The sequence below is a fragment of the Colias croceus genome, chromosome 10, assembly GCF_905220415.1.
Source record: "Colias croceus chromosome 10, ilColCroc2.1".
Lineage (NCBI taxonomy): Eukaryota > Metazoa > Arthropoda > Insecta > Lepidoptera > Pieridae > Colias > Colias croceus.
In genome coordinates, this window is record NC_059546.1 from 1,313,329 (window position 1) to 1,443,572 (window position 130,244).

General features: G+C 33.2%; 8 protein-coding genes across 10 annotated transcripts; 1 reads left to right on the top strand and 7 right to left on the bottom strand.

The window, feature by feature from the left end:
- Positions 1–993: 993 nt before the first annotated feature.
- Positions 994–7,399, bottom strand: LOC123694906 (FK506-binding protein 59). Its single transcript, XM_045640526.1, has 8 exons — positions 7,056–7,399; positions 5,931–6,073; positions 5,498–5,618; positions 3,628–4,017; positions 3,027–3,298; positions 2,226–2,336; positions 1,802–1,954; positions 994–1,319 (listed from the first exon to the last, which is right to left on the bottom strand). Exons 1-8 carry the CDS (start codon positions 7,255–7,257, stop codon positions 1,296–1,298), a joined length of 1,416 nt encoding a protein of 471 aa, XP_045496482.1. The 5' UTR covers positions 7,258–7,399; the 3' UTR covers positions 994–1,295.
- Positions 7,400–13,646: 6,247 nt separating this feature from the next.
- LOC123694907 (glucosidase 2 subunit beta) lies at positions 13,647–14,881 on the bottom strand. The gene has a single exon (XM_045640527.1). It carries the CDS (start codon positions 14,757–14,759, stop codon positions 14,181–14,183), a length of 579 nt encoding a protein of 192 aa, XP_045496483.1. The 5' UTR covers positions 14,760–14,881; the 3' UTR covers positions 13,647–14,180.
- A 2,060-nt stretch (positions 14,882–16,941) lies between these two features.
- On the top strand, positions 16,942–34,146 carry LOC123694918 (BTB/POZ domain-containing protein 17). 2 transcript variants are annotated; one of them, XM_045640547.1, is made up of 14 exons: positions 16,942–17,161; positions 17,608–17,748; positions 18,583–18,680; positions 18,955–19,036; positions 19,236–19,355; positions 22,865–23,001; positions 23,481–23,597; positions 24,375–24,487; positions 25,094–25,419; positions 31,006–31,113; positions 31,568–31,656; positions 32,072–32,164; positions 32,880–32,958; positions 33,395–34,146. In XM_045640547.1, the coding sequence occupies exons 1-14, from the start codon at positions 17,078–17,080 to the stop codon at positions 33,461–33,463; spliced, it is 1,656 nt and encodes a 551-aa protein (XP_045496503.1). In that variant the 5' UTR covers positions 16,942–17,077; the 3' UTR covers positions 33,464–34,146. The 2 variants fall into 2 exon arrangements, with proteins under 2 accessions (XP_045496503.1, XP_045496504.1); XM_045640548.1 differs by having other exon boundaries at positions 25,094–25,368.
- A 1,031-nt stretch (positions 34,147–35,177) lies between these two features.
- Positions 35,178–46,350, bottom strand: LOC123694936. Its single transcript, XM_045640571.1, has 7 exons — positions 46,265–46,350; positions 45,920–46,093; positions 39,542–39,747; positions 39,037–39,190; positions 37,946–38,214; positions 37,355–37,567; positions 35,178–36,454 (listed from the first exon to the last, which is right to left on the bottom strand). Exons 1-7 carry the CDS (start codon positions 46,314–46,316, stop codon positions 36,401–36,403), a joined length of 1,122 nt encoding a protein of 373 aa, XP_045496527.1. The 5' UTR covers positions 46,317–46,350; the 3' UTR covers positions 35,178–36,400.
- Positions 46,351–46,871: 521 nt separating this feature from the next.
- LOC123694929 (putative transporter svop-1) lies at positions 46,872–53,212 on the bottom strand. Its single transcript, XM_045640562.1, has 10 exons — positions 53,123–53,212; positions 52,467–52,628; positions 50,606–50,768; positions 50,110–50,231; positions 49,555–49,799; positions 49,173–49,324; positions 48,637–48,748; positions 48,232–48,518; positions 47,739–47,866; positions 46,872–47,003 (listed from the first exon to the last, which is right to left on the bottom strand). Exons 1-10 carry the CDS (start codon positions 53,172–53,174, stop codon positions 46,939–46,941), a joined length of 1,488 nt encoding a protein of 495 aa, XP_045496518.1. The 5' UTR covers positions 53,175–53,212; the 3' UTR covers positions 46,872–46,938.
- A 2,209-nt stretch (positions 53,213–55,421) lies between these two features.
- On the bottom strand, positions 55,422–62,357 carry LOC123694932 (synaptic vesicle glycoprotein 2C-like). Its single transcript, XM_045640564.1, has 9 exons — positions 62,202–62,357; positions 61,187–61,349; positions 60,749–60,870; positions 60,207–60,451; positions 59,265–59,419; positions 58,895–59,024; positions 58,084–58,382; positions 56,580–56,707; positions 55,422–56,016 (listed from the first exon to the last, which is right to left on the bottom strand). Exons 1-9 carry the CDS (start codon positions 62,338–62,340, stop codon positions 55,958–55,960), a joined length of 1,440 nt encoding a protein of 479 aa, XP_045496520.1. The 5' UTR covers positions 62,341–62,357; the 3' UTR covers positions 55,422–55,957.
- A 7,605-nt stretch (positions 62,358–69,962) lies between these two features.
- LOC123694921 (organic cation/carnitine transporter 7-like) lies at positions 69,963–99,062 on the bottom strand. 2 transcript variants are annotated; one of them, XM_045640551.1, is made up of 11 exons: positions 98,930–99,062; positions 86,853–86,946; positions 76,237–76,398; positions 75,431–75,593; positions 75,032–75,153; positions 74,441–74,685; positions 72,811–72,974; positions 72,143–72,266; positions 71,537–71,817; positions 70,969–71,096; positions 69,963–70,571 (listed from the first exon to the last, which is right to left on the bottom strand). In XM_045640551.1, the coding sequence occupies exons 1-11, from the start codon at positions 98,951–98,953 to the stop codon at positions 70,471–70,473; spliced, it is 1,608 nt and encodes a 535-aa protein (XP_045496507.1). In that variant the 5' UTR covers positions 98,954–99,062; the 3' UTR covers positions 69,963–70,470. The 2 variants fall into 2 exon arrangements, with proteins under 2 accessions (XP_045496507.1, XP_045496508.1); XM_045640552.1 differs by lacking the exon at positions 98,930–99,062 and adding an exon at positions 91,117–91,376.
- Positions 99,063–103,116: 4,054 nt separating this feature from the next.
- Positions 103,117–123,376, bottom strand: LOC123694925 (organic cation/carnitine transporter 7-like). The gene is made up of 12 exons (XM_045640557.1): positions 123,247–123,376; positions 123,013–123,092; positions 116,052–116,213; positions 115,557–115,719; positions 114,876–114,997; positions 114,238–114,470; positions 113,763–113,923; positions 112,433–112,541; positions 111,945–112,126; positions 111,529–111,627; positions 104,052–104,179; positions 103,117–103,871 (listed from the first exon to the last, which is right to left on the bottom strand). The coding sequence occupies exons 1-12, from the start codon at positions 123,276–123,278 to the stop codon at positions 103,807–103,809; spliced, it is 1,536 nt and encodes a 511-aa protein (XP_045496513.1). The 5' UTR covers positions 123,279–123,376; the 3' UTR covers positions 103,117–103,806.
- Positions 123,377–130,244: the final 6,868 nt, after the last annotated feature.

Below are 130,244 nucleotides of genomic sequence, written 5' to 3' on the forward strand. Positions count from 1 at the left end.
ACGTAAAACTTATATTATTTCATTTTATTTTTTTTTAACATGCGGAATGATTTTGCAGTAAGTATTAAAGCTTCAAAAAGAGACACATAATATAGTATAGTATAGTACCACATATAGTTTTAAATTGTTGGATTTTTATTTTTTATTTCCAATTCCAAGTATATAATCATGTAATGTATAAGACACAATGGGCGTACGGACATACGAAGCTAATACTACGACTTGTAGCTATAAAGTACCCTCAATAACATTAAAATTACATCAATGGTAAAAAAATAATACACCAATACATGTAAAATAAAATGGATTTTTCACGAATTCTCAAAAAAAAATTCATTGTACAATGTACATACATGACAGGCTATCCTCTTCTCTCGTTCAGAAATGTCTTTGGAGAAAGAGAGATAACATATAAGTATGTCTTCAAATGCCAAAATAGAGCATATTATGTTATTTCTCATTCTAGCAATTGCTATTTTAAAGTGACAGAAAGAGACAAACTATACACAACACAGTGTAAATTAAAAATGGTCGTTAAAATTTCATTTTTATTTGAGAACTCGAAGACTGAAGTCAATTTATCACATTTATAAGTATTTGGAAGGGCTTAAATTAATAAGTAGGGGCAGAGATCTGACGATGTCAGCTAAAAAGAATTGCAATGGAGTCCAATTTACACCGACTAAGTTAACAATAAGGCAAAAAGTTGTATTTTGGAATAAATATTCACAATAATTGTAATTAATCTGCATTAAAGCTATTTATTGCTTACTACATCTAAAATATTAGTGCGAGATGGTTCCTATGTAAAAGAAATTCACCATTTTTTCCAAGTGAATCACGACATTGAACTCTAAGGCTGGTTGCAGAGCTTGACCGACCGTCAGTGCGTACCGTCGGTCCTGACGATACGCATCAACAATTGTATGACTATGACACTAATGCGCATGACAATACGCGTGCGTATGGTCGGTCTAGCTATGAGCGGTTTTATGAATTTCCATACATATGACAAGCGCGACTGACGTACGCACTGATGGTCGGTCAAGCTCTGCAACCAGCCTAAGGCATATATAATAAAGTATAATGTATATGGTGTCCTAAATTCCAAAATCTTTGGTTTTCGGGGGATTTTTAAGGCCCATACGGTGTGTTACAGCTATTAAGGCAACTTTAATAGATAAAAATAGTTAATCTACAGGATAAGAAGTTAAATGTATTCATAAATTGTTTGACAAACTTTTGCAATTCCCATAACCAACATCGGCCAACAAATTGGTTAGTCGCCAACCTTTTCACATGTTCTCGAACTGACCATCCTGAAATAAAACAGAAATAACGTGATTTTTTTTTTATTCGTTTAACAACGATTGTTTTCATTTCAAAAGTATACTTTGTATTACTAGACTGAAAAACCATCTCCCGCAAAAAGTTAAACTATTCCAAATGACATAGCATATATTCTAATTTATTTTTATCTGCCGGTGACGAGACTGTTACTTTCAAAGAATTAAAAAATTAAGTATTTTCACTTGATTTTTAACACGCTTAGCTTCACCTGTATGTTTGTATAGATTACATGCACTTTAAATATTGGTTTGTGACCTCAAAACTTTCGACTGGGTGTACAAATTTTGATGATTCTTTTTTTATTTGCAAGCTCTAGAAGTCCCAGTTAATCCCACTAAAATTTTGCCCAGTTCTGACCATTTGAAGGCGGTTTGGTAAATTGTTAAAAGAACCATTATAACAGAATTATTAGTATTTAAGCTATTTTTCTTTTTATATTTGTCCCGCATACCTTATCCAGCATCAATATATTGGGGTTCTCCTTCTCAAACTCCGTCGGTTTCCTGTCCCTGAGGCGATCAGTCCACTCCCCCTCCCCCGCCCCCCACTCGCCCACCTTCTCACCGATCACGTCTACTTCCTCGCTGGCACGCTGTTTCTCTACCTGGGAGGGGAAAAGGGGGAAATTACGAGTTAAATAAAAACTATACAGATTACTGCCTTCTATTTGTCAAAACTAAAATAAATTATTTACATGATCATAATTATCAAAATACATTCCCAGTCTAAAGTTTCAGAGCGAAAACCCAAAAAATATACAGTTAAATTGAGAAAGATCTTAAAAGTTATCTACAGAATTCCCAGTGATAGAAGATCATAGGCTAGCCGCTAGATTATTAACACCTATAAATTGTAACAAATAAATAAATAAATACCTGTGTGTCGTGTTTGGCGAACTTGTCGAACATGTTGGCGTACATTTGCTTTTCCTTTTGCTTCTGTTTCTGTATCGTGTTGCGGCAGACAATCACTTGGTTCGCTGCTGCCTAAAGAATTACAACCATCCATACTAATATTATAAATGCGAAAAGTAACTCTGTCTGTCTGTCTGTCTGTTACTCAATCACGCCTAAACTACTGAACCAATTTGCATGAAATTTGGTATGGAGATATTTTGATACCCGAGAAAGGACATAGGCTACCTTTTATTGCGAAATATGTACCACGGGCGAAGCCGGGGCGGACCGATTATTTTGTTATGGATCTAGAAATATTTTTTGTAACAAAATCTAATATGTAGATGGAAAAACTACTTTATATAAAAATTAAACCCGATTCGCGTTTTCACGGCATCACGCGTGAACGGGTGGACTGATTTCGATAATTCTTTTTTTATTATATTCCTTGAAGTACGAGGATGGTTCGTATGTAGAGAAAACGTAAATATGTACCACGGGCGAAGCCGGGGCGGACCGCTAGTATCTATTAAAATTTTTAACAAAAAATAACAATATTGTAATTAATGTAAGCAAGCTTCAATTGCAAGGCACAATAAGACATATAAATGTAATTATAATTATTAACGGAATTATAAAAAAAGAACATATACTTGTTTCAATTATATGCAGTCCGGTTTTACTTACTATGTTATTTTCCTTTTATGAAAAATATTTGTTAGATTCATCTCCACACGCGATAGAATATTTTTTTTTAAAAACAACAAACAGACAATTTACCTTATTCTGTGGCTCCATCTCAACAACAGCTTCAAAGTCCTTCATGGCCAACTCCGCCTCCCCCAAACCGAGCATAGCTTGACCCCTTCTGAATAGACCCTTTACATTCTTAGGGTCAAATTTCAGGGCTTTGGTCGCATGGTCCTTGGCCTCGAAGTGATGCGCTGGGGCTACTTTAAGGTACACGAGGGATAGGTTCAAGTGAGCCGATATTAAGAGGTCTTTTGCTTTTGATTTGTTCTCTTCAGCTTCAGAGGCGTCTTCCGGCATGTCTGTGGATATTTTTAAGATTGTAGTCGGTTGTTGTAACAATCGAGTTTCTTGCCGATTCTTCCATGTAGTAACGACATTCAGAATGGATATAAATTTAAAGGTGAGTTTCATAAAATCGGTGGTAATTAAAAAAAAACACATTTTCTTGGAATTAACCAAGTAAGTAACACAAGTTACCACTGTTATGTTAAATGATGAAACAATGTTAATAGTTTTATATTGGTCCCATGAAAATTGATTATTTAAAAAATCATTATATTAAGATTATCTTGTAATACAAGTATGGACTAAATATTTAATTCTTTGTCAAGTAAACCATTCAACTCACCTTCAAGCAACGTCACAACCTTCCTGTACTTCTTAATCGCCAACTGAAACTTGTTGCCCTTGAAGTACTCCGTTCCCTTATCTTTCGCTATCTTGGCCTGCTCCAGTTTCTCATCACCATCCATAGCCCAGGAATCCTTGGCTTTCTCAAAGCTAACGAGTTTCACTGTGTATTCCACTACTGTGTTTGGCGGCACACCCAATTCTGTATTTCCCTCAGATTTAAAAGCGTACTTGGGCTGAATGGTCAGTCGTGACTTTTCATCTTGTAGGAACTTCTCCAAGGCTCTCTCGACACCTTCACAAATGTTCTGATCGCTTCCCTCACCAAGCGTGAATGTTACTGTGCGCGTGTCAAAGATTTTATCGCCGTATTTGCCCTCCAATTCCACTAAAGAGATAGAAATTATATGATGTTAGATGCGTAGTTTTCTAATTTTGTATACAAAAATGTAGGAAATTTAAATATGTAAATTTGTGATTTGTTGTTTATTGTTTCAGCTGCCATAACTATTAGCGGTATAAATTTCACTTTCGTGTTTGATCTAACAAGTATAATGAAGTTTATTTATTACTAGCAGTCCGCCCCGGCTTCGCCCGTGGTACATATTCGCAATAAAAGGTAGCCTATGTTCTTTCTCAGGATCTAAAGATTGTCTGTGCCAAAGGAGAATGCCCATGAAAGTATGGACCACAGTATAGTGTTGCGTCGATGCCAGAGTGGTTTTGGAGGGTTCTTCGATATTCAAAAGATTTTTACCAATACATTTTTTTGTGATAAAAACAGGGGTTTTCAAGATATTGCGAAAAATGTGAATTAACCTCAAAACTTAAATAAACCCGATTTAGTTAGGTTTATGTGTGATTTAGGTAGTATTTTAACGTCTGAAGGCTATTTTTCGTTTAACATAATATTTAATCTATGCGTAGAGCTTATGCTTTCAGACAAAGTCTATCTGTTCATCAGCTAGTGTAGGTAGGCACCAGAAATCTTCCGGGACGGATTTCAAGAAAACCTAAATATATATTTAAAAAATGCCAATAGAGTTTTTATTCGGTTTACATACTTATTGTTGTTGTTGTTTGATCATTTTTTCACTACATATTCGAAGAAAGAAACAAATAAGAAATAACTGGTTACCTTCCAAGCTATCTTACAAGCTATGTCATAATAATATTTTTTTTATATATATATTTATATTATTTTACTTCACTATATTATATGTTAAAACAACCTACAGTGTATAAACAATACCTTACAGAGTGATTTTATGTTAATTGATTTTTTTGTAATTCAATGAAAACAATATTAGCTATTTACCATAGTAAATGTCATAATAGTTACCGCTTGGTTACCGTGGTAACCAGTAATGGATACTAAATCTATGGTAACGGATCTAAACAATTACATGTCTTATTAGATTTTACAAAACATTCCCTGGTCAAAATATATTTTCCGATGGTAAGAAGGCCTCTAAATTGCCGATATTTTTTTAAATAGTATTTTCATCTTGATGCATGAGAAAAAACCTGTACCAAAAATGTAAACGGTAATGGACACTAAATCTATAATAACGGATCTAAACAATTACATGTCTTATTAGATTTTACAAAACATTCCCTGTTCAAAATATATTTTCCGATGGTAAGAAGGCCTCTAAATTGCCGAGATTTTTTTAAATATATTGTTGTCTTGATGCATGAGAAAAACCAGTACCAAAAATGGGCATTCTCCTTTCATCAAAATCGGTCCAGTAGTTTATGCGTGAAAACCTAAATACATACAAACCTTTCCTCTTTATAATATTAGTATAGACTATCATGTATTATATTTTTGACTATCATGTATTACTAAAATAATTATAATATACCTGTAACAACAGATCCATCATTAGGATTGTCGAAGCCTGACCCCTGCTCAATAATGTACCGCAGAATGCCCTTGTTCTTGTTGGGACTGAGATCCTCCAACTTCCAGTCAATCATCTCAATCTAAAAATTGATATAAGTTATCAATATGTTTCTTACACAAAAAAAAATCATCAAAAATAATGATTTTTGATGATTTTTTGATGAATTTTATGATCTTTGTAAATGTACAAAGATCATAAAATTTGTCAATATGACTATACAATTTTATAATAAAATGCTGATTTGAGTTAGGTAGTAATAGCTCAAGCTTCAACTTTACCATCAATATCTATAAGTTTGATATTGAAAGCAAGATTACAACAGGTAAAAAATCAGAATATTTCTTGACTTTCATTTCTGTAACAGAAAGCAATTAATAAACGAAATACCAACCTCAAATTGCAATGTGGAATTGGGTGGGATTTTGGGTGGGCTTCCTCTGGCCCCGTAAGCATATTCCGGAGCACACGTCAACATGCACACTTCACCTTTCTTCATAGTAGCTACACCAATATCCCATGCTTTTATGACGTTACCTACAAATTCAAGAAAATGTTAAAATATTTTTAATCATTTCTTGTTGTCTTCATGTTATTAATAGAATTTAAAATATGGTGTAAACTTCTAAAAAAATATTAATGGTGTTCTTATTATTATTAAGAAGATAAGAATAAGAAAATTGTTTCAATCATGGTTTTACATTGGCCTTTTTTTTAAAAACAAAAAAAACTATGACCCTGAATTTGGCAAACAGCAGACAAAATGTAATTTCAGATTGGGATATCTCTAAGCGAAATTAAGTTTTACATGTTTACCAAATTGGAAATTGTTTGTCGTTGATTTACCTACAGGTGATAATAAATAAAATTTTATTTATTTAATTTTTTTTTAATTTGTAGGAATTATTGTTATTGCAAAGGTCTAATTTGACCGGGCTATGATATAAAGACTGAAAATATTTTAATCCATAATTTACTCTTATTACGGGCTGAATATATTAACATATTTTTTTACCCTCAAGTATATATTCAGTGGTTGATAAGGATAAAAGAGGAAGTGGTTATAGTTATATTGCCATGAGGTGATAGTATCGCTATTTTACAGAAAGCACAAAGTAACAAATTATAATATTTATGAATATGTAAATTTTCACATGTTAATATATCAACAACACTCTTTAGACTGTTCAATTCAAATAAATATTAATCTTTAAGTATTACTTATTTAATTACCTATTTACTTATTTTGCTAATATATGAAATGAAATATGTTTATTATGGATACATAAAAGATACAAATAAAATAAAACAAGAAACTTAAATGTATGTATGCCATAAAGGCATAAATTATGTTTACAAAATTTAAGGTTGATATTACAAACACTTTTCTATCTCATGGGTTTTTTAAATTGATTTATTCATTTTCTGGAGGCAATTAAATATATTTTATTTTGTATCTATAAAATCGCATATTAGATATCAGTTTTCGTATTCATAATTTAAAATTAACAGAACTAACCTTTTCCGAGTGTAAATTCGAAGGGCTCGTTTCGATCCTTGCTGGAATCGAACTTTGTACCATCCAAAAGCGTTCCTGTATAATGTACGGTTACTTCGACACCAGCATTTGGAGTTTCTGTGCCTTCTCCCTCTTTAATAATTCTTTTCAACACACCACGATCTCCAGCTTTTGAAATATCGATTCCTTGGTCGACAGTCATGTTTTTATCTCTTTAGTATAATTATTAAAATATTTCAGACAAAGCTAGTTATGTTGATCACAAGTAACGCTAGCAATTACACGTGCTTCAATGCGCAATAATAATTTTCTCGAAAACTCGAAGACCGCGCCGGTTCAAGAACAAACACAAATTGAATGAAAATTGAAAATGACAAGCGGTTTTTGACATTTTATGTCACTATAAAGCAAAAAAGCACAAAAGGGAATTTTCTAGACACGACAATTGGATAGTTGTACTAAATTTTATTAAAAGGTACTACTATCAATATTTTCAATGACTGTCCAGAAATATATTATAGAAATTAGAAATGTTTATAAGAATAGGCTGTCTATTTGGTACTGAATTATCAACAGCTATCAGGACCTACAAAAAATGTAAAAAAGTCTTTATAAGAATTCTGCCGTATTAAAGTAGGTAACTCACAGGTACCTAATCATGTTGCTTCTATCAGTCTTATTAGCTCCCCAGGGCCCATGTATTTAATGAAGTATTTAATATACTCATCAACACCTTCGAAATTGCGGTATTTTAAACTAAGAATGGTACATACCTATCCATTTTTTTTATATGCAGTTGCATTCTTATCATACAGCTATAATATGCCATGTGATAAGTATCAACTAGTCATTGGTATCAACCTTGGTATCAACAATTTAAAGTCAAAATATGTCAACCATGTTACAGTTCATATTCACCTCTGAACTTTTAAACCAGATGGCATCTTTAGGGTTCCCTCTTTTCTTGAATTAAATTTTTCGAATATAAAATAAGTTTTGTTTTAAACATTTGATTACATATGCAAGATAAAAATTATATTATGATGCCCCTTAGATTACAAAATAAAAGACAGATGGAGCGTTGCCGAACTAAACCGAATAATTTATCGTCATTTTCAATAAAGCTATGTGTGCTGTCATTTCGCCGCTGCACTGTACGTACACGGTGATTCTGTGTTCGTGTAATGTTGCCAGATATTGAAAAATTTCCCAAATTTTTCCCCGACTACGGAAAAAAGAGGGTTATGTTTTTCGAGTTTATGTATGTAATATGTATGTATAATATTTCTTTGACACGCCCTGCACTATAAACCGTTGGACCGATTTTGAGTTGTGAGGTTTCATTGCAATGATCTGAATTATTATGTTAGTGGCGGTAGTGACGTAGGCTATATACATAAATGAGAAGTCACGTTTTAATTTTTATTTAAATTCTTTTATTACATAAAGTACCTGCCTACTAAAGTTATATATGGACAAAATAATTGTATTCAATTTTTTATTAAATAAATTACATAAAAAAAGTTTCAATATTAACTATAATAATTATATTATTTTTTATTTTTCATAATATATGAATACGAATAGCGGTAGTTTTTAGTCGAGAATACGGGACATTTTATTTTCATCATATCCATCATGGAGTTCACATAAATTAAATCGCTAGCGAAAACGACTATTGCCCGGTTCCTATATTCAACGGATCGTCATAGTATCAAAGCTACTATCCGTTTTTCTAGAACTAACTACGAGTCGTTATTACCGTTCCACAATTTTATTTCTTGACGTGCTATCGACGGACATCCGTTGGTCATAAAAATACCGAGCCCTCTTCACTCACAGATGTGCGTTTCGTTATAAGCCAAATTGAAATTAAAATAACACAAAATTCAGGACAAAATAAGTTAAAATATATACAGCCGAATTATAAACTTTAAGAATAAAGTTTCTTATTAATAAAGAACTAATACTAAATAACTATATATTTGTAGACATCTGCGTGATAATTTTCCTTCTAAACAACCTAATGCGTTACACAGAAAGCAAAAACGGAACGTTTTTCTCGCGCACGCGTGCATTGCTTGTCAGTTGTCAAATTATTGTCATTCATTGTTGATTGATGATTCATTGTCAAGTTTTATAATTAAAGAATAACAATACAACGACCACTGTTTATATATTTATTAAAAATGGATATTACGCCGGTAAGTACGCCTTTATATTTCTTCTTTAAAATCGTCTGCCGCTTACTTTTTGCTTCGGACACTTTTAAAGTCAAACATATATTTCTGTTACAGAAATCGAAGAAGGCTATGAGTAAAGACGAGATTGCTCAATTATTATAACCAGTAAGGAGACTAATGCTTCTACGAATAAATTAAAGGATGAATGTTGGACTTCGTTGACCAACACATTTAATGCAAAAATTTGTCAAATACCTACCAGGAAAACTTTTTATTTTCAGCCAAAAAATTCAAACATAATAAGGATGATGGACAAATATTATGAAGAAATAATTGAAATACTGAACACACAATAATTGAAATACTGAACACACAATAACTAATTAATTTTTGTATATTATTATCTAGACACACGGTAGAAAAAGAATTTGTTAGTGCTAAATGTAAATCTTATGTAAAAAATGTATTTAGTTCAGAGAGCCTATTACAGCGTTAAGGAATATAATATAGAAGATGATAATCGATGGAGGGTTGTCGCGTAAGAATCACAGGACAGTTCTTTGGCATATATTATGTAGTTACATATTACTATGTAAAATTAAACATAGTTATAAAGAAATAAAACTTTTATTCCATTTTATTATGTACTTTTATTTATTTTTTATTATTTACAGTACAATGTTTGAAAAATTGATTTCTACATTGCAAACATAGACACATATATATACTAGTGGTCCGCCCCGGCTTCGCCCTTGGTACATGTTTATGTTTTCTTTCCATAATAACCATCCTCGTACTTCAAGGAACATTATAAAAAAATAATTATCGAAATCGGTCCACCCGTTCACGCGTGATGCCGTGACCAAGGGAAATAGGTCTGCCACTGATATCGATATTGTGCCTAAAGCATAGAACCTCAGCGTCAACAGTAATTGATGTTATGGAGATACCCCATGATTCCTGAAATGACAACATAAATTAGGTATGTAATAAGGTTAGACGTGTTTGGTATAATATTAATGCCTCCATTAAACTAACCTGGCTCCTTTTATTCGTACGTCTGGATAAATTGCAAGAAGTAATTGTTCAACAGATTCTTTATCAAGTCGAAATCTCAATTGAAATTCGTGAGAATCCAGGGTCGCAAAAAAATCCACTCCTTCTGTATAATATATACTCTTTCACGCCCACTATCTTCTTCCGAAATTCGATATAATATTAAACACTTCTCTATCACTATCTGAACTCCACATTTCGATATTGAAGCGGAAACAATGAAATAGTAAGAATTTAACCGCCCGAAATCGACGGGTAAACAAAATGCTATACGAATAGTAACTTTGACAGCATAATGACATTAATGCCCGGTTCCTATATTCAACGGATCGTCATAGTATCAAAGCTACTATCCGTTTTTCTAGAACTAACTACGAGTCGTTTTTACCGTTCCACAATTTTATTTCTTGACGTGCTATCGACGGACATCCGTTGGTCATAAAAATACCGAGCCCTCTTCACTCACAGATGTGCGTTTCGTTATAAGCCAAATTGAAATTAAAATAACACAAAATTCAGGACAAAATAAGTTAAATATACAGCCGAATTATAAACTTTAAGAATAAAGTTTCTTATTAATAAAGAACTAATACTAAATAACTATATATTTGTAGACATCTGCGTGATAATTTTCTTTCTAAACAACCTAATGCGTTACACAGAAAGCAAAAACGGAACGTTTTTCTCGCGCACGCGTGCATTGCTTGTCAGTTGTCAAATTATTGTCATTCATTGTTGATTGATGATTCATTGTCAAGTTTTATAATTAAAGAATAACAATACAACGACCACTGTTTATATATTTATTAAAAATGGATATTACGCCGGTAAGTACGCCTTTATATTTCTTCTTTAAAATCGTCTGCCGCTTACTTTTTGCTTCGGACACTTTTAAAGTCAAACATATATTTCTGTTACAGAAATCGAAGAAGGCTATGAGTAAAGACGAGATTGCTCAATTATTATAACCAGTAAGGAGACTAATGCTTCTACGAATAAATTAAAGGATGAATGTTGGACTTCGTTGACCAACACATTTAATGCAAAAATTGGTCAAATACCTACCAGGAAAACTTTTTATTTTCAGCCAAAAAATTCAAACATAATAAGGATGATGGACAAATATTATGAAGAAATAATTGAAATACTGAACACACAATAACTAATTAATTTTTGTATATTATTAAGCAATATATCTAGACATACGGTAGAAAAAGAATTTGTTAGGTAGTGCTAAATGTAAATCTTATGTAAAAAATGTATTTAGTTCAGAGAGCCTATTACAGCGTTAAGGAATATAATATAGAAGATGATAATCGATGGAGGGTTGTCGTGTAAGAATCACAGGACAGTTCTTTGGCATATATTATGTAGTTACATATTACTATGTAAAATTAAACTGTAATAAAGAAATAAAACTTTTATTCCATTTTATTATGTACTTTTATTTATTTTTTATTATTTACAATACAATGTTTAAAAAATTGATTTCTACATTGCAAACATAGACATACATATAAATATACTAGTGGTCTGCCCCGGCTTCGCCCTTGAAATACTGAACACACAATAACTAATTAATTTTTGTATATTATTAAGCAATATATCTAGACACACGGTAGAAAAAGAATTTGTTAGTGCTAAATGTAAATCTTATGTAAAAAATGTATTTAGTTCAGAGAGCCTATTACAGCGTTAAGGAATATAATATAGAAGATGATAATCGATGGAGGGTTGTCGCGTAAGAATCACAGGACAGTTCTTTGGCATATATTATGTAGTTACATATTACTATGTAAAATTAAACATAGCTATAAAGAAATAAAACTTTTATTCCATTTTATTATGTACTTTTATTTATTTTTTATTATTTACAATACAATGTTTAAAAAATTGATTTCTACATTGCAAACATAGACACATATATATACTAGTGGTCCGCCCCGGCTTCGCCCTTGGTACATGTTTATGTTTTCTTTCCATAATAACCATCCTCGTACTTCAAGGAACATTATAAAAAAATAATTATCGAAATCGGTCCACCCGTTCACGCGTGATGCCGTGACCAAAGGAAATAGGTCTGCCACTGATATCGATATTGTGCCTAAAGCATAGAACCTCAGCGTCAACAGTAATTGATGTTACGGAGATACCCCATGATTCCTGAAATGACAACATAAATTAGGTATGTAATAAGATTAGACGTGTTTGGTATAATATTAATGCCTGGCTCCTTTTATTCGTACGTCTGGATAAATTTCAAGAAGTAATTGTTCAACAGATTCTTTATCAAGTCGAAATCTCAATTGAAATTCGTGAGAATCCAGGGTCGCAAAAAAATCCACTCCTTCTCTATAATATATATTCTTTCACGCCCACTATCTTCTTCCGAAATTCGATATAATATTAAACACTTCTCTATCACTATCTGAACTCCACATTTCGATATTGAAGCGGAAACAATGAAATAGTAAGAATTTAACCGCCCGAAATCGACGGGTAAACAAAATGCTATACGAATAGTAACTTTGACAGCATAATGACATTAAAAATATTTATAGGAACGCGATAAACTGTCTTCTCCATACAATATGCTTACCGTTCGTTAATAGTAACCCTCCCATCCGTCAGTAGGAAGCCGTCGGTAAGTTGCTTGACGAGACGTTTTTTATAGGAACGATTTTCGCTTACGCTTGGTTAATTATACTACTATTCGTAACTAAAACGGATCGTTTTTCAAATATAGGAACCGGGCATTAGACGTTTTTAAGCTTTATAAAAGTAACAAAATAATGTATTATGCTTATTAAAATAATCTAATAATTATCATGAACCTTTAGTGCACTATACAAATAATCACATTCACGATCGAAAAATCCAACAGCATTACCCTGAAGATCTTTTAACCATTTTACCGTTTTACCAATAAAAATGGCAAATTATCATTTTCAAAATACTGGCAACATACGTTGAAGTTTTGTATTCCTTCATATCTGTAAAATTATTATTCGTATTAAAGAAATAAATCAGCAAAATAATCTACAGAAAACCTGTGAAACGATGTTTTATCTTTTTTTTTGTTTTCGCGAACAAATTTTACAGCGTTTTATTATCACAAGACGGCATTTTTTTACTAAAATTGCAAACCCTTTTTGACGTATTGCATGACACTTTATGCGCTATAGCACTGGTGCAGCGACGTATTTGTTTTTGATTTCGTATTTTCTTTGACAAGGGCGACGGGCGGTTGTCATGCTCCATCTGTACTTTATTTTGTAATCTAAGTGATGCCCATTATGCATTATGGTTGCTGCTAGAAAGCACTTAATAAAATAAAAATACAACATACATATTATATTAATATGTTTAATTCTATATGGTCTTTATTACACTAAAATCTGTCAGTCTTTACAAATTTTCCATATTTACAATTCAACTTTTATACATGTACCTATCATAAGTTTTTTTACATCTCAAACAATGAACACAACCTTTTAGTAATTCATCAAATTTGAATAAGATCTATCTTAAAAATTTACTAAGTATTGAAATTTATGCGAATATGCTTCATTGTCGTGTCTTATGAAAAAAATAGAATGCTTTGGAATATAGATGAGATCTCACCATTGCTACAATAAGATAAATCTCAACTTTATCTACTACGAAAGAAATGTAAATTGTTTTGAAATAACCTTCTGACTTCATGCTATTTAACAAATAATAATGTTTTGCATGTATTTAATATACAATACACTTTATATGCTATATGAAGATAACTTATAAGAATAAGGAAATTGCATGAAATATAGAATAATTATTAACACACTAAATATAACAAGTAAATTTTTAAGTTGAGACCTCTTACAAAATTAATAAGTGTAAATATTCAAGTTTTGTGACATAAATTTGGACATGATTTCACATGATGCCTTATATTATGAGGCTCGCTCTGTCCCAATAATTTCTTTTTGCCAGCAAGTAACCATTCGTCGGAGCCGTCACAACAATCACAGATACCGTCATTGAGTAAACCAGAGTGTATAGAGTTGATAGACGACTTTGGAAACTGAGTATCACAGTAGAAAACACCGAGAGGGCATGCATTTGTGCTCGGTTCATCTGTTCCATCGTCACAATCACAGAAGTCATCATTCACAAATTCAAATGGAATATGTTGTTCTGAATTTCTACATTTGAATTCGTTTTTATAATTCGGTCTGTAATCTTTTACTTGCGCAAAGTAAACACCTCTTATTATACCATTGTCGTTGATATACTTATCGTGTTCTGATCGCACATGAACTAATTCTTTTACTCTAGCATGATCGAGCATTGGAATTATTTTGCTATTGTTGGTTTCTGACGATAATGTAAGGAAAAAATACAGCTGGTAAAGGATGAAACAACTCGCAGCAACTGCAGTCATTAAGACAACATTTTTCTTCTTCTTTAACGCTGCTAACATTTTATTTATTGTTCTAATCTGGAGTATTGATAGGATTATCACATGTACTTAAACAGATAGTTATTTGTTTTCAGACGTATTTCGTAAAAATGTAAACATTTCCATCGGCGCGCGGCCATACATTTGTCACTGTCAAGTGTCAGACAATAACATGACAATCCCTTTGGCCTTTGACAATACCTAGGCAAAATATGGCAATACTTATAATATAGATTTAAAAATGTCTGTAAAGGTACAAGTCCGAGACGGGCCGCAGACCGCAAACTGCAACCGCAAACTGCAAGGGACAGCACTTGTTTCTATGAACATCTATGAAATTGATTCCAAGCGCGGCAACACTGTTGCCTGCAGACGCAACGCGCAGCGTGCGGCCGCGGCGCGCAGCAACCGCAGACTGCAGTATGCCACCTGCGCGGAAGTGACAAACTATCTTTGTCTTTTTTGTTTATATCATTTAGACACTGTTCTGTGCATTGTGCAGCCACGGCATGCAGCCGCAGTTGGAATAGCGACCGCAGGCAGCATTGCGGTAACCGTAGCTGGTAGCCACAGTGTCGCCTGCGGTTGCGGTCTGCGGCCCGTCTCGGACTTGTACCTTAATGCCGGCCGGCTGTGCGGCCGGCACTACACATAGGCCAACGCGTTGGCAAGCGCGTTGACACATGCACTTGTCTATGTGTAGAACGGGCAAAATGCGCACTGGTGGTAGGTATTTGAACGTTGGCCGGCGCGCTTGCGAGCTTGCCGTGCGGTGTCGGCAACTTCAAAGGACACTTGTCGCAAGCTTGGCGCACCATCCACACATTGGCCGCGCGATCAGTTTGACTGTAGCAGCGATCAGGAGTGCACGTTTTTTTCTTGCGGCGAATTAACACCTTACTTGACAAAATGGCGAACAATATGAGTGCATTTAAATTTATTGAGCTCTATCAGAGTCAAAACTGCCTTGGAATCAAAAAATAAGTACTTACCATAAAAATAAAAATGTTGTATGTATTAAAAGTGCCAAATAAATAAGGTTCTTGGACATGCCGTTTTCCTCACAATGTTTTACTTCACAAAGAGCATCCTATTTTAATATTATTTTAATATTATAAATGTGAAAGTGTGTTTATTTCTTTGTTTGTTACATCCATTTTGAATCTAAGATTTTGAATCCGTCCGCACATTGGCTCGAACCAAGCTTTACAAAGATAATTATCTTATACAAGCTTTACAAAGCTTTACAAAGCCAAATACAAGCTTTACAAAGATAATTATCTTATATTTCATAAATTAGTATATCCATTAATAATGTGTATTATTGCGTTGAGGTTTAGCATCAGGCCAGGCATCAACGTGACGTGCACACGTTGTGGCAAGCAATCGCGGAATGAAATTGTGTCATCAGATTGAGGGTTGGATGAATCGTGAGTAGGGAACGCTCAATCGCGACTGCAACAAATTGTTTCAGCAGATTGTTGGTTGTGTTGAACCGTGAGTAGGGCCTTTGAATGCAGTAATCGCAAAATGGCGGTTTTGAGATAAACGCGGGAAAGACAATTTTACATATTTGAGGAAAATGTTTATATTTTATAGCCGTTTATACTTTATAGCCCTTGAAATCTATCAATAAAATTGGAAAAAATATAAGCTTTACAAAGATAATTATCTTATATTTCATAAATTAGTATATCCATTAATAATGCGTATTATTGCGTTGAGGTTTATCATCAGGCCAGGCATCAACGTGACATGCACACGTTGTGGCAAGCAATCGCGGAATGAAATTGTGTCATCAGATTGAGGGTTGGATGAATCGTGAGTAGAGAACGCTCAATCGCGACTGCAACAAATTGTGTCAGCAGATTGTGGGTTGTGTTGAACCGTGAGTAGGGCCTATTAGTTAACGCGGCAGCGCGATTGAGCCGAGATTGGAGCAATCACAATACTCACGTTTCAACACGCACACAATCTGCTGAGACAATTTGTCTGGTTGCTTCCGCGCCGATCCAATTCGCAACATGTTGGGTTACACCCCCAACGTGCCCTCAACTATACTATTGACGACACAATCTGTCAGCTCACTGCAGATTGTGTCAACAGATTGTTACTGAAATTGAATCGTGAGTAGCCTGCTTTAATGTCGTATTCAGACAACAAGACTGAAGACATCACGAAGACATCAGACAAGTGTCAAACCTCAGTGTCAAACAGACAAGCGAATATTATTTTGGGTGTATTTTGGTTTCAAAATCTGTGATGTTTTATTAGGGTGGGACCTTCCATAGTTTTATTTTTTATTGATAATATGCTATAAACTCGAGGGTGTGATCAAGATGAGTTACTTGACAGTCGATGGTCCGAAACCATCCACTAGTTCAGATAAAAATTTGAACGAGGCTGACAATGAAGACCTCGAGGTAAAAAATGCTCTTTTCTGATTGAATCTTCTTATTTTGTCCCAGTTTCTAGCCTCTTGTAATCCTTTAAAGTATCCTGTGATGTGAGGTGGACAAATGAAATAGGGTTTCGATTGTTAAGCATACATTTTGAAGTATAAAAAGAATATAAGTATATTGTATACCTGTAATAATATATAAGTATAATAAAAACCATATAATGTAGTCCAACCAATTTATACCTTGCTTGTAACATCACATAGATTCAATATGCTAGAATTAGCCTCTAAGAGTTGAAATTTCAAAGTAAATTTGTATGTAACTTCAACTTTTTAATTATTTCTTTCTACAGAATTTTTGACAAGTAAATAAACATTTTATGCCAAAGCAAGCAAGCAAAAAGCCAGTATACCACTGAGTAAATATCTGATATTTGTTATAATAATGTATATTGTACCAACTTCCAGGTGGATAACTCGAAAAGTGTATTGCATAAGATAGCAAACCTATACGCAGAACAATTGATGAGTGATCTAGTTTTAGAAGTGGGAGGTGTGGGATATCCAGCACATAGACTGATACTATGTGCTAGTAGTGAGGTGTTTCAGGTATAATATAAAGATTTGATTTATCTAAAAGTTTTATTTATTAACTAGCTTTCCACCCGCAGCTTCACCCGTGCAGTCAAAGAAAACTCGCATAGTTCCCGTTCCCATGGGATTTCTGGGATAAAACCTATCATATTTCCCGGGGTAAAAAGTAGCCTATGTCCTTTCTCGGGTATCACAATATCTCTATACCAAATTTCATGCAAATTGGTTCAGTAGTTTAGGCGTGATTGAGTAACAGACAGACAGACAGAGTAACTTTCGCGTTTATAATATTAGTATGGATGGAAGTATGGATTAATTTTGTGTAAGTTATTTTGTGTGTGTATAGTTTGATATTTCCTTCTATCTTGTAAGACATAGATACTAGATTGATTCTACATCAGCAGAATTGCTACCACTAATTTTAATATTAAGCTAATTGTTATGGGAATGTTATTTTTAAATTAACATGTTCAATGTAGCTCAGAGTTTAAGTGCAAATGTATTATGAATCATTTAATATTCTCTATGAAACAAAATGTAATATTGCCTACGGCTGGTTGCAGAGCTTGACCGACTATCAGTGCGTATGTCAGTCGCGCTTGTCATATGTATGGAAATTCATAAAGCCATTCATAGCTAGACCGACCATACGCACGCGTATTGTCATGCACATTAGTGTCATAGTCATACAATTGTTGATGCGTATCGTCAGGACCGACGGTACACACTGATGGTCGGTCAAGCTCTGCAACCAGCCTTAATGATCAATCTATATTAACAAATAACTTATGTCATTTCTGTGTTAAATCTATTTGTATCTATTTATTGATCTTTAAAATGATGTTTCAGGTGATGCTAATGAACAGAGAGTGGAGCGAGTGGCGCGAGAGTCGGATAGTGTTACAGGAAACACCCACTGCTGCATCTGTATTCCCACATTTTCTTAAGTAAGTTTTTGTGGGTAAATAACTAGCTGATTTGCTTTGGTTTGTTGGAAATAATATTTATTATCCCATAGAATTGAGTAATGGCTAGGATTCATTTTTAAATTGTTTTTATGTTATCAAATATTGCATATTAAGTAAACAAGAAAGAAGTAATGCATGCTTGTTTTCTTTGCTTGCTGCCAATGTTTGTGATAAGGCTATAGGCATATTACGTAAATTTTCGTGCATTATGTTACAGACTGATTTAGTTTAGGACTATTTTTTATTGTTTCAGGTACTTCTATACAGGACAAATTAAAATATCCTATCAGACAGTGTTACCTGTTTTGTCATTAGGCGATAAGTACAATGTTAAGGTAATTTTATTATGTATTTCATAACCTGACTAATTGGCATAACTTAAACAGCATAAATATTTTATGAAAAATTTACATTAGTTCGGATATTTTTCTCGCCATAACTTATGTTTTATTTCATACATATTACATACCTATTCAAAAATAAATTAACATATTAATTATATAATATACAGTATGTGATATTTTTTTCCCATAGGATTTGGTTTCGCTGTGTTTGGAGTATATGTCCCAACATATTGCTCTGGCGGCAAAACGCGGTCAACTCATCGCGTGGATGCAGTACACTATGGCGTGTGGCCATAATGATGTCGCGAAGGTAATATATTTAAAGTGAAACGTCTTTAGGCGCGTTGAGAGTTACATTTCAAGGTCGCGTCATGGAAATACCGTCACGTCATGGAGGCGACGATTTTGGTATCTTGAATCTTGCTAAATCAGTTTCACTTCTGACTCGTGTGCTTGGCACACACGCTCTTTTTTTATCTTAACACTAGCTTTCCACCCGCGGCATCGCCCGCGCAGTCAAAGAAAAACCCGCATAGTTCCCGTTCCCGTGGGATTTCCGAGATAAAACCTATCCTATGTCCTTTCTCGGGTATCAAAATATCTCCACACCACATTTCATGCAAATTGGTTCAGTAGTTTAGGCGTGATTGAGTAACAGACAGACAGACAGAGTTACTTTCGCATTTATAATATTAGTATGGATAATACTAAACAAAACATACAGAGAAACCGCAAGAAAAAATAAAAAACAATCGTATAGAAAAAGTATTATATTCATAAAGTAAATCAAATTTGCAGAGTAATTTTCTATACAAAAAGTAATGATACTAAACTTACGATCATCAACCCAATCTTAAAATTTATTAATAAGCGAAAATCGTATGCAGTTAAATGTAAACTACAAACAAATACAAATAAATATACTTCTTACGCTTAGTAAATACATACCAACATACTTACTTAGATTAATAAAATCTGACTAAATGTCAGATTTTCCAAAAATTTCCAATAATCAGAAGTGGGATAGTTGAACTCCTGTGTTCAACATCGTGCCCGACCATTCGAAAATTATATCAATATACACCAAAAAAACTTTGCTAGCGCGATTCAATTCTTCTCAATAGCGTGTAGCGACATCTATTTTCACTGACCGAAGCTACTTGATACTCGACATAGCATTTTTCTTACAAGTTCGCGACCCTATAACTCGGCGGCGTCAAGGACTTATGGTCAGATTAATTAAATTTAGTCTTAAAACACTAAAATCAACCCCCAATATCTTAATCTGACGCGCTCGAGTATTTCAGACTATCGATTTTTTTTTTACTAATCTGGCCCCGTAGACAAAGTAACAATTACAAAACGATAACGAAGTTAGAAATCGTAAAAATGTATGGGATTGACATTAGATAGACCACGTGATCTAACGCGGCGTATGTCAATCCCATACATTTTTGCGATTTCTAACTTCGTTATCGTTTTGTAATTGTTACTTTGTCTAAGGCCCATCGTCTATCCTAGGCGCGCGTCACTGCATATAGAGCTAAATAGTGAAAAAGTTTGTTCTATTAGGTCTAAGGTATCTCTCATATCTTAAACTGCCACGCTCGAGTATTGCAGAAAATTCCCCTCTTCGCCTCCCTATCTATGAGATGATTATTATGTTTCTGTAAATAAAGGTGTTCTTAAATGTTTATCCAGGGGCCGTAGTTTGGACATTAGTCGGTAATTATCGACAAACTAATTTATAGTCCCGTCTTCAGCAATGATAATGATGTCGCTTAATACCTCTTCCCAATTTGATGGAAGTATACAATGGATACATAATATTTGTTTATAATTTTTATTCTTCACAAAACTTTCCGTAATGCGTCAAAATATTTATATAATAATATCCTTGTAGTAATGCATTTTTATCTAAATTTATAACATAATTATTTCAATTCCGTAGATATATGAAAAATAAATAAAATATAGATTTCATGGATTTGGAAAATCATTTCTTTGCAACACATTCGAATATTGTCAAAACAAATTATTCTTTGACATTGTCAATCGTTATCATACCGACGTTTTGATCTCGACAAGATCTTGATAACTAAGGCCCTTCTCCCATTACGATACTTCTAGAATAGGTACGATACTCGAGTAGAATACTAGTAAGATATTTGCTCGCTACCCGATGCTCGCATATTATGCGACTGAAAAATGACTAAATTCATCATTATTGTGCCTCGTTTTTGTGGGCGGACGTTATATAATAATAATAATAATTCATTTATCTATTGTAACAACATTTAGGTCGATATGTCGAGCAATCAGCGAATCAGCTCTTGCAGTTTTTCTTTTTTATAGAAATAGAAGACGGCAACGTAAGAGTAGGAAGTACTGGATTCATCCATATATTGAAAGAAACTTAAATTGTAGAGTTTTTGTAGCCGCACGAGAACTACAACCTGATGATTAGAAATTTTTATCTTTCTACCGAAGAGATACGCGCGAGACGTGACGCAAAAGCGACCAACACGGTGACTCGTGCGATACTAGTCGCGGACGTGTAGGATACCGGTAGCGTGGTATGCCAGCCTACATAAAAATGTATGTGAGTTACTCCGCGGCGACTAGTCTCCGAGACTTGCAGGATACTTGAATCGCCTGTGCGTATCGTCATGGGAGAAAGGCCTTACGGTTTGTGTGGGTTTGTAGATACGGTTGATAATATCGGAAAAATTATAGATTACTAGCTTTAAACCCGCGGCTTCACCCGCGCATTCAAAGAAAAACCCGTATAGTTCCTGTTCCCGTGGGATTTTCGGAATAAAACCTATCCTATGTCCCGGGGTAAAAAGTAGCCTATGTCCTTTCTCGGGTATCAAAATATCTCTATACCAAATTTCATGCAAATTGGTTCAGTAGTTAAGGCGTGATTGAGTAACAGACAGACAGACAGAGTTACTTTCGCATTTATAATATTAGTATGGATAGTATGGATTATAATTTTATAATGAAAAAGATATTTCACACTTCCGATGTTATATGATTTAACGCAATATTTTTTTCTCTTATTTAATGTTATTGCAATTAAAATAAAATAAACAAATAATGTTTTATTTTTGAGATGGTTTCAAAATTTCATTGAAAATGTTAAGAAGTCTCTTATATTATACTAGCGGTCCGCCCCGACTTCGCCCGTGGTACATATTTCGCAATAAAAAGTAGCCTATGTTCTTTATCAGGGTCTAAAGATTATCTGTGTCAAATTTCATCAAAATCGGTCCAGTAGTTTATGAGCCTATTCATTACAATCAAACAAACAAACAAACAAAGTTTTCCTCTATATAATATTAGTGTAGATTAAAAACATTTAATGCTAGCTGTGCACTCTAGCTTGGTCTGTAGTACACTGTAGACAACTCGTAAACCTTTGTGTGCTCATGCACAAAACTGTTGAAGATCGCCCTAAGATTAAATGAGTAGTTTTCGATTCTTTATATGACATACAGTCCATACAGACAAAAATTTATATTAACGCAACAATTTTCTTGTGTTTGAAAAATTTGTTGTGGTGTTGTTTTAGTAGTTTTTACGTTATCCGCGTTCATAAAACAATCCGGGACACCCTTTTTTATATAGTGGGGAATACTTCCAAAGATACCCACGGCCCCCGGGGAAGGAGCCGTGGGTTATGTCGGATTTTTACCGACTAAAACCCCACTGTGTTCCGTCGAGCCGCTTTGGATGGGGCCGCGGGTATTGGTTGGAATTCTTCCGCAAACAATCCGGGACACCCTGTATAGTAGTCCATATAATGTTTGTCAGGAATGCCAGAACTTCGTGAAGTGGAACATGGAGTGGGTGTGGGCTAACGCGGAGCTGGCGGAGCTGGAGGACGACACGCTGCTGCTGCTGCTGCAGCAGAGCGACCTCGTGCTGCACAACGAGATGACGCTCTTCCGGTGAGTGTGCTTAGGTTTGCCAGGAATGCCAGAACTTCGTGAAATGGGATTTGGAATGTCGCTCTTTTTTTCTGCTGAAAGTGAATTAATAGAGAAGGTAAGCTGTTTAATGTTATTAATATGGGCAACAAGTTCAGGTGGAATTTCGTTAGTTCGTCAGCAAGTTCTGGTGAAATTTTGTTAGTACGTCAGCATGTTCTGGTGGAATTTCGTCAGTACGTCAGCAGGTTCTGGTGGAATTTTGTTAGTACGTCAGCATGTTCTGGTGGAATTTTGTTAGTACGGTCAGCATATTCACGTGGACGGTGGAACTGACATTTGAATTTTATTTGCATTGTTTTATTGAAGTGATAGAATTTTAACAAGCTTCTGAAAGTAACAAATAATTAATATAATATTACGTCTGTAACAAAAGTATTGCATTGGATTATTTCAATCATTAAAAATGTTTTTAAAAAACGCTCTCTTTCACTTTTCAGTTTCGTGGTAAAATGGTTGGACAAACAGAAAGAGAGATTGAATTTCAGCGAGGCAAGTGAGAGCGAATGCAAGATGCACTGGGATTCTTTGGTCACTACTATGTTCTCTCATGTTCGGTAAGCGCTCTTTTTATTGAAGTGAAACTTCTTTATCGGGGTTGGAAAAAAATTCAGTGTAACATTTTTTCCGTTACGCGCCATCTTTTTCTTATCCCTACCACGCGTGATTCGACGTATTTCTGTAAAGTAGCATATAGTAAATTACGTATTTTTTGAAAAATAAGGTCATAAAAATAAAGAAGTTTCACTTCTACGTGTGTACACTAGAACACGCACACATTTTTTTTATTATATTAATAATTGTTATTATAGCCCTATTAAATACATAAAGGTTGTCCAAGAAATAAAAATACATAGATTTAAATGAATTTATTAATAACTAGCGGTCCGCCACGGCTTCGCCCGTGGTACATTTTTACGTTTTCTCTCCGTAAGAACCATCCTCGTACTTCAAGAAATGTAATAAAAAAAGAATTAACGAAATCGGTTCAGTTGTTCTCGAGTTATGCGCTTACCAACACATTTTGCGATTCATTTTTATATTATAGATTTGTTGATCTTAAGCATACAGTAACTTAACCTAATTATCAATTAAAACAAGTGGACGTCTTATCACTATTAAGCAATTCCTTCCAGACAGCCAGAAATACATAATATAGTATATACATACATATTACCCAACAAAAAAAAATATTTTTATTCACATATGTTTTAGTAATTATAATTCATTTTTATTTCGAATCAAGATACACTCTAGCTCCATTTTATAATCAAAGCAAGTTTAAAAATATACAGATACAACATATTTCGTAATATTTTCAATAAACTCCGCAGGTTTCCAATGATGTGTCCAAACCAATTGGCCAAACTGCTCCTGTGTCCTCTCACACAGGAACACAAGGAATTCTTCATGGAGAGAATGGCTATTGCTATGAGTTATCAGTCTGGTAAGTTGATTTAGGATTATGTTTACGTTAGAAACTATGTGGGTATTTTTATGTATTTGACTAAATCCAGAATTAATCTAGTTCAAATAAGTAATTGTTTGAATTTAATTATTGAAGTTTTAAATTCATAGAATGTAAAACTTCAAACCGGCAGTATAACCGAAATCCATAATTAAATAATACTACACAATTTCCAAAAATTGTTAAAATAAGCTTTTTTATTTGTGTGAAATTTTTAAAGAATGAAAAAAAACAGTAGAAAAACTCGATTACAGAGCGGGATTTTAACCAATTTGAAGATTATAAAGTACATGCTGTGTTCCGCGGTTTTACCTGCAGTGCTCCGCTCCTGTTGGTCTTAGCGAGATGATATATATAGCATATACTCCTATAGCCTTCTTCGATAGCTATCTAACACCGAAAAAAATTTTCAAATAGGGCCAGTAGTTCCTGAGATTAGCGCGTTCAAACAAACGAACAAACCCAGTAGTTCCTGAGATTAGCGCGTTCAAACAAACGAACAAACTCTTCAGCTTAATAATATTAGTATAGATTTGAATGCTATTAAACAATTTTTCAAATAGTTTTCATTTATATATTTCCCAGGGCAAACAGAACGCATATCCGAGATCCAACAAACGGAAAGCGGACGGATGGTCTTCACTCCTCGTCTCTACACAGAAGACATATGGGGTTCGATTCTCGGCGTGGACTATTTCCACACACTGCCCAGTTATCACACGAGGACATTTATATTCTCGACCAGGCCGAGTGTAGCGGACTGTGGATCTGATAAACTGCACGAGTGGACGGTGGACTTGCATCCGAAAGGGGTTTGGTTCCAGAAGAGCATGCTGATCGTGTGGTCGGGGACTTATGATGTGAGTTTTTTAACCGACTTCAAAAAAAGGAGGAGGTTATCAAATCGGCCGGTATGTTTTTTTTTTTATGTATGTACATCGATTACTCCGAGGTTACTGAACCGATTTACGTGATTCTTTTTTTGTTCGATGCGGGATGGTGTCGAATTGGTCCCATAAAAATTTTATTCGGATAGGCCCAGTAGTTTTTATTTTATGAGCATTTTTGTCTGTATTTGTAAATGTTGCAAGTGCAAGTTTGAATTCGGTTGTTTTTAACGCAGTTATCACTTGTGTCTAATCATTTTTAACGGGCTATCCATACTTGTTTATAATTTATTAATATTATATGAAACTAGCTGCGCTCCGCGGTTTTGCCCGCATTGCTCCGCTGTTGGTTTAAGCGTGATGATATATAGCCTATAAATAGCCTTTCTAGATTAAGAACGCGACTAAAGTCAAATCACCAATCAACTTTTAGTTGATACGTGTAATATTCAAGACCAAATATAAAAAATAAAATATATGTAAAACTTGATGATATTTTCGATTGTGTTGTCAGATCAAAAACATAAAATATTGAAATTGACTCGATAGAAAAAATTCACGAAGTTACCTCTAAATTTCACACTTTTACGTTTTTTACTTGACATGGTAATGCCTATTATGTTCTTTTTTTCATAAACAATTATATTGAAACATTTGTGAGAACTTTGTCCGACCACTTTTTTGTAATTACTTTTAGTTTTGGTTTAATCACGATAAATCACTTTTGGCGCTTACTATATTTTTAATTACGCAAGAAATCATCTTGCATCGCACGTTCCGGGAGCTAAAAACATAATTCTATTTCATACATCAGACGCTATCGCTCCGTTGAGACGAGTAGACCGTGCTCAAATTGCTGTGCCGCGCGCCGATTTTTTAATAATATTGTTTTAATATTGTTTTTTTGAAAATGGTAAACAACAAAAGAACATTTAAACTTCAGAAACGAGAACTAAAAGAGATTCGTATTTACATGAAATCTAACTAATTTTCGAAGATAAGTTAATATAAGTAGTATTGTAATCATATTAATAAATACCTAATTATTATTTATAATAAATAATAATAATTATTATTTATTAATAGGTATGTATTAATAAAAAATACGACTTTCGATTCATTTCAGAAACTTTATGCAGGTGAGTTTAGATATTACATAAATATGTAATATCTAATCACACTCACACGAATTTATGCAAATGCATAAATTCGTTTCCGTGGGCTGAGTATTGACGCGACGATCTTAGGTATACAAACATATATATATATTATATGGATACAAATATTTCATTCATAGTGTTACATCAATAAAATCAAGAAAGATTTATATGTACCTAGTATATTTTTTTATTAATTACTTATTACCATTACTACTATATGATTACCTACTACCTATTTGTAGATTCCTATGGTTGTTCCAGTAAATAACGTAAATAGGTTGTGAATAGTAGGTATATATAATATAATATATTCACAATCTGTATTACTAATCACTGGTGCAGTGAACTCTCATAAATAATTATAATCCATACTATAATATTATAAATGCGAAAGTAACTCTGTCTGTCTGTCTGTTACTCAATCACGCCTAAACTACTGAACCAATTTGCATGAAATTTGGTATGGAGATATTTTGATACCCGAGAAAGGACATAGGCTACCTTTTATTGCGAAATATGTACCACGGGCGAAGCCGGGGCGGACCTCTAGTAAATTATAAAGTTATACCTGCTCATTATTTGAAATCTATCGTAAAATTAAATAAAATAAGTAACTTTACTCGTCTAAATATTTGTATCTAATATATAAAAATCAATGCCACTTTTCGTTGTAATTCCATAACTCGAGAACGGCTGAACCGATTTCGATAATTCTTTTTTTATTATATTCCTTGAAGTACGAGGATGGTTCTTAATGTAGAGAAAACGTTAATATGTACCACGGGCGAAGCCGGGGCGGACCGCTAGTATGTATATAAAAATGAAACCCGTTTCGCGTTGTCACGGTATCACGTGTGAACGGCTGAACCGATTTCGATAATTCTTTTTTTATTGTATCCCTTGAAGGATGAAGGATGGTTCTCATGTAGAGAAAACGTAAATATGTACGGGCGAAGCCGGGGCGGACCGCTAGTTACAAATAAAATAATATTATATCATTCATAAGTAACACGCGAAACGGAGCGCTCTCGATTGCGCTCATATGAAACAACATTCAGTACAATGCCTACATACGAAATCCAATAAGAGAAATTTCGCGACAGTCCTGCGCGTGAATCAAAAGATGGAATATCCATTTTTGGAGCGACGGTGATAGCAGCAATTGCGCGCGACGCGACGGCGACCTTGCCACTCCTATATTATAAACAAACACTATGAATAGGGTTGCCAACTTTTTTTACAAGAAATAAAGTACGTATATTCATTATTCAGGTCTCTCTCTCTCTCTTGTCGGTCCCTCATGTCTGAGGATCGTGGTCAGCATCAGGGTTGCATCTGGAGCGGATGATTTGCCTCCACCGGTCTCTGTCCATGGCGTCTCTTACGACCGTGTAAAAAAAATATTAAACAGTATTTTAGCAAAACAAACAGTAGTAAGGTGTCGCTGAAAATCAGCTCTGCAGTGAAAGTCTATGCTTTCACTGTAAAATGCTGAGCGGCATTCCTTTTAGCTAGTAGGTTTTATTAGTTTGTAAGTACATAGATTGTTAATTTTTAATGTAACTGGCCTGCTTGCTAATAAAGATTTATTATTATTTTTATTTTTTTTATTATTATTATTTATTGTAGTGTGTGCCCTCTGACTAAATAAAAAAAAATTGTGAGCGTCTAAATGTAACACATTATATCTGTCTATATTATGTGTCTGCACTTTGATGCTGAAAACAGTCTTTTGTATAAATACTTTTTATTTGTTAAACAGTAAAAAGTATAATTTAGTGAAAAACAGTAGAATACTGTTTGGCAACCCTAAGTATGAATACACTCGCGAATGCAAATTCGGGGATTTTCTAATTTTGCTAAATTTTTGCGTTTGTAGTAGTGTATGGTCAGCAAATAAAAAAAACAACATTATATTTTTAGTTTTTATTATATATACAGGGTTACTTGTAAAACACCAGCAACCTCGCAGGACAAGATACCTTACATCATAAGTAACAACATTAATTGTTCTACGACTTTTGATATTTTGTTAGATTTTATTTTCATAAAAAAATAAATGTTCATTTCATTTTCCGTTTGAATATTATAAACTCTACGCGCATCACAAAAATTACGTAAACAAGAAGCGAACGGGAGGGGAAAGGGGGCGTCGCGTCGCGGTTGTCCTTTCGATGATGAGTAGAACATAGACTTACAAACGTTAGGAGAGTACAATAAAAGCTTAAAAAATCATTTAAAAATAATTTATTTCGTTATGCCAAAAGTCGTAGAACAAATGTTACTTATGATGTTAGCTATCTTGTCCTGCGAGGTTGCCGGTGTTTTACAAATAACCCTGTATATGGGATTTTAAATTAAACTATATGTGTTTCTCCTCTGAAAAAGATGAAACTTTATTTTAATATTTGCACATTTAACATACGTATAACTTTTACATTAACAATTAACAATATAAAGTTACACACAAATTAAACACTTCAACAAATATTATAACAATAATAACAAATAATAACAACAATCAACAAATACAAAATTTAACAATTACGTAATAATTATAACTTTTGAATGAAATGTGTGCTTTATGTTCTAACGGTACCAAGCGACTCACGGACTGCACGTGGTACCTGCGGACAGCGTAAACTGGTTTATTCTGGTTTTGTGCGTGTATCCACTTTCAACTATCAAGTGACGATTTATTTATTTGTTTTGTTTCGTAATTATTATGGTCAAATAATAATAACGAAACAAATTATTATGGACGCGATATTTTATTGTTTCACGGTAGTCGTTTTGTCGTGTGCTCAAGAACGTGAAATTGAATGATAATTTTTTTTATTTTTTATAAAGTCAAAACTATTTTCTTTCAAATAAAAACAAGTTTTCAGAGTGTTGCTAGGAATAAGTGTAAAATTAAATAGTAATGTAAGGATATCGAAACATTTTTGTATAGGCCTGAACGTTATAGTGGAAACGCGCTCTAAGATCCTGAGTAATATACACACCACTAGATATGCAAATATTTCTCCAAGCTAATTTACCTTGTACTAATATTATACTAATATTGTAAATGTGAAAGTAACTCTCAATCACGCCTACTGAACCAATTTGCATAAAATTTGGTATAGAGATATTTTGATACCCGAGAAAGGACATAGGATAGGTTTTATCCCGGAAATCCCACGGGAACGGGAATTATGCGGGTTTTTCTTTGACTGCGCGGGCGATGCCGCGGGCGGAAAGCTAGTATATAATAAATATAATATAAAGTATAAACACAACAATTTAACATTCATTCAAATCATACAAACAAACAGACATAAACAAACAGACAGAATTTTTTACGGATTCGTGCTCTATACTGTTTCCCTAATATTGTTTTTTTGAATATATTACATACGTATACACTTTTTTTACTGTTTTATTATATACGTATAGATTATCATCAATAATTATAAATAAAAATTAAAAAATAATAATAAATTATCATATTACATAATTTGCCATGATTTCAACTTCACTGTATACTAACTACCGAAAATACGCGTTGAACGCGCGAAGAATATTGTGTTTAATTTAGCGTCCGATGAACTTTACGTAAGTACGGTGAGCCGTGTATGATGGAAGAATGATTGCGCGCGGCATGGCGCGCTAGGGCGGGGCCCATAACTTTAGAAATTCTCTAGCTTTATGCCCACTCTTAATGGGAAACACCGAAATAATTTTTCAAACCGAACCGGAAGTTCCTGAGATTAGCGCGTTCAAACAAACAAACTTTTCAGCTTTATAATATTAGTATAGAAGAATTATTTAAATATAAAAACTTGGTATAAACGGAAACTATTATAACTATATAATGAGTGAGTCATGTGAGGTGCTCTTAGTGACCGTCGGCGATGGACCGATTTAATATAATTGTAAAATATAAAATGTTGGAAATAATTTGGGTCACATAGCAAGCTTGCTCGTAAAATTGTATTAAATCTTGTTAAATTAAAAGCTAACTTTCTGCCTGCGGCTCGGCTTGTGTTGTGTAAAACTTAACAAATTATATACTTAAAACCGACTTTACTTATTGTTTTTTCGATCATAAGTGAAAATAGAATGAAATTTTTTTTTCATTGTTTTCAGGGCATTTATTAAGTCTAAATTCTAAACTAAAACTTAAATCCATACTAATATTATAAATGCGAAAGTAACTCTGTCTGTCTGTCTGTTACTCCATCACACCTAAACTACTGAACCAATTTTCATGAAATTTGGTACGGAGATATTTTGATACCCGAGAAAGGACATAGGCTACTTTTTATCCCGGGAAAGTGACGCAATCCTGGAAATCACACGGGAACGGGAACTATGCGGGTTTTTCTTTAACTGCGCGGGCGAAGCCGTGGGCGGAAACCTAGTACTATATATATGAAGGTGGGTAATTTAATGAATTCTCCCACAGGTCCCAGAGGTGGTGTTACGTACTGTGCGTATCTCAATCACTTGCCAGAGTTGTTCTCAGCAAACCAATGAATATGACGAAGCGTATGAACCTGATGTTAGAGTAAAGGTGACAATTTGTTTATTTTTTTTTATTGGATTATTTGTTTTACAATAGTGAAATCTCTTTCAAGTCTTATCATTTCTGTAATATTTTTTTGTACCTAGCTTTTAAATAAACAAACAAAATGGACACTTAATGCTCTATATTATATATTTTTAACCGACTTCAAGAAAAAGGAGGAGGTTATCAATTCGGCCGGTATGTTTTTTTTTATGTATGTACACCGATTACTCCGAGGTTTCTGAACCGATTTACGTGATTCTTTTTTTGTTCGATGCGGGATTGAATTGGTCCCATAAAAATTTTATTCGGATAGGCCCAGTAGTTTTTATTTTATGAGCATTTTTGTCTGTATTTGTAAATGTTGCAAGTGCAAGTTTGAAGTCGGTTGTTTTTAACGCAGTTATCATAAAGAAAGAAAGAAAAGAAATCATCATCAAATTTACTTTATATATTTCAGATCGGCATACTAGTGTGGGGAGTACAAAATGGCGTAGAACATGTAGCGTCCGTTGTTGAAAGAGTGCATAGATTTTCAGCACAGAATCGGTAAGAATATTATTTTAAACGACTATAAAACGTGATTAGGTATTAATATGTACAATGAAAAATAGTGTAGGTAGTTATTATTAACAAAAAAATAACTGTAATTTTGAAAAATTACTCAAAGCATGTTGTGACTATGTTTTACTAATTTAAATTAATAGATAATAGGTAAAATAAAATCATCCTCTAGTTGTGGTGTCTTTTTTTACCTGCTACAACAGCAAGACTCACAATCGCCTATTGAAATATCGTCAAAAATATCAAATCGGCTTTGTATGAAAAATGCATAGTAATTGACACCTTATTTCGTGGCAGTAACGTTCAAATTCTATTGTATTGCTTAATAGGAAACTCTGCCTAACACACGAGAAGGCAGAGTTTTGGTTCGGACAATTTTTGAATGAGATTATATTTTCAGGGTACTAAATATAGATGGTGCTCTTGACTTCGATGAATTAAACACTCCGCTCTACACTCCAACCGCTATCTCGCCTTCCTGGAAAGTGAATGGGTATGTGTTTTTTCCGAATCTACGTATATTGCTTGTTCGTAGCTGCGAACCTTTATCTATACATATAATAAATCTGTAGAAGGGTCAATTCTGTACATTGAAAATATTGAAAAAATAAATAGCAGGGGGTGTTACTGGATCGATACAAAGCCCAAATATGTGATTAAAAAATTTTTTGTCTGTCTGTCTGTTTGTCTGTCTGTCTGTCTGTATGTTCAGGCATCACGTGAAAACTAACGGTTCGATTTCGATGAAACTTGGTATAATTATACCTTATTATCCTGGGCATAAAATAGGATACTTTTTATCCCGGAAAAATACGTAGAAAAAAAAATCTTAATTTTTCTTAATTTTTCCGCGCGGACGGAGTCGCGGGCGGAGGCTAGTACAAAATATATATGAACTTTTAGATGATAAAAATAAGTCGGGTTTTCCTTCCTGACGCTATAACTCCAGAACGCACGAACCGGTTTCCACGGTTTTGCATTCGTTGGAAAGGTCTCGGGCTCCGTGAGGTTTATAGCAAAGAAAAGGTGTCTCTGGTTGCGAAACGGAGTTAGCCCGGTTTGCTAGTCTAGTATAATATAATAAATAGGGTTGGAAAAACAAACTCAATACACATAAAATCTTTTGGTTTTTTTTTAACAGCGAAAAGTCTGTATTTGATAGTTTGTTTTTATATATTCAGTGTAGTTTTATATTATATTCATTGCAGTCGCTGCGCTAAGTGCACAGACAACTGCGAGTTGCCAGAGCCCAAACATCTTTTGGGACCAAATAGAGATCAGCTGAGGGTAAGTAATCAAGTTATTTATGTTTACTTGTTGGATAATAATTCTTGGTAATGTTGTAAAGCTGAAGAGTTACTACTACTGCTATTGGACCGTTTTCAAAACATTTTTAACTTTCTGTAGCATATACAACATATATAAGGGTGTCGGTTAATATCCTTATTGACTGATGTTATCTGATAAAATCAGATAATGACTAAGGGCGTCGGGTTTACAGAAAGATTTAAGTGTTAAAATCTATTCAGTATGTTGATTAAAACCTATATTGACTGAATGTCTGCTCTTTAAATCAGTTAATAAGGTTATTGACTAAGGGTGTCGGTCAATATCCTTATTAACTGATTATATCAGACTGTAACGTATATAAATTTAAAAACCTTTGTATTTTCGCCAGTTTGAAAGAATGTCTTTTACCATAATTTATTTTGCTCCGTTTTAGATACAAGTAGTAATAGTGCCACTAACGGACTTCTGTCACGTGTCCGTGCACGATGGACCACGCGGATGACCGCATCGCCCCATCTCGCTCGCACACACCGCGTGCGACAGAGACGGCGATACTGACAAATAGTGACATTACTGAAATATTGTTTTGTAAAACTTTCGGCATTGGAAAATGGAGGATAAATACATGGAATGATTGTACTTGTTTGACGAAATGTATTGTGTTTTGAAGATGCAAATAAAATTGTATAGAATGTGATTTTTTTTGACGTGGAAAAAGCTGTGTCAATTTGACGTTTGACAATCGATGTCAGTTGTGTTTGGATCGGTTACAGATCTCAACAAAATCGTATTATTTTGTTTTGTAAAGTTTTGGTTTGTATAATATTCTTTAAAATAAAACACAGGCAATGTAACCAAGCATAATGTAAAAATATTTTTTCTTGCAATGTTTAGCGACTTATAAATTATAATCTGATAGCGAAACGAAGCGAGACTTAGAAAGAGTGCTCACTAAATGTTTGTCTTTATTTTCAAAATGGTGTTCAGTTTTATAATTCGTACTGAATATTTGTAATTTAATTTCTAAAGTACGTCAAAAAATTATTATATCGGCTAGTTTTTTTTAGTAAAACAACCTATATCTTATTTAACCTTAATATTGTAATCTAACATTTGTTGGATTTGAGAATATGCAATAAGTTCTTAAATGTGTCGTTATTTAGTTTTTCTATTAAAACTTTCTATAAACTATAGCGTTTTATTTTCTTTTCCATTCATCCTCTCACACGTAATCAATAATTAAATGAAGTGCGTGTTAGAACACGCGGAGTGAAAGGTTACATAGAATCCTAGCAGAAGATAAAATCTTCTACTGGTAATGGTAATAGGGTGATTTTCCACCTGAGAGATGTGCTATGCTGTGAAACTATGTGACAGTTTCCACTGATACGAAGCTATGAGTAGGATGTGCTACAAAGATGCGCCGCCGCATATATTCTCATTCAATCCATTATGGAAATATTCAAAACGTATTTTAGTTGAATCCGTTTCTTCCAGCGATAAGCTATATGCATCAATGAATAAGATTGGTGGATATTAAACGCATCCATATCTGATATCAACGTAGCATCTTTAGTAAAAACTAGAAACGCACAGAGTAAAATTTAATTTAATTTTTTCATTTCTGTTCAACAAGTCATAAATGAAGAAATAATACTGCACATTTGAAGCCCCTTCATTTTTTAACAATTTGCGTGTTAAATGTGTTGCGAGTGTGGTTCCGAGCAACATTAACGTTCCTTATCGCTAGTCAAAACTTTTTTCAGCGTATTTTTAGAATAGTTAAAATTAACAGTCTCAAATCAAATGGCATCTCATTGTATACGCTTCTGACAGTTATTTAACGTTAACAATAGGACAATAGCTTTAACCGGTGAAACACGAGCGGCTATAGCCGCTATACCGCGTTACTATAGTAAGTGTTAAAATTATAACGAAATCTATAAAATAATCCGATGATGCAACTATTATTTTCCCTAACAGTTACTGCATGTTTGTTATTGCAAAATTAATATGGTGGAACCCAGCCTAGTGTCTATAAAGTTCCGTTATATATTACTGAGATTATAGCCTGTCACATATACATATACGGACGTATAAAAGTGTTTCAAAGTTTTTTACGGAACTCTGAAACGTGGCGTGGCGGAAATCTTGGATATGGGAATAATAAATAATTTTGATTGGTTTAGGAAAGGTCTGTTCAATAAAATACCGTATAAATTTTCAATCATTTATTACGCAAATAAGATAAGTACGTAGGTATATTTCACACGAATCCATTACGCAAAACCAACAGTCAAATCTACAAATGCAAAACATAGGAAACTTCGTTTCATAAAATTTTACTAAAAAGCGATATCACTTAACAAAAGCAATTCAAAAATGCATGTATTTTTATAAAATTGAGCGAATTTTGATGCAAAGAAAATACACAGATACAAAAGCTTACGCTAAGCTTACAAATAAAACGTTTCCTTAAAATAAAATGACAGATCTATAAACTAATGGTAATTTAAAAATAAAAATAAATTTCATAGCGGTAAACATAAAACGGAAGAATTTTTTCTACATAAAATTGTAAACATTAAGTACCGAGTTTAAGTACTGCATTAGGAATATTTTTAATAATATATTATAAGGAGGAATATTTTTTCGTAAAATCTCACACAATAACTGGTAGGATGGAATAGAGTCAAAGATTTATATAAAATTGTATTTTAATTGATTCAAGTTTGTCCTACATCATCATGCATATATTCTTAGAAACTGTTTTCAGAACAGGTGGTACCTTAAATGTGGTCCTTATTAATTAACTATTTTGGTTCCCTATCGAGGTTTAGTCTTAAATTAGTTTATAAAGATCGCGACTAAACATTTATTAGTTAATTATTATCATTTACGTGTTCTTTATATTTAAAAGCGCTTCTAAAAGAATGAATAATTTCTTATGTATTATATCAACAAGGAAGATGAAATTTAGTAAAAAATAGGTGAACGTTAAATGCTTTTGGCATCTGCAGTCTTATACATTTAAAACTACCGGTTAATGATGTTAAAAATTTCAAGACTATCACAGAATTTTGAAACGATGTCGAGTTTATAATTTAGAAAAATACTTGTCTTCATAAGCTCTGGTTGCTTATATCTATAGTTAGGGTTGCCAACTGTTATAATATATTTTTTTATATTTGTTCCGTCATAGAAGTATGCAATATTATTGAAGACAATTCAAAAATACAATATTTAATAACATAATATTTACCGAAATACTGGAAGAATAACTTTGTATAATATGATTATTACTTCTTTTATATAAAATTTAAGCATATTTTATATCTTATTTTCAATTAACATTTAAGAAAGAATTTTGGCAACCCTATCTATTTTCAAGGGAAAAGCGCTTTTAAGCTGTTCTCAATTTATTATTCCCTAATTATGGTCATAGAAGTAACTCCTTGGGGAAGAGATTCATGGAAGCGTAGTCTTGCAGTACCTGAAAATAAATAAAATGGTTTTAATTTGATAAATTTTAGTAAGTATATAATTGTATGATTGGTGAAGTTATAGGGGGTGTTCGTCATCAAAATGTACGATTTAGCCTTTGGTCACAGAATACATAATAGTAGCTAAACGCTTCAGAACGGACACTCTCCGCCTCCCGCCAAAATTAAACACTTACCTCACCCCGCACGATCATGCTATAAATGGCCCGCATTTTTCTGCAAGGACGATACGCAACGAAGATTGACAACATTAATCAAATTGAATTAAAGTAATTTTATTATTTTGGATTTGTGATTATCGTTTTTCGTAGAAAATGGTTAGATATTGTGCTGTTTACGGATGTATTTCATCAGAAAAACGCGAATTTTTTTTTACGCTGGTCCCAAATGTGCCAACCAAAACGTTAACACACACATTTGCAGTCTCTACAGTGTGACTGTCAAAACGATAATTTTGTATGGAGTGTCCGGGGTGTGCTTTGGTGAAAAATCGATCAGGACCACGAAAACATGGTGAGAAAACCGACATGTCGAAGAATCGAAAGTTCGCTAGCCGCATTTGGCCAGCGTGGTGGATTCCTGTACTATCTGTTGGAACATAATAATATATAGGCTGATTATGATACAAAACCAAGTACCACCCACGTGAATGCGAGGGGTTCGTTCATATCTACACACTAATATTATAATGCTGAAGAGTTTGATTGTTTGAACGCGCTAATCTCAGGAACTACTGGTCCGATTTGAAAAATTCTTTCAGTGTTAGATGGCCCATTTATCGAGGAAAGCTATAGAGTATAGGCTATACATCATCACGCTAAGACCAATAAGAGCGGAGTAATGCGGGTAAAACCGCAACAGCTAGTACAAAATATCGGAAATATACTCACTTCTAACAGTTCCTTAACTCTTGGCCTCGGCACATCCAGCCCCACTATACCCTTAATCTTGCTCCCGTCGAGGCACAATTGCTTATTCAGCAGCAGCTCCGTGCTAGCGCTGGGCTCTAGCGGAGAATGTTCTAGATTGTACTTGCGGCAGATGTCCGCCCATGCTGTGAGGTGTTTGTCGTTCGCTTCTTCAGCTACGGAGGCTATGTCGTTCTGGAAAAGGTTAGTTTATTCTGGGAGGTTGAGAAAGACATAAATTATTTGCTTTTTATCCGACGGATTCGTGCAAAATCGACGTCGTTCGTTCGTTCGATTAAAATGGTGAAAGCTAAAAGGGTTTGGAATGAAAAAGGTAAGTTTTTTTTTGTATATAAACAACAAATTCGCTGGAAACTACATTGTGTAATTCAATTTTAAAATTCCTAGGGCAAATGTAACTTTAGAAATCTCAACCGATAGCAGTAATAGTTTCAACTTTGTATTATCTATTGTAAAGTAGATTTTTTTTACAAAAATTATAACAAAGTTTCAATAAAAAATATACAATATACATGTTTACCTAAATAACAAAATCGAATGAATTCGACTCACCTTAGCCAAAGTAGAAATAGCTGTGCCATAATAATCATGATTGATCTTGAATATCTCGGACACTAGTTCAGCAAGGCTGCCCTGCGAGCTATTAGCTTCATCCACGATATTATACACTTGACTTTGAGCTTCAGGCTGAGTGCCTAAGGTCCAAATTGCTTTGCACACGTCTGACACGTGGACCGTATTCATCTTGAGGTCAGCAGTCCAGAGGAGTTTCATTGTTTCACCGAGGTGCTTGTAAATGCCTCCGTAGAGGAGGCGGGGAGCTGGAAATAATTTTAATATTAACATTGAGATATATATATGGAGACGACACCGCCTTCATCACTTATGTTCCGCTTACCATAAGCCATATGGCTTAACTGCACGCTCATTTTTTATTTGTTTTAAAGTGAAACACATCAAACATGCCTTCGTGTGTGTTACGATATTGCACAAATAATACACATAATACGGAAAAGTGCGAAGGAATAACTTTTCATCGGTAAGTACCTAACTAGATAATAATTTTTAAAACTTAGAGCAAAAAAATGCGCCCCGCGCCGCCATCAGATTTTGTTCGTGGTGTCTCCTCCATACGTATTATGGAGTGATTTATAGTGTATGTTGTGATTTATTATATCTCAATGAATATTAATAGCTAATTTTAACACTATATTGGAGGGTATAACATTGACGTACAATAAACAATTAGATTCACAATAACACTTAAGAAGTGTCCGAAAAAAACTCTGCTTTAGGAGGAGGATTAGGCAGAGTTTTCTAATAAGCGAAACGAACAGCGACTTTGAACATTACTGCACCGCAATAAGGTGTTAATTTCAATGAACGCAGCTTGAACATTTTTGACAACTGTGAATGTAATTGTTTTACAATGAAATGGAACGCGTTTTTTATTTTAGTTAAATGGTACGATTAATATGTGATAATTCAATGAATAATTATTAATGTATTCGAAACAACACGCTTAAACTCAATCAATGTATTGTACCGGTCCTTGGTAAGTAGGTCAAAATCGAGTCTAAACGTAAACATGTGGAACTAATGAAAGCGTGTTAAAAAGCAAAAAATGAAGAATCATAACTCACTTAAACTCCGTCTATCTCCCACTCCGTACACTATGGCTGGTCGTAATACTGTATAGTTCAATTCTGACTCCAAGTTCTTCAACTCTTTCTCAACTTTACTCTTCATCCTGCCTTCCACGGTCCAGGGCTCGATGGGACCATCTTCTTTGTGAGGCTGTAATATTTAATAATTTTAAAAGTTTTCTACACTCTAAAAATTAACAAATTAAATACTTCCTCGCGAACCACGCTATCCATTGGTGAAAACAGAGCGAAAAACAGTGCAGTTTTTTTTAATTTATCGCGAAGGACTTTATTTTCTAACATGTTGTGAAAGTGAAGAAAAATCTAGAAAAATCTAGATCTTTTTTATTATCATGTCTTCATTGTCAATCTTAACGAAATCGAAGCAAAGCTAATAATAAAAGTTTCGTCAAAAATCATTAAAAAAAATTATACTACAAACAATAGAAGTAATCAGGATAATCTTTTATATGAAATTAAGAACAAAATCATAAAAGCTCACCTTATCGCTGCTATACATCTGTCCACTAGATATTTCCACCAGTCTATTAACTTTGATCTTAGCGCACTCCTTCGCCACGTTCGTGCTGAGGGTTAGTATCCCCTCCGAGTAGACCGCCTCCGTCTGCCCGACCCTGGTCTCCCCCGCGCAGTTGACGACGAGATCCCAGGGGCCAGATGTCGGTTCTAATGCTGATGCGCATGATGCTGGAAGTATTCATGGATTATAGCAACAAAAAGTAGTATAAACCTGACCGCTAATTTACATAGCCTCTGTCACTACCACAATTCTGATGATTACAACATCTCATAAAACTAAATCCATCCAGTAGTTAAGGCAGTAGGGCTTGCCAAATAAATGTACACTCATACACTCGAAAAATATAACCCTCCTTCTTTCGCAAACAGGTAAAAAGAACGGAAAATAGAGACCAATTTATGACTATGATATATTATGTCTAATCTATATCGACGAATAGACATGAGAGACAGAATTCAGAAGAAAATAGATTATAACTTTTTGTCTTGTTTTGTTTGATCCAAACATATGATAAGTTTCTGATATTGTGATAACGAACAGCAGACTAATTTAGAAGTATTTCAAATTTATTATACTCGTTTCATAGAATGTCTGCAAATATTTGCATTTTATCGAGTTATAGGCCCCATGATATCATAATCGAATTAGCTTCCTGCGATCAATAGCCGATGTAGATATCTTATCGTTTTAGTTTAATAATAAAAATATCTCCAATGTTTTTACCTGGATTTAGATAGAATAGTATTTTTTACGGATGGGAATAAGTTGATGTATCGTAACCTGATAAGTGTACAGGATATATTTCCAGCTATTTAGAAAACATAACTCAAACATTCATTTATTCAATTAGACTTCTTCTAGAAGCACTTTTGTATCGTCATAAATATTTTTTAATTTACCACCTATTCGGAAAGCAATATCTATAGAGAAGAAACGGCAAGAAACTCCTTTTAAATTCTGAATAACTCTCGAAACTTCTAAGCAATATCATAGAATTATTTCGATGTTGTTCGCTTATATAAGTACATAACACTATTAACTACTCGCAGTCTAATCATAATAATTTATCAATCGCATGCATTCGTATTGTTAAAGGTTCTCACATCACAATTTTATTAGGTAGGTATATGCCACTGCGTCCAGCGCATTGTTCTGTTGACTGCATGTGAATACTAATACGATAAGCGTTAAATGCATTATTGTTAATTGTGATTTATTATTCAAACAGATAAATCTATACTAATATTATAAAGCTGAAGAGTTTGTTTGTTTGTTTGAACGCGCTAATCTCAGGTACTACTGGTCCGATTTCAAAAAATATTTTGGTGTTAGATAGCCCATTTATCGAGGAAGGCTATATAAGCTTTATATCATCACGCTAAGACCAATAAGTAGGTACATATATAATTATTCTGCACTAGACTAGACTAAAAAAAGGTTCCCATTGATTATTGAATAACGTTGCTACTCTCTGAATGTTTTTTCTATTATAAAGAGCATGACAATTTCATATTATTTTCTTCATTTATTATGCTCGTATTATAATTACGTATTAACCGTAAAAGGCAATTAGATAATGTAAATCGAACGTACAACAATTATCTGTTTAAAATAGTCTACTGCATACGTCATTAAATACTTTCTCCTTCGTTAAAACGAAATGACTAGAATGCTCCGACATAATTTATCTTATCCGTGACGTCGCTTCAAAAACATGAGATTAAATACACTACTCTGAAATAGAGATAAGAGAATATTTTCTTTAAAAAAATATGGAGGTACTAGATTTCCGCCCGGGGCTTCGCCCGCGTTTGCAAAGGAAAACCCGCATAGTTCCCGTTCCCGTGGGATTTCCGGGATAAAAACTATCCTATGTGTTAATCCAAGTTACCCTCTATATGTGTGCTAAATTTCATTGTAATCGGTTCAGTAGTTTTTACGTGAAAGAGTAACAAACATCCATACATCCATACAAACTTTCGCATTTATATTATTAGTAGGATTTTGTGCTATTTCTGATAGTCTAAATAAACCTACATAATAGAAAGTCTACTATTTTATAGTTTTAGATCAAGGACGGCTGATTTTTGTGTTTCTTTTCTTTGCTTGACTTTTAGAATTTTAAAATCGACAAAAATAATAAACTATAAAGGGTATGTGTATGTCGCAGGCAAACATTATTATTTCGCCGTTTACAAACGCTCGACATTTTGTAATCCGTCGAGAATTATTCGTAATCAGAATTTTTTGATTTAGATAAGGGGGTGGGTTAGGTTCGTTGTATTTTTAACTACACAGAAATTGGAGCTCCGTTGGCGACCGTCTTTTTGTGGACGTTTGGAAAAAGTTCTGGGCACATTACAATATGCCGAGCATAAGTGCCGGTAAATTGTACGCACTAATCATAAAAGCGGTTGCATATTAAAATGGGAAAGCGGCTAACCGCGCGGTTAGCCGCCCCCGCGGTTAACCGCTAGTGCGTAAGGGTACTAAGTGACAGACGGCGTTAGTAAATGGAAGAAATTGTACAATTTGCCTGCGACATGTAGTATAATAGGTATATTCAGTTATTTAAATAGTATTTCAAGTGTTAATTAATGATACACGTAAGGCTTCGTGAAAGACAAGCTGTGCGTAATCGTATTACGCGAACATGTAACAGTGTTAGGGTTTCATTTATAGAGAACGGTAAATTCAGCTGTATCAGAAATGCTCTGTTTTATAGGTTACGTGCATTTTGTTTGTTTCACTAGGTTTCACTATGAAAAATCTCTTGATGTTTCAAACTCAAACATTTATTTATTCAATTAGACTTCTTCGAGAAGCACTTTTGAAACGTCAATACATATTTTTAACATTTACCACCGATTCGGAAAGCAGCATATCTATGGAGAACAACCGGCAAGAAACTCCATAGTTGCTCTTTTACATCATTTCAGTATTACAATTTAATTTTACAAAATATGTAACTATTTTAAATACTTAAACTAAATTATATAATTTATTATTATTATATATTATCATAATATGCCAAAGAACTACCCAAAAGAGGGTAATGTCCTGTGGTTTTTACGCGACAACCCTCCATAGGTTTTTATCTTCCATAATATATTCCTTAATGCTGTAACAGGCTCTCTGAACTAATACGTTTTTTTCATAATTTTTAAATTTAGCACTACTAAACTCTTTAATACTATGAGGAATTCTGTTGTAAAAAAGTATACCTTGGCCCATAAATGAATTTTTAACTTTAGCTAACCGGTAAAAAGGGTTTGTTAGTTAATATTATATCGAATTGAATTTGCGCAAATATCGTATCTATTGTATAACGCAGTTTTCTTCTAGTTCAAGTTTCACTGTAGGTTCAATGATTGCACATATTCCTTACTAGGTACAAAACGCACAAAATTAACTTCCAATAGAAGAAAGTATAGGTAATAGGAGTAGAGATGAACTATTTTCTATCCAAGGACAGCAGACAGCTAGAGCGTCGATCGTCTCTAATTCCCCTCCGCAGGTATTCTAAGTATTGATTTTTTAAATTTACACCCTTGTGTTCATGCACTATTTAGCCCGATTGTACTAACTTGTGCCGGCGACTTTGCGTGAACCTCCCTATCCAATATCCATATAATCTTTTCTTCACTTAAAAGTTGGATTTTTAAAAATGCTGCAATACATGAATGCATCTTAATTGCAAACAAAAAAACTCAAAACAGTTATGGATTTATGAAACTGATGTGTTCGTTATTTTATACGGTCTTAAGGGCCCTTAGTAGGTGAAAACGGCAAAATGGACTGTTTTCTATGAGCTATAATTGAAAATATTGAAATGTTGGTTAGGCATCCGCCCCGGAATGGCGCGAAGGATGCGGGTTCGAGTCCCGCCTCGTGATCGAATTTTTTCTATTCTTTATAAATTTATATGAAAATATTGAAGTTTTTTCGCACTGAAATTTCTAATATCTATTACAGAACGTATGTGTGATGGGATGGCTGTTTCCAAAACACGATTGGAAAAATTTTGCTCGATAAAAAAAATCCTGAAGTTACCTCTAAAATATCATAATATAAACTCTCATTACAACCGTATTTTACGATAATAATTCGTATAAAATCACAAATACATAGGTATAAAATCACAAATATCGCGATTTCGTGGCTGTTTTAGATTTAGAAAATACTAAATATTTTCATTCACTTTTTGATAAAAATGTGAATGGCGCTTACGATTTTTAGTTTCGAGCACGTTGATTCCACACTAAGCGCGGACCCCCTCACCGCTTACCTCAGGCCCGAAGAGCTGAATTTTCGCTGATCGCCCAACCCCCCTTAAGGGTCAAATTTCTCTAAATTACTTCTTACACCTGCGCTATTTACCTATAGTTCCATAATAGCTGCAGGTTTCTAAGCTCAGTACTTTGATTTATTAATCTGTATCCAATTAATTTTTTATTTATATTGATTTTATAACTCAAGTATTAGTGTTCTAGAAGTATTTAAGCTCTAGAATAATGTTCAAGAAGTCAACATTTATTTACATAGAAAACCGGCGCCATTTAAATATTTTTTTTAATGATTCGAGGCTGTTGTTTTTAAACGATACCTCAGTTCACATACGCAAATGTGATAAATATCAAATTACATTAAAAAATATATACCAAAAATATTTTTAAGAATTTTCGATTTGAAGAATGAAATAACAAATTATTTATTTATTTTTAATTTTTAAGTTGGTTCAATTCCCAGCTGATGCAGGTGAATTTTCGAAAATCTTTGAATGCTGTTCTATTTTTTTTTTAATAAAATAATGTTTACTTTTAGCAAAATTTGCTATCTCCAGTATTTCAAGTACCAGGGCCCATCGAAAATTTCCACACTGTATATAAAATTCTTGTGTTTAGTTACTTAAGTTACCAAACTCAGGCTGGACCGATTCTCATAAAATTGTGTGTGCCTATTGGCAAAATCTGAGAATCAACCGACATCTATTTTTATACCCCTAACTGATGAGAGTAAGGCAGAACAATGTCTGCCAACTGCCAAGACAGCTAAACTATACTCATATTATAAAGCTGAAGAGTTTGTTTGTTTGAACACGCTAATCTCGGGAACTACTGGTCCGTATTGAAAATTTTTTTTGGTGTTAGATAGCCCATTTATCGAAGAAGGTTATAGGCTATATATCATTTGCCAAGACCAACAGGAGCAGAGCACTGCGGGTCAAATCGCAGAGCACAGCTAGTTATCTATATTATTTCTATAATTATGCAACTGAACATCCCACCATAGTCCAACTTAGTATGGAAGTGACTCATCAAGTGATAACTTATCATTAAATGTTAGTGACATGTATTTATAAGGATATTCTGCATATTCATTCTTTTAAATAGATTATTTTCCTTGTTATTTTATAGTTTATATAATAAGGATTAATAATAATTAAAATCTATAAAACAAACCAACAATAATACCTTTTATGGTATGATTTAACTGAATGGCGGCTCAGAATATAGTACAATCCGATGCGCAGAAAAAATTTTTAGGTATTAGTACAAAGGACCTGTGCGCACTCACAATCAACTTCTGAACCATCATTACCTTATAACCATTTACCTTTGATATTTGTATATATAATAACAGTAGCTATCTCAGCAGACATTCTGCCTTTCTCTTATCATTTAGGGATATGAAATAAAAACTGTTGTTTGATTCTCAGACGCACCGGATACGCACACAAAATTTTATGCGAGTTTGAGTTTGATTTTATTGGCAGTTTCAACAGTTTAACTTCAAACATCATGACACAAGATTTGTTATTTATATTTTAGATTTAACACAAATAAAAATTAATGCCTATATATCTCAGTCATGGCATCAGTTTGAATAGCTGAATCACTTTTTCATTGTTTATCATAGATTTAACCCATTTTCTATTGTGTCTGTGATTCCGGGGGCTGAGTTATTAAAGAAAATATAATCAAATTCTTATTCTACTATTGTTGAAGAAGTTACACTGACATTACTGTGGGTGAAAATAGTTTTTGTATCCATTGGTATTTCCTTGTACTTAAACTCAAGGCAAGACTTTAAAAGCAAAGGTGTAAGTATAATTAATAATGAAAGAATGTAAAAAAATAAAATATAACAAAATTATTTTCTTTGCTGAGAACATTATAATATACTGTTGTTTGTATGTTGCTACAATTACTTTTTACGTTTAAAATAAAAAATGTGTTTTATTGAAATATTTACTTATCTGAATCTTATTGGAAAAGTTATTTTTATCTTTTTTTTAGAAAAAGCAGAGCCGAACAAATAAATATATATTTTACTTACTTGGATTTATTAAATTTGCGCTCTTATATTCCACTCGAGGGTCTTCAAACGACTTCGTATGAGCGGGATTCAGAAACGCGAGCTGCGGCGGAGTCTTATCAACCACACGGAGCGCGCTCACCAAGTCGTTACTTATCAAGTAGTGCACCAGGTTCCGACCGATGAAGCCGCACCCTGAACCAAAACGCAACTTAGCAAAAAACACTTTCAAGTTAGGTCACCCGATGACTAACACTAGGGACCGTTACTATATTTAAAAAAAATAGCATTCTCGAAGCACACACTTTAACCACATTATACGTAGCCCTCTTAGTGGCCATTTCTATGGAAATCTGTATTAATTACCTCCTAAAACCACAACTCGCAGTTTTAAATTATCGCCGGCGGAATCGGACATTTCTCCAGCGGTTTCACAAAAGTGAATGACAATTGACAAATCAAGTGACAGCTCAAGTAATTGACAAACTTGACAGATGTTTTTTTAACGTACAACAATACGAGCATCACTAGCTACGTAGATTTTAGCCAGTAGCATTTTGTACCTGTGTTTTGTACTTATTTAACTTTTTTGTATATGTAAGTAAGGAAAGGTATTGCAATAATAAAACACCGGGGGTTAACTTTATTGTGTAAGCTTTTCGCTTTATGTTATAAATTTTCGTACGGCAACGTAGATAGATATTATGTATTTAATTTTTACAAAAATATACAGTACCTTTTCCGATGTCGGAAAGGCATGGACTCGCGAAATACATAGGAAGTATTATTCTTAAGGAATATTATTATTAAGGAATCAAGGGCTTGTTAAATAAAATATTTTAGTACATTTTTGGGAATAAGGATTTAAATAACGAATAAAATGTGTTGAAGCTTTTCAATTTTTATTTTATGAGAAATTAAAGTCTTAAAATTATTATAACTTAACTATCACAATTCACAAAGTATGATGATTACTTAACTTAAATATCACAATTCACAAAGTTCTTATTACGAGAACAATATTTAAATGTTTTATATTATTAAAGCTTCGTGTCCGATTTGCGAGGACGGTCTGAAGGTAGAAACAGCGACACCACTAAACCAGCTGAAATATAATTGATAAGAATTAATATACTGTGCCTTGAAGTAGGTATCAAATAATTTAGCATGGTTATAAAAAAGGAAAGTGTATTTTCTATAGGTATATTACCATATTATAGTACCCTGAATAATATAAAGTTTGGCTGTTTGTTAGAATGCGCTAATCTCAGGAACTACCCGAACGATTAAAAAAAAAATCATTTTTTTTTGCGAGCCAGTTTTTTTAAATAACTTTATAAACAGAATGTGAATAATGAGCGTCATATTTTATAATATACTGAAATATACTGCCCGGTTGGACCCTGCCTTCCAAGCCAGAGGTCGTGGGTTCGAATCCCACCCAGGACAAACGTTTGCTCTGTGTCTGGGTGTTAATCCATACTAATATTATAAATGCGAAAGTAACTCTGTCTGTCTGTCTGTTACTCAATCACGCCTTAACTACTGAACCAATTTGCATGAAATTTGGTATAGAGATATTTTGATACCCGAGAAAGGACATAGGATAGGTTTTATCCCGGAAATCCTACGGAAACGGGTTTTTCTTTGAAAACGCGGGCGAAGCCGCGGGCGGAAAGCTAATAGTTATCTATATAATTATTTATTTAAAATTATATATGTTGGTTTATCAGCCATCTGGTTTCCATAACACAAGCGAAAGCGAAGCGAAATATGGGATCAGATCGTGCCGTGTCACGTGTGTGAATTTTTCCAGAAATATTTATTCATTTATACTTACATAAAACAAGTGCGATATATCCCGCAATCATTGGCACACAATGATCGGCCAGGAGTGTGGCTATTATTTGCACACTGAAGAAACCAAAACCGCGCGCAACTACTACCGACAAGCAAGTAGCCATTCCTCTGTAAAAAAGTTAATTTAGAAAAAAAAATCCATAGGCTAACGAAACATATTTTTTTTTTAATTCTCAAGAGTCTGATATGAATTAACTATTTTTATATTTAATACTAGCGGTCCGCCCCGGCTTCGCCCGTGGTACATATTTCGCAATAAAAAGTAGCCTATGTTCTTTCTCAGGGTCTAAAGATTGTCTGTGCCAAATTTCATCAAAACCGGTCCAGTAGTTTATGAGCCTATTCGTAACAATCGTACAAACAAACAAACAAAGTGTTCCTCATTATAATATTAGTGTAGATGTAGACAATATCATAATTTTGTTCAATACAGCATAAATAATAAATATATAAATAAAGAGTAGGTATTTTACCTCAGATGAGTAGGATTTACTTCCACCAAATACGTATTAACATTTCCCAAAATGAGTGCCACATAGAGAAATAGGAAAAACAGTGAGATGTTTATAATAGGTTGCTTCACGAAAAGTAGTAGTGTTCCAGCGACTATTGATACAGAAAAGACCAGAATGGTTAATGTTTTCTTGCCAATAGCACCGACACAGAACGTTAGGAGTACGTTAAGGGAGCCGGATATTCCAGAATATAACATTACTGCGTAGAATGTCATTAGCTGTATTGTGTTGTTGCAGTCTGTTTTCTGTGGAGGAAGATTTATTTTAATGGCGGAAAATTAAAAGAGAAAATAAATTAATGGTTCATATCTTATTATGTTTCTAGCTGCTATAGGCTATTATCGGCTGATATTGTAATCGTACATTGCCTGAAGTTGCAGTACTGGCTACTTCACAGAAGGTTTTATTAGCGTTGTTTTCTCCGTTGAAAAACGCGTTCGTCATCGTCGGTATCCACATTGTGTATCCTGTAGCTCTAGAAAAGCATTTCAACTATAGTTACTATGATAACAATTTTGAACTATTGACGTACGAAAAAAAACTATGCTAACAATGAACAATAACGCTCAAAAATTGTCCGAAACAAAACTCTGCATACGCGTATTTACTAGGCAGAGTTTTCTAATGAGCAATCCATCTTGAACATTACCAGTACGACGAAATAAAAAGTTAATTTAGCTGTATATTCTGATCTCTTACTGGTTGTCCAATGTCCATACAGATGAAAACTGGTAAAAAGCATCTGCCCCATTTTCACTTACTGTTACGGCGCAAAGTTTTGCAGTGCTATTCCTCAAATTTTATGTGCAATAGATTGTTTTTGAGAATATAATTTAATTATTAATTGGTACATTATGTGCAGAATTCTAGTTTTGGTAATGTTACCACCGAATACTTACGTCATATAAGCGCAAAGGATAATGTAATAAAGCATAAGTGAATTTTTCAGAAGTGGAGGTTTAAATAGTGGAACTGTTTGGTTCCAAATCTTTTCTACTAGTGACGAACCTACTTCCGGTGTAATATCTTCTTCTAGATATATTGAGGAGATCTAAAAATATAAAGGTTCATTTGAATACCATCAAAAGTGTGTAGTTAATTTTCTTTTAATAAGACGAACGTAATTGAAGATACAGAATTTATACCATTTGACAGATAAAGGAAAAGGTTTGCAGAAAAATAATTATGAGTACCTATTGATGAATTTTTGGAACTCGTGTCTTTTGCAATAAACACCCAAATTAAGCTTAATCTTATGAAGTGCATACAAAGGCTACTTACTAAAAACTCCTCGCAATTTTTTCCCTTATTCCATCTATACATAGACTCCAAGACTTCAATGGCCTTCTTCTCTTCTCCATTACTGAACAAGAATTTAGGACTCTCATGTAAAAATAAAATTCCTAATGTACCGATAATTCCAGGTACTGTTATTAATTGGAGAATAAGTCGCCAGGGTCGATAATGTACGTTTATTAATGGCAAATAAATGTCGAATGAAAATTGAAATACTCCTAGTGCAATCACTGTAACAAAGGAACTTGATTAGGATAGTCTTTTCAAAAATATCTAATTTGAAATTTAGAGAAAGAATGTAAAAATAATTAGGAGACTATCTATTTATACAAACATAAACTAAAGTTAAACAAGTTATAATTCTTGTTTACCAATAAATTTTAAAGAAATGGTTAGAACTGGACAAAATTGAAAAGGGAACAACCGCGAGGCACTATAGCTTTCGAAAAAAAAATTGACAAAATCGATTCAAAAGTAACAAAAATAGAGTGGAATGAAGAACCTCCTCTTTTTTTGAAGTCGGTTGAAATATATACGAACCACTTAAAACTGCCTGAACGTACATAGTAGCGCTGGCCATAAGGAACATAAACTTATTTCTGAGTCTGGGCGGAACGCTTTCACCCAGTAGTACAAAAGCGGCTGCATTTGCTGAAGAAGAACTGAAATAAGATAAATAGCTCCGATATTTCCAAATGTTACTATGAAATAAAAAAAAAATAAACAGGTGAGGTGATAACCAAAAGTAACACCGTAAAAATAGCTGAATATGGACATAAGAAATATCTACTGAATATGGATAGTAGCTTCATAGTAGAGATGAATATAAAATAAAATAACTTATTATTACGTATTTTTTCTGATGATGAAAAATTGTTATCGGGTATACAATGTAGATACTACTCCAAGAACAATTTATTAGGAATCTTGAAGTCAGCGGAAAGAAGAAAGTAGAAGAAGTAGCGGAATTGTACATATATTTAATTGTAAATATACTTATAACTAATTACGTATTCTACTGTAATAGTGAACTCACAATGCAGCAGATAAAAACTTCAAAGTCGCTAAAGACGCGTAGGTAGGAGCGATGCCGGATGCCAAACTTAGTGCTAGACCAATCGGCATGGCGATGAGCAACGTGGTCCTACGCCCTAGAGTGTCAGCACACAGGCCCCACGCGTAGGAAGAAATCATTACTCCTGTAAATTATGAAATAAACATGATGTAAAACGGAAGACATTTAGCTGCCTACCTGTGCCCCGTGATAACCGCATTGTTCCGAATTCCGATCCTGGCCTTCCTCCACAAATGTAGGTACTATCAATCAAATTGGACCCGTTTCCTGAGTTAAGCGCGATCAAACAAACAAACTTTTCAGCTTTATTATATTAGTATAGATAATAGATTTGGGCGACGTGAATTTTTTGTACTATTACCAATTACGTGACGCGTCTGCTCTGTTGCAAAGTTAAAAAAATAACCATTAGTATTTTGAGATTTATGGGGTAGGTATTATTGGTTATTAGTATTTTTTCATTTTTGTTGATTGTAATGAATAAATCGAATTGCATGTGTTGCTTATGCTGATTGCAATGATAATGTAGGTATACTTACGCACTTTAGAATTTATTTTCTATACAGGAATAAGAATTATAGGACCTTCTGATAAGAAATTCGTCAAGTGTCAGATAGTCAGGACAAGTCATAAGACGATTTTTTGTGTGCTAGAATGGCTAGAATATTATATTTCCTTTTTAATTACACACAACGCGTGCTATAAAAAATTGTACCTACTTATTTGCATTTTCGTTAGTAGATAGGTGGCTTTAGAAAAATTAAAAAAAGTCTAGGTATATTAAAACAAAAGCGGTAAACAATTAGGTACTTGAATTTTAAATATCACTCATAAACTTGTTTTACGGTAGGTACCTATTCATTTTACCAGTTAAATTTACCTACAATAAACGATAAACCATAATCTGTCTCTACGTCTGAATGTTTTGAATGATCGGAATAGTTTTAAAATTATAATAATTATCTCTAAATATGCGAAAGCAACTCAATCATGTCGACTAGGTAGTTACTAGGTATATGGATTTTGAACAAACTTGGCAGTGTGGTACCAGAATAACACATTTACACACAAGCTCTACAGGCTCTATAGATTATATTAGGTACATAGTATTATAATTTATAATATTATATCTGTGGTTTTACATACCCTAGACTAGACTGAAAATCAGCACTGTAGTACGAGCGCTCGAGTCAAACAGCATACCTAGCTGTGTCTGGGCCTTTTGCCACAAAAACATTTTTTTTTCTTATTTTTTAATTTTGATTTTCAATTTTTTGTATCCAAAATTATTGTGGCAATAAATACGTTCATTTCATCACAATTTAGACAATAATTGGATTTATACAAGCGTAACCTTGCTACATATAATGCCTTATCAATAGTTTTTTTCGACAGCCGACTTATTTTAATTGTGCTATGTACACGTTAATTAATTTTCTAATCGATTCCGGTAAAAAACCGTAAGATTTATTTACTGTTTACAGAGAAATGCACGGTTATAAGTTGAATTAGTGATTTTTTTAATGTTTTCCAATTATTTCCTAAACGATGCTCAATTAGTTTGGGGTCACGCACACCCTTCCGTACCTATAGGTAATTGTTTTATTTTTAGGTCAAATAATAAGTAGATAATCAACGCCCGAAAAATATTTTTGTAATGTACTTAAATAAATCCGTAAAATTCGCTATTTAGGTATCTTAATGTTAATTAAATTTTAACAATCGATTAGTCATTATTTTAACGTGAAAATTTTACCTACAAACAGACAAACACACCTATACGCACTTATAAAACTATTATGGGGTAGTACACACATCTTACCAATTAAAGGCATAGCAGAGAGCAACCCTTGCTGTGATGTAGAGAGTCCCATGTCGCAAGCCACGTTGGGAAGAATGATGGAAAATCCAAATATATCCACATACATTGCCAGAATTTGTAAACAGCAAGTTATTAAGAGGCATATGTTATATTTTCCAAACCCTGGAAAAACAAAACATTTCCGTAGAGTACCTATAATGACTTAATATGTTGTTCAAAATTACTAGATAATATTAGCACAGACTAATAATAATATACTACGTATACTTATAAATATTAGGCATAAAATTAACAGCGCGCGGTTCAATTCCAAATTCTTTTTATGGTTAAATTTTAACACTCAATTTTTATAAGTAAGGATGTTGATGTTATGAAAATAATACCTAAACAAAGCCTGAACGTGACAGTTTATGAGATTGGATGTGTGTTTGCCACTCTTTCACACGAAAACCACTGAACGAACAATGATGATAGCTAGGTACTATGAAGCAGTAATGAAGCTTTACCTACATCCATACATTCGTTAGTTCCCGAGATTAGTGCGTTCAAACAAACAAACAAACAAACTGTTCAGCTTTATAATATTAGTATAGATAGATTATTATCAAACTTATTTAAAATTAGGGATAAGTTAATGTGTACTAAGTACTTCGTACCTGTTTTATCCAGGGCTATTTCAAAGTCAACTTTTTCACTATTTTTAAACATATTTATCTACACTTGATATCAACCGTACCTACGTGTCGTGAATAAATGGAGTGAATAATACAAAATAATATTATTTATACTTATATATATAACTAACTTATATATATAACTAACTTATATATATAACTACTTATTGTGTTTTAATAAACGTAAGCGAATATGTCGCTACTAACATAGAATAATTAGCGTATGATAATTTATAGATAGGTATCATCACTACATAGTATAAAACAAAGTCACTTTCTCTGTCCCTTTGTATGCTTAAATCTTTAAAACTACGCAACGAATTTTGATGCGGTTTTTTTTAATAGACAGAGTGATTCAAGAGGAAGGTTTTGGTATATAATTTATTAGGTTTTAGACAAAGCGGGCGAAGCCGCGGGCGGTAAGCTAGTTATACCTATAAACTTCATATGCGTAACCTTTCGCGCTTGGCTGAAAATAGTATGAAAATCTGTATTTGAGTTCATTAAAAATAAATGAAACAACAAGGAAACAACCATGAAAACATAATTATTTATTTCATAATCAACTCACAATATGAATATATAATAATATTTTATGATTTGAGTATAAAGCATATGCAACAATAATACAATAATATGCATTGAATGCTATAAAATATACCAAAATAATAAAATATGTAGGTACCTATGCAAAATAGCGTTAGCATGTCTCTTGGACTTGACACTGAAATAAGAGATAAAAAAATCCTCTCAAAAATACTTTAATTAATAAAAATACAAAATAGGCAATACATTGAAAAATATATCATTACGTATCATTTTATATATTTATATATATGTCTACTTATGTATATATAATATTATTATTATTGTAACTAACGAGACAATACAGTGATGTAACATGAATATGTTTTATGTCATTTTGTACCGGATTATTATATTATTTATATCATTTTATTGAAGTGAAACTTCTTTATCGGGGTTGGAAAAAAATTTAGTGTAACATTTTTTCGTTACTCGTGACATTTTTCCGTTACGCGCCATCTTTTTCTTATCCCTACCACGCGTTATTCGACGTATTTCTGTAAAGTTGCATATACCTATTAAATTATTTTTTTGAAAAATAAGGTCATAAAGAAGTTTCACTTCTTACGTGTATCTATACACTAGTACACGCACACATTTGCTAGTTTGCTTTTTAGCTATAAGGGCGCCTTATATAATGTTACTGTTATTACTTATACTGCTGTTCTCTGTATTTACCTACTAGTGCAATTAAGAATAAAAAAATATATCTACCTACTAATATAGTTACATCTATGGAAAACGTACCAAAATATTATAATGTTGTGATTGTGTGTTTCTGATGACGATGTTACTTAAATGCTATACATAATATAATATTACCTATATTAAAATATAAGATTATTCCCTTGATTACACCATAAATAAATAACATTCATGTTTTCACTATAACTACATAACATACAATCATTATTATTAATTCACAAAATGAACGTAGAATGATTATTTACAATAGATAATTAATATGAGTCAGGAGTATCATAAAGTTAAAAAAATAATCGTATAAAATTAGAAAAACTTTAGGACACTAAGTTTTATTTCAATATATTATTTAATCGCGATTAAAAACAGATTTTGCTTCCCTTACTTTATCCTCCTGTAGGGAATGAGTTTTTATACATAGGTAACAACAATACTGAAACATTATCATCAGTCTAAATTAATTATTTCTACTGCAAGGCTTCTTAGTATTTAACCCATTTACCAAGCCAAATGATAGGTTTCCCAAATCTAAGACTACATATCTGCTTAATGTTCACATAAAAATTGAATTAATTTTATATTTCAAATAAAGCTTTACCATCACCCGTATTCTAACTTTAAAAGTACCTTAAAAAATATCTGGTTACAAGTTTCTAGAACCAAAACCTACCTATTAAAAAAACACATCAAAATCCGTTGCGTTATTTCAAGTATAATTAATGTTGACAGATAAGATAAACAGCGGGAAGTGACTTAGTTTTACACTATCAATATTCAAATTCAAAATTTGAATTTGAATTTGAATCTGTCTTACCACAACAACTTTAGACAGGATTTAACCTTGGTTTTGTCGTATTTCACCGGTAAAATGGCATTTCAATTCTATTTCTGTTCCTTGTGCCATAACAGTGTCTATCTCCTAATCTTGTGTGTAAGTCGGTGTTTTTTGTGTACATGCAAAATATTATTAAATATATATATGTATACTGTGATGGTACAGTAAGTATACCAGTATTCTTAAAGAGATCTCTTAGTGAGTCCCGAGCACGTAAATTATATGTATATAGAGCGAATGGCTCTTTTCTGTAACGTCCTTAACTGCCAAATAATGTTGATTTTTACATATTCAAGTACCTATGCATTAAATTGTTTTTATTGCAACACAGTTATGAGTTACTTTCTAACTTAAAAAATATATTTACTTCAAAATCACGGTTTATTTTATTTTGTGTGACTTACGTAAAATTTAATTACCTAGTTACAAACGTTATACACACTAGTTTTTAATTATTTTGAATATGCCTATGACGCCACACCATGGGGCTGAATCGATCCTATACTTAGATCGCAAAATTATTGCCTCAAAATAAATATAAAATGATTATATATTAATATATTATATTATATACATATACATATATGTTTTTATATTTGCATGATTCTTATATATAGATTAAAATATAAAAATTACGGATATAAGATTGTTAAATACATACAAAATACAATAAAGATAATATATATAAATTTTTCTTAGATCTTTTCTATTTTCTTTTCATCTGGCGGCAGGAAGAAAGCGGTAAGTAGGCCCACTGAAATAAAAAAAATAAGTAAAGTTAAGAATCTAATATATAAAATTGTTGTGTCGTGGTGTTTGTTACTAAATTCCACCGTAACGGCTGGACCGATTTTAATAAAAATTTCTTTGTATATCGGGTAGGACTACATCAGTCCACATCTTTATTTCTCGTCCCTGTTAGATAAGAGTAAGGTAGAACAGCGTTTTAAAGATATATTTTATTGTAGCCATTTTATAATGTAGGAATTCCCATGTGACTACTGCATTTCACACAACTACCCACTCCTAAAAAATAAAAAAAAAAAAATATTCCAATTTTGAAAAAAGCCCTCAAAGATTTTAAAAATATTTTAAAAAGAAACTTTTGACAGCATATTTTATTATAAAAAATACGTGTGGCACTCGTTGACTGCCGCGGTAAAGCTATTGCATAGCATGCCTTCAAGCCACACCTCCGTGCCTGTCGCGGTCGGAGTAGGGAGCGTGAGGTTTTTCGTTACGCAATTTCTGGATTCGGTCCCCGCGCTCAAGGCCCGCGATAGAATAGATGCAATAGCTTAAAATAAGAGAACTCACAGAAACCCAGCAAAATATAGCTGCATATCATCGGGAAGCAGTGGTTGGCCATGTTCATAGCGATCACTTGCACGCTGATGAAGCCGAACCCGCGCGCCACCACCACTGAGAGACATGTTGCCATTCCTCTGTGAAAAATTATTTTAATTAACCAGCTGACCTGACAGACGTAATGTCTACGTACAAATTATTGTCAAACCCGTGAAGGATACATGGCTGTTATGTTATTGCATTTTTTGAAGTGAAACTTCTCTAACGGGGTTGGAAAAAAATTTAGTGTAACATTTTTTCGTTACGTGTGACATTTTTCCGTTACGCGCCATCTTTTTCTTATCCCTACTACGCGTGATTCGACGTATTTCTGTAAAGTTGCATTTATTAAATTATGTGTTGAAAAATAAGGACATAAAGATGTTTCACTTCTTACGTGTGTGTGATCTTACTCACACATTTTTAATATTTTGGCGCAAATTTATTGAGATTTTCTTTCATAAGATTCTTCTTCTGACAATAACGAACACATCAAAATATAAATTTCCGAAATCGGTTCAGCCGTTCAAGCGTGATACCGTGACCAAGGGAAATAGGGATTCATCATAGACTTTTTATATACAGTAACGATTTATATGAAAATCGCCACTTGTTCTTGCGGCAAAACTAGTATAATATTAGTACCTAAAATTATCGTACGACTAGACTCAATCCCCCTAAAACCCTCTTAAAATGTCGTTAAAAATCATTAATCCAATGAAATTAACAGCTTATTCGTAGGATATAAATTTAGAATGCCGTAAAACCAAAAATATTAAATTATTCCGAGGATATTCAAGTCGTAGCGTAGCTCGTTAGAAAACTTATCTCGTCCATTTAAATTATTTAAATTACAATATGACCTTAGTACATGACAATGTATCCTTAAGTAAGAACCTTCCCTAATAAATAAATCACAACAACCTTTTTCGTTGTAAATGTGAATATAGTAAGTACCTATGTAGTTTAAAAAAAATCCCCTGAAATAATTTATTGGTTTTATTTCTGACGTAGAGTCTTTTAACTTATTATTTATATTCATGAGTCTTTTGTATATTATATTATTTTTAGCTATTTATTTTGCAACAAATATTCATTTTTAATACAATGCGAATGTTAAATTGGTGTTAATTTTAAGAATATTATGACTAATGTATAGTAATGCAGTTTTTACGTGAAAGAGTTATAACTATCCATCATTACAAACTTTATCTTAATATATATAAATCTCGTGTCACAATGTTTGTCCTCAATGGACTCCTAAACCACTAAACCGATTATGATAAAATTCGCACACCATGTGCAGTTCCATCCAACTTGAGAGATAGGATAGGTTTTATCCCAGAAATCCCACGGGAAAGGGAACTATGCGGGGTTTTCTCTGAAAACGCGGGCGAAGCCGCGGGCGGAAAGCTAGTTTATAATATTTATGAAAAGAATAGTTCAAATAAGTCTTCCTAGTACTTATATTTACCTTAAATAAGTAGGATTCAATTCCACCAAGTACGTGTTGATATTGCCCAAAATCAAGGCCACATACGGAAAGAAGAAGAACAATATAATGCTGACTATCGGAACCCTCACGAACGGCAAAAAGCATCCACTTGCTAGCGTAATGATAATAACTAATAACGTGGTCTTTTTCTTTCCCAACGGCTTCACTATGAACGTCAGAATCAGGTTGAGTAGACCGCAAAGACCGGAGTAGACCATTACCGCGTAGAGCGCTTTGGGTTTGACGACGTCATTGCAGTCTATGCTTGCTGCTAGTGTCTGAAAAAGTAGGTATTTTTTATTTATTAGAACTTTTGATATTTTGTGAAGCAAATTAAATATCGCAAGTGCGAGTCGGTATCGCGATACTAAAGGTTCCGTACAAATAAGTTTAAACGCAATTGAAAAAAAATGGTGACCCAACCAATTTATGACCGTGCCAACTGGTGGAATTTTTATTTGTTGTTATATTGTGTATGGTTTGGTCTAGGGTATAAAAAGGCCCTGTTTTAATCCTTTGGGTATAGAACCCAGTAACTAACTTATTTTATATCATCCACGACAAATTATATGACCAGATTTCTAATCAACCTCATTTATTATTTTTGCATATTGTAAGGCATGCACATTTAATAAAAAAAACGATCTCAAACACCTAAATTTAATTATTTTCAATTGAAGTCTCTACTTATGTAAACCCAACTAATCACTATTTATATTAATATGTATAAAAAAATATTTAAAACACAATAATTTCACTAATAATAAAAATTAATATAAACAATACTTACAGTATTTTTGTACGCAGTTTTACTCGCGGCAGCACTTGCGACTTCGCAAAACGTCAACCCGGTGACATTGTTCTCTCCGTTGAAATATGCGTTGGTTATTGTTGGTACCCACATCGTGAAACCTGTGGAACTGAAGAGCAGATTGTGAGTGGATTAACTTGCTGATAGATGGAACATTAAATTTTAACTATACTACTGTAGTCTGTACGTACTACTACATTTACAATTAGGTACCTGTGTAGAATCGCAGTACATTCTTATTACATTCAAACTAATATACTATAACCCGGCCTCGCGTGTAATTTCTAATAATATTTATACTACATATACTTGAATCAACCAATTTATAAAGTAAAAAAAAAGAACTCACGTCATATACGAGCACAATAAGATGAAGTAGAGCTTCAGAGAATTCTCCAATAGCGGTGGTTTGAACAGCGGAGCCGTTTGGCCCCAAACCTTTTGTATTGGCGACTGTTTCACTTCTGTCTTCATTTCTGACGCTTCTAAGAACACGGAAGATACCTGAAATTGTAAATTGTCATAATAATTATAAAGTAGTAGACAATTATGTATTATACAACAACAACAACAACTGCAAAAATACTTTATTGTGCACCAAAGAGAAAAGTACAAGTAAGGACACAATACATTAGTTAATAAAAGAGGCGGTCTTATCGCTCAGACAGCGATCTCTTCCAGACAACCAGGTGGACAAGGAGACGCAGTGCAAAAGTAATAAAAAAATTGGTTGTCTGTAAAGTCGGTTTACTGACGATAGTTGAACGTGACAACGTCCGATTGTGCTTCTTTGTCGCTCGTTCCGCGCTCTCGCTCGCACTTCAAGCCTTACATGGAACGCCTCAGATGAGTCAGAGCGAGGTAACGCCGCATGAGTCATGTTTTTTCGTGCGTGCAGCCGGCTTTATCGAATTATAAGACGTTGTCACGTCAAAAAGTAATAAATTAATAAATAAATCGACGTATAGACGTTGATGATTTCAAATAAGATCTTATAAATCGATACGTCTTAGGCGATTCGTCAACATATTCAAAGGGCACCCTAACTAAATGACTCTACTATGTGTTGAAAGTATCTTTATTTATCCATAGTTGTAAAGACGAAAGAATCATATCAATATTTAATTCTTGTTTTATTTTATAATAAAGAAGATTGTACCACTGGTTATAGTGTCTGTACATTTCAGGCATTTAATGGGCATTTTCCTTATTCATTATTTGTTTTGTGTCAATTAACACTTTCTACCTGTTATTTAAGATATTACAAATTGCAATTTTGCAAATAGCTCACCGGATAAGAATCATCATCTTTCCCCGTGTTACACACATAGATCCTCTTCAAAGCTTTCATCACTTGTTCCTCTTGTCCTTTACTGAGGAGGAATTTGGGACTTTCCTCCAGGAAATACAATCCCAAAGCTACCAGGAGACCAGGAACACTGAGAGTCTGGAGGAGTAGCCTCCAGGGACGGTAGACCAGGCTCAGCCAGGCCACTTCGATGTGAAATGTGAATTGTAGGACTATGAGCGCTGGTACTGTTAAATAAAATGGAAAATTGAAAGGAACTAATGCATCTTATTACAAAACTAGCTGTGCTCCGCGGTTTCAACCGCATTGCTCTGCTCCTATTGGTCTTAGCGATTATTATATATAGCCTATAGCCTTCCTCGATAAATGGGCTATCTAACACTGAAAGAATTTTTCAAATCGGACCAGTAGTTCCTGAGATTAGCGCGTTCAAAGACAAACAATCAAAATCTTCAGCTTTATAATATTATAGTATAGATTAGTAAAAAGTAATACTCGTTTATTTTATTAGATAAAGTACTTACTGCAAATAGCCAATTGTCCAATCATAGTCGCGCTAGCCATTAGAAACATAAATTGACTCCTATGATGGGCTGGTACACTCTCTCCGAGAAAGACGAAACCCGCTGCATTTGCTGATGATAAGCTGCAATATAGAATTAATTTTAATAAATTCTATTTTGTGATTATTAATTGTATCCAAATAAATATTAGAGAAGTGAACTATGCGTTTTACTGTAAAAAGGTTCATTTTGTTGTTTTAATAGAAGTTGAATTTATTTTTGTTTATGCTTATGATTATGAACTGTGTATTAAACTTTAATAGTAAAACTTGGAGGATCAATTAAAATACTACTTGATAATTGTAGTTTGTTTGTTTGTTTGTTGATTAGTAGATTGAAATACTACTTAGTAGTTATTCAACTACTTCAATACTACCTAACTATGATAACAATACTTACAAGCAAGCTGAGAAAAACTTAAGTACACATAAAGATACAAAATTCGGTGCAATACTTGTGAAGAAACTGAAACACGACCCTATAGGCATTGCAGTAAGGAGCGTTTTTCTTCGACCTAGGGTATCAGCGCTCAATCCCCAAGCATATGAAGAAAACATTATACCTGGAAATTGATTAAAACAAGAAACAATAAAAAAAAGAGTGTCTGTACTTATGTACACGCGTTAAAAGTTATAGGTACTTCTTTGGCGTATGGAAAAAATACTAGAATATGCAACTTGAACATAGTTATCAATTTTCATACCACCTAGAACTAACTTCATGCTGTTAAATTTAGGTGTCGGTGTGCGCGCGCATCGTAAAAATTCACTCTCATCATTTTTCTCCTTCGCGCCAAAAGAAGTACAACTTCAACAAGTTCTTAGTTATGCAGACTGTATTTTTATTTTTATGCAAAACTGAGATTGAGTCAAGCATAATGTCTCCATTGCATTATTTACACAACTATTGTCTTACAGAAAAAAAGTAGAGCAGAATTAAGTTGAATTTATTTTTATAAAGACAATTTAATGGAACTTAAAGATATGCTGCTTAGCTTCTTGGAGGGCTGGGTGGTGATTTGACTATTTACATCTCCTTTTCTCTATCACGCAGAATAGGGAACAGCTACATTGATTTATTAATTATTTTATGATAGCCCTTTCGCACAAGAGTCGTAAGGAACATAGTAGAGTCATTTAGTTAGCGTGCCCTTTGAATATGTTGACGAATCGCCTAAGACGTATCACTACGTAGTATAACTAGCTGTGTCGCGCGGTTTTACCCGTGTAGCTCCACTCCTGTTGGTCTTAGCGTGATAATATATAGCCCATATTACTCGTGGATAATGTAGCTTTTGAATGGTGAAAGAATTTTTAAAATCGGTCCAGTAGTTTATGAGCCTATTCATTACAAACAAACAAACAAAGTTTTCCTCTTTATAATATTAGTGTAAATGAAACTAATTTCCTTTTACCTATAAGTGGTATAGCTGATAGCAGTCCTTGCTGTGTGTTGGTCAATGCAAAGTCGCAGGCGACACTCGGCAGCAGGACGGAGAAGCCGAAAAGGTCCATATACATCGTTAAGATTAACAGGCAACATATTATCAGCATACAGTAATTATATTTGCCGAAACCTGCGAATATAAAACATAGTAAATGTTTAGATAAATAAATATTTATTTATTTATTGGTTTACCATCGTTTGTTTACATTTTTACAACAAAAGTTTACATACATAAAATAAACAAACATAACGTAACAAACCGGCAAACATAGCATGCAAAACGTTATAAATAAATATGGGGGTTGTTAATAATTATTTTTATAATATGTATTTTATAATCCTCATTAAATATTATATAATTTAATTAAATAAAAAGTTGTGTGCTATCCACTACTATTATACCTACCACATTTAGATTTCAATTTTTCGATTGAAGCCTTCTGAATAATAAAATGAAATTTTCATGGTACCTAGCTACCTGATAGATAGAGCAAGTTTTTAAAAGCCAAACGGAAAACATTTTTTATGTGATTTTATTTTTTTACGGGCCCTTGAAGTGGTTAACATACTGGGTAATTTTATCTTTCTTGGCATTTAATTCTTTTTTTTATTCCATTCAAAGATCTAACGATAGTAAATAAGTTACCAAACTGAATTGGCCTATCTTTCAGCTAAGCAAACAAAAAAAAAATCAAGCATCTAGCGCAATAATTCACGTCACCACTCACTATAAATAAAAATCTCATCGTACCTGAGTAGTATAGTCGTCTGCTACATCGCTGAGTAGCGATAGATGAAAAAATGAAAAAAAAAGGCATAACTCCGAAAATACGAAAAATCGCATAACGCACATGGGGGTGATTCGGATAGCCCTCTAGGTACTCTAAACTCCGAAAATACGAAAAATCGCATAACACACATGGGGGTGATTCGGATAGCCCTCTAGGTCCACTACCTCCCAGTTCATCACTACTTTTCGGAACACCTGTATAAAATAATAAACCATGTATTTGAATATATAATTACCGCTCGTCTCAAGCGCGTAGTCAAAATGATGTTTCTCTTTTATATTTCCACTCATGTTATGTTTCAGTTTATATTAGTATCAATGACTCTGTAATTAATGTTGCCTCAAATAAACGATACGAATGAAGGCGCTCGATTCAGTCGAGTCTTTAAATAGTAACTGATCATTTATTTGATACGCAGAACTGTGTACTGTTGAAGTCTGTCTTTATTGGAGTCAAGGAGGTAAAGTATTATCCGTTCCTCGTGCTGAAAATGAAGATTCAGACCCAGATTTCTTTAAAAGAATAACAAAAATAAATGGAAAACCGAAAAACACATAAAACATAGCAATTGTAAGTTAAAGAACGTTTTATTGATATTTTTTTATTACTTAAGCACAAGTCCGATCTTGCATGAAATACCTACTGCTCTCACCTCTGGGCAGTAAATGCAAAGATCATTATTGTTTAGTTAATTTACGAAAACAAAGAAGTAGTAACCAAGTAGTTTTTTGTGTTGTAAAAGCTCTGAGATACGTGATTTTCAGTCTTATATTTTTAATTAAATTCTCGTTCCAAGCTTAGAGTAATCTAAGAAATTCACACAAAGGTCTAGTCACAGTCATTCTCCAATAATTATTAATGATGTAAATTAACTGACCTTGTCCTATAAATAGGCAAGATTAAAATAAGTAGAACAATATTGTTTATTAATATCGAATGTATTCAATTGCATCTCAGTTATTTCAGTAACTGAACTCCGCAAGCGCGAACTCAATCAATTCAATGAAGGGCTTGTGACATGTGAGCTTTATTTGAGACGCTGTTTTGCAATACATAAGCAATACTAGCTGTTCCCCGCGGTGTCACCCGCATTGCTCCGCTCCTGTTGGTATTAGCGTGATAATATATAGCCTTATAGCCTTCCTCGATAAATGAGCTATCTAACACCGAAAGCATTTTTCAAATCGGACCAGATATGTTTTGTTTTCACTGTCATTTAGGTTTTTTTTTATTTAATAAAATTAAACATTTCAAATAACTCTATTAATATAACTAACTAAAAAAATAACATGTTATGTGATGAAGCGAAATATTTCGTGAGTTTACATTACAAGGTATAGCGTTTGAGATAAATAAAATTAATGTGCTACGAAATTGTATAAAAAGGCCTACGAAAAAGTTTGCGAGATTTCGTAGTACATAATATCCAGTGGCGTAGCTAGGAGGACAAGGGCCCTGGTGCATAGGGAAAGAATCGGGCCCTCCTCCTCCCTCTTTCCGCGTAGTTTGAACTTATATTTGCCTTCAAAATTATTGATAAGAATAAGAATAGAAAACAGTAAGTGAACTTATCTCTAGTAGGCTAAATCCATACGTCGTCTCTATTAGACTCTCCATGTGTTTAATAGAAGAAAAAGGGAATAAATAAACAACGACGCACATGACAATATAGAATATTTATTATACAGATGAGATTAATTAATGGAAAAAACGATTTTTAACAGAATTCCCCGCCCAATTCACAATCTCTTGCGCGCTTTATTTTTTGCGAATTCGTCTATAATTTCACTCAAATCCAAGTTTTATGCCGCCTCATTTTCTATTGCAATTAACGATAAATGTCGGAGGCGAACTTGTTGAATGCTGTTTTACTGGAAACATTGATGAATTTAGTGTATCGAACTGTAAACAATCCAGTGTAACTGTTAAAATCTCAGTTTGGACAGGAAAATTCTCTGTTCCACTGTAAAATGAAGTGGGGGAAGTGGGTACCCCGTTGTTTAAGCTGTTTACACTGCGATATTTACTGTTTCTTTTTTCCGTGAAGTAGCTCATTTGTAAATTTGAATTTGAGTTTAGAATAACGTTGTTTATTTTTTGTTGTCGATCATGTTGAGAGCTATCATAGATTATACGGTTACCGTTGTGCTGCAATCGGTATCGAATACATATTTTGTCATCGCAAATTTTTTTAGCGAAAATGAGTTCTAGCAGAATTTGGTGCCAGATGGATGGATGTGCGGAATAGAAATCATAGCATTAGTGGTGATACTTGATGAAATAAGGCTGGTAGTAGGGAATTACGAATTACAACAGTCAGCGACACAAGTCACAACTAGCGTCAACTATTGTAGTACGTCCCAGACCCCAGAAAGTTGAAAACATCGCCACAAATCATAAATGAGAACTCATGCAAGGCAAGATCGAATTAAAGTTTCATTAAAAAGTTGATGGGTGGAATTGGCGAATTGGTCTCACTACCGTCAAGCACGTGAGCTTATCGATGATCCAATGTACTACGGGCGTACTCATCAAAACTACCAAAATATAACCGAACTAACGATAACAAACAGCACATGCCTATCGAGGACGCTTGGCGCATGTGTTGGAAACAAGGTTGGAAATGTTGAATAAGGAGTTCTATAATTGTTGATTTGAAAAAAAATAAAAAAATGGCTCGAGCCTGCTCACAAGATTTTTTTTATTTAAAAAAATATATTTAAAAATTTTTTTTTTCAAAGCTGAGGTTTGAGGGCCCCCTGAGCTCCGGGGCCCTGGTGCACTGCACCACCTGGCCATATGATAGCTACGCCACTATTAATATCCATACTAATATTATAAATGCGAAAGTAACTCTGTCTGTTACTCAATCACGCCTTAACTACTGAACCAATTTGCATGAAATTTGGTATAAAGATAGGGTATCAAAATACCCCAGAAAGGACATACTTAGGCTACTATTTAGCCCGGGACATAGGATTATTATCCCGGAAATCCCCCGGGAATGGGAACTATGCGGGTTTTTCTTTGACTGTGCGGGCGAAGCCGCGGGCAGAAACCTAGTATCATATATTATGTCTATGAGGTGGGCAAAATTCTGTTCGATCTTTTCTCCTTTATATATTATCTACTTACGTTTAAATGATACCTACTCTTTATTTTGCACGTCTCATAAGCGAAGCATTGATGTTGTGTTCTTGTTCTTTTTCGAAAAAAAACAAGTACACAACCTCAACGCTGTAGATATACAGTGTTATTTCAAGATGAAGATTTTTACAGATCAAACAACATATTTTGATCTACGACTTTTGGCATAACGCAATAAATTATTTTTAAATGATTTTTTAAGCTTTTATTGTACTCTCCTAACATTTGTAAGTCGATGTTCTATTCATTATCGAAAGGACGACGCGACGCCCCCTTTCCCCTCCCGTTCGCTTCTTGTTTACGTAATTTTTGGAATGCGCGTAGAGTTTATAATATTCAAACGGAAAATTAAATGAATATTTATTTTTGTACTAAAATAAAATCTAACAAATTATCAAAAGTCGTAGAACAAATGTTGTTACTTAAGACGTTAGCTATCTTGTAGTGCGAGGTTGCTGGTGTTTTACAAGTAACCCTGTATAAAAGCTATTAAAAGCTGTGAGAATCTGCGATAATTAATAATAGATTGTTTGATTGTTTCGTGAAACTATATTAAGATTAGATAGAGCTAAATCTGTTTAAAAAGTACTTACCTAATAATTATAATAATTGAAATTGTTTGTTAAAAAAATATAAGAATCGTATAATGGTCGATATTTAACTAAAACAGTTTAAATAAATAAAACAGTTCTATATAATATTAATTAGTATATTGTTTGTTGAAAATTGAAGATATAAGAAAAAAATACGCCTATGCAGTTTTCCAAACTTTCCTCTTTACTGTGACTCCGCCTTGAAAATGTGAAAGCCCCGCCTTTCGAAAGAGGAAAAGGACAGAGGGTTAAGCTATTCCATTCACCCTCAAAGGGAGAAAGTCGACAACCGCTTCAGGTTTATGCTATCCTGGTAAAATCTACGAAAATGGCGGATCCGTTGCTGGAAATGTTTTGCCAGGGGCAGAGATTTTTCATGCATGCTACGAAACTAGTAACTGTGTAATTATGAATTTAGTTTATTATTTTAATATTAATGAAGATATTGTTTCGTCAGCCGATTTTAGTACTATTTATATATTTCTTTGTGTTATTTTTTTAGGAAAATATTATTAAATATTCAAGACGTGCTAATAATATTTTTACAATTATTTTTAGTGTTTTTATTGTTTTTGACTATTGTATTAATAGATAAATTAATCGAGAGAATTAGTAGGTAGGTAGCAGAGTAGAAATTGAACCAAAATTCAAAATAAATATTTGATCTCGTTATAAATTTTACATACCTACCTATTTAATTTAAGAAAACTGTATTTTAATCACCCCTACTTAAGTGAAATCTAAACAGAAAAACATAAAGAAAGTAAAACAAAATCACTCTTTTTTAACCAAAAAAAACAAATGCCTATTTTACAAGAAAACTTTCCTTCAACAAAAGTAGGTATGTTGTTTATACACGTACAACTAAACAAAAATTTCCCAACGTCAAGAACATGTCACGTGGAAAATTTTCCCATCAATCCCCATTCAAACGGGTTTTCACGACACGCCGAGTACCAGGGAGCTATGACGGTGAAAGATGTTAAACGGTATGCGATCTATGCCAAGAATGGCACATGAATTAAAGAATATTTTCTTATGATGATTCTATTTGGATGTGCTATGTTAGAATATTAGAGGCAATGTTTGTGGGAGATGGACACCCTTATTGTACATTTTTAAGTCAATAAGTCAATCAATCTCTTGAATTATTTCCCTACAACATATTATTACTAGGTCCAATAGTTTGAAGTACCTACACTAATTTTATGAAACTTAAATTCGAAATAATTTATTATTCCTATAACAATAAAAGTTTATCCGCTACCAAATTAAAAAAAGTATTTTATATTTGTGTTTTTCATTTGCATGAAGTAACTAATCCATACTAATATTATAAATGCGAAAGTAACTCTGTCTGTCTGTCTGTCTGTTACTCAATCACGCCTAAACTACTGACCCAATTGTCATGAAATTTGGTATGTAGATATTTTGATACCCGAGAAAGGACAAAGGCTACTTTTTATCCCGGGAAAATGACGCAATCCCGGAAATCCCACGGGAGCGGGAACTATGCGGGTTTTTCTTTGACTGCGCGGGCGAAGCCGCGGGCGGAAACCTAGCTTAATTATAAATATGCTCAAGATGTTTAAAGTATGAATGCACATTCCACGTAGTTTTTGCAATGAACTTTTTTGATTTACTTTATAGCAATAATTCTTTCTATCTAAAACTATTTATATTTGATATTCTTCTTTTCATGGTCAATCAGAATCTAGTTTAATATAAACACTTTCTATGCCGTATCCAATTTTATGCAATAGCGTAAAATAACGAGGGTGTAAGAAAAATCAATAGATTCGCGCTTGCGCGAATACACGCTGGGCTCTTACTGAGGGGTTACTTCTTCATACAATCTGTTACCCTGGTACAACCGCCCACAATTCTGAAGTTTTCTTGCCCTCCTTCCTGGTTTTCCCGGGATGGTCCTACGATTTCCGTGGTGTAGGGCGGTGGATAACAACAATTTTCCGCCCAAACTGTAAGATAACGATAAGGAAGAAAATTTTCTTCACAATTCGTTCCTAGGTTAGTTTTCTGCGCAACATGATTGCGCATAAGAAAAGCGAAGATAAAAATGGCGGGAAAAAGTGTTTTATTGTGCTTTGTCGCCTTATTACTTAACTACTGTAATATAAAGAGCGCCGCACGAGATCATTAATAATAATTATTGTTCTAAAATCCTAATCTTAACTGCCTTGTTGCTTTCTGTTGAATGTATAATACAATGATAATCTAAATTCTGAAACAAAACTGGGGTTGTATTTTAAATTTTCTAATTTATTACTTCTTCTCTAATCTTCTTCTCTATCTTTTAATAAAATCTGTTATTTTGTTTTATAGAATTGTTTTATTGGAATTTGGACTTCTTCTTAAACTCAAAAGTACAATTCCAGTCGTCACGAAAATGTTATGTTTAGCGTAATGTTTGCGAAGGACGAATTTCCGTAATAACGAAAGAAAGAAAACGTTACGTGAATATCAACGCCTCGTTGAAAAGATCAAGCAAGTATTCTTCAACGCGCGTCGTCAGAAATATATAAGAAAGTAATAAATTGGAATTCATTAGAGGCGGAGAATCTACATGAAGTATAATGATAGAGCTGAGAGCTCTCAAAAGATTTTGAAAGAGTAATTCTTTTAAATGAAACAATTCAAATATACACACGAGCGTCAAATCATGCATGAAAGTTCATAAAATATAATCATAATACCATCTTTTCAGATCTTCGATCGGGATTTAGGAAAGGACATGGAACAGTAGGTAACTGCTTTGTGTGATGTAGAAAGTAATTTATTGAAAGCTCGTAATGAAGGAAAAGATGTTATAATTTTTGTTTTATTAGATTATACCCGTGTCTTTGATGCGATTAATAATATAATCCTGTTCTTTTCAAATTTTGCGTACTATGAATTTCCAATTAACATTTATAAATAGTTCACAACCTACTTATCGAAGAAATCACAAATTGTTGAAATACGCAATGAAAATTGGTCAATATTCAATTCTTTCCATGTACTATTTCTAGAAGTGTCTCGCAAGGGTCAATTTTGGGACCCCTGCTGTTTATTATCTATAGTGTTGACATGTTTGAATTCACCTTGGTTTTATAATTTGTAAAGTAAATTTCTGGTAAATTACAAGTCGTACATTGAAGTTGTAATACTTTTTGAGGACAGATATAATAAAACACACAGTATTTTTTACATTTTATTAAGTTATTATTTTATCTTATGTTACTTAAGTATATTAATATCACAGTCACAAAATACATATATTGTAATTCTTTCAATCTTCATTCTTTAGAACCAATGCGTAAAATTGAGTCTTACACCTTTTTTCCATCATAAATTATTATGACATAATTGAATACATTTAAAATACATAACATTCAAATAAGCTACTATGGTTATCCAAGTTTACATTCATTTTCAATAAAATTAATGTTAGTTATGCTTAAAATTAAAATTTTCTAGTTATATACATTTGAATAAATACATTCACATTAAAAATTTATAAATTCATCGATTATAAGCTGGGTATATAATTTGTACTCAAACTAAAGCTTGCGAAACACAACAACAAACTCTCTTTTCTTCACAACAAAGTAGTTAATGTTTTAGTGTTAGTTTTTCCTTAATTTTTTATAGTTTTTGGCTCATATGAGCGTTCGTTTTGACCATTTCAGATCCGGTTTGCGCCGGTTCAAGCCGGTTCGTGGGTTTGGTTCTTGATCGGATCCGTTTTGATTATCTTCTGGGATATTTCGCCTTTACCGGGCAGGGTGAAGCAGAGAAGAGCACACGCTGGAGAGAAAAATTATGATTTTAGCCTGTATATTAATACCTTTAAGATAGTATAAGAAGTCTTTAAAAGTTGTTTAAAATTACAGCAATAAACTCAAACTCAAACTCAAACTCAAACTCAAACATTCATTTATTCAATTAGACTACTATTTAGTAGCACTTTCGAATCGTCATTACATAAGTATTTTTAACATTTACCACCGATTCGGAAAGCAGTATCTATGGAGAAGAATCGGCAAGAAACTCCATAGTTGCTCTTTTAAAATCATGTCAATATTACATAATATGTAACTTATATCTAACTTATACATAATATATCATAATACAATGGTAAGGACGTTTAATACCAATAATACGATCTCGTTATCATCAAAAATGTTGCCAATGAGTTACTTACAAATAATAAGTCCTCCAAAAATATAGAAGCTGAGGCCACAATTCGTCGAGAGAAACATGCCGATGAGGTTAGACCCAGCCATGGAACCCACTCTGCCCATCATCATTGACATACAGACTGCCATCGCCCTGTAAGAAAATGAGTGTTTAGTTTCAGTGTTGTTTTTGAAGAAGTTTTATTTTTGGAATAAAAAGACTTGTGGACCAGATATAGTAGAGGTAAAATAGTTTGGCTTTCGCTAGATACATAATTACATTCTTTGACTCTAGATAGGTCCTTTGCAACTTAACATTGCAAGATATAATCAGGCAAATATTCGTTGATGTTGATTTCTCAAGTAACTTTGTAATTCTAAAAAATTCAGCATAACCTATGAGAATAAGTTTTATTGTAATTAAGCGCTAGCCAAGTTCTGAATTTAGTTAAACTAGCAAAAACAATATAAAAACAAAAATACCTAGAAAATATAACTTAAATGTTCACTTAATTGACCAATCCTAGAAATCAAAACTACCTTAAAATTAACTATGAAATAGCCCACAATTATCTAAGACAGTTATATCCTCACCTGTACTTAGTAGGAAACAGCTCAACAGTAACAGCATTAGTGAGTCCAATACAAGCACCACACATTTGGAAGATCGCGAACAGCACGACCGCAACCTGGCTATGCGCGAGATGAGCTCCAATACCACACAACCCAGTGCCAGTGAGGATGGTTATGAGGATCAGCTTCTTGCCCATGAAGTCCACGAGGAAGCCAACAATGATGTACATGGAGCAGAACACGAGTCCTATGTAGATGGAGAGCTCGAAGGTGGCTGTGTTCATTGTGTCGTCACAGACGACCTGCAAATTGTGATAAAAGGTAATATAATATAACAGGTAACATAGTAAAGGTAATAAATAAGTTCCCAATATCGTTAACTACTAACAGTAACTAGTAAGCTGCTTAGTTTAGAAAAGTTAAAAGTTAATTTAATTTATAAATTCCTTTTTTTATTTGTCATATTCGTAAAAATCTAAATTGATGTATGACAACATTTGCATGCAATCATTTCCTTGAAAACCTTTAGTTTAAATCCCTAGAGGACACAACAAAATTAAAAGTTATCTTGTGCCGAGATCCTAGCAGCTAAAAAATAAATTTCTTAATAATAGAAAAAACTCTTACCTCAGTGCCATTGCTAGGCACATTCTGATGAGCGTTCAAGATTTCGCAGATTCTGGTCTCGCTACCTTCGTGATTAGCCACTGAATTGAGTATCGTGGGGAACCATACGTAGAATCCGTTCGTTCTGGAATAATAATTATATTTAAATTAAAATTATGACATATTATGATTATAATGTACATATTATGTATTTTGTAAAATTAAATTGTAAAACTGACATGATTAAAAAGAGCAACTATGGAGTTACTTGCCGATTCTTCTCCGTAGATACTGCTTTCCGAATGGGTGGTAAATGTTATCTGATTTAAAACTGTTTTAAATCTTTCAAAATTAAGAACACAACTATACTAGTAAAATATTAATATTTTCAATACAAGCAGCTGCTATTGACCAAGAATATAAACTTTTAATGGAAGAAGTAGGTATACTTGGTAAGCTAATAATAATTCAGGAAGAGGAAGGCGCAGATGCTCTTCCTCCAGCGAAGCGAACCTATAATGTCAAAGTACTATAATTTCCGGATTCAAGAATGATTCAAGAATGTCATCATGTTACCCGTTCCAAATGCACCCCAGTAAAATAACGAGATCGCCTATCTAATCCGTTATAACATTCCCAGTCAATCAAACGAAAATCTAAAATACCCAATAATACAAAAAAATACTAACGTGCCAAACAATCCAAACTGTATGAAGCAAATAAGGAAGGTCCATTTCAGCAGTGGTGGCTTGAACAGCGGCTCCGTCTGGTCGCGCATCGACTTGAGGACATTTGTGATACTGGTGCTCTCCATCGCTTTTACTGCTTGTGTCTCTTCTACTAGCGCTTTCACCTGTTGAAATAATTGATTTATAAGTATTAGTAGAGCTAGCTGCTTTTACCTAAGTATACCATTTTCACCCGCGTGGCTCCGCTCCTTTTGGTCTTAGCGTAATGATAATATAGCCTAGCCTTTCAAGTTCCACGATAAATGGGCTATCACACAACAGAATAATTTTTCAAATCGGATCAGCAGTTCCTGAGATTAACGCGTTCAAACAAACAAACAAACTGTTTAGCTTTATAATGTTAGCACCTATAGATGGATTTAAAAACTTCTGTGACAAGATTATATGAATAACTTTTCATTTTTACACTGTGAAAACTACTCTCTCCGATCCGTTGACAGACTTATTTTTAGTACTCCATCTCGACACACAAACTTCTATGCTGATTCTTTTACTGCCTCTGCTGTTAGTCTATGGAACTCCTTACCACTAAAGATAAGACTTGCTCCCTCTTTATCTTCATTTAAAAACCTTGTTCGGAAACATTTCTTCTTATCAGCCTTTAATTCGGAATAGTATATTTATTATATGTATTTACATTTATTAGTATAGAATATATTTTATATACTTTATGTAGTTTTATGTATGTATTATCATTAATTATTAATTTATTTTTCTATTATAATATATTATTATATTACTGTATATATTATGTAAGGTTATATTTTATAGTATAGTTATTATACATGTATGTATACTGTATAGTTATTTATGTGCATATATTGTACTTTTTATGCATACTTTTTATTTTCATTTTATTTAAATTCTAATTCTACTTCCAAAATTTTATTTACTAAATATTTCGCTTTTTTACCGCTTGGTTGCCTGGCAGAGATCACTGCTTAGTGATAAGGCCGCCAATTGTACTACATCTTTCTATAACCATATTTTCTTTTTATCGTTTCTTATTATTTAATGTTTGTATTACAATAAAGTGTAATAAATAAAAAATAAATAAATAAAAATACCATAATCGTCGCCTTACTCCATGACGTGTCGGTATTGCCATGACGCGACCTTGAAATTTTACTCTCAACGGGCCTATAGAAGTTTCACTTCATAAAAGCAAATTTCCATCATCTACACGCGCGCGTAATGTATGATGCAATATTTAATAACATTACTCTATGGTAAATTCTATAAATATTTAAATATGTATTAAAAATTAACATATTGCAAATGTTATCTATTAATTATCTTAGATTCTATGATGCCATTCATTTAAAATCTAAATTCCGAATTCATTGTCTATCAATATTAAGTACCGATTAAGTATTTTTCGCGTCGTTGCAATACCGTCAAGTCATCGAGGGGACGATTTTGGTATCTTTAAATCTTGCCACAGAAGTAACACTTCTGACACGTGTGCTTGGCACATACATTCTTTTTTTAATGAGTCAAGAAAAAAGTCTTAATCGTTTGAGTTTTTGCAACATTTTGACTATTAAATGAGCATCATACTTAATCTTACCGGATACGAATCCTGTGGCATCCTCTTATTCACCGCATACATCTGCTTCAGCACCTTCAAGCATCCTTCCTGGTCTCCACACGCGTTCAGGAACTTAGGACTCTCTGGTGCGAAGAGCAGCAGCACGAAGCCAATAGCCAGGGGCAGGTTGGACGCGATAACCAGTAACCGCCAGGAACGATAGGTGATGTTAAGGAAATTTATGGGCAGGGAGATGTCTATGGGCAGGATTAGCCAAGAGACAGCTGGAAATTTGAAGTTCAGAATACTATTATTTGTGTAACTTAACGTTTAACAGAAAATATTGTTAATGGGACTGCGGTATCTTTTTTTTTATGCTGCGATAGGGGAGCGCTTGGCCACGATCTCGCCTAATGGTAAGCTGAGATGTGGCCTAAGATGGAGCGCGCTGCCCTAGAATGTACCTGTTCACTCTCCTCTTGAGTTACATATATAGTTAAATAGCGATGATGATGGACATATTGAAGCAGGAGAAAATTAGTATATCAATAGATAAATAAATTAAAATATGACTGAACAATTTTTATAACAATCAGAATATATTTAATTATTTCGGGATTATTTACATACCTGGTAGAACAACGGTTCCTATTCCAACAAAGGACGAGCCAAAAGCTACGATTTTGTCTCTATGGCGGATGTTTGTGAATTCACCAAGATACGTGTACACCACTGATGATGGACCAGCCATGCTGTAAAGAAATACAATAATTCTCACCAAATGTACATAAAACAATAGAACTGTGAAAAAAGTGAAGATCTTTTTTAGGCAACCAGGCTAAAAGGTGCTAAAAGGCAACAAGGGTAATAAAATACTACTGGCGGTACGATATCTGCTAAAATAAATAAAAAGAAAGAGCACAAAATACAGTTCACAGTATAAATCTACCTATAACACATAATTAATAATTACCTAAACTGAGTAATACTCCTCAACAATTGCAGTAAAAATTCAATCAGTATACTCACAATACAGCAGAGGTAAACGTCAGTATAGCAAAAGATATGATCTCTGGTGAGAAGCTGGCAAGCACTGCGAAGACAGCTGATATCAGCATTGAGAACAGCATGACGAAGCGACGGCCTTTCGTGTCAGCAAGCCAACCCCAGAAGTAGGAGGTGAGGATGATTGCTGTAATGTTATATTATTGCAGTTATTGTAGTAGCGTTGAAAGCAACAGTTAAAAGGTAAGGAATGAGAACAGACAGGTAAGAATTAAAACAAGGCGCACGACTTTTTTATTATGTGTAGAGCTTAAGAACCTACAAAAAAATGATTGTGTATACAAGACTTATTGTTGTAAAGTACTGACAAGCTATATTAGAATACTGATAAAAATGCTAGGTATAGGTATCTACGTACTTAATTGATACGTTACGTTCTTTAATTGATCCACAAACATCAACCACAATTCCAACCGAACCTTGATTTTAAATACATCATTTCCAACTCTATGGCTCTGAACTTTACAATTTGTTGTACTTAAGTTAAATTTCTATTTTATATGTAGGTATACTGGTTGCATGTTTCTTTTCTTAGGAAATAATTTATTTATTTTTTGTTTGAATATTATTACTGCTACTACTATCCAATTGCTTTTTTCTTCAAACTTTTCCTAAGGTTGCCTGTAAGATATCGCTTCTTAGCGATAAGGCCGCTTATTAGTACCGCTTCGTATTATAACCTTGTTTGTATTATTTATATTTGATTTTGTTTTATGCGATTGCAATAAAGAGTTTTATTTTTATTTTTATTTATTTATTTATTAACTCACCCGAAAAAGGTATAGCCGCCAACCATCCTCTCTGCTGCAGACTAAGGTCCAGGTCGCACTGCGCTGCAGGCAGCACGTAGCCCAGTGAGAGACTCTGCATGATCACGCCCATGAGGATCAGCCCACTGAGTAACATGTGCAGGATGTTGTAGATGCCGAAACCTGGAAGGATGAGATAGAGTTTTAAGTGTAAATCGAGGATTAAAGTCGCTTTTTTGTACAACATAGTAATTTTAACTGATCGAAAAATTCAAAATAAAATCACCACGTTACGGCGATAGCATTTCAATGCCGCCCTACTGAGCAAATTTTTTATAATCTTCATATTTTTTAAATATTTATAAGTTTATTGCTATAAAACTGTTAATGAACTGTAATGTTAAGTGAACTCCCAAATTAGTTGAGTAGAATAAAGTGATATAGTGGTAATTCATTAGATGATAAAGAGATTAAAGAGTTATTAAAAAATAAAAATGGATGTCACAATTTTTGTTACCAGCGCTTAAAAATATACGACAGAAGTCAGGGGAGGAAAGCTAGTAATATACGAATCAGAAAGTGGTACATATGCGATGTTTATTTAACTCCCGACAAAATAATATAATTATATTTTATTACATGTTTTTCGCAAACAGCCTGCCTATGTAAATATTTTCTTTGAATAAAATAATCTCAACAAACATGATGATATCTCACGAGAGTAAACGACGGACTTTCCCACCGTATTATTATTATAATATTATCTTTGTTAAATAATTAATTGTTCTGACATGTATGTCGCATTGTTTGCTAATGAATTATTTAAAATCTTGGGACAAAATTGGACAGTTATGGAGGCGTAAATTAATTTTAGTAGGAAATTATGGTATATCCGTAATATTGTATTTGCGTATTTTTTAAATAATAATTGCTGCTTTAGTTGTATTTATATAAAGGGCTCGAATTCTAATTGCAAACTGAGATTTTTTTAATAATAAAAGCATAGCACAACGCGACGGTTTAAAAATATTGAACACATTCAAGAAGAAAAATATCATACAAGATGCAGTAGGTAGGTATAAGTTCATCATGTTAGATTAAAATAAAATACTTATCCAAATACCTATTAAAATATTTCTCACTCATTACAAATGTAGATGTTAACACTAATTGCAATAATGTAATTATTTATTTTGCCCCTTTTAAATAAATTAAACGACTAACACACATTCTGGCATGAGGTCGTTCAGTTTTCAAAGAAAACCAAACCACATTGACTTAGTTAATTTACATGATTATCGAATTATATTTTATAATATTTACACGATATTCTTGTTTCAAATAATATTTGAAGCATAATATTATGATGACCTAATTACAATGTTTTAAACATTCATTCATTTTCATGCCTATATTATATACTAGCTGTGCCCGCGACTTCGTCCGCGTGGAATAGTGACTGCATAGTAGTTACTACTTATCTTAAATTATTGAGTAAACACAGACTACCATAAATAATTAAAAGAACTGTAAGTAAAATTTATTACTAAACTGAGCTAAACAATACAAAAAAAAAAATGCCTTATTAATTTTCTACGTAAAATTTTTTTTAAATTATGTCATATTATTTTTAGGCACCAGGGGGGAGGGGAGCAAATTTCTTTTCCTTCCTTCCTTGTATGGATGTTTTTAACTATGTATCGTGCAGCAACTGATCAGCTTAATCGATACTCAGTTTTTATCAAATCCAGCACAAAATCCAAATCAGATCTTTCCTGAATCCTGTCTCACGCCTGTAGGTAGTAACTAAACCGTTTAGACCGTGCAATAAAAATTAAATAAAAAGTGCATACATAGAAAAAGGAATAAACAATTTCACAAACTTCCCGAAGATTTTTAAAAATAAATACCATTTTAAATATTTATAAAAAAAAAACAAAGTCGTCGGGGCTGCCATGCCAACATCATCATAATATACCTCATTATCAAAATACATATATGGTACTTAATTTTAAAGATCGTCGGGAAGTTTGTAAAATAATTATTTATTCCTTTCGGTTTCTTATTTTCATGTAATATTTTCAAGTGAGCGAGACCTACCTCTACCTCCATATTACATTCCTACATCATATTGATATCTATAAGTTTGTTGCTCCTTGACATCTTTTAAGTTGGGCCGTAACCGTGCACAAATTGTAATGGACCACAGTGGCAAAAGAAGTGGTATACTTAGGAAAAAATATTGCCAAGGGCCAGGCCTATGTAGCTTTGAGTAGAGTTCAAAATTTCCAGGGTGTGGCTATCCTCTCACTCCCATATCCCCTCTTCTTTCACAGACTTTCAACCCTTCCCTTTCCATCCCTAGTAAATGGCAGAACCGATTTTGATGTAAACCATATCTAATTGTACCTATATGTACACGTCATATCCTGTAGTTTGATGCTCCATTTGGTTTATTTATCCCCACTGTCACCCCTAAAAAGCCCTAAATGTAATAAACGGATGAACCGATTTCGATAAAATATGACTAATTGTAATTCACACGTTGCCCTTTCATATTTTGATATGCCGCTTGAGTACATGGGCGTAGCTAGCCATGGGCTCAAGGTGGGGCAACAATAAAAAAATAATATGTAACTAGCAACTGTCAAAATCCCAAAGTCATATCCAGGTCTTCGAACCTCAAATGCCGGTGGCACGGCCGGCGGCTGTGCCGCCGGCATTTGCGAAGGCATTTGCGAGGGCATTTGCGAGGGCATTTGCGAAGGCATTTGCGAAGGCATTTGCGAAGGCATTTGCGAGGGCATTTGCGAGGGCATTTGCGAGGACATTTGCGAGGACATTTGCGAGGACATTTGCGAACGCGCTTGCGAACGCGCTTGCGAACGCGCTTGCGAACGCGCTTGCGAACGCGCTTGCGAACGCGCTTGAGAACGCGCTTGCGAACTCGCTTGCGAACGCGCCAGCGAACGCGCCTGCGAACGCGCCTGCGAACGCGCCTGCGAACGCGCCTGCGAACGCGCCTGCGAACGCGCCTGCGAACGCGCCTGCGAACGCGCCTGCGAACGCGCCTGCGAACGCGCCTGCGAACGCGCCTGTGAACGCGCCTGCGAACGCGCTTGCGAACTCGCTTGCGAACTCGCTTGCGAACGCGCTTGCGAACGCGCTTGCGAACGCGCCTGCGAACGCGCCTGCGAACGCGCCTGCGAACGCGCCAGCGAACGCGCCTGCGAACGCGCCTGCGAACGCGCCTGCGAACGCGCCTGCGAACGCGCCTGCGAACGCGCCTGCGAACGCGCCTGCGATCGCGCCTGCGAACGCGCCTGCGAACTCGCTGCGAACGCGCTTGCGTACGCACTTGCGTACGCGCTTGCGAACGCGCCTGCGAACGCGCCTGCGAACGCGCCTGCGAACGCGCCTGCGAACGCGCCTGCGAACGCGCCTGCGAACGCGCCTGCGAACGCGCCTGCGAACGCGCCTGCGAACGCGCCTGCGAACGCGCCTGCGAACGCGCCTGCGAACGCGCCTGCGAACTCGCTTGCGAACGCGCTTGCGAACGCGCTTGCGAACGCGCTTGCGAACGCGCCTGCGAACGCGCCTGCGAACGCGCCTGCGAACGCGCCTGCGAACTCGCTTGCGAACGCGCTTGCGAACGCGCTTGCGAACGCGCTTGCGAACGCGCCTGCGAACGCGCCTGCGAACGCGCCTGCGAACTCGCTGCGAACGCGCTTGCGTACGCGCTTGCGTACGCGCTTGCGAACGCGCCTGCGAACGCGCCTGCGAACGCGCCTGCGAACGCGCATGCGAACGCGCCTGCGAACGCGCCTGCGAACTCGCTTGCGAACGCGCTTGCGTACGCGCTTGCGTACGCGCTTGCGTACGCGCTTGCGAACGCGCTTGCGAACGCGCCTGCGAACGCGCCAGCGAACGCGCCTGCGAACGCGCCTGCGAACGCGCCTGCGAACTCGCCTGCGAACGCGCCTGCGAACGTGCCTGCGAACGCGCCTGCGAACGCGCCTGCGAACGCGCCTGCGAACTCGCTTGCGAACGCGCTTGCGAACGCGCTTGCGAACGCGCCTGCGAACGCGCCTGCGAACGCGCCTGCGAACGCGCCTGCGAACGCGCCTGCGAACGTGCCTGCGAACGCGCCTGCGAACGCGCCTGCGAACGCGCCTGCGAACGCGCCTGCGAACGCGCCTGCGAACGCGCCTGCGAACGCGCCTGCGAACGCGCCTGCGAACGCGCCTGCGAACGCGCCTGCGAACGCGCCTGCGAACGCGCCTGCGAACGCGAAGGATAATTCAATTTTTAGATTTGGTTAGGTTCCTTCCAGGTCAAAGCCTGGGTGGGGCAAGCGCCCCACCCTGCCCCACCGTAGCTACGCCCATGCTTGAGTATATTATTTGACCACATTATTCATTCCCACTTTTACCGCTGTAATATAATAAATGGATAAACCGAATTGGATAAAAATATAACTAAGTGTACTTCACCCGTTATGCACTTTTATTTGATATGTCACTTGGGTATATTTGACAACATTTGTTTTTTTTTCATTCCCACTTTTACCCATAAAAAGGTATAATAAATGGATGAACCGATTTTGATAAAACATGTCTAATTAAACTTTACACGTCATGCCCTTTCATATGATAATATGTCACTTGAGTATATTTTTGACAAATTCATTTTTTTATTACTACTTTTATACCTATATCAAATAAATGGATGAACCGATTTGTTACTGATAGGTCGTTCACTTTCATTTAATATATCACTTAGGTACTTATATTTGACAACTTTCGTTTTTTTCATTCCCACATTTACCCCTATAATAATATACCTAGGTATAATAAATGGATGAACCGATTTTGATACACTTTATCTAAGAACCAGCGTCGGAAAATATGCTGCCTAACTAAAAAAACCGCATCTAATTTACCTGTTAGCGAGCTACGGTGGCACAAACAGACACACACACACAGAGACACACATAGCGGTCAAACACTTATCACCCATCTTTTTCCGTCGGGGGTTAAAAATATAATACGACATAATTTAAAGGATAATACGTCGCACGATAATACTGCTGAGGCAGCTTGACCTCATTTACGTTATTGCTCAATTATTGTAATATGTAATGTAACTATGGATAATAAGTAATTTAAAATAAAATATTTGTTCGCTGCTCGAACAACATTTTATGTATAAAATTTACCTAGAAGTAGGAATAATTCTAATTTGACCCCCCCCCCCCTTGGGCACTTTCGATATGATCACTTGGACATTTACAGGAATAATAATTGTAACAGATAACTTACGTTTTATCGTACAGTGTATAGAATGCCTTAGCAAATGTTCGCCGTGAATACTTAAATGGTCATAACTTTTTTATTTACGAACCGATTGACATGAAATAAACACTAAATGTTAAATGAAGATTACCACAATATATTAGTGAAAACCGCATCTTAATTGGATAAGTCGTTTCTGAGATTAGCGTGCACGAACATACAGACAAACAGACAAACAGACAAACCGACAAACAGACAAAAAAAATGTGTGCGTGTGCTAGTGTACACACGTAAGAAGAGAAACTTCTTTAAGACCTTATTTTTCAAAAAATAATTTACTATAATATGCAACTTTACAGAAATACGTCAAATCACGCGTGGTAGGGATAAGACAAAGATGGCGCGTAACGGAAAAATATCACGCGTAACGAAAAAACGTTACACTAAATTTTTTTCCAACCCCGATAAAGAAGTTTCACTTCAATAAGTATGGAAATAATCCATATTTTATATGGATAATAATTATAGATAATATTAATAATTATATTATATGCGTATTTATCATGTTGATAATAATTAATTACCGATGAAATGACTCGCCTCGTATAGTAACCATCTCGATATCACGTACGTTGCATCAAATATTTCGTTATCATAATATAGAGAATAGAGATGCACTAACGTTATTATAATTATTGACCACGCTATCTAAATATATTATTGCATATTTATTAGTGATACGTGCATTTTATAATACTGGATTTATTTTAAATCTTTCGCATTGATTTTTGTTTTTTTCATTGATTTAGGACTTTCAATAATTGTCTCAGACAACTGGGTGGTGGATATTAATAATTCTTTTTTATATTTGAAAACTAGCCTACCTTCCTGCTGGTCTCTTTTAGATATTTTTGTCCAGTTCTGACCATTTTAAGTGGGCTAAGTGTTTTTGTAAAGAAAAAATAATAAATATTTAAATTGTAACTAATGTATGAACTTGTTTATAATTATAACTGGAACTCTCTACCGCATACAGTTTTTCCACCTTCTTACGATATATCCAAATTTCAGGCAAATGTGAATAGGCACCTTCTAGGTAAACATGTTCCAACTTAGGTCGCGTTGTCACTTACCATCAGGTGAAACAGCGGCCAAATGTTTACCTATCCATGAAAAAAATAACATTTAAATAATGAAAAAAATTATTGCCATTTTCTTTTAGGCGTTGATATAGAAATTGAACTGAAATTGATAAGCATGGTAATGAAAAGACGCTTTTAACTTTAAAGAGTATTAGTTCAATAAATAGGTACAAGTTTGAGCTTTAACTCCATAGCAACATAATTGCACCGTTCAACCTGAATTAAAATCTAGTTGAACAACTTCCAAAATAGGATATATTTAAATGTAAAAACGTATATTGCGTCCATGACCAGCCATGAATTGCTGAATTAATTCATGTTTGTAACTTTTTTGTTGAATTAGTAAAACATATCTATTCGACCCTTTAAATAAACCAATAGAAACACATTAACCTGAAAAATATTAACTTATAGACTAATCAAACGAGACTAAATATATTTCAAGTATCATTTTCAGGTGCTCCTTTTTTAAAAGTAAAATTTACCGCCCAAATTCCAAGTATCAATAAACAATCTTGGTACTTTTATTACGTTTTATTCGTATAAGATGAAAATGGTAGATGAAAAAACGGTATTGATGATATGAAAATGATCTTGTGCATTCAGTTCTAATTAACATGAATTACCATATTACAAGAACCCTTGTTTAAAATGTAACTTCATTAATATTATTTTGTGCTGTTACTGACAGCTGATGATCATCGTCTTTACGCAAGAATTAAAAACGATTATCTTTACCGCTTTGTTTTCCTAAGATAATAAGATAAATCAAGCCAAATCCTTCATGATAAATATGAATAACAAGTGAGTAATCGGCAAATTTTATAATGCAGTAAACTTTCCTCGGAATGCTAATCGAGATTATAAAATTATCTGTGCAATAAATTTCCCGGTTGCCAACCGCCTGTTTTTAATCTGTAATCCATTAAAATTATATTATAAAGATAATGTACTGGCATATAGATATATCTGCTTGTCACGAAGAAAAAAAAGAGCGTGTGTGCCGAGCACACGTGTGAGAAGTGAAACTTCTATGGCAAGATTCAAAGATACCAAAATCGTCTATGACGTGACGGTATTGCGATGACGCGACCTTGAAATTTTACTCTCAACGCGACTAAAGAAGTTTCACAAAATTGTTATCTTTTTTTTGTAGTCGCGTCATGCGTTATGATAATTCCGATGCGTTTTCGGCAAATAGAGCATTTACGTGCATTTTAAACGTGTTGATAAGATAATTTTTATAAGTAGGTAAATTATTAAAATATTTTCGGATTCCACTTTGAATGCGTTTCTCCCTAGACAGCTGACAGACTAACAGACTAATTACCAGTTACCTAGACTAATTACAGGTTGTTCCATTTCTTAGTGTAACACGGGGTTAAATTAATACGCTAAGGTAATTTAAGCTGTACATGCAGTTTAAATGATAATGATAACAATTGAAGTAAGTTTTCACTAAATAGAAAGGTCACAGGCTAAGGTAATCCAAGTAAAAGATTGGATGGAAATTAAAATAAACTAGAGTTCCGCCCGCGGCTTCGCCCGTGTTTGCAAAGGAAAACCCGCATAGTTCCCGTTCCCGTGGGATTTCCGGGATAAAAACTATCCTATGTGTTAATCCAAGTAACCTTCTATATGTGTGCTAAATTTCATTGTAATCGGTTCAGTAGTTTTTCGTGAAAGAGTAACAAACATCCATACATCCATACCTACTTACAAACTTTCGCCTTTATAATATATTAGATTATGAACAACATAATATGGCATAATGTTTTAAACATTAACCATCGAAATTCGAAAGAAACCATCGAAAAATTCGAAAGTTACGCATGAATTTTCTTATTTTTTCGTAATTGATTGTAAATATAATTTTACAATATTATGTATAATCATTTTTTTATTTTAATCGATGTTCCCAAAAACGATACTGTACGTTCACAAATCGCAGCTTTTTAGATTTTCTAGTGGTGAAACTAATTTAATTATATTAAAGTCAAATTATACAATTAGTGTGAAACATATTAATAAATCGACAAAATTTACTTTATCATATATAAGTCATTTAATTTTCAATACATATTTATTATTTATCTTAATTGAATAAAAATAATATGATGATTGATGATAATTGACCCCACCCCCAACGTCAGGTGATATCAAGTAAAACTACATATAGGGTGTCCCACTATTGGTATACTAAGCGCGAAGGACCTTGTAGTTTTGCATACACTGATCACACAAAAAATACTTAAACAACAAAATTACGTCAAAAATTTTTCCTAAATCCATGTTTTCTTCTCTAGCTTCGCGCAGCCGGCATATACCGCTTCTCTAATATGAGCATTTTGTCTATGAAGAACATAATCTTAAACGATAGCTCACGTGCTAGTGGCAAAGTTGGCCGGGTTGCTTATTATGGGTGTACAACATAGAGTTTTAAGAATTCATCTATTTGAAAAAAAAATGCGTCTGGAATTTTATAAGTATTTTTACGTACTCATCGTATGCAAAACTATGACCTCCTTTGAGCTTAGTATACCAACAGTGGGATATCCTGTACCTATAATACTTAATATATTAATACGATTTATCTTGTTTTTGATAAAAGATAGTAATAAAAACCTGATGGTTTTAAGAATAATTATTTTTATCTAAGCCGTAAAAAATAAAAGATTAAAATTAGATTTTTATAAATAACTTTATCAAAGCTGATAATTACGTAGATTTCTATTTTTGTACTTACGTGAAAAAAATGAATTTAAAAAAAATGGTTTTTGAACGAAGTTACGTATGTTTGTGTTAAAAAAAAACATCATCACATTGTTTACATATTACGGTCATGGTGTGTGATAAGATAAAATTAACATCTAACGCTTATTACGTTATGTCACAAAATTTATTGCATTCTGTAAAAAACAAGGTAATAATTGGTTATAATTACGCGTCTAAATTAATCACTGTGTAACAAGTAACAAACAATAATTAATATGTTTTTATAATGTATTATTTTCTTATTCATAAGAATTAGAAAGTTAAATTCATATGAAGGAAAGTGATTTTGATTCAAACCCACAAATTTGTTCGGAACCACTCAAAAATATGTTTTTATCCTTAGATTATGGATTGGTCTCCGCGCGCGCGCGCGCGCGGAGACCAATCCATAATCTAAGTTTTTATTCTTCTACAAAGTGCTTAAACATCTTCAAAAGTACTATCAATCATCAATCAGACATACATAACGAAAATTGAACATAAATAATTAATGTAACTATATATTTATTGGAGACTCTACATACTATTTTTTTAATTATTATAAATTTACAAAATGACTGATTATTACGTACTAGAGTAATAGAGGTTATTGACCTCAATAGGATTTAGGGGGGGGAGATTTAAAATTAGTAAAAAGTGGTATTTTCGCAGGAGTCAATATTATTGTTAAATGAATAAAGCTTCTAGATTTGGGATGTGTAGATATTTTTGTCTGTCTGATTAAAAAAAATTTTGTCTGTCTGTCTGTCTGTCTGTCTGTATGTGAAGGCATCACGTGAAAACTAACGGTTGGATTTCGATGAAACTTGGTATAATTATACCTTATTATCCTGGGCATAAAATAGGATACTTTTTATCCCGGAAAAATACGTAGAAAAAAATTAATCTTAATTTTTCTTAATTTATCCGCGCGGACGGAGTCGCGGGCGGAAGCTAGTAAAACAATATTTTCTCCCTACACTTTTTATGCCCCTTACAATAGTAACTAGTTAAAAATGCAATATAAAAGATTTGTTATGAAGAGTAATGAAATATTATTGTTCCGGTAAATGAATAAAATATTGCAAATACATGTAGCAATAAATCACACAGATAAATCATTAGTAATAGCAATAATAAAAAAAATAATTATTTTACTTCTTTATAGTTTACAAGTTGATTATGTACAATATATATATACAATATGACTGTGTTAATTTTTACATGTCTTGTGATTTTGTTGTTAATTATTAATCATTGTTTCAAATCTGTTTATTTTTTGTTAAAAAATATCATTAGTAATATGAACCATCTACGTTCTTTTGACACTATGAAACACAAAAAAAATGTTTTTTTTTTCATGGCTAGAAAATATGACTATTTTTTTTTTGTTGGAAAGAACGTTTTAATTTTTTTCATAAACTTTTTTTTTATTTTAAAGACTTACCTGTGGCAAGCATAGCTTCGTCCAGGGTTGCCAATGACGGCCCCAGGAACTTCCCTTTCTTCTCCATCTTTATGTTTGACACCAAGTCACTTGGCTGCAACAAAAATATTTATCACTACATAGTATAAAACAAAGTCGCTTTCTCTGTCCCTATGTCCCTAATCCATATGTCCCTTTGTATGCTTAAATCTTTAAAACTACGCAACGGATTTTGATGCGGTTTTTTTTAATAGATAGAGTGATTCAAGAGGAAGGTTTTAGAATATAATTTATTAGGTTTTAGACAAAGTGGGCAAAGCCGCGGGCGGTAAGCTAGTTAAATTATAATTTATAAACATCTTAATATATATAAATCTCGTGTCACAATGTTTGTCCTCAATGGACTCCTAAACCACTTAACCGATTATAATAAAATTCGCACACCATGTGCAGTTTGATCCAACTTGAGAGATAGGATAGTTTAAAACTTTAAATCTCAAATCGTTTTAGAGAAAGCGGGCGAAGCCGCGGGCGGTAAGCTAGTTGCCATATATATTTTGATTAATCACGAAAGTTTAGTTAGTCGTTCGTCTCTTCAAATGTTGCCTAACTACAAAAATTGTTTCTTTAGCGTGTCTATTTGGGTTTCGGTTTATATTTTTACTAAATAAAAAAAAAAATAAAGCCGGCTACTCGCGTACTTGCGCGTAGGGGCGATCGAAGCAATTTCAGTTGTTCTCTCAATTCCTGCTTGCCTATAGATATAACAATGAAGGAGCCAAATAAGGGTCCATTTCCAATATTGCCTCCGCAGCAGGTAGCTGAGTAATATGATTTTTTTAAAGAGCAACAACAGAATAATTTGCTGTCTTTCTGTAGAAACCGCTTCGGTAACAAGTGGTTAATAATAAAAAATTAATGTATTTTTACGTTTAAAAAGCTTTACTGAGAGCTTACGAAATTTCAAAAAAAAAGTAGGCAAAATATTTATAATTGAATTACTTACATATATCAAATTAATCAACGGTAGATGAAAATAACCAAGTAGGTATATCTAATATATTTAATTAATTATCTAAGTACCTATTAAAATAATCACTCTTGATAATATTAAAATCTAAAAATGGAATTATCTAGTAACAAATTCGATTGCATGAATTTCGATAACCTATCATATATATTATATTTTTACTTTCACTGTGTGTAATCGTGTGTCTAAAATTAAGCTTAAGCTGTTGCTAATTGTTCTGTTGTATTATCAATTCATAATTAAATTTTAAATTCGTAATTATTTATAAGACGTTTCATACCTACCCGTGTTTGATTTACCTATTTAAAAAACGCCGTTTTTTTACAGCATTTCTTTTATTAATTAAAATTTAAATATTTTTTGAGATAGCGATTTCATTTCACTTTCTGCATGAATAAATATCAGTCAGTGCTACGATGTTAAAAAAAAAAAATTAATCCCGCGAAAATTAAGCCATAGAGTATAGACTATTAATAGTTTTTTGATTTGTCAGTGGACTTTAAAAAACAATGATGCTAAGTTATAACTTTAAGTTTGAAGAGTATGATTATTATGTAACTTTAAGTCGAATTAATGGATATTTTGCACAAACGTAGTGGTTATCAGTTGTGTACGCCTAATAAAGGAAAAAGCATAAGAATACTTAGACCAATATTTATCTTCTCTTTAACAACACTCTTATAAAGTGTAATCAAATAATCTCTTTAGCTAATAAACACTTATATTTTATCAAAATTCTTACTTACACGTGAGACGTCAAGTCCCTTGTCGAGTGTGTGTAAATAGATTAATTATACAAAAACTTGTTAGAAAATGGCGCCATTAAAAATTGCATACCTACTTATCATCTGATTGTACAAATAAAAAAAAAAAAGTTTTTTTTTAATTTGTTAATTAATTATATTGAACAGTAACCGTCTTAAATTTATATATCGTATTTAAATAAACCTTGCCCATACAAAAAAGAAGATATTTAATATTTATATAAAAACATTCAGAATCTACAATTTTATGTCAATTTGTAATTTAAATTATAATAAATCAGTAATCCATACTAATATGTATTATAAATGCGAAAGTAACTCTGTCTGTCTGTCTGTTACTCAATCACGCCTTAACTACTGAACCAATTTGCATTAAATTTGGTATAGAGATATTTTGATACCCGAGAAAGGACATAGGCTACTTTTTACCGTGGGACATAGGATAGGTTTTATTTCGGAAATCCTACGGTAACAGGAACTATGCGGGTTTTTCTTTGACTGCGCGGGCGAAGCTACGGGTGGAAAGCTAGTAGTAAATAATTTGAGACGCAACTGTTTGTAATCATTCATGTTTATCTGTCATCAGCATTTCGACATTATAAATTATAATATGCCCATGAATCATATTTTGTAAACATTAATTGGAAAACAATAATTTTTATCTTTATTGTCTTATTGAGACTTATATTTACCAATGAATGAATGAAAATGCTTTATTACTTTGAAAATAAATACATAAAAGAAAGACAAGACTTTACAGGACAGCTGAGGGCGGCCTTATTGCTATGTAGCGATCTCTTCCAGGCAACCCTAACAATGACAGGAAATAATATAACTAATAGGTACAACCAATCAGTCTTTATTTTTATTAATTCTGCTTAATTGCCTACTGCAGGTAAATAAAGTCTTTTTTTTGTAATGTACGTAGATTTTTTTGCTGAAATCTTTATAGGCGGGTTGTGTTGACAAAAAAGCACGTAAGTTATTCTACACTAGCTGCGCTCCGCGGTTTCACCCGCGTGGCTCTGCTCCTGTTGGTCTTAGCTTGATGATATATAGCCTATAGCCTTCCTCGATAAATGGGCTATCTAACACCGAAAGAATTTTTCAAATCGGATCCGTAGTTCCTGAGATTAGCGCGTTGAAACAAACAAACTCTTCAGATTTATAATATTAGTACATATATTTAGTATAGATTTACAAAGAGGCGGTCAACGCAGGTCAAATACAATTACAATTACTAATAATTTTATGGAAAAAATTACACATATAATATCAATACCGGAGGATAAACGGTGGAATATTTAAGCATATAAACGATAGGTAATATATGAACACAGTTGTGCAATAGGTAATTAGATCACATATCTCTATAGTTTCAAATAGAATGTCTATTGCATTGAACTGTTTTATTTCACCATTTTGGTTCTTTAATCTTGACTAAACTGCAAGAGAAATATCTTAAAATGCTTAACGAAGTGGTAATGGGCAAAAATACAAATCTCAAATGAAGCTGGATTAAGATTGGGGAATACTGTTTGCACAGATAATAATAATCATAGTATGTATTTAGTCGAGCGTTTAGTAATATTATAATAATAGTTTTTTGTACACCATAATAAATTAAAACATACCTACACATATTGACCCTATATTTATAATAATTTAAATAATAAGTAAATGTATGTGACCTCTCTTTGAACTAAATCCAACTGATCGATCTCGGAAATAAAATAGAGTAAAATCTTTGTAAATTAATTAATATTTTTTCTTAGAAAATTATATATGAGAATTCTATATTTTGTCGACTCATAATGTGTTAGTTGTATCACAGAATACTGTCTTAATAGTAGCTAACGCTTGTATCGTAATATTTAAATTTATTTTTCCGCCATCCTTAATTTTTTATAGGTACAAATTAAATTTAAGCAGACTTATAAAAGATTACAAATATTTCTAATTATAATATTATGAAATTATTCATATAATCGTAAATAATGATCAAAAGAAATTCATAAAGAAAAAGAATTATAATTCACTAATGGTTTTATTTAATGGTGCGTGCGCATGATTTACTTCAGCACATTGCGTGTCTCTTGTGTCATAAATATGATCGAACAGTCAGGAGAAAGTTATTTTTTTTTATTTAAGTTTTTGCAAATACAATATAAGTTTTTGCGAGAATATTTAAGTGTTTTATTTAATTAGCTATTTATAAAAATGCAAGAAATATGTAATATATAATTGGTAGGTTAAATCTTACATCTTGTGTATATTTTTTTCGTTAAAAATTAATGAGCAATGCAATATTTTTTGTAAGACTTCTTTATACTATTTGTTATTTCCTGAATTCATAACAGCTTAGATGTATTGAATGCGTATCAATAATTGTATTTTTTAAATCATCAATTTATCATTTACGTGATCTAAATTTTAATTTTTCTAATTATTTATTGTTTAAGTGTAAAAAAAAATGTAATAATTTACTCACCTTTCTAATTTTTAATTTTCAAAGGCAAAATCACGGCGCGTGTGCCCGTGCGCAGTTCGCGGAACATAGGCTGAATTCGCGCGTTTTTTATTAATTTATATCACGACGAAGGGAAATTATTATTATCATATTATACTATGATAACGGACGATGCCTTCACAGTGGTTTATCTAATACTTTTCTCTGCGATAATACTTCAAACTTTGAATTAAAAAATTGTTATATTTTTCACCATTTAAGTTATCATTTTGAGTTTTTTTGTAATAATAAAAATTTGGAAAAATTATACCAAAATTTCCTATAGATTTTTTATGTTAATTTCACACGAAGAATTTTATTTAATTTTTTTTTAACATTGCTATGTTAGGTTTTAATACGCTCGTGGTCAAACGTAAACTACGCGAAGCGACTGTTGTATCTATCGATGATAATCACGTAGTTTTTATTATTTATATACGTCATAATCGTTACATTATTGATGAGATTGATAGTCGGTTTGTTTTACTTATCCGTCAGTTAAAATGGAAAATAATGTATTAAGATATAATTAAACTAGCTTTCCGCCCGTGGCTTCCCTCTCTTTGTCTTAAACCTAATAAATTACATACTAAAACCTTCATCGAGAATAATTACTCTATCTATTAAAAAAAACCGCATCAAAATCCGTTGCGTAGTTTAAAAGATTTGCTTAAATGTATGCAAGGGAAGCAGGGATTAATAAGATTATTAGTAAGTAAATTTTTGCAGAATCTTGAAGCTTCCCCGTAATTGTTTTATGATAGAACTAGCTTCCGCCCACAACTTTGTATGTGCATCCCCGTTTTCCCCGTTCCTGCAAGAATTTCGGGAAATCCTTTCTTAGGGGACGCCTACGTTATGACATCTACCTGCATGCCAAATTTCAGCCTGATACGTCCAGTGGTTTGGGCTGTGCGTTGATAGATCACTATATCAGTCACCTTTGAGTTTTATATATATAGATGGCATGATTTCGACAAATTTTAAATTGGGATGTATTAAAAAAAATACATATTTCGTATAAGATGTTATTTTAAATTAATAGATCCTTTTGGTGCCCAAATATACGTCATTAATAAAAAAATTGGTTGTCTGTAAAGTCAGTTTAGATAAAGATACTAGAGTGTGTAGGAAAAATCTGGTAACCGGAGATACTACATACCTAGGAACAGACTCCTTTAAATATCTAGGTTGCACAGTTACGGACACTAACCGCCGAGAAGCCGAAATAGATATCCGCATCCAAAACGCACTAAGATGCTCAGCAGCGCTCCATAAAATCCTTGTGTCCAAGATTATAAGCAGGAAAACAAAGGTCAAAATCTATAAAACCATTATTAGACCAATCCTAATGTATGGGTGCGAATCGTGGACACTAAGCCAGAAAGAAGAACAGAAGCTCTTAGTTGCGGAAAGGAAAATACATCGGAAAATCTTAGGACCTACAAAAACTGATGAGGGAACTTGGAGAATGAGGAAAAATTTAGACATCGAAGATCTCATCCGTGAACCCAACATTATTGGTGAGACAAAAGCTGCCCGCCTTCGATGGATCGGTCACCTAGAAAGGATGCCAAACGATCGCGCTGCGAAGAGGGTGTACATGAGCAAGCCGATCGGTAGGCGCCCCGTCGGCCGACCTCGTCACCGTTGGAGAGACGAAGTCCAAAAAGATCTGGACATCCTTCAAGTAGAAGACCTCAACACCAGGGCGCTAAGGCGCGAAACCTGGAAACTTTTGGTGTCGGAGGCCAAGATCCTCTTTGGGTCGTTGCGCCGTTGAAGTAAGTAAGTAAGTAAGTAAAGTCAGTTTACTGACGATAGTTGAACGTGACAACGGCCGATTGTGTTTCTTTGTCGCTCGTTCCGCGCTCTCGCTTGCACTTCAAGCCTTACATGGAACGCCTCAGAGCGAGGTAACGCCGCATGAGTCATGTTTTTTCGTGCGTGCTACCGGCTCTATCGAATTATAAGACGTTGTCACGTCAAAAATATATTTAGGAACATAATTTATTATGAATATACATAGTTACATAAAATTATGCGTAGGTAAAAACCACGTTAGAAAAAATATTTACATGATGATAAAAACTGTTTAATATTATTAAGTATTTATGTAATTTTGAATTAGTTAATGGTTATATAAATAGACACGATGTGTCTGTCATTGCAATAGAGTCTAGGGAAATCTTTTGAACAGCTGAACCGATTTTAATAGGACTTTTAATGCATGGTAGAGTTAGGCATACATTAAAATTTTCTCACACATAATATCGATATAGCCGAATCACTGTCCGATATATAAATATTAATATCTACCATTGGTTAATAATATATTTTTTTATTTCACACTAGCTTTCAACCTGCGGCATCGCCCGCGCAGAAGAAAGAAAAACCCGCATAGTTCCCGTTCTCGTGGGATTTCCGGGATAAAACCTATCCTATGTCCTTTCTCGGGTATCAAAATATCTCCATACCAAATTTCATGCAAATTGGTTCATTAGTTAAGGCGTGATTGAGTAACAGACAGACAGTGTTACTTTGGCGTTTCTAATATTAGTAACGATGTCGACGTACTTTTGAATTTTGGATGTGCCGATTTCCTTACGTTGTTTTCCTTCACTATTTTATAAAGTTCGCTTGGTCTCTTTTACCCGGCTTATTGATTTTTCAGACCGGGCTCTTCTCCACTGCACATTAAACACTAAATTTATTTTATTTTATGCTCTATAAAAGGGGCGGAAAAAGTTTGCGTGGCGAACAGGGGTGGGATGAATAGGGATGAACAGAGATGAACAGAGATGAACTGGGATGGTCACATGCAAAAGTAACAAAGGTGAAAAAAATCTAGTTCCTAAAATAAAATTGCGTGATTTTTAAATAATTACTGCATATCGACACATTGTATTGTTTTATATGCAAAATAAATATTTACTGCGAAATATCAGCGTATTTTTTATGCTAAAAAAATGTTCGTTTATTCAACATTTATTCGTAAATTACAATAATAATTCATGAACCAGGAAAACATCAAGGATGTATTAATAGGATTCTGTTAAATTAGCACGATTGGTTATAATTATACATTATCTACCAAAAAATGTATTTTTCTGAAATATTATGTGTTTTTTTTATATCTAGGTATCAATATGGTAAATGTATGCTTTTTGGTTGGGAAGATTAGAGCCAATAAGCAAATATATAATACGCATCAATAATATGTGCTAATCGCACTGTACATAATAATCGTCTAAAAACTTTATCTAGTATTATCACAAGGAATAATAATCTATTCATTAATTATATCTATTATTATCTATCGGTTATCTTTAGCCAGTACCTATGATCCACACTTATACTTTCCGCCGGCGGCTTCGCCCGTTTTGTCTAAAACCTATTAAATTATATACTAAAACCACAGAATACATAATAGTAGCTAAACGCTACTAAAACCTTTCTCTTGAATCACTCTATCTATCAAATAAAACCCGCATCAAAATCCGTTGTTTAGTTTTAAAGATTAAAGCATACAAAGGAACATAGGGACAGAGAAATGACTTTGTTTAATACTATGTAGTGAAGACTAGAGTTATTCTTCCACTGTTATATTATTCTGTATTTTTTAAACGATTGCGAAATACTCAGTATTTTGCATACAATAACGAAGAAGAACAGTTATCAAATTATTTGAACACATAAATTTCAATTAAAAATAACAGTATTTAAAAATTTATATTGCAATCACATAAACCAGCGGGTAACTTGAGACCTAACGGTGCTTTTGGATTCTCTGATTTAGAGCCTAAATAAAGGGACATAAATTATACATTTATTTACTGCAGCTTTCCTGGATTCTTATCAATATAATTTGATTCAATTGATAAGTTAAATTTATCTGGTTTTGTTTAATCTAAATCCGATTGTTTTACACATATTTGTCCAGACGATTTTCGATATGGTGAATATTTTAAATAATAAGATACATTGATATCAAAGTTAAGTAGTCCATAAATATTTCATTGTAATTAATAAATAATAAGTAAAAGATCCCAATGACAAAGTGATGAAAATTGAAGCGTTTATAGCTTTTGAAGCGGGTATTGACTATTGGTTATTTACAAACTTTTGACTGGTCGTAATAGGGGTTTTCCATGATGTCTTAAAGCTGTATTAATTCCAGGGTAAGGAAAAAAATAATGAAATTCATAAATATAGTTAGTTTGTGTATGTATTTATTTACTCAAGTGATAAAGGCACGCGATAGAATGGCCGAAGATTACATTCTTTGTCACCTCGCAATTTTCCTCATTTTCCTTAACGGAAATAGGAGAATGACAATAATAAGGTAAATAAAAAAACTATATTTCTTTTACAAATCTTTATTCCTATATTTCCTGTTTACAATGTAAGAGTATCATTAAAAGCAGCGATTATACTGTCATACTAATAATCTTTCCAATTATTCCATTTTCCTATATTTCTCAAGGATGCCTGGAAGAAATTGCACCTGACGGATAAGGCTGCCAATTTTTTTATTACATATTGTGTGTGTGGATCAAAATATGTCATAATTTATAAACATAATATGTGTGTTTTTTTATCAATACACATAATAAAATCGTAAGAAAGTCAAGACTGTACCTACATGGAATATTATTTTTAAAGAATACTTGTCTGTTTATCTGTTTGTCTGTATGTATATCCTAACTAATCCCAAAATTACTTCATGGATTTACTTCAAATTTAGTACAAAGATAGCTTAAGATCTTTGAAAGGACATAGGATAAGTAGGTTTTATCCCACGGGAACGGGAACTATGCGGGTTTCTATGACTACGCGGGTAAAGCCGCTGGTGGAAAGCTAGATTAGAATAAAATTTGTGATCTCTAGTTTAAGGTAAAAATAAATGAAATAAAATGTTTGCCTTTTGGATTTTATTGTGTCTATAATCTATATGCAATACTTATCAGTGGTTAACCTTACGAATGTAGAGCTTTTGATAATAAATTTTAGTCTATACGGTGCCTAAGACTTAATATTATATGACCTCAATTTAAAATATTAAATAATATTATCCTTAAAGAGTAAATATTGTCAATATGTTAGTAAAATGTTATAAAATTAATGCGAAGATTTTCAGTCTGTATTTCCTTCATGACGGTTACAATATGGTTACAATGCATCCATTTTATAAAATGGTATTTATAACTTCTACATACCGTTCAGAGTTCAGACATATCATAACGAAAATTTGACTGTTTATTTTCTATTCATTACTAAAGGTCCGCCCCGGCTTCGCCCGTGGTACATATTTCGCAATAAAAGGTGGCCTATGTCCTTTCTAGGGTATCAAAATATCTCCATACCAAATTTCATGCAAATTGGTTCAGTAGTTTAGGCGTGATTGAGTAACAGACAGACAGACAGAGTTACTTTCACATTTAAATAAATAAATAAATAAATAAAATCTTTATTTGAATTCATACATAAGTTTGTCATATTGGATTGGGGTTCAGGCCCCCTTACTAGGTATAACCTGTATTAAGGGGACCTGTTCCTTCCCTAGTATTGATCCCTTGCATGAATTAAAACATAAATTTAAGAAGTTAAGAAAAAGCTAATCCAAAGTCCAAAAACAAACAGTGCGTGAGTGTGTGTGTGTGTGTGTGTGTGTGTGTGTGTGTGTGTGTGTGTGTGTGTGTGTGTGTACGTGAGTATTTATAATAATGATCTAAATACGTATTAAATTTTCAAGACTGTCATAGTCATAATTTTTAAGCCAGGTTAAAACCGTTTTTTTGAATATATTCCTGTTGAGAGCTTTGACTTTATGTTTTTCACTTAGCAAATTGTAAACTCGAGGGGCAAGTCCCTCGAACGACCTTATTGCAAATTTACTTTTAAAAAAAGGAACAGGGCATCTCTCATAACGTGTATTCCCTTTCTGTAAGGTGGGAACAGTTCCTATATGATATCTTTGTAACAGACACAAAATGTACAACTTACGAACACTAAGCTCAGAGAGTCCTTCTTTATAAAGTTCAACCGAAGGGTGTCTAAATGGCAGTTTAAGCGCGACTTTGATTAAACATCTTTGTGCTCGTTCAACTGGAAGGAGGTGTGATTTCGCCATACCTCCCCACGTGCAAATACAGTAACGAAGAACGCTTTCACATAAGGCTTTATAAGTTAGTGTAAGGATGTCCTTGTTAGCTACTGAGTTAAGATTTTTAAATATATGAACTAATCGACGAACTTTCGTAGCTAGATAGTTAGCATGAGGTATCCACCTTAGATGGTGATCAATTTGTATACCCAGATATTTGCACTGTTCAACACGTGTTAGGCTTTGGCAATTACAACTGTTACTCTCCAGACTCTGTCTATTGCAGGGGTATGTATGAATTCTAATATTGAAGTCACTTTTTGGTAGGGTAATTTTGGTTTTGGCAAAACATATCAATAATAATAAATAAATATAAATAAATAAATAAATAATTTATAATATTAGTATGGATGTCAGCTCTGAAAATATGCATGTGCGTTATCGGCAGTTAACTACAGGCGAACCAGCTCCTATGCGACTATGATAAAAAAACCTATGTTCATATTTTTTATATATATATTTTATCTATATACTAAGGACGATTTTTATCTATTTTACAATGGTATTGATAATCCATAATAATATTTAATTGTAATAACTTCGAGTGCATTTATCGCGTGAAAGATAGATTTTGGGGTCAAGTATACAATCAATGGACATCTTTCAATTAAAATTATAAGTTTAATTGTCGCCATATTGTTATTGTTTTCTGTTATTAAAATTGTTTCAATCGAATTGTGTTCATCGATAAATATTAATTTCATTTTCAGACGATCTTGGTTTTTTTTATAAAAATTATTTTGTAATGGATTTCGCATACTTAATATGTTATGATGAGATAAAAATTTAGCTTAAGTATTATATCAATTTGCATACAAAAAATCCAAACAAAATTAGTTCACTACTTATCTAATCTGTTAAAAATATTTCAAATCGTCCTTCAAAATGATTAATGATAAAATTGATGAAATTAAATTAAATAATCTGATCGTTAGTAATGCTAAAATCGATTTTCATGCTTTTTAAGTAATCGATTAGATCTTGGCATGATCTTGGAGACTAAAATAAAACTTGATATATGTGAAATAGGCTCAAAAAATTTGTACGCAAACTCGATCCAACCAGAAATCTAGTTGAGATCCTTTTATTTTAGTAAGGTCATAAAACTAAAGACTTTATTAAAAATAATTATAATTATAATGTAAACACTTTATAATCTTTACGTCATATCATAAATTATTTACGCTAACATCATTAAATTTCGTAATAAGTGACGGTCCGGGACAAGATAAAGTAATCATTTGATAAACCAACATATTAAAAAGATCATCAGCTTTTATCAAAATTTTATGTATTATAAATAGGAATTTTCAAATTATTTATTGTTGTGTTCGATCTATATAGCAAAAAATAAATTTATAAACTTATCACAATATATAATTTATAAATCATCGGAATATGTATAACTAAATATCTACTTATATTTTTAGCTAAATTATAAATATTATTAAATTAACTCTTTAACTGACATAAGTGAGGAGAATTATTACCTAAATTTACATGAAATTATTTATATTTACATGACTACGAAATCTTAATTATTTGATATCAATTGAATATCCTAAAATTGGCTTGAATTTTTTTGGTTCTTACCATACCTATAGGCAACAGATAAAAAAACATACCTACCTTCATTACAATTTCTTTTTTCATTGCGAGATGGCACTATAATAACTTATTTCGAATTAAACAACCGCACACACACTACTACCACCTACTACGCATTGATCATACGTTCAACACTTTATATATTTCAAATATTATTTACCTAGATAAGACTGATCTATCAATAGATTATAGCTTAGAAAACCTAGCTTTTTTAGGACTCGTGTAAGCAATTAACATTACCATGTTTGGTTTCTTTAATTGGCAATTACAAAACAGCTATTTTTAAATTTGTATACGCGTAAAAACGATTAGATTTAATTTTGTAGTTGTAGTAGTCTGTAGTTTTAAGGTTCTCTTAGTACTTAGTATATAAATTTCTTCGCGTGGCTTCAACCCGATAACAATACAATAGAATTTGATCTTTGACGGGGCATTGTTTAAAAACATACGATTTCTTGATAAATGACATAGTTTCTTCTCGTTTTTTACAACCGCAAACCTAAAACTTATGGGTAGATAAAGGTACGGCTCTATGTTGTGGAGATTGTGAATCATCATCACTACATGGTACCTATAAAACAAAGTCGCTTTATCTGTCCCTATGTCCCTTTGTATGCTTAAATCTTTCAAACTATGCAACGGATTTTGATGCGTATTTTTTTTTAATAGATAGAGTGATTCAAGAGGAAGGTTTTAGTATATAATTTATTCGGTTTTAGACGAAGCGGGCGAAGCCGCGGGCGGTAAGCTAGTTATAAATAATTTCGATAAAAAATCTAATTGATTATTTTTAAACGTATTCATAGATTACACAGCTCAACAAAAAATCAATTTTTTTTTGTTGCTCTGGATATTTCTACAGATTTATATATTTCAAGTACCCAGTTTGCGAATGTAATCATTAAAATTATTTAATTGGCTCTAGTTTTTTTTTGTAATTTGGATTTTCATATGTTAAATTTTCTTACGGCCCTTCAGAATACGGGTTACTAACAAGTGTTTATTTTTTTGTTGAATTACGTTTTCTGCACATTTATTCGCTCAGACATAACCCTATTCTATAAAACTGACTGTAGAATATCAGAATAATAAATGGTTTCTGTAAAAAAATCATTTTTATGAACAACAATGTTCGGTTTGTATTGAGTTGAAGGAATCCAGTAGCACTTGGTCAGCAAAGTGGATAGGTAGATACCTATACGAAATTCCCTTGATGTTTTTATTAATAGTATTAGACAAATCAAGTTCATTAGGAATAATTAATAAATATGAGAATTTAGGCCTTTGAGGGAATCTAGAAGTATAAGAAGAATACCCGACGGCCCTACAGGACGGGCGTATCGAAAATTGATAAAAGATGAAAATTTAACAAAAATTTATACCTGATGCTGTTTGTAAATTATGGAGAGATATAGTATTGGTTAATTTAAGGTAAATTTAAAACACCAAATTATAAAGAAATTGCACAACAGTTGTTAAAAAACTTCATTATTTTATGAGCAAATACGAACATAAAGCTACACTTTCCCCACAGTCTCCTGGATAGATATCCAGTAAATCTGCAAAATTTCTGTGAGAAACAGGAAGAACGTATCGAAAAAGAAGTAAAAATTATCGAATAAAGGTATCAGGGTTTATGGGATCGGCACATGATGGCAGATTACTGATGGTCCATAACAAAACTATTGTCCCAAAATTAACTAAGAAGAGAAGCTTAAAAAATCTATTTCCTTGTACTATTTCATAAGTTTTAATGATTTTTCTCTATTTTTATATCCATTTGAATTAATTAAATACTAAAACAAAACGATAAGTAAGACTTTGTAATAAATAAATGATGTTAAACAAATATACCTTCTATTTCATGCTGCGTTTTAGAGTCTAATAAGAAAATTAGGATTAAAAAAAAACTAGAGCCAATCTACTAAAACCATTAATAGTTTTATATATAATATACATTAAATTATTCGAAACCACTTTCACATCCAGGGCAACAAAATCATTGTTGACCAGTGATTATCTATCTACACAACCCTAAGCAACTATTTCACTGTACGAACTATTGAATCGTAAACAATGGACTATTGTTAATTATTTAAAATAATAATTTAAAAAATATTGGAAATTTTTATTTTTTTCTTTGTATGCCATATTTAATTACCGGGGTGGGGGGGGAGGGCGACCACAAAACTGGTTGGCAACATCTGTCTATAGGATGTCTGGGATCTATACAATATATATCAGAAGTCAGATTTAGGTCCGCTATTTTTGCAAACGAACATCTCCTTGGAGCCTGCTCTAATGAAGGTAAGATTTACCCGCCGCCGTAATTAAAATACTAATGTAATATTTTCTTTATTCAAGCCTATCTTTATCCCAGTCACACAGGTTGATAAATCTTAATATGTATATACATATATAAATCTCGTGTCACAATGTTTGTCCTCAATGGACTCCTAAACTTAACCGATTTTAATAAAATTCGCACACCATGTGCAGTTCAATCCAACTTGAGAGATAGGATAGTTTAAATCTCGTTTTAGAGAAAGCGGGCGAAGCCGCGGGCGGTAAGCTAGTAGTTATAATGTATTTTACGGGGTAAAGTAGAGCTGTCGGTAGAAGTAGTTTATATCTTCAGCTGTTACAAACAAAAAAAAAACGTGCTTCTTTATAACAATGTACTTCATTTGGTCTGCCTATAGATTTATTTTTAAAAATACAATATAATTAACAAATAATAAGGTATTATTAATCTAATATCTACATTTACATGTTATTGTAATTTCCAACATGTTTATTTACGTTCATCACGATAATATTCAATAAAGTGGGAAACAAATAAATAATGATAAGATATTGTATTTGTTACTGAAGGAAAACAATGCCTGTTTCATAGATTCTCTGTTGACATGTTGAAATTTACAAGATTACTAGCTTACCGCCCGCGGCTTCGCCCGCTTTCTCTAAAACGATTTGAGATTTAAACTATCCTATCTCTCAAGTTGGATCGAACTGCACATGGTGTGCGAATTTAATTATATTTGGTTAGGAGTCCATTGAAGACAAACATTGTAACACGAGATTTATATATATTAAGATAAAACATAATAAAAAAGCTCACTAGCTTTGCGAGCTTAAATTTCACAGGGATACAAATAAAACGCATTATTTTTTTAATTTCGATTTAATTATGAACCTGGGGATTACAATTTCATCACACATTCTTATCCTAATCAGTCTATAAATTAATACGAAACAATAATAGCTAGCGCACACGAGCAACTTTGTCTCCGCAACTATTTTGTCTCTCCCACCCATGGGCTAGTAAGAAAGTGCGCGCACGTAGCGACGCAACTCCCCATAGAGTTGATGGGAGAGACAAAATAGTTGCCGAGACAAAGTTACTCGTGCGCGCTGGCTCTAAGCAATTATTAATTTCACATGGCAACTATTTTAAACACAATACATATATATCTTACTTATAATGTTATCGATTACATATAGGGAAATGATCAAACATACAGTTTCATCATTTTTATATGTATCTTATCTACTAAATTAGACTACTCTAGAAAGTTATGATACATACTATCATAATTCAGAATTATACCACATGATTATACAGTATGCCATAAAAAATATATACTTAGTTCGCTAATCTATACTCATATTATAAAGATGAAGAGTTTGTTTGCTTGAATGCGCTAATCTCATGAACCACGTGTCCGATTTGAAAAAAAATATTTTACTGTTAGATAGTCCATTTAAGAAATTAAATTACTTGTTAGCTAATACCAATAGGAGGAGCGGAGCAATGTGGATGAAACCTAAAAAAAAATTGGTCTTTCGAGTTCTCTAATTAATATGTAAATTTTTCCATTTTTTATATACGTAATTGGATTACAGTCATAGTTATCCAAGTTTAAGATTACAATAACTAACTCAATAAGTTAGGGAAAGCAAGAATTGATATTTGCAGCACCACAGGGCACAGCTAGTCTTGCAATGTATGCGTAATTATTAAGATCATCAACCATTTACTAAGTCTAGTTTACGTAGTCTTTATTTATTATAGATTAATTATTATTATTATCTAAGTATATTAAAGTAAAGCTAGATGAAAACTTATAATAATTTAAATTACCTAGGTCGAAAAATATCTCTATAATCCCAAAAAAATCGGCTTCTATATTGTATTTTTTGTTATATTTAGCCTATTTTTTCGACAGTGGTAAGTAGTCTTTTTTTTTGTTTCTACTACTAACTAAAATATTTTTAGTATTCATTATAAGAGATACCTACAGAATCGAAAAAATATCATAGCACCAAGAGTTTTATTTGAAGTTATTTTCTTACAGAAACAGATAAAATGATTAAATAGTATAGATAGTTTGGCACATTTTTAAAGAGTTCAATAACATTAAAATTAAAAAGTCATGGATTTAGTTTTTTGAATGTTTTAGATCATGATTTCAATAATGATTCATACGTAGAAAAAGCATAAATAAATACATGTAACAGCTTAAGAGAGCTAAAGCATGCAATTTCAAGGATATATTATGACACAGAGATAAGTAGCAGTAAACCGTCTTCTCACCTACCTGCAGCAGGGGCAATATTGGAATTTCACCCTTAAATGGCTCCTTAATTGTGATGTGACAGCTGAAATTGCTCCGACCATGTGCTGCCGAGATTGTTCCGATATTGCCCCTGCAGCAGGTACGTGTGTAGCCGGCTTTATAAAACCCTAAAAGTAACAACTGAATAATGTATTTCTGTATGAATTTCTATCATAACTTAACTTTAATTTTTCAGTTGCCGTCATCAGCCATTTTCTTAATAAAAAACCTAGGAATCAAATGCATCGGTAAGCAATATTCTGTAAAATGATAAACTTTTTATAGTGATGTTTTCTCTCGTTTAGTCTTATCGCTTGGCAGCAAGGTACTGAGACACGCACACACTGAAACAATAAAAAATATTATCTATTAACTATTTGTTCAAAATTCCAAACATTTTATATCATTTGTTAAAATATTACAAAAGTAAGTGAGCAAATAATTGGTTTTAGTTAATTTCAATAAATAGGAATATAGTTAATTTTTTTAATTTAAATATTTTTTTCTAATACATGATTACTTACAGAATAGAAGAGTGGCAAAAGCACAAAAAGTATAAGTGCAGCCACGTGCCAAGAAAATGCCCGCCATGTTCGCGCCAAGCATCGAACCCACTCGCCCGAACATCATTACTGCCCCCACGGCTGTGCCCCTGCGAAGAAAATATTATAATATATAGTTTTTGAATTGGATATATCAACATGTATGGATAAATATGATATTAAATTATTTTTATTTATATATCAAGTTTTTTTTTATATATTTCTTATCAGATCTATTTCATTTTCAATTCATAAATCAATGGCTGCCAATTAATTATCTCATACAGAAAGAAAACTTAAAAATTATGTATTTTATTCGTAGACTCTACGACCTATGAAAGCGAAATATAAACCAAAAAAATAACCGTAAAACAGTTTATATTGAAATAATATATGTATATATCTAATTAAACATTCCATATAAACCATCTCAGCCTATGATTTTTTTAAATAGGGTACGGTAGCTTAAATATAAATCCCTTCTAATATTATAAAATAATTATCTTGTCCGTCTCTTCCTCACACGTGAACTGAAATGATTAGGATAAAATTTGGTACAAAGATTTTCATTTGCTGCAAATGCTTAGTAAAAAAGGTTATTCAGGCAAATCCGCGGTCGGACGCTAGACTTAAATAGAGAAAAGATCACGCAAAAATCTCGCCATAAAACATTAATTAATTTTTAACTAAGTACCGTCAGTGAGGTAAATAAACGTTATCATAACATAATATTGTATAATCAATGTGTGCAATGCGGGCTTTCCCAACTTCTTCGTCAACAGGCGTTGTTTACTGAACATCAGCGCTGCACGCTGTCGTAAATATACTCTAAATTAAGAATACAGCAATAAGTACTATGGTTAGGGTTGCCACTTGCTAAGAAATCCGTATTTTTTACTATATTATATTAATAACATGACCTATTCACTGATTCATTTTAATGTACAGGTTTAATGGCGATATTGAAATACAGATTTAACGATATATTTCCAAAAAAATTAAAGTACATACGTGATATTCTGATACATAAAGTACATGTCAAGTATCATCATAATTCATTCGTTGTTTTTGCGTGGAAATAACGTAGTTGTTACATTCTCAATAACTTCCACGTTATAGTAACATTAATTAAAAGTTATAGAAAGTGATATAACAGCATAAAAAAGCATCTAAGTGAAACTTCTTTCACAAAATAGCTACAGCATTTGTAAGCAAAACCAAGTTACCTATTCAAACTTTAGGTACAATCAACAAATTTTACAAACTGACAACCCTAAAAATGGGCGTAGAATGTAACCACCTACAAGGTTGAATTTTCCTAGATCATTATTAATTACTAGCTGTGCCCGCGACTTCGTCCGCGTGGAATAGCGACTGCATAGTAGTTACTACTTTACATACAATTATTTAGTAAACACGTACTACAATAAACAATTCAAAGAATTGTTAATAGAATTTATTACTAATCTAAGCTAAAAAACTTACGTACTTTCCGGAAATCCAGGGCATTCTCCGGGGATATCCGGAAAATGCCTGTAAAATATCTGGAAAATCCCCCGGAAAATGTGTGAAAATGTCCGGAAAATATCCGGAAAATGCGTGAAAATTTTTGGGAAAAGCGTGGAAAATGCCTGAAAAATCTCCGGAAAATGTATGAAAATGCGTAAAAATGTCCGGGAAAAGCCTGGAAAATCTCCAAAAAATGCCAGGAAAATGACTGAGAAATGTCTGGAAAATATCCAGAAAAAGCGTGGAAAATGCCTGGAAAATCCCCGGAAAATGTCAGGGAAATGTCCGGAAAATGCCGGGGAAATGCCTGGAAAATATCTGGAAAATATCCGGAAAATGCGTGAAAATGTCCGGGAAAAGCGTGGAAAATGCCTGGAAAATCCCCGGAAAATGCCTGGGAAAATCCCGGAAAATAACCGGAAAATGTGTGATAATGTCCGGGAAATACCTGGAAAATGTCCGGAAAATATCCGGAAAATGCGTAAAAATGTCCGGGAAAAGCCTGGAAAATCTCCAAAAATGCCAGGAAAATGACTGGGAAATGTCTGGAAAATATCCGGAAAAAGCCTGGAAAATGCCTGGAAAATCCCCGGAAAATGCGTGAACATGTCCGGAAAAAAGCGTGAAAAATGCCTGGATAATCCCCGGAAAATGTCAGGGAAATGTCCGGAAAATGCCGGGGAAATGCCTGGAAAATATCTGGAAAATGCGTGGAAAATCCCCGGAAAATATCTGGGAAATACCCAGAAAATTCCCGGAAAATATCCGGAAAATGCGTGAAAATGTCCGGAAAAAGCGTGGAAAATGCCTGGAAAATCCCCGGAAAATGCGTGAACATGTCCGGAAAAAAGCGTAGAAAATGCTTGGATAATCCCCGGAAAATGTCAGGGAAATGTCTGGAAAATACCGGGGAAATGCCTGGAAAATATCTGGAAAATATCCGGAAAATGCGTGAAAATGTCCGGGAAAAGCGTGGGAAATGCCTGGGAAATCCCCGGGAAATGCCTGGGAAAATCCCGGAAAATAACCGGAAAATGTGTGATAATGTCCGGGAAATACCCGAAAAATGTCCGGAAATTATCCGGAAATGCGTAAAAATGTCCGGGAAAAGCCTGGAAAATCTCCAAAAATGACAGGAAAATGCGTGAACATGTCCGGAAAAAAGCGTAGAAAATGCCTGGATAATCGCCGGAAAATGTCAGGGAAATGTCCGGAAAATGCCGGGGAAATGCCTGGAAAATATCTGGAAAATATCCGGAAAATGCGTGAAAATGTCCGGGAGAAGCGTGGAAAATGCCTGGAAAATCCCCGGAAAATGCCTGGGAGATGTCTGGAAAATTCCCGGAAAATTTCTGTGAAATACCCAGAAAATTCCCGGAAAATATCCGGAAAATGCGTGGAAATGTCCGGATAAAGCGTGGAAAATGTCTGGGAAATGCCTGGAAAATATCCGGAAAATGCGTGAAAATGTCCGGAAAATGCCTGGAAAATGCCTGGGAAATGTCCGGAAAATATCCGGAAAATGCGTAAAAATGTCCGGAAATGCGTAAAAATGTCCGGGAAAAGCCTGGAAAATCTCCAAATTTGCGAAGTAATTAAAGCAGACAACCAAAAAAAGAAAAAGAAAGCTAAAATCTTTCATATTAAATGTATAAGGGATATTCATTATTCATATTTCAATTTTCATATGTACTTAATGTATGGGAGGGTTTAAAGATATTTTTTTTGATATTTCTCGATTTATTTAAATTAATTTATTTAAAAAAATCGAGAAATATCAAAAAGCACAAAAGCACACTTAACGATTAACGATTACAGGGGTATATGAATGCCTTAGCAAATGTTCGCCGTGATTATTTAAATGATCATAATTTTTTTTATTAATGAACCAATTGACATGAAATTATAAACACTAAATGACAAAAAAAAATTAACTGCAATTTTGGGTTCGGGATCAATTTAATAATAACACCTGCTAATTATTTTTTACCTATTTTCATTGTATAAAATCGTAACATAATTTCCTATATGTATTGTTCTATTAACACATAGATAATAATATCTTCCCAAGGTACTAAATTGTAATAAAAAAGTTGTTTTTGTTATTTATATCTAAAAAGGAGCTTTTTTAATAGACAGAAATAAACATTAAATTTTTATAAGTTTTATGGACGCTGAATGTAATGCAAATGGGCAAATATTAAAAGTAAAATTAGGTATTTAAAATAAATAAATGAAACAACTACCTATGTACTAATTACAGAAAAACTTCTTTTTCGGTTGAAAATTGCTGGATAATGAGTATAATTCTTTATCTCTTACCTTGGGCAGTCTGGAAGAGATCGCTAGTAAGCGATAAGACCGCCTTATGTACATACCGTGTTAATCCATTTGGTATGATTGTAAATATTTTACTTGGTGTGGTACGTATATTAAATTGATAAATAATATGTACTATCCTACGATCTGTACCGCGATAGCCATAACGATAATATAATATATAAAACAATCAGATAACATTAAAACACGAATTAAAATCATACTTGTACAGTAGTTGTGAGTGCAATATTTACGTTTCAAAATTACATTTTTTTATGGTACTAAAACGTAGGTAGATTCTCACGCACGCACGCTGATACGTGGTTGGCTGCCCCTTCTCTCATTCCCGAAAAATATACTCTAAAACTACCCAAGATTCTTCCAATGATTGTACATTAACTTTAGTCAACAATTGACCACGCGCAAGGATACTAATTTCTACTACATCCTCACGCAAATCATCAATTTTTATGAATCTGTAAATAAAAAAATCAAAAGATATCTTTACCTAATTTTATTAAAAAGCTACTAACAAATAAAATTTTATCAAGAAGTAAAGTGACCTTCTTTGGGCGTGTTATACATAAAAATAGAATTTCATCATTAACTGTTAAATGGTGTCTTGTTTGACATCAAATAATAAACATCTACCCTCACTTCACATAAAATATAAGCACCTGAAGTGGACTCTGGGAAGACATGGGTTAAAAAGATACAAATAAAAAACCCCACCAACATCATAATATTTAAATTATAAATTTGCAAGAAGCGTTAATATTATGTAAATTGATTTGATTTTAATGAAATCTCAATAGATGGCGCTGTTTCAAATTTGTCTTTATACTATTTAATTCATTAAACTGTTTCTCTACCCAAATTACGTAGATGACATAGTTTTTATTTTGTAAAGCTAGATAATAGCATGGCTTACTCGAAACCAACATTTAAACATGAGTCTTTAGATTGTACGCTGTCGTAGTACACGGAATATGTAAGAAAAATAAAGGTCCACAGCTCCTCCCCCGAAGGTGATATCATGATAATATGTTTAAACTATCCTCACCCGACCTCTCAGGAACATTAATGCAAAATTTGAAGTTAATCTATGCAGTACTTTCTGAGATTAGCTCGGAAATACATACAGACAAACAGACAAACCGACAAACAGACAAACCGACAAACAGACAAACAGACAAAAATTCTAAAAACTATATTTTTGGCTTCTATATCGATTATAGATCATGGATTATGTATTCTTTTAAAAAAATATTTAATGTACAGTTTTGACTTTCCTACGATTTTATTATATGTATAGATACGCACTACGTAAATTGCTCCGAATCATCGAAGAAATACATGTCCTAGGTTTTATTATTAGATCATGCCTTTGACCTAATTATGAAAAGAAAGAAAAAGAAAAGAAACATTTATTTATCAAGGACAGCACAACACACACACATAAAACATAAAATTAATAACATAAAAAAAAGCAAAACAATTTTATTGAAGATTTTATTGAAGTGTGTCATAAGATCCTGACAAAAAGGAGACAGCTCAGCATATGCTGCAACGTTCAGGAACGTTGCCAGCGCTGTTTTTCAGTGCCCCCCTTTATTATGAAGGCTTCGTGTTGGGACGAAAGGAGTAACTTAGGTTTACATATATAAATAAATACAACAAAAAAAAAAAAAAAAAAATAGTAAACTAATAGATAGGTACGACAACGCGACTAACAACGAAAATAAATACATAATCATATAAATACATAATACATACATAAATAATAAATATTTAGGACAATTTTCATGTAACTTTAATTTAATTTACCACTAAAACTGGATTTGGTGAGCTAATAATATACTTTTAAATTTAGATTTAAAAGTATATAGTGTTTGTAGATTCCGTAACGGCGGAGGCAGGTTGTTCCAGCATTTAGTGGCGTTATATTTAAAGCTACCCTTAAAACAAGCGGAATGGTGTTTGGGTACGAGAAGTTTATGTGCAGCATCCCTGGTGTTGTATTTGGTGTTTTGTTCACTCCTCCAAATAAGTTTTTCGAACAGATAGTGAGGCGATTCTGTTTTGACAACACCAAAGAGAAGGGATGCAAAGTGCAATTGCCTGCGGTGCTCCATGTTTAGACATCGCGCATTATTAAGGTAGGGCGTGATGTGATCCCTCGGTGGGACATTCCAGCAGAACCGTGCACATGCGTTCTGCACTCGCTGGATTACACGTTTTGTACGACCTAATAACCGGTGTCCATACATCACATCCATATAATTGAACTTTGATAGAACTAGACTATCACATAACTTGAGTCTGAGACTGGGTTCAATATATTGTCTGATGCGATATAAAACCTTAAGTCTATAGAAACAATTAGCTGATGTAGTGCTAATGTACTTCTCAAATCTCAGATTCTCATCAAAAATGATGCCCAGGTTTCTAGCCTCCTCAACACGCTGTATAGGTACCCCGTCTATGCATAAAGATACAGATGGCAGCTTATTTTTTATAATTTTGACAGTAGAGGGGGTTCCGAGTATCATGTATTTGGTCTTATTGGGGTTGAGAACAAGAGAGTTATTTTCCGACCACATTCGTATTGAATCCAAATCTGAATTCAGCTTTTCTTCTGCAACTTGCGTCTCATGTGGGCGGAATGAAATATATAGCTGTACGTCGTCTGCATAAATGTGGTACCGACACGATTTTATTCGCGTCACTATGTCTGCACTGTACAGTATATATAAGAGGGGCCCCAAAATAGATCCTTGAGGCACTCCTCGTGTTACCGCTCCACATTCAGAGAGCATTATTCTTCCATCCTCCTCTGTAACGGAAACTGTCTGAGTACGTGACGATAGGTAGCTATTAAACCACTTTACGGTCAATGAGCTTAAACCGTAATAAGTGAGTTTAGATAGCAGCAAAGGCACGTTTATGGTTTCAAATGCTCGCGTGTAGTCCAGTAATACCAGGAAAGTACCTTTGCCCTCATCTTGAGCCGATAATATATCGTCTACTACGTCCGTTATGGCTGTTGCAGTACTTTTGTTTTTTCTAAAACCAGACTGACTGATTATCTACTTATATTACCTTAGGTATTTGTCTTTTATAACGGTGTTTAAATGCGGCTAATCAAAAGATACAAAGAATAATACCTACATTGTTTTTTTTGTTACAATGAAGAAGAAAAAGGTTATGCGATAATTATGTGTAAATTTTTAAATAGAAAACAACAACAAGTATCATGTGATTATATGTGAACTAGCTTACCGCCCGCGGCTTCGCCCGCTTTGTCTAAAACCTAATAAACTATATACTAAAACCTTCCTCTTGAATCACTGTATATAGTATTAAATAACCGCATCAAAATCCGTTGCGTAGTTTCAAATATTCAAGCATACAAAGGGACATAGGGGACAGAGAAAGCGACTTTGTAGTGATTTGACTATGTAGTGATTACAACGTGTGTAGTAAAGTCACCTGCCACCCCTCATATATTTACTACGGAAAATAAAAAGTTTTTGGTTCCCGGAAAAAATATCGCATCGAATGAATTAATAGCAGTTATCAAAATAATTTATAGTTACAAGTATGATGCTTAAACACAAATGAAACATACCTCAAACTGGTTGGGAAAATTTGTACAGCATATGCGTTGAGTGGACCGATTCCCAACGCAGTAAGTTCCAGAGTAGACATGGACACACCAGCTACCAGCCTGCGAAAAGAGAGCTCATTTTAACGTAGAGAAAGTAACATAAATCTAGCGTTATACCACAGTTACGCGTTAATGTAGAGCATTTCTTCTTGCATAGAGTTCCACAAGGTAAAGTAAGAGCTCATTTCCATCATAGAGTTAGTCGGGTTAACGTAGAGACTTATAATATGGAGCTACCTGTGTAAATGTACAATAGATGATCTACATCTTTTACATATTCTTTACAGTTTTTTCTAACTCCACTCTTCATTTATCAATGAAGAGTAGAGTTAAACTGGTCCCATAGGATATACTGTATGTAACTATTGAATCATTACCTGTTCTGTACAATGCCACTGATCAAACAAGCTGTCCCGACCACCGCGTACATGGATATCAGCAGCGTCTTCTTGGACAGCGGGCTGAGACTGGCCAGCATTACCAGCGCGCCGTATATCAGCGCTGTGATCACTGTTATTTGGAAGGTTTCGTAGGATATACTGCAGGATACTGTGTGCGTCTGGAAAGTAAGGTGGAAAGAAGAAAACATTTAGTACGGTTGGATTTAATGTTATTAGTATGGTATAGAAAGTATACTATAAAATGTTAACTGTTGCCATCTAACAAATGTATTAAAAAACTATTGGGGCAGATTGTTTTGTATGAGAAGTAGTTCGATATTATGTAAATTGTAATTGTAAATAAAGAAGTGAGAAACTATAAAACGTCTTATGGAGCAGTCTAGATAGATTGACGCTGATTCGATTCGTTTGATAGTTTCAGTCGCATTTCTTATCCTAGCTCCAAAACTTATATAAATACTTACAGAATTCTGAATTTGGTCCAACGCTTTACAAATAGACGCAGTTTCGTTCGCCGATTGCCTCATCAGGGTGTTGATCGTGTGTGGTGTAAATAAAAATAAGCCGTTTAACCTGAAATAGAGGGCAAAGTATGATAAGATACAATATTATTCTGTTGAGATACAATATTATTCTGTTGAGATACAATATAATAAATGAAAAACACGTGATTTTAGGGATTATATTGTTTACCTGATGGTGGGCTAAATTTGGTATAAAAATATTATTAAGCAGGTTTTTATACCCTTAAATTATTAAAGATCAAAATAAATAAATAAAAGTGTCCCATGTTGACCTGGAAAATACTTGAATTTTGACAGTACAAATGAAAACAAAAACTTTGTTGTTGTTAAAATCTACATCAGTTTTATTTACACGATGCCTTATCAAGTACTAAGAAACTTGATGTTCATGTACAGTTTTCTTTTTATTTGCTTGATAAAATGAAAATAAAAACCATTTCACATAACGGTACGTACGAGAGACAAAAATATTTATTATCGAATATAAAAAGTCAAAGGTATTCGTACGATTGCCATCTCGGTTGAACCTTTGAATCATTCATTGGTAATTTAGTAATAATTGTATGCGATATATTCTTTCTTATCTTTATCCTGGCTAATATAATAAATGCGAGAGCTTGTGTGTTTGTCCGTCTTTAACATCGCAAAGAAGCGATTGCATTGTACGATTTTTGGGTCATAATATGTATACAGATACTTAGAAGGTTAAAGAGTCTTTTTTATAGAGATAGCAACTTTTTACAGCAGTGAATTAATTTATTAATTTCCATAAAAATTTCCTTACACAGGTGAAACTGCGAGCGAAAAACCGTTACGTTCTTAATTCCACAGATTATAATCAAAGATACGCCCCTCAGTGATTATTATCAGTAACTGGAAATCAACACAATCGGAATCGAAATTTAAATACTCATATATCTATATAAGCTGATTAGTTCTTTGACTGTTCGTATTTGGTTCGTATCTTTGTCTGATTACATTTCTTTGAATGTTAAATTTTTTTTATATGTCAATCATTTTAAGGATCTACAATTATAACATACAACTACTATAGAAGAAAGTAGCGGTTTCATTGTTAGCACATAATATTATATGTAGAGCTTATAGCACTCAGAGATCACGTAGTCCAGTAGTTCCTGAGATTAGCGCGTTCAATTAAACAAACTAACAAACTATTTAGCTTTATAAATACAGATGTATGATGTGGGGCCTGTATTCCTTCTATGAGAGCAAAATAAACTACTGATGAAGATGATGAAGAAATACTTACAATGAGAATAAACCCAGCATCAGGAATCCAATAAGTAGCAGCCATTGCACATGAGGGGGTTTCAATAAATCGATGGCTGATGTTTTTGACTTCTTTCCAGATTCGCAGCTCTGACCGTCGGCTTTGCTTCGGTCGTCCGCAGACTTCTTGAGAGAGGTTACCTGTAAATAAATATTTGTCGTGTGTTATTTTCAGTGATCTTTAAATCTTGAAACTGCTGTCGAATATGTACCTATATTATTAGTGTTTATATGCATTTAAAATTTAACGTGACTTATTACCCTTATCCCTATACAACAATTTGTGGTTGGTGAATACGCTATTTTATGATGGCTCTACTCTCTACAACTCTCTTTCCTCAATATTTGGACTGTTATATATAAGACCTAATTCGACATTGACATTCATTACCTACAACATAATTTTTATCAATTTAATTACCTACCTAATAATGATTACGTAATGCCATTAATACCTTGTATTCATCTGGGTCCAGTCCAGTGTTGAAAGAAAATATATGCGCCAAGACGTTCAAAGCCTCGTTCTCCTTGCCCTTCATCATCAGGAACTTGGGGCTCTCCAGGGTCTGCGTCATCCACAACGATGAGAGGATTAAAGGCATTGAGTACGCGATAGTGAGAATGCGCCAGGGTCGTAAGTACACGGATTGCAGTTCCCAGTCTATGGAGAATACTATCCAGGCAAGGACTGGAAAATGGTTTATAGTATTAACTTAATACAATTTAAAGAGCAGTTATTTATTTATAGTTTTATGTAATTAAAAAATCCAGTTATTTATGTGTTCTGGAAAAAATGTAGACGTTAATATAAAATTTGCTACCGTTATGCTGGTTAAAAATTGAAATAAACTTTTGAACGAGTATCTTATGAAAAATTTACACTTGTTAAAAAAAGTTAGAAATTTTGATGTCGCAGTTACTCGAAGTATAAGTTTAAGTAATTCAACCTATAACTTATTTTATATATGTACCTTTATTTAATAGAATCGCATTCTAATCGATTGCTTAAACCTTCAAGATTCTATCAAAAATTCAACTATTTCGACTCTATGAGCCTAAGAGGAATCTAATAATTAAAATGAACCCGACTCACTTGGACATAAAGACGCCACCAGCATCAGTGAAGCATTGCAGGTGAGAACTGCCATGTCTCGTCTCATCTTGGGCATTAGTTCTCCAAGAAATGCAAAGCCCAGTGAAGATGGGCATGATAAACTGTAATTAAACATTTTTTTATTATTGAAGTGAAACTTTTTTATCGGGGTTGGAAAAAAATTTAGTGTAACATTTTTTCGTTACGCGTGACATTTTTCCGATACGCACCATCTTTTTCTTATCCCTACCACGCGTGATTCGACGTATTTCTGTTAAGTTAATATAGTAAATTATTTTTTGAAAAATAAGGTCATAAAGAAGTTTCACTTCTTACGTGTGTACACTAGTACACGCACACATTTTTTTTATAAGACCGACACCTTAATATGTGTTTTTTTGGTAATTTATATTATGAGGAATATGCCATTATTTGTCAGTTCCTGCTCAATTTTTCTGGCAATTATTTAAGTGCGAATTAAAATTCAAGTGCTCAATTACTGAAGGGAATTTTAATTAACATAATATAAGTAAGTACATAATCTGTGTCAAAATGAACGTAGAGCGCGAGTATGTTTTAATATTATATTTATTTAACCCTATAACCTGTAACTCCTGGAACTGGAACTCAAGCGAAAGTTTTATAAGCATTTATACAATAAAATATTCATTTTATACTTACAACAAAGATCCTATAAACTTGCATAGAGCATACGTTAGAAGACTAGGCATGAAGGCAGCTAAAAGTCCAATAAGCCCTGATAATAACGTAGACACTATGAGCACTGGCTTTCTGCCTAGAGCATCTGCTGTTGGACCCCAAAACGGCGCTGTTAATATTATACCTGAAACATGATTTTTTTTACTTACACATATGCTGATCGAAACTATTGCTTGTTCTAATTTTTAACCTTTTTTGCATGAAAGATTAGCAAAAATACGTGTTCTTTAATATTTATATTTTTTATCCTTGATGGATTAATTATATATTTCAAACTGGGCTTAAATTCATATGGAATATCTTACTAACGGTTAGCCAATAAAATAATTTATGTATGAAATATATTATAACCCACCGATAACATGTTAATAAATGGCACATGTATTTGATCTCCATATTTGAATTTAATAAACCGTACTGTATCTGTAATTTAAAACCTGTTATATTGGCACGTACCTATATTGGGTATGCTGGTTATTATCCCTCTCATATGGTCCGGTAGATCCAGATCGCAAGCTGCAGATGGAAGTAAGAAGGCACATCCAATCATCTCCAGAATGGCAGCGCCGAGAGTAGACACCATGAGAGCGCAGTGAAAGACTTGATATTTTCCGGCGCCTGTGGAAATTTATTAGCAAATATGTTTTAATAAAACATTGCTTTATTTCTTTCTACGAAAAACGTTTATTTATATTCATGGCATTCTTGTGATCTATAAATAACTAGCGGTCCGCCCCGGCTTCGCCCGTGGTACATATTAACGTTTTCTCTACATAAGAACCATCCTCGTACTTCAAGGAATATAATAAAAAAAGAATTATCGAAATCGGTTCAGCCGTTCTCGAGTTATGGAATTACAACGAAAAGTGGCATTGATTTTTATATATTAGATAAATGAGATAAAATATCTAAATAACATGTTAATTGGTTATAATAAATTATTAACAAATCCATTTAATCTATGTTAATAAAATGAATTTGAATTTGACTTAATTTAACTAATAATATAGCTATTCAAGCAAAAGAAAATTACCGGTAGGTAGTAGGTAGTATCTATGTTTCATAAGTAGGTATGTGTTTATAACCTTTTTCCTTTTCTAAGACTTTTATATTATTTTCATCATTATTACCTATTACGAGATTTTATAGTACCTATATTATATAGATAGATATTATAGTACCTATACGATGAGAGATTGGACACACCTATTTTTAGTTAATTACATATTCAACTTGTTATTATTAATATTACAAGTAAAACTAATAACGGTTTTGTCCTATTTATATAAATTACAGCTTAAGAAACTAGTATGACCAGTCAATAAAAACTTATCGAGTATTTTAACAGCAAATAATTAAATTCTGCTAGTAAATCATATGTCCGTAAATGACCTAATATTTAATATTTTCTTTTGAATTTTCTCATGCATAAATTATTGGTTTTATCTGAAAGACTCGCAAGTAGCTGAAGATTTCACATTCAGAATATTATTTGGATAAATAGTTTAACTGAAAAAGTTCCATCTAGTTCTAGCTTCCTTGTTAGACAACTTCGATGTCAAGCGCATATCATAATTTTCATAAATAAATATCTGACCAGTGTCATTGGCGATTTACTTAGGTGTCTAATAATAATAAAAGCTTGTAAAAGACTTGTATTTTCCGAATCTATACTTATAACTGCCCAGTGTCATTGGCGATTTACTTAGGTGTCTAATAATAATAAAAGCTTGTAAAAGACTTGTATTTTCCGAATCTATACTTCTATACTTCTATACTAATACTATAAAGAGGAAAGGTTTGTAATTATATATGTACCTATGTATGGTTTTCAGGCATAAGCTACTGGACCGATTTTGATGAAATTTGGCACAGACAATCTTTAGACCCTGAGAAAGATCATAAGCTACCTTTTATTGCGAAATATGTGCCACGGGCGAAGCCGGGGCGGACCGCTAGCATTTATATAAACAGAATAGAATTTCCAAAAAATTATTCTACTTCAATAAATTCTCAGCTTCTAATCCTTTTAGTAATTGGGCGCTGACATGTCAATCAGTTAGTAAAGAAGTTTTCCCATTTAAACATTTAGATTGATTCCTAAATTTTAAACCTGCACATATCCAGTCTCTCAAAATGCACGAATTGGTAGCATGCATTAAATTAGTTGTGAACTAAAAGGGCGTAAAATCGCCAATGTCTTGCCTAATACAGGCACTCTTAAAATCACGTTTTACAAGCAATTTAAATCGGCAATTATTTCACAGTCTAGCAGTTTTGTAAGTGCTAATTATCGAGTTATTTATTGCTATTTAATTATAGAGTTTTAGTCTTTCTTAATAATTTTAACTAAATATAAGTCATTTTCGCGAGAAGGGATCTCTTTATTAACACAATGTCCAAGATATCATTTAAATCTGATAATATTATTATAGGTACTAATATTTAAATTTAGCAAAATAAATACCGACAATTTTATACTCGTACATATAACGGAAAAACCTACATCACTCATATTTTTAGGAACGAATTTCATAAAATGTTTCGTGTACGTGTGAAATCGGGAAAAACTTTGACGTATGAGCACAGAATACATAATAGTAGCTAACTAGTATGAGTGTAAAAATTTGGTAAGGTCAACAACACATCTTCAAAGAACGAATTTTGTGATACTGAATAAAAGATAATTATTTATTTTTGTGTGAGTTATGCAAAAGTAATTATATAATGTTTATAGCTTATGGAACAGTCGCAGGTAATATCTAGTTAATAGCCAGGCCACACAGAGCCAGCAGCCTCGCGAAGCAACTGCTGTTCGAAGTAGCACGCTCAGTGTAACAGAGGTACGCCTAAGTACAACCCACGTCCACATAGACCAATCTGCTATTCGCAGCAATTCCTTCGCGAGGCCTCTTCTTTTCCTCGGGTAACACGCTTTCCTCGGTCGGAGGCTGCTCACAATATGTATACCCGCTTATTTAAGAGCTTAAATGATTAAGAGTAAGTAGGTAGTTAGATTATAATTACACCTTACCGAATCAAACTATCTAGGACATTTTAAATATTTCTAGCCGTTTTTCTATGTACCACTTCATTTATCAAATGCATATGAAGTTACGAAGGCGACCAACTGGTTTAGGAAACTGCAACCGGACGCTCTGACTAGATGGTTTAAATGTCTTTGAACTGTATAATTCATTTCACGGTACATTCAACTTATTCTCTCTTTTCTTTAATGTAATTTTAATGATATTAATCTTACCCAGGCATTTTGTTATTTTATTTTTAGGGTCGCCCGGCGCTCGGTATACAATCTTTTTATTCTAACACATCTTACTCACGTACTGCGGTGCAAGCATGCAACAAATTTGTACATATTGTACTACAGAAACAACGGTACCGATCATATGTATCATCACTATACCACCATCATCACTGACCACACATGTTACTATCTCTACATAGTTTAAAATAAGTCACTTCCCGCTATATGCCCGTCTCTATGTATATCTATACGTATATGTATATCTTTAAAACTAGGTACCCAAAAGACTTGCGGGTTTTTTACAAAACGGCGTGATGCTCGGGAAAGTTTTTAGTTTAGTAGGTAGATATAATATAATTTGTTAAGTTTTAAACAAAGCAGGCAAAGCTGCGAGTGGACAGCTTGTAATCGTATAAATAGGTAACATGAAGATCATGTTGTGTTACACATACTTGCTCTGTAAAGATAAACCCCAACAGATAAGTGATTCCTGTATCCCTGGACATCCATCTGGACAAGAATGCCAATCTATACTAATATTATTGGAAATTATAGGAATTAATAGGAAAGGTTTGTATGTATGTATGGTTTTCACGCATAAACTACTGGACCGATTTTGATGAAATTTGGCACAGACAATCTTTAGACCCTGAGAAAGAACATAGGCTACCTTTTATTGCAAAATATGTACCACGGGCGAAGCTGGGACGGACCGCTAATCACTTATATAAACGGAAAGGAAAACGTCGCGTAAAAAACTGAACTAAAATGTAGTTCCTGAATTCATTCATAACGTAATATGATCACAAAAGCAATTACCAAACAAGCATGCAATATGTTCCGCTCGATGTATTTACAATTATACCTATAGCGTGTTAATTTCGCATATTAAAATTAGGTCTAATTAGTGTCAGATAGTAAATTATCTAACACTGTTTAGTCCGAATTGTACCTTGAAAATATCGAAAGATGTGAATAATGAGCTTTGTTCAAAAATATTTGTAGGTACATGTCGCAGCAAATTAGCTGAATCGGACGTTTAATTAAGTATCTAGGCTCTATATATTTAACGGCGGCATATTTTTAACTTATGCTTTACGACCATAATGCTTTGTAGAGACGAAGAAAAGCTAAGACGCATGGGAAACATTATATTATAACCTACTAACCAGTCGCCAAAATAGACACAAAGACATATAAAAAAATTGTCATACCGTTTCGAAAGTCTTTAGTACATAAATACGAGATGCATATTACGATATTATATAAAAGCTTAAATAAAGAAGCCAATATAAATAATATAAATAGGTACCAACATTTATCGGAAAATGGCTTTTCCATTTATAACAAGTTTCGAGTTATCGTACTTTTGAATATTCATATCGAAATAATACAGATAATATTATGTCCTAGACCTTAAAATTTGAATATTTATGTTGAGAACCTGGCTTTATTATTATAATATTTATCATCTTTATTCATTTAAAACTAAGTACACTGGGAGAGCAAAGCTGGATTGTTAATTATACGCTCTACCTGTCTCACACGTATTTATACTGCCAATTGCATAAATATATTTTTCTATTCTGTGGTATTATTTAAATTTCCAATTATTGATTAATTACGACCCAATTACATTAATTTATAAGTTTAACCTTCTAGTTCCATTGCTATTGGAACTATGTATTTGTAAAAAAATAGCATAGTAGAACTAATTTTCGGTAAACATGAGAAATTTTAATGTAACTTACAATTGCGCATAATATAGCAGTTTTCGAATGAACGCAGACCATTGTTTTGTCTATAATACTTTTTTTATAATAAAATTACTTTTTCAGCATGCGCAGACCGCATACGGGTAAATTTTACCTTGTTGATAGAATCTTGAATAAAAAGGTTAAAGTAAGTTGGAAAACGGAATGAAAAGTTAAATTTATGTATTCCTATTTGTTTTACTTTCGATAAATAAAACTTCACGTTGCTGTCACCTAAAAATTATAGAGAAGAGATAATTTAAATTATGTTTTAATATTAATAAACATTGATTTGTGAATACTTAATTGATTTCGCGCTAAACTAAAACGGATTAGAACTATTAAAATTCAGTAAATATCCGACAGTAAGTATATTGACATATTCCAAAACCTACATGTCAAAAAGGACAGTAATGTTGATTGGATTTAATTAGCTCTTAAAAAACGTTTAACTCAAGTAAGTTATGTGGGGAATGGTAATTATTTATTTGGACATAGTACTTCTTGTTAACCTGCATTTTCCGAAGTGGAATATGTTCACTGAAGTTAATTTGAAATAAATTGAAATGTACAAGAATCTTTTTGTGTGGTGTTTTATAAGAGCTAGCGCGCAAGTTGAGCAACTTTTGTCTCCGCAACTATTTTGTCTCTCCTACCTCTATGGGCTATGTAAGAAAGTGCGCGCACGTAGCGACGCAACTCCCCATAGAATTGAGGGGAGAGACAAAATAGTTGCGGACTTAGGTTGCGGAGACAAAACTTGCTCTTGCGCGCTAGCTCTAAGAGGGAGGCTATGTTTCACACTAGAAAACCGATACCTCTGAAAATATTACTGGCTTAAAAGAAACCAATATGAAATGTTACAGAAAATTTTGTGAAATTTTAAACTGAATGAAAAATAGGGACATGTCTGGTTTTTAATACATACTTACCTCTTAAGAAACTATGAAACTAGGTAGTTTTACAAACAGAAAAACCTTAACCAAACCTTACGACCATGAGGACGTAGTAGTCAGAAAATTGTAATCTTCTTATATATAAAAATGAATCGCAAAATGTGTTGGTAAGCGCATAACTCGAGAACGGCTGAACCGATTTCGATAATTCTTTTTTTATTATATTCCTTGAAGTACGAGGATGGATCTTATGTAGAGAAAACGTAAACATGGACCACGGGCGAAGCCGGGGCGGACCGCTAGTAAAATAATAAAAGTAGTTCTCTATCAGAGTATAGTCCTAAAATTTGCAGTTACACTAAATCGAAAAGTACCGGATATGAAAAGCTGTAAAAACCTCTTCAATTTACAGTCTTAGTACCTAGTGTAAATTTAATTTCGAGCGGTTTTTCAAACCCACGAGTGAATTTAAAATTAGTTACTCAAACACACGCCGTCTCATATATACCTCTATTGCTTAACAAACGTTAATAATATTATATTATGTACTTATGTAGTTTCTAATATATTAAATAAACAAACAAAAAATACATGATAATGTTATAATAGCAAGCTAACTCTGCTCTGCCCTGCGGATTTACCCCCATTGCTCCGCTCTTATTCATTTTAGCGTAAATGGACTATAATATAACAGTGAAACTTTTTTTAGTTCCTGAGATTAGAATATTCAAGCAAACAAATAAACTCTTCAGCTTTATTAGTATAGAATTAATTCGATGAATGTGGATGTGGCAAAAAAGAAAAAATAAATTGTATCGTTTTTTTCAGATTCATTTATTGCACAACTGCATTATAAGAACTGCAATGTTTTCTATATTCATATATTATGTACGTAGGTATGTTTGTGAGTTTCATCTTAATGTCATCTTATGTTTAGCTTATTATTAAGTACATCATTATTTTAATTATAAATATTAAGTATCTAATAAACACACGATTTTTATTTTTACATACATGTAATTTTAAAAGTAGCCTGTTTCGTCCCTATAAAATATAAATACAATAATTTTACTTGACGATAATATTTATGAACAGATGTTTTTTTTTCCTTCGAAAATAACATAAACAGCAAAATATCGATGGAGACGGCTAAAGTGCGTCACTGAATTCAATATTTCTTGTTTTTCTTTATACTTATAAATGAAATAAGTAGGTAAGTACTTAGTTTATCAATATCTTTCTGAAATTTAAATTTTAATATTTTTGTGCAGATAATAAAATATTTTTATGATATTGTAATTCCACTTTTGAATACCTTCTAAAGAAATAAAAATAAAACATCAAATATCAAACAGCTAAATATTGTATACATTACATGGCATTGCATTTTCCTGTACCTAAACCTATCTAGAGAATTTTTTTTCCCCATATAAAAATGATTAAATTTTTACCAATTTTTTTCATAAAAATGAATAAATTAATTGGACTGATCAAAGACTTACCAGCAAGATCCAGAGCGGTCTCTAGATCAGCTTCCAGAACACTTTTATCCGGCTTTTTTCCTTCACGGGCCTTCATGGTGCTAAAACACAATACAATTTAATAAACACCACTACATCACTATATATTTTTGGACAACACAGTGACACATTAATGTGCTAATAAACGGATAAATATTAGGTTTAAATTTAAGTCGTTCTTATAAATTTCTTGTTAATTTAGATATTAGATCTTACATGAAGGGAAGTGGGCACATTTTGAAACGCATTTTGACTAATTTTTTTAATACTTCAAGCACCCCAAACTAAGTGTGTTTAAGCCGGTCGCAAAGGAATAACTGATTCAGCAATCATAATATTTTCTATCTGGTTAACTCCTATACTTTCACGGAGCCGTGTATTGAACTTGCAACCAAGCAGTATATAAATACGTGATTGAATGCATTTTTGATGATTTGTTTTTTTAGTATATCGATGTTTTCTTGAGAATACATATTTGGTATAGATTTTATCTTCTATTCAGTCAATTTTTTAAAGGATTGAAAAGCCAAAATGTCTTTATTTCAAAACTACAGAATTCATTGAACATGAAGAATAATTTTGAGCAGGATTTTGGTTGCATTGATACGAAACGAACAATAGACTTCACTACACTGTATTTCATCATCCCCCCTTTATAGCTGCTATAGAAGAAGACTTTGTTTCAGACACACAGTTAAGTTTTTTATATTTAGCCTAATATTTACTATTTTGAAAAGACCAGTCTATTAGTTAACCGGTGGTTAACCGTTAGTTATCTTTACAGCTGAACTAAGACCCTATTTTAAAACCGGGCATTACAATTATTGTAAGTATTGTTAAAATTTTCTAGAACGTTTTCCAATAGGTCAAAAGTCGGGTCAGGTTTTACCTGATAGGTAATAAGCATATATTTTGACGATAAATTACAATGCATATAGGTGACGAAGACGATGTTTATTTTCATTTAATGAGCAATGATGAAGTCATACAAAATGTATTATTAGAGAGAAGAAAAAAATTAACAATAGGAAGAGGTTTATTATATTCACGGATATAGAGGTGAACGCATAATTCATTAAAAATTGTTTCATTTTAAAATGGTTTATGTTATTTCATAACTACTTGATTTCCGCAAGGAGTGGTAAACACTAAACACATTACAAATTGTAGTAGCTATTAACTATGACTCAAACATTTGCGATTTCTAATTCGACCTTTCCAATCAATTATATTATTTACAAGTGTTTTAATATTATGCATTATTTTCCACCGTATTCCAATTTTCACAAGAAGTAATATACAAGCAACCATAATACCTATGAGAAGACAATACAAAATGGATAGAATTTAAATAGATATATAAATTATATAATTAATCAAATGAAAAAATGTTTGGTCCAAAAATAAAACGCCACACACTGAGAATCTTCCACAAACAGTCAATCTCTTTCTCTCCTTTAGACAGTAGGTAACCCGATTTAGCAGTAAACTCTAAACAGAATAATAAGAAACAATTAAAATTAAAAAAAAATATACCGGCCGAATTGATAACCTCCTCCTTTTTTTTTAAAGTCGGTTAAAAAATAGATAGTTTCACAATTAAAAATCGAAGTTTAAATATTTGAGAAAGCTAAGACCAATCTAAGTTTTCTTATATTCCGGAAACTGAACATACCCTTCTCAATGGAAATGCGTCCAATATTTACAGTTGCATTATCACTACTTAATATAAAACAAAGTCGCTTTCTCTGTCCTAATGTCCCTTTGTATGCTTAAATCTTTAAAACTACGCAACGGATTTTGACGCGGTTTTTTGAATAGATAGAGTGATTCACGAGGAAGGTTTTAGTATATAATTTGTTAGGTTTTAGACAAAGCTTAAAAATAAATATAGTTTGAGAAGAAATTTAGGCACAATTTTTCACTTTTTCAACTTAGATACTCTACAATTGCGAACTTTATATTATTATTTAATTATTAAAAAAAATAATCCTTACCAATGGATTATATCCGACATAAAGAAAAAAATTTTCAGAAAAAATACAGAAAACTAAATAGCTTTAAACGCTCCGAGAGACTACAAACCGCATACTGTTTGAAACTTTATTTTCTCGTCAAAGAGCAAAAATAATAACAATTATAAATTACTAATTGAAATAATTACGATAGCAAATGATCGTTATTTACTGGCAATCAATTAATATAATATAATGTGGAATGAATACGCCCCTTTCATGTGAAATGCTCTCATATACTAGCAAAATTTCATGGATTCGGTTGCATTTTTTATATTTTCTGTCTTTTGCTCTATATATTGCTGTCTATGATTTTTTAAATTATATTTAGATAAAGATACCTTCTAATATTATAAATATGATTAATAAGGAACCAACACCAACTTATTAAATTTGGCAGAATAAAAACAAATTAGTCTTTAACAATAAAAACGCCTAAACTAAATTACATATTTTATATCAACGAAAATTGTGCATTTTATGGCTGGGAATGAGATAATCCTTACCAATATAATAAAAGTTTATTTACTTTTAACTTATTATTTAGATAAGAAAAACATACAGACAAACAATGTGCTCATATTCATGAGATATGGAAAGTTGCGGACATAATATAAATAATTGATTTGTGAGTTGTTTTGTTACGGGTGGTCGATTATTTTTCCTTATACAATTGACATTGTTTTGGAAGAAAGATATAACATAGGTGTAGCGGTTGTCGGTTATACAATACTAGCTACGCTCCGCGGTTTTACCCGTGTGGCTCCGCTCCTGTTGGTCTTAGCGTGATGATATAATATGTGTGCTGCCCGGCTTCGCCTGTGTTGCGCTATCGAAGATTGGTAACCAAGTCAGAAACCTTCGTGGGCAATTAAGAGATAACACTATGCTGAAAATCATCACATGATCAAATGCACAGTTTACTATTCCATTTCAGGATATACTAGCTTTCCGCCCGCGGCTTCGCCCGCGTTTTCAAAGAAAAACCCGCATAGTTCCCGTTCGCGTGGGACTTCCGGGATAAAACCTATCCTATGTGTTAATCCAAGTTACCCTCTAGGTATATGTGTGCTTAATTTCATTGTAATCGGTTCAGTAGTATTTGCGTGAAAGAGTAACAAACACACACACATCCTCACAAACTTTCGCATTTATAATATAAGCAGGACAGGATAGACAAACATCATATTTTTATGTAATATATTTTTCTAATTAACGTAATTATACGCTCAAATAAGGATCTATCGTCTGTTTAATTTGAATTAAAGTGTTTGTTTGTTTGAATAAATGCGCTAATATCACGAACGAATAAATCCGAATTGGAAAATTATTGTTGTGTTGTTTGGCTATTTCATTATTTACGAGCAATATGAGTAAGAATTAAAATAATTGTTGTAAATAGGGAAAATAGATGAAGATTCGTGTCAGTCAGTTAATAAATTATTTTTATACGTTATAGTACTAATATACTTAAAGTTATAGCCCGATTGATTTCATGACACCTTCTTCCATAAATCTGTCTTTCCTACAATTCAGAGTATCTGATCATGGAATATTATAATTTAATTTGGGATGATGATAATTTACTAATATTTTAAAATTTTCCCCTCTCACCCCCACATCCTTACTGTTGTAAATGCGAACGTGTGTTCATGTCTTTGTTTGTTTTTATTTTACGTTACGTTGCAACACAATTCGCAACGAAAAAAGAATATATAGTAGGATTTATTTTGAGGACAGTTATGAAGCTATTAGCTAGGCAATCTCATTTGCATGAGAAAATCATTTATGATGCGTATTTTCAATTAGTTAATATTATTGATTGCATATCTTAGTTATTATTATTTATAAGAAGAGACATTTCTTCAAAACGTGCGTCTGTAATATTATTAGAAGTAAGATAAACATTTACATAATTATGATAATGTTTTATAAAAATACACAAGACAGATTATTTATTGTTTGCACATGCATTTCTCCAAATTGCGCGACTGTCTGTACTGTCTATTGACTAAAAAATACTATAAATAGCAGTTTAAATGCATCCAAATATATATAGAGTTGAAATTTTAGAAGCGAGAAATTGCCGCTTGCCAACAAATATTCTTCTGGTAAAATGGTAGATAATATCATCATGTTTTTTTTTAGGTATAACTGTAAGTATGTATCTTTGTTGTTAAATTTAAGATGTCTAATATTATTCCTTTTTTATGAAACTAGAAAATGATACGTAGGTTACAATATCATGTTATGGTACCAAAATACGGTCCGATGGCCCGAAGTAAAGGCCTTTTGGAAAACCTATTGAATTGGGGTTTATGTTGACTTATTTTGAATATTCCTTCTAGTAAGGCATTCTTTTAAAATAAAAATTTTTGAGTCATTTCTCCTACCCAGTTAGTAGAAGTAGCTGGTAGCTAGCGCTACGAGCTACTTCTGTTCGAAAAAAATCATAATCTTTAAAAAATGTATCTTGTCCAAAAATGTCTAATTCCAAAGTTTCACATAGATAGACGAATTTTTATAAACTTTATTTCCCACTAAATTAGTGGTGGTATATAGTTATTTTTTATTAGAATCCATTCCCTTTTACTTTTCGATTATTTTATCTATTCTTTCATTGTATAAATTAAGTAAACTGATAAAAAAAGCTATAGGGCAAAGTCCAAAACAATGAATCATGATAGTAAACGACTAATTTATATTTAATTATTTTTAATTATTTAATAAATAAACTAGGTACTTAATTAATAATTATATCAATTGTTATAAACGCTAACAAAATAAACAATTTTACTTTGTAACATTGTTTTTTTATCTTCTTAATATATATAAATCTCGTGTCACAATGTTTGTCCTCAATGGACTCCTAAACCACTTAACCGATTATAATAAAATTCGCATACCATGTGCAGTTCGATCCAACTTGAGAGATAGGATAGTTTAAATCTCAAATCGTTTAAGAGAAAGCGTGCGAAGCCGCGGGCGGTAAGCTAGTTACATATATGTTTGATTGTCTGTTTTAAAAACTTTTTCGTATTATATCTACAGTAATGAACTATTACTGAAAATTAAGCATATTGATATTAGTAATTAAAGCATAAAATTCAGTTTCGATCCTAAAGTTACATTTAATTATTACTAACTTTTTACTTATGTCACCTTATGTTCTAAAATGCCAATATATTATAGTTAGATTTACGAACAGACTGATCAGGCTAAAGCCAAGACTCTTTTCCTGCCTCTAAAATTGAAAATCATAATGTATCGAAATTAGCCTACAGCCGGAAAATATAAAACGCCATTGCCTCCTGTAGTTGTTGCTACTTCTCAGCTTCTTTTCAGCAAAGTCGTAAAGGCGTGCTCAGTCTGACAGGACACAGAAGGCTGATCATATTATTGTCTGAAAAGAAAATCGATCAGTGAAATATATGTATGATCGACGAATGCCCCATGCCCCACAGCCGAACCTGTGACGTCACTATTAATTACTCTGTAGAAAGGCTTAGAAAAAAATGATGGTTCAATTACATGAAGAATTTATCTTTGCTAAATTTATATTTTAGTACGTGGTAAGAATAATTGTATGGTTACATTTTTTAACTTTATATTTTCGCTGTACTATGAACTATGCATTGTGCAGGGTTTTTGCTTTAGTGCTCTGAGAATTTTAGCTATTAAGCATTCCGTGGTCGGAGTCTAAAGTATTTTTCTACAGTTCATTTTTTGTACGAGTGATATAGGTACCTAACAAAATATATAAGAATACTAGCTTTCTGCCCGCGGCTTCGCCCGCGTTTTCAAAGAAAAACCCGCATAGTTCCCGTTCCCGAGGGATTTCCGGGATAAAAACTATTCTATCTCTCAAGTTGGATCGAACTGCACATGGTGTGCGAATTTTATTATAATCGGTTAAGTGGTTTAGGAGTCCATTGAGGACAAACATTGTGACACGAGATTTTTATATATTAAGATTTAAGAACAATGATTAAACCCATGGTATTTCAACCATGGTGTACAAACTTACATATTTATTGTGTTTATCAAAACACATCATAGGGGAAGTAAATTTTATTCACAAGTAAATATAATGTATATTTGATTAAATACTACATAGGAGCAAATAACAAACAAATATAAGTATTTGCTTATTATTATTTACATAAACACGATCTAGATAATATTATAGTTACTAGATATCAATTGTTTTCTATTTCGGATCTTCCTATGTTTATTAATAAATATCTTATCTATGTCGGATTTCCCGTAACAATACGTAATAATTGTATCGATAGAAAGTTCGGAGTTATTTATATACCTATTTTAATTTAAAGCGTATTTTCTATGTATATTCAACAACAGATAATTAATTAATATATTACTGCATACGAAGTATATATATTTCCATGACTGCATATAATATAACCTAATACAGATTAAAAAAGCTAACAATTGACAACCACAGCTCTACATTTTTTTTAAGTTTTTACAAACCAATTTTTGTGGACTGCAGCAGATATTTTTGTTCTTATTAATATTTTTGTAGTAATAAATGGTAATAATTAGTACCTATAATAAGTAAGTTTGTAAGAATATAATTCGCAGGTTTTAGTTTTCGTTAAATTTATTGAAATTACAAGAAAGGCTCGGTATATGTATACCTAACTTCAACTTTTGCTGTCCCTAGAAGTGTCCGCACAAGTGACGACTTCTGAGTTTCACGTGTCCCGTCTCACCCGAGGATATTTGTTTAACGCAGCATTCAATTTCGAATCTTATCTCTTTGATAAAAAGTTAAAATTAACAAATGACGACGGTAACTTTATCGCCGTGTAACTAGAAATAGTTATTTGTTCTTTTTTCCTAAAGTTTCCATCGAGATGTGGAACATTCTCGAAGGTGGACCCCAACTAGTTGTGTGGTGAGAGGTCCCTTCATTGTCAACATGAAGGGTTTATTGACCTTTTATATTCTCTAACTGGAGCATAATTATCCTTAATCAGGTTGTTTATGTGTGAATCATGCAAAGATCCGTGCACTTGGTTGGACATTGTTTAAAATGCATTTTATTATTTTTATGATGGTTGGTTATGAGTTCCGTTATTATTTTTAGAGATATCGCTATATGCTGATTTTATGTATACTTACGAGTATTATGAATAAATAAATTAAGCACACAAAAAGACTTCAAAAATCACC

Coding starts and splice junctions, on each gene's coding strand:
- LOC123694906 (XM_045640526.1), bottom strand. CDS start 7,257: ATGACTGTCGACCAAGGAATCGATATTTCAAAAGCTGGAGATCGTGGT. Junction 3,299..3,627: donor GGTTGTGACGTTGCTTGAAG/GTGAGTTGAATG, acceptor AAATATCCACAG/ACATGCCGGAAGACGCCTCT. Junction 2,337..3,026: donor AGATGGAGCCACAGAATAAG/GTAAATTGTCTG, acceptor GTAATTCTTTAG/GCAGCAGCGAACCAAGTGAT.
- LOC123694907 (XM_045640527.1), bottom strand. CDS start 14,759: ATGTTAGCAGCGTTAAAGAAGAAGAAAAATGTTGTCTTAATGACTGCA.
- LOC123694918 (XM_045640547.1), top strand. CDS start 17,078: ATGAGTTACTTGACAGTCGATGGTCCGAAACCATCCACTAGTTCAGAT. Junction 17,749..18,582: donor CTAGTAGTGAGGTGTTTCAG/GTATAATATAAA, acceptor ATGATGTTTCAG/GTGATGCTAATGAACAGAGA. Junction 19,037..19,235: donor GCGATAAGTACAATGTTAAG/GTAATTTTATTA, acceptor TTTTTCCCATAG/GATTTGGTTTCGCTGTGTTT.
- LOC123694936 (XM_045640571.1), bottom strand. CDS start 46,316: ATGTCCGATTCCGCCGGCGATAATTTAAAACTGCGAGTTGTGGTTTTA. Junction 37,568..37,945: donor CTATTTCTACTTTGGCTAAG/GTGAGTCGAATT, acceptor AACCTTTTCCAG/AACGACATAGCCTCCGTAGC. Junction 36,455..37,354: donor GAGTTAAGGAACTGTTAGAA/GTGAGTATATTT, acceptor ATTTATTTTCAG/GTACTGCAAGACTACGCTTC.
- LOC123694929 (XM_045640562.1), bottom strand. CDS start 53,174: ATGTTTAAAAATAGTGAAAAAGTTGACTTTGAAATAGCCCTGGATAAA. Junction 47,867..48,231: donor GTAAATCCTACTCATCTGAG/GTAAAATACCTA, acceptor ACTTTTTTACAG/AGGAATGGCTACTTGCTTGT. Junction 47,004..47,738: donor ATATATCGCACTTGTTTTAT/GTAAGTATAAAT, acceptor ATTATATTTCAG/CTGGTTTAGTGGTGTCGCTG.
- LOC123694932 (XM_045640564.1), bottom strand. CDS start 62,340: ATGCTGATAATATGTTGCCTGTTAATCTTAACGATGTATATGGACCTT. Junction 58,383..58,894: donor AAACTGCGTACAAAAATACT/GTAAGTATTGTT, acceptor CTACTTTTTCAG/ACACTAGCAGCAAGCATAGA. Junction 56,017..56,579: donor CTATATTTTGCTGGGTTTCT/GTGAGTTCTCTT, acceptor TTTTTATTTCAG/TGGGCCTACTTACCGCTTTC.
- LOC123694921 (XM_045640551.1), bottom strand. CDS start 98,953: ATGAAAAAAGAAATTGTAATGAAG. Junction 76,399..86,852: donor CGAAGCTATGCTTGCCACAG/GTAAGTCTTTAA, acceptor TCATCCTTCCAG/GTTTCGGCATCTACAACATC. Junction 71,818..72,142: donor TGCCTAGCAATGGCACTGAG/GTAAGAGTTTTT, acceptor CACAATTTGCAG/GTCGTCTGTGACGACACAAT.
- LOC123694925 (XM_045640557.1), bottom strand. CDS start 123,278: ATGCGTTTCAAAATGTGCCCACTTCCCTTCAT. Junction 123,093..123,246: donor ATGTGCCCACTTCCCTTCAT/GTAAGATCTAAT, acceptor ATTGTGTTTTAG/CACCATGAAGGCCCGTGAAG. Junction 112,542..113,762: donor ATGCTGGGTTTATTCTCATT/GTAAGTATTTCT, acceptor CCTCTATTTCAG/GTTAAACGGCTTATTTTTAT.